The following is a 144,179-nucleotide window of genomic DNA, read 5'->3' on the forward strand; positions in this document are numbered from 1 at the left end:
TCGGAACACCAAGAAGGAGTTGTTCGCCATAAACGAAAGTTGGTAGGCGTGTTTCTACATCTGAAAGGCGATGTCTATTCAAATTTCGCTCCAATCGAATAAGAGTATTGCTAAATTCACCACTACGGGGATGAAAATCAGGTTTGCTCTAAACACATGTGCAAAGGTCGTGAGCGTAACTTACCTTCGAGATTGGACGTGATTAATAGATGTTAGTCAAGACTACCTTTAATGCGACAAAGACGCCATTATCAGCAGCAAGTTTGAACTAGGTCGTGTACTAGGACTACGAGAAGCTGGGTGTTCCTTCAACGATATTGCATGACGACTTGACAGGAATGTAGCCACTGTACGTGGTTTAACATATTATAGGAAACAGCGATCTATAAATATTGTAAATAAACTGGAAGCAGTCTTGGTCGCATAAATTTTTTGATGTGGTGAACGGTTCAAAATGGTTCAAATGGCTCTGAGTACTATGTGACTTAACTTCTGAGGTCATCAGTCGCCTAGAACGTAGAACTAATTAAACCTAACTAACTTAAGGACATCACACACACCCATGCCCGAGGCAGGATTCGAACGTGCAGCCGCATCGGTCGCTCGGTTCCAGACTGTAGCGCCTAGAACCGCACGTGTGGTGAACGGCTTCCATCTTATTATAAGATCATCTTCCGACCTACAAGGAACAAGAATCCTTATAAACATATAAATGGCGAAATTATATATCGATAAAACACAATTATTGTCGATTGTATTTGTTACGCTACTGCTTACCACATTAGTTTATAACTACTGTATTTTATTATATAATATGGACAGACATTACGTCAGACAAATGTGGCTATGCTCTTCAATATGTTTAGTATCACATTGTCGTGCTTTATATTTTGTGTACTATATTATCTTGTGACTGTTGTTTTACCACATATTACGCTGGATTATGTGCGTGTGTGCACCAATCAATTTTCTTGCCTTATGTATACGCTATACGTCACTTACCTGTGTTTCACTATTTGACAAGGGATGTTTCTTTCCCCCACACTTGTATGCCAGCGGTTATTGGTATATTTATTAACACTATATTTCAATATAACATAATGGTTACCGCAGACATTATTTCGTCCGCTCATGACGTGACCGTCCGCACTGGGGTTGTATCTGTTCTTTAGTGGCATAATATCATTAATTTTACGCTCACGATAGCCATCACGATGCATTCTATGCAGACCAACGACCGTAACAGTAATGTAGCTCTTACTTTATAAATTTCTGCAACAATCCACTACTGATATTGCATTCTAGATGTAACATTTGTTGCCGGCCGGAGTGGCCGAGCGGTTCTAGGCGCTACAGTCCGGAACCACACGTCTGCTACGGTCGCAGGTTCGAATCCTGCTTCGGGCATGGATTTGTGTGATGTACTTACGTTAGTTAGGTTTAAGTAGTTCTAAGTTCTAAGGGACTGATGACCTCAGAATTTAAGTCCCATAGTGCTCAGAGCCATTTGAACCATTTCGTAACATTTATTTCGACGAGATGACTTTTAATTTAATTTTTAATGGCAGCAGTAACTCATGCGCATTCCACTTACCCATATCATGTCTGATCGACCTTCGTTGGGTCTCCCTGGCAAGCTTAGAGCGATCAGGACGCTTTCCCCACAGATAGCCTCTTTGGCCCTAGCAAGACGAGTAGGTAACCATGGTGACTAGAGTGGCGTCCTCGTTATCATCTATGCTTTGGTCGATAACAGTATATGGTAGCGGGCCACACCATTTAGGTCACAGTAATTACCTTCTTACACTATATTTTACAAGCTATACGATTTTAACTTGTTTTATAAGTTATATAAATGATAATAATGTCTTAATAGTAACTACCACCTTTCTTTCTTAAGTGGCAGAAATGCAACTTACGTGATTGGCTATCCATGACTTATGCCGGAGACGGTTGGTGGGGCTTCAAGTATTTAATTAGCAGCTGGAGTCCTTCACGTTGCAGTACACCACCAGCCAAAAGCAAGAGGGTTTCCATGCGCCACTACCTCCGGCAGACATCTATGGTATATCATCGTTATTTACTGTTTTATCAATATACGATTTCGTCCTTTATATGTTTTAAAGGAGTCTTGTTCAATTTAGGTCTGAAGGTGATCTTATAATAAGAACGAGATGGGTCACAACATTAAAAAATTTTTGCGATCAAGGTTGCTTCCAGTTTGTTTACTGTACATGATTGCTGGCAGCCATGGCTGATGTGTGCCGCTGCGTCCTTTGACTATCGATTCGCATCAGCGATAGCTGCAGCGCTGGCTGCGCGACTAGAGTGCGTGAGAAGTTGCGAGGACTGGGTTTTAGGGAATGGAGGTGGGCGAGATAAGGGGAGGAGGAAGATCACCGAGCAGCGGGCAAGCCTGTACGCAACCCGTGATACGCCGCAGCGGAGCTGCGTTGTGGACTCGCGGAGGGCTCAAAGTGAACCGCCGTCCGAAGGTCGAGAGCAGCGGGGCCTGGCGCTGTGCTGCTTAGCGTCAACGAAACAAACCGTTGCGGCTGGCATCCCGAAGGTTTGGGAGTGTGGAGCGGGAACTACTACTTCTATATTCATGGTAACATCGTTGTTAAATGTCGCTCCTTTAGAATTTATCAGCTAGTTTTTACGAAGCGGTCGTTGACATGTACTGGAAGGCTAAGGTTGTGTGGAATCTTGCAGTGGTTTAGCTGGAAATATGGGAGTCTTGGGGTATGCTCCTAAACTGTGCCTTAGTGCACAAATATAAAGCATTGTGACCAAAAATAACAGGCGTTTCCATCTCGTCTAACACTATTTTGTACCGAGTGGCCATTTCCTGTGTACTTAAAATTACTGTGTGCTTAAAAACGTCTAAACCACTGAGTGTTTAATGGCCTGTTAAGCTGTCTGTTGTGTGGCTGTAGTGGTTGCCTAGTGGTTGTTATTTCTGATTTTTTTCAAGTTAAACGTTTAGGATCGACATAGGACGGTGAACTACTACAGCAAAGGAAATTTTGCATATAAGCTAGCGGCTATTTGTTCGTAATTTGCGGCATTGTTAACGTAAGGGCTGTCGTACCGAACAGTTAGTTGCTATCATGCACCATGACGCTTAAGAAACTGTGTTATAGGCCGTTAAGTTGGCTATTGGTTGACATATTCTCTGTTGTTATCATTCTTATGTCCATCTTTAACACGTTCCGGCAGTGTCGGCATATGATTTGTTCTAGAGTAATTTGTGGAAGTGAAATGGTTTATTGTCTAGCCTCCAACCGCACCTCTGTGTTTAAATTGTCAGCATTGAATACTTTTAGGACCTTCCTCCTGTTTCTTGAAAGATTTAAGAGCTTATTCATTGATAACTTCTAACCGTATGTGTGATTAAATATCAAGTAGCTAGTGCCCACATCATTTCAAGTGAGTCGCTGGAGTTATATGTAACTGGATGTGTCGTTAGCGCTAAAGGCACCGTTTAGTGCAAGTATTGTTTTCACGTGCTGTATCGATCGAGGCCTTTGTCTGAAGATGTCCTGATAGACAATTAGCTTCGTTAGTGCTTTGAACTGAATCAGCCAAGCACCTGTCATTGCATAAGAAAATTATTACCTGCATAGTTTATTGGCTGCTAGAGCCATGAATTTTATTTATTAATTTTTTTAAATGGTGTTGTGTAGCCAAGGGCCGCATTTAAATACAAAAAAATTGTTTTATTTCTAAAGTTAAAACGGCTACTGCCTATTTACATTGAAAAATTCATTGCAGAATTTAGAGGCGGCGAAGCCATGAGTTAAAATTAAATCTGTTCGTGTAAGATCTTAAAAAGGTTAGCACCAGGGGTATTTCAATATTTAACTGATTGTGTAGTTTGAAACATTAAACCGCTCGTGCCGACTCAAATTTTGAGTTCAAAGGCGGCTAAGCACCGAGTCAAACTCCAAGTTTTGTCCGTTTGCGCAATCATTAGGCCATTAAAAATTTCTCTTATTTTATATTGAATATAATTTGCAATGTAACTGCTGCTGCACGTTCGTAGGGAAGTCGAGTTAAGTGTTTTAATGCGATTACACGCCAATAACGTTTATAGTATTTTGAGCGTTGTGTAATCACACGTAGACGGTTAAATCCGTGGCTGATTTGAATGATTCTATGGTTTATGTGCCAACTGAAACCTAGAATAATAACTGATCCTTTAAAGTGAGACTTCTGAGTACCGTTAGGGACGTTAAGGTCCTACTGCCTTACAGTTACTTACAGGGAAAACTCCCGTCGCAACCCCCAGAGATTTCGTAGTAAGAGGGCTCAGTGGACAGCACGTCAAAACCTGAACACACGTCAAGCATGAAAAGAGGAAGAAGGTGTACCGTACTGTGAGAAAGAAGCAGAATAGAAACAGCGAATGGTCAAAGGACAAGAAGTGCAATATAGAGCAACCTAGACACACAGTGTCGTTGCAGTCACGTGGTCATGGTGTTCGACTGCCAAGCGGGTGAGCCGGGTTCAGTCATCGCTTCTGCAACATTTATATTTTTTTAATTGCTGTTCGCTGTGTTCAAATTTGTGTCTGTGTCGTGGTGTAATGTCCTTCTGCAACAGCGAGGTGTAAAGAAGGGACCTATAGTGACCGCTTATTCTGCACAACTACTGTTAGCAGTCTGCAGTGGTTTCGAATGGGAACAGCAAATGTTTGATAACAAAGCAACGAGTCAACCGATTCCTCCACCAAAAAACTCGTCTGGGATGTCATAAACTGCATTTGTGACAGTATGTGTGTCATATGATAGGAATCACTTACCGAAACACACAATTTGTACGTCTGGTGAATGAGATATGCCTCCTTGCCCTATTTAACACATCGTATGACAAAAATGGTTCAAATGGCTCTGAGCACTATGAGGTCATTAGTTCCCTAGAACGTAGAACTAGTTAAACCTAACTAACCTAAGTACATCACAAACATCCATGCCCGAGGCAGGATTCGAACCTGCGACCGTAGCGGTCTTGCGGTTCCAGACTGCAGCGCCTTTAACCGCACGGCCACTTCGGCCGGCATCGTATGAATATCAATGTGATCACTCATAAGGGAACGATGAAAACATTACAATTTGTCACGTAAGTTGCAACAGATAGACGTAATGGCTTTACAATCACACAACTTCTCCGTGCTCTGTCATAACACATCTTCTCAATGTTTTTGAAGTTGGGTTTCGTTTTGGAACTTTTGACTCTTGAATTCCTTCGTTGTAACGTAGTTCCCACCCGTTTATTTGTTGTTTTCATTTCTGCGAAGCATCTATGTCGTACCTCGCCTGCTCTCACTATTCATCACCTTTACTTGTGACGGTAACGTATTCTTACCGCATGACTCATATTCTACCAGTGTATAGTATGAGAACTGCCAAGACTACAGAAAGAGAACAAACATTTCAATGACTGGACGACAGTTGATAATGTTGTGAAAATAAATAAATAAAAATAATTGACGGAAGAGAGATCTGCACACGCCTCATCCTCGTCGTAGTCTAACACAGTCACCACTTAACCACGATACCGCAGGTGGTCGGCTATGCTCAGTTTTGCAGTTCTTGAATTTGAATCGTTTAGTGTTTGTATTTTCCCTTTTTTTCACATTTCAGTACACCTTCTTCCTGTCTTCATGCTTGGTGCATGTTCAGCCTCTGACGGGCTTCCTACTGGGCCAGCTTACCACTAAATCAGATTTATTTTTTTTTGGGGGGGGGGGGGGGGAGTGCGATGGGGAGTTTCATTTGTTAGTAACAAAAAGCCAGTTGAATATGGATTACTTATTAGCTTGTATCATTTGTTTTAAAGGAGGTTCGAGTTCTCCCTCGGGCATAGGTGTGTGTGTTTGTCCTTAGGATAATTTAGATTAAGTAGTGTGTAAGCTTAGGGACTGATGACCTTAGCAGTTTAGTCCCATAAGATTTCACACACATGTGAACATTGTTTTAAAGGAGGCTTGGGCAGGTCGAAACTTAAAAACTTTGATCGGCCATGTCTTGTTGAATGAAACCCGAATGTGTTATTATGTGATATGGCTAATGCCAATAGTATGTTGTTCCTGTTAATAACTGTGCATCGCTCAAGTGCCGAAGTACGCTTTGTCAGTAAAGGAAATCTCTATTTTTGTGCTCAGTACGTTTCAATCCAGGACCCCTGTATCCTTGCTACCCCTGCTCCAAAAGGCAGAGTAAGACCACGGTTGCGTGGCGGAGCTGACCTAGAGGCTTCTTAGGGCACTGGACAGACCGGGAGAAGTGACTGAGCAGGCTGTTGGTTGGTTGGTTTCGGGAGTAAAGGGATCAAACTACAGGGTCATCAGTCGCAGGCGGTTGGTGAGGTGAGTGTTGCGTGCGCCGCTTGCTCCTCCTTACTTTGTGTTGTGCAGGAGGGTAGTCCACTTGACGGGTACTGCGGTTGCACGATCTGGCAGATCTTGTAGTAAACACGGTCAGTGATCTTTCTTCAGCTGACCATGATCGTTAGATGACTCCTATGCCACAGGCTCTTCAGCAAGAAATTATTTTGGTTCAGTGCCTTCTGTGTAATCTTATGTGGCAAGTAGATGGCGAGGCAAGCGAAGGGTAGAAAGAACATCTGATAGGAAAATCTCACGCTTGTTATCTTTTTGGTAAACTCCCACACCCCTTATTGCCTATTGTCAGAGGCATTCAGGTCCATTCGGTCCGAAATGTTACCCATATTAAATTTTTAATGGCTAACTGTTAAGGTAGAATAACAAGCCGCAGTGTTCCAAGTAGCGGATGATGTCGTGTGCCTAATTCCTTAAACATAGGCAGAAGGTCGTCTGAGACGTATGTATGATAGCCAAGGTGTTGGGAGGAGGAGGTTCATTGATTTCGCATTGCAGGAAAATTCTGGAAGGCTGCCTAGGTACACAAAGGCGCTAGATCCTGTTGTTGTTGTTGTGGTCTTCAGTCCTGAGACTGGTTTGATGCAGCTCTCCATGCTACTCTATCCTGTGCAAGCTTCTTCATCTCCCAGTACCTACTGCAACCTACATCCTTCTGAATTTGCTTAGTGTATGCATCTCTTGGTCTCCCCCTACGATTTTTACCCTCCACGCTGCCCTCCAATACTAAATTGGTGATCCCTTGATGCCTCAGAACATGTCCTACCAACCGATCCCTTCTTCTGGTCAAGTTGTGCCACAAACTCCTCTTCTCCCCAATCCTGTTCAGTACCTCCTCATTAGTTATGTGATCTACCCATCTAATCTTCAGCATTCTTCTGTAGCACCACATTTCGAAAGCTTCTATTCTCTTCTTGTCCAAACTATTTATCGTCCATGTTTCACTTCCATACATGGCTACACTCCATACAAATACTTTCAGAAAAGACTTCCTGACACTTAAATCTATACTCGATGTTAACAAATTTCTCTTCTTCAGAAACGCTTTCCTTGCCATTGCCAGTCTACATTTTATATCCTCTCTACTTCGACCATCATCAGTTATTTTGCTCCCCAAATAGCAAAACTCCTTTACTACTTTAAGTGTCTCATTTCCTAATCTAATTTCCTGAGCATCACCCGACTTAATTCGACTACATTCCATTATCCTCGTTTTGCTTTTGTTGATGTTGATCTTATATCCTCCCTTCAAGACACCATCCATTCCATTCAACTGCTCTTCCAAGTCCTTTGCTGTCTCTGACAGAATTACAATGTCATCGGCGAACCTCAAAGTTTTAATTTCTTCTCCATGGATTTTAATACCTACTCCGAATTTTTCTTTTCTTTCCTTTACTGCTTGCTCAATATACAGATTGAATAACATCGGGGAGAGGCTACAACCCTGTCTTACTCCCTTCCCAACCACTGCTTCCCTTTCCTGTCCCTCAACTCTTATAACTGCCATCTGGTTTCTGTACAAATTGTAAATAACCTTTCGCTCCCTGTATTTTACCCCTGCCACCTTTAGAATTTGAAAGAGAGTATTCCAGTCAACATTGTCAAAAGCTTTCTCTAAGTCTACAAATGCTAGAAACGTAGGTTTGCCTTTCCTTAATCTTTCTTCTAAGATAAGTCGTAAGGTCAGTATTGCCTCACGTGTCCCAGTATTTCTACGGAATCCAAACTGATCTTCCCCGAGGTCGGCTTCTACTAGTTTTTCCATTCGTCTGTAAAGAATTCGTGTTAGTATTTTGCAGCTGTGGCTTATTAAACTGATTGTTCGGTAATTCTCACATCTGTCAACACCTGCTTTCTTTGGGATTGGAATTATTATATTCTTCTTGAAGTCTGAGGGTATTTCGCCTGTTTCATACATCTTGCTCACCAGATGGTAGAGTTTTGTCAGGACTGGCTCTCCCAAGGCCGTCAGTAGTTCCAATGGAATGTTGTCTACTCCGGGGGCCTTGTTTCGACTCAGGTCTTTCAGTGCTCTGTCAAACTCTTCACGCAGTATCGCATCTCCCATTTCATCTTCATCTACATCCTCTTCCATTTCCATAATATTGTCCTCAAGTACATCGCCCTTGTATAGACCCTCTATATACTCCTTCCACCTTTCTGCTTTCCCTTCTTTGCTTAGAACTGGGTTTCCATCTGAGCTCTTGATGTTCATACAAGTGGTTCTCTTATCTCCAAAGGTCTCTTTACTTTTCCTGTAGGCAGTATCTATCTTACCCCTAGTAAGATAAGCCTCTACATCCTTACATTTGTCCTCTAGCCATCCCTGCTTAGCCATTTTGCACTTCCTGTCGATCTCATTTTTGAGACGTTTGTATTCCTTTTTGCCTGCTTCATTTACTGCATTTTTATATTTTCTCCTTTCATCAATTAAATTCAATATTTCTTCTGTTACCCAAGGATTTCTACTAGCCCTCGTCTTTTTACCTACTTGATCCTCTGCTGCCTTCACTGCTTCATCCCTCAAAGCTACCCATTCTTCTTCTACTGTATTTCTTTCCCCCATTCCTGTCAATTGTTCCCTTATGCTCTCCCTGAAACTCTGTACAACCTCTGGTTCTTTCAGTTTATCCAGGTCCCATCTCCTTAAATTCCCACCTTTTTGCAGTTTCTTCAGTTTTAATCTACAGCTCATAACCAATAGATTGTGGTCAGAGTCCACATCTGCCCCTGGAAATGTCTAACAATTTAAAACCTAGTTCCTAAATCTCTGTCTTACCATTATATAATCAATCTGATACCTTTTAGTATCTCCAGGGTTCTTCCATGTATACAACCTTCTATCATGATTCTTAAACCAAGTGTTAGCTATGATTAAATTGTGCTCTGTGCAAAATTCTACCAGGCGGCTTCCTCTTTCATTTCTTAGCCCCAATCCATATTCACCTACTACGTTTCCTTCTCTCCCTTTTCCTACACTCGAATTCCAGTCACCCATAACTATTAAATTTTCGTCTCCCTTCACAATCTGAATAATTTCTTTTATTTCATCATACATTTCTTCAATTTCTTCGTCATCTGCAGAGCTGGTTGGCATATAAACTTGTACTACTGTAGTAGGTGTGGGCTTCGTATCTATCTTGGCCACAATAATGCGTTCACTAAGCTGTTTGTAGTAGCTTACCCGCGTTCCTATTTTCCTATTCATTATTAAACCTACTCCTGCATTACCCCTATTTGACTTTGTGTTTATAACCCAGTAGTCACCTGACCAGAAGTCTTGTTCCTCCTGCCACCGAACTTCACTAATTCCTACTATATCTAACTTTAACCTATCCATTTCCCTTTTCAAATTTTCTAACCTACCTGCCCGATTAAGGGACCTGACATTCCACGCTCCGATCCGTAGAACGCCAGTTTTCTTTCTCCTGATAACGACATCCTCTTGAGTAGTCCCCGCCCGGAGATCCGAATGGGGGACTATTTTACCTCCGGAATATTTTACCCAAGAGGACGCCATCATCATTTAATCATACAGTAAAGCTGCATGCCCTCGGGAAAAATTACGGCCGTAGTTTCCCCTTGCTTTCAGCCGTTCGCAGTACCAGCACAGCAAGGCCGTTTTGGTTATTGTTACAAGGCCAGATCAGTCAATCATCCAGACTGTTGCCCTTGCAACTACTGAAAAGGCTGCTGCCCCTCTTCAGGAACCACACGTTTGTCTGGCCTCTCAACAGATACCCCTCCGTTGTGGTTGTACCTACGGTACGGCTATCTGTATCGCTGAGGCACGCAAGCCTCCCCACCAACGGCAAGGTCCATGGTTCATGGGGGGGCGCTAGATCCTAAGAGACGAATATTTTTATCAGTTACAAGGAAGGGAGGAAAATTAGTCTGAATAGATTGAACGTCTGAAAGTGCCTAGGGTAGACCTATGTGAGAATATTCCTCAGACAGACATGGTGACGACCATGTTGGACGAGCTGCGACCTCTAGATAGATCGCGCATTTTGTTTACTGAGAGACTAAAGGCATTTCTGAACCTCGACCGTCTGGTAACTGCTATTGTCATTCTGAAGTATGAAGATGAGGTTCGTTGGGCGGCTGATGCTATCAGGAGGGGTATGAAGAGAGTAGTGCGAGAGACAACAGCGCCAAGAGGTGGTGAGGGTGTGCGGGGTCGTTGTTCAGATGTGGCAGTTGGGAATACCTAGTCAGGCACTGTCCAGTACCGCGGGAGTTTGGCGCATACTCCTGACGCCAGAAGCGCGGTCGAGAATATAGGAAGCCGGTATCGCCTGGAAGGTACCTGAAGGTGCGTGCGGTGAAAGCTAGCCGCCTGCCATCTATCTGTGCACAAATACTAACAGAACCAGTTGTGCCTTAGTGGATTGGGATAGGACAAATCGATAACTAATTACCTCTGGTTTAGAGGATACAGTGAGGTTGTGCGACTGCTGCAAAAAAGTGGCTCTGAGCACTGTGGGACTTACCTTCTGAGGTCATCAGTCCACTAGAACTTAGAACTAATTAAACCTAACTAACCTAAGGACATCACACACATACATGCCCGAGGCAGGATTCGAACCTGCGACCGTAGCGGTCGCTCGGTTCCAGACTGTAGCGCCTAGAACCGCTCGGCCACCCCGGCCGGCCGACTGCTGCAGCTGGACTCGAATAAAGAGGATTTTTGTACTGTTTGAGAAGACCAAGTACGGGTTGCTGGGAAGGTTCGATGTAGGGATAGGCAGATTTATGTAGCCCGAAATTTTGGGCCCTCAGAGCAATGACAGTCAATTTGCTATTCGGTTGTGAGCTTTCAGAATTTTCTCAGTGTATTTCGGATTATGGGATAAAAGAGATTCATTTTAGTTTTAGCCCCAGTGTGAAGCTTGTCTTTTGGAAGCATAAAGTGGCACGGGGAGTTCGTTGCGTGGGCGCTCACAAGGGCGGATATGAGGTCGGGCACTTGTCTGCTGGAGAGAGGGAAAGGTCATTGCACGTCCTGCGTAAGTTTCCGCATGTCCCACCAATAGGCTGGTGTGTCCACGAAAATTGAATATACGAGTAACATCCTACTGCCCGATCAGGAAACAGTTAGACAATCGCCTTGTAGGTTATGCCCACCTAAAATGCGTGAGTTGCACCAAATATTGAGTCAGCTGTTGAAACATACCATAATTAATCAGTCGATACGCCTTTCCCATACCTTTGGTTCCAAAACCTAATGGTTCCGGATTCCTATCAGTGGTGGATTATCGGTTGTTAAGTCAGAAGGTAGTTTTGGAATATGTGCCTCTGCCAGACTTGCAGAACTGTTTTTCGTGGTTCGTCGGAGATCAGGTGTTCTCGGTCTTAGACGTCGATCAGGCATACTATCAAACTCCGTGACGATGAGTTCTTTGGCTATGCAGGCGAACTGAAATCTTTCTAGTAATCCACTTTTCAGTTATGAAATGCAGTACACACGAAGAGGTGATATGTTCGGTTAAATTGTTTGCAATACTCATATTGCATCTAGTGAAACTGAGAATGTGAAAGAAGTTTTACTTTTTAACATAAAGTTGCTGCTGGATAACTGACTAGCTAGAGAGAGATCCGTGGTCCTAAAGTAAGCTCTTGTATGGGTGAAAGTAGTGACTTCATTTCATTTCCTCATATTACCAAAAGTACTTACACAATAATAAGAAAACATAGTTACTACTCGGGTTCCCGATGGCAAATATTGTTATTGCATTCATCAGAAAATAAATAATAGCTCTATAGGAAAAGACTAAAATTTTTAATTTTTACATGTTGATATCAGTTACTCGTCTGCAAGACGTATGGACTGGAGTGGGTATAATAATTCCTCTCACCTCTAGGCGACAGATGGGCGGCACATTAAATATTGTGTGGATTCAGCTACAGACAATGATACGCTCGCATGATTATAGACATTCTTTAATCCCTTCAACAGCGTAAGTGGAGTTTTCGTGACAATCGGTTGACAAAAAGTCCTATATCTTAGTACAGCACTAAAGCATGACAGAAAACCGTGCATTCTATTTTTTTAACAATAAGTGTGGTGTTGGTGTAACTTGGTTTCTTAACAGAAATGGAAAAACCTCATTTAACAATTTCTGTGCGACTTTTATCTTTGACATGAAAACCGATGTGGCTCCATTTTTAACATCTTTTTCTTACAATCAAGGCGCTCTCTTCATACCGAGGATTCACAGAAGATTGCCTGCAATTCCGTTTAAGAATCGCCTGCCAAACCAAGTGCATATCCATTGTTGATTCACATCTCTTAAGATATACTCACTAATTGTTTCACACCTCGATGATCAAGATATTCTTTAAAATATTCGAGGAACGGTCTGGTTACTTCAGACAATACACACAGGTGAAGTAAGGACGTATTTCCTGTACCTACCTGTACTATCTATCAAGCAATGCTGCTGCTGTTTAAGAGTACTAGCCGACATTAAATTGTAACCGTACGGTTTAATTCATGATTTAAGTAGCATCTCCAGAACCAGCAAATCCCATAAGACATTAAGTAGCTTTATATTTGCATTACTCATCTAAATGAAGTGTATAGCACGAAGCTTTAAATAATAGAGTTTCATTGTTAACATAACAATTTATTACACATATAACACGATAATCTACTACGTCTTCCGAATCTACCTTATGAAAGGACACACACCGTACCACACGTCTGAACAAGAATGAACGCCGTTGCGTTTTAATAGTCACAAAGTTTTTTTTTTGCCGTAGTTCTTTGATTTGGCGTATTTTCTTAACTGCAATTAAAGAGGAAATTTTAATTTGTAAAGTATGTACGGAAGTGAAAAATGGAAGAAAAACACTTAAGACAAAAAGCGTTTTTTTCTAAAACAGTAATAAACTTTATTAGCACATTTGTTTTCCTCCAGGTTACAACATAGAGGCAAGTTCTTATAAATTACTGATGAAACATAGACCTGATATCTTCAGCACGACACGAAAGTATATATTGACACATATTTGAGTCTACATGATATTCGTCATTAAATTTTAACATTTTTAAAAGGTATTTCTTCAACACACAGTAAAGATTTGTTACCTCACGACACAGTAGAAAAATAGGTATCACAGCCGATTTCTTCAGTTCACATAGTTGAAATTGATTATGATTTATAATCACATTTATAACAAATTAATTCACATTTTACGAATAGAGTGTTCCAGTCATCATTGTTCAAGTCTAAATGCATTCCAAATAGTTACTGCGATGGATTACCTTACCAAATTTGATATCCTGACACTTGTTAATGCAGCTTGTAATTTTGCGACCATTAAAATATCCGTAGGGAAAAATCGTAGTTAAATTTATTCTGTAGAAACAATGTGATCCACTCGTATTATGTGATGATTCAGGAATTCTAAAGAAAAGAAGAAAAAATACGGTATTATCAGTTCTTCACAATAGATATTTCTTAATATATTTGTCATTACATAAATATACTTTCTGATAATAATTTCTCTACCATTAACTAGTAAGCATTTCATTACTGTCGTAATTCTAAGAAGCTTTCAGTGTTAAACAAATCTTTGAATGCGATATCAAGTATCAGTATTAAAACTACGCTACTGACCCAGAACTAGACGGTTTATAGCATACGAGCGTGACAGAAAAGAGGATGAAAACAGAATAAAGTACTACGGAAATAGTGGCTTTAAGAGTTCTCCAAAGAGTAAGCGAAATAAGTACAGGAGAGAAGAGAAAAACATTTGACTTAACATATTTTCATTCCAAGGAAGCCGCCGTCATAATTGGTAAGTAATAAGGACAGTTGTTAGAAAAAAGGACCATAATAAGGAATAAAACCGATTTAATGGACACTGGGGATATGAATATCGGATACAAAGGGCCGTGTTATGTTGTCAATATAGCAGTTGAATCACAAAAAGAAAATGACTCCTACACTGCATGTATCTTCTTTGACAACAGCGGTTGCTTAAAGACTGTAAGTAGGCTGTTTAGGTTTTTATGTTGGTAACGCCATGTAACGCTCTATATGAAAATCACTGACTGTGCTGTGTGCAGTCTGTGGCTGGTTTGCATTGTTGGAATTTGCTATTGTAGTGTTGGGCAGTTGGCTGTTAACAGCGCGTAGCGTTGCGCAGTTGGAGGTGAGCCGCCAGCAGTGGTGAATGTGGGGAGAGAGATGGCGGAGTTTTGAGAGCGGATGATCTGGACGTGTGCCCATCAGAGACAGTAAATTTGTAAGACTGGATGTCATGAACTGATATATACATTATGACTTTTGAACACTATTAAGGTAAATACATTGTTTGTTCTTTATCAAAATCTTTCATTTGCTAACTATGCCTATCAGTAGTTAGAATCTTTTAATCAGCTGGCAGTATTGGCGCTCGCTGTAAGATTTTTGTGAGGTAATTGATTCATGAAAGGTATAGGTTATTGTTAATCTGGGCTATTCTTTTGTAGTGATTTTTGAAAGTCAGATTACGTTGCGTTAAAAATATTGTGTGTCAGTTTAGTGTTGATCAGTATACGTTAGAAGCGAAATATCTGAGTACGTTCAGTTCTGCTCAGCTGTTTGAAAATCAAATAACGTAAGGGGTTTACCAGCACAGTAATTCAATAATTTTTCTAAGGGGACGTTTCAAGACTTAAGAGTGAGAGGGTATGTTTGTCCACTGAAAACCGAGAGATTCATTTTGGCTTGGTCGTAAGTTTTACTGGAGTACCCGTGAAAACGAATTTTTAAGAAAATAGGTAAGATTCTTGCCACAGTTCGTTCGAAACACTTGCGAGATGAAGTAGGTTAAGCGGATGCTTGTGATGAGCTATTAGTGACTACTGGAAACTTTCCCCCATCTCATCCATCCCAAAAGACACTGGTTTAGTCAATATATATAACGCTACACTGAATTGAAATACTTAGAGAAACTTTGTTTCTAAATGTCCGAATGATCGGGGACAAAAAAATTGTCAAATACTGATACAACATAGAGGAAAGAATTGAAGGGCTAGGCGCGTTGCTTGAGTTCTTATAGGAAAGAGGACGCGAAATGAAACTTGGGAGATGTCGCGAGTAATGACATAAAGAGCTGTTGCGAACACGGAACGATTGCTCACCTATTGGGGCGCGTGTGTCGAAGGAGTCCCGCTATATCCGCCTTTTGCCACTGTCTTTCCTCTTCTATCAGCAATCGCTGTTGTTTTCGCCATCTTGGTTGTTTTGACTGGGCAGTCGAGAATATACTGCTAAGCACACTTGCCCCACTTTCTGCGACGATAGTGGAGTCATCTGCATTTATTTTGGTTCCTGCCTGTAAAAAGAAAACTTCTATTACTACGTAAAACAGAAGTTAAACAATATAGATCACCTATCGAAACAATGAAGTGGTCGAACAAAATATTTTGATTCACGCTTGCAGAAAGACCTCTAAAAAACAACAGGATTCAGAAGAAAATGCAATGAGGTACCCTATCCGTGAAATGTAGCATATGCAAGAAAGTACATATTAAAGGCCTGAACGAAACACGGAAGTAGTGCCAAAAGAATTTTATTAATTTCATTGTTGTCGTATAGACAAATTATTGTCTTCATTGTTGTGGGCTACATAAACGTTCATGAAATCACGAGGAAAAAATAATGACGTAATCCAAAACCAGGGGAACAGTAGCACTGTATTAGAATTCCCAGGTGACTACAAACACACATCATCAGCATTATTACTTCACCTACGGCAGGAAATGCAACTGTTACGATAAGCTGACCATGAAGAAGTGATATGGGAAGTGGAAATACACGATCGAACCTCATTAACGGGACCACCGACTCTATTCAACGTCACAGTGCAGTAATACCAAAACAGCTAAGTTCTAAACTGTTCGGACACAAATGGCGCCATCTAAATCAGGCGCTGAGCCAACTGTGGGGCGCCACAGGCCATAGGCGACAAACGTGATAGACGGCTGAGGAGGTGTGTACCGGCGAATACACGTGTAACTCTCGTCAACTATCGGGACAGCTGAACCAAGGCGCCACCAAAAGTATCTCCGTGACGAGAGTTCACCGATTGTTGATGCATACAGGCTTGAACAGAAAGCACCTGATTCATGAACCCATTCTCCACAGCTGTACATCGGCGACGCAGGCTAGTATTCGCACACCAGTACCGCAATTGGACGCACACGTTTTATGCTGCATCGGTCTGATGGCGTTGGCGCGTGCGGCGTGAAACATCTGAAAGCCAACACCCTTTAACCAGTAGGGAGCGTTTTGGTCTGGGGAGTGTTTTCGTAGCATTTCCTGGGTGATCTCGGCATTCAGGAAGGCGCAGTGGATCAACAAAAGAATGCATCTCTCCTTGGGGACCATGTCCTCCCATACATGCAGTTTGTTTCTCCTGGACAAGATGTCATGCACCAGCAGGATGAATACAATAGGTGACACACTTCGCAGTCAACATGCGTGATTCCAAGTGTCCTAGGATGATTTTAACGTACTCCCTTGGCCACCAAGCCCCCGATTTTAAACCCAGTCTAGGACCTCTAGGACTACCTTGATGAGACTATTCGCAGATGGATTCTCAACCGAAAATCCTATCGCAGATGGCCATGCACTGGAGTCGGCATGACGCCATATCACTGCAGGTACCTCGCCATGGACGTCAGGGGTGAAGTTGCGCATCATGTAGCCTATTGCGCACAGTCCGAGTCGTAACATGACGTCCTGTGGCTGCACGAAAAGCATTATTCAACATGGTGGCGATGCTGTCTGGGTTCATTCGAGACATAATCCGTAGGTAGCGGTCATCCACTGCAGTAGTAGCCCTTGGTTGGCCTGAGCGAGGCATATCATCGACAGTTCCTGTCTCTCTGTATCTCCTCCATGTCCGAACAACATTTCTTTCTTTCACTCCGAGGCGCCTGGACACTTCCCTTGTTGAGATATCTTCCTGAAACAAAGTAAGAATGTGGACACGATCTAACCGTGATATAGGTACGTTTGAACTAAAGACGAGCCTTGTCTTCCTTACTAGTGGAATGAGTGGAAATGATCGGCTGTCGGACCTCCTTCGTTTAGTAAGCGCTGTTCATGCATGTTTTTTACACCTTTGGGAGGGTTTAGTGACATCTCTGAACAATCAAAGGGACTGTGTCTGTGATACAATATCCACAGTCAACGTGTATAAAGTAATCGTACACTATGTGATCAGAAGTATCCGGACACCTGACTGAAAATGAATTACAAGTTCGTGGCGCGCTCCATCGTTAATGTTGGAATTCAGTATGTGCTGCACTGAGAAGAGGTATGGATTTTGGTCGGTGAGGCCTGGCACGAAGTCGGCGTACCAAAAACGTGTTCTATACGATTCATGTCAAGACTCTGCACAGGCCAGTCCATTACAGGGATGTTATTGTCGTGTAGCCACTCCGCTACAGGCCGTGCATTATGTAAAGGTGCCCGATCGTGTTGATAGATGCAATCGCCATCTCCGAATTGCTCTTCGACAGTGGGAAGCATGAAGGTGCTTAAAACATCAATGTAGTTCTGTGCTGTGATAGTGCCACGCAAAACAACTAGGGGAGCAAGTCTCCTCCGTGAAAAACGCGACCACAGCATAACACCACTGCCTCCGAATTTTACTGTTGGCACTAGCCAAGCTGGCGGATGACGTTCACCGGGCATTCGCCATACCCACACCCTGCCATCCGATCGCCACATTGTGTAGCGTGATTCGTCACCCCACACAACGTTTTTCCATTTTTCAGTCGTCAAACGTTTACGCTCCTTACACCAAGCAAGTCGTTATTTGGCATTTACCGCCATGATGTGTGGCTTGTGAGCAGCCGCTCGAACATGAAATCCAAGATTTCCCACCTCCAGCCTAACTGTGTTAGTACTTGCAGTAGATCCTGATGCAGTTTTGAATTCCTGTGTAATGGTCTAGATAGATGTCTGCTTATTGCACATTACAACCCTCTTCAACTGTCGGCAGTCTCTGTCAGTCAACAGATGAGTTCGGCCTGTACGCTTTTGTGCTGTAAGTGTCCCTTCACGTTTCCACTTCACTCTCCCATCGGAAACAGTGGACCTAGGGATGTTTAGGAGTGTGGAAATCTCGGGTACAGAGGAATGGCACAAGTAACACCCAACACCTGACCACGTTCGAAGTCCGTGAGTTCCGCGGAGCGCCCCATTCTGCTCTCTCAAATTGTCTAATGACTACTTAGGTCGCTCATATGGAGTACCTGGTAGTAGATGGCAGCACAGTACACCTAATATGAAGAACTTCTGATCAGATACTGTATATAACTGTCACAATCAACCTGCTTAGCAAGCCAGAACCAAACTTGCTAAGTTGGCACGAGTTGATTGTGAGTCTCGTCTATGATTACTGTGTAAAACATGTGTTGCCACTGCGGTGCTCGTCATTACAGTCAGGCACTTTCAGTGCAGCCACATTAGGTCAGGCCACAGAGTGAACTATTTGGTTCGAATCGAGTCGCAAACGTATGTGCAGCAATTGTGACAAGATTTGTTAATAATAGTGCCATGAAATATTAAAAAAGGTTGCTGATGATGTATCAGCAACATGCTGAAACCGAAAAAAGTCTGGTTTGTGTTCACCTCAACAGGAATGAGCTATCTGCATTTACGATTACTCGCTGCCAAAGTGTATGTACGATCTGCAAATATTATGCAGAGGCAACACCGCGATCAGAGTGAATCAAATTTAACAACCGTTCGCCATTATTTTTGGAATTTAAAACGAAGGGACATGGTATATGATAGTGTTGAACGAAATTATGAAAAGTAGCCTAAAATAATAAATTCACACGTTCACGTAAAGTTAAGGACGTGAAAGTTCTCTCTGTGCTGGTCTATAGCACAAATTGACAAAACCAACAACAGGTAATGCTTCTTACCAACATGCACATGAAATGAGATATATTCGCAGTTTTACTGATTTTGTGAGTGTAGTTTTACACCGCGCAAACTTCAGGAGTGATTTCGAAAGGAAATTCGACGACTACATTTCTCATAAGTTTGCACAAATACTATCTCGCTTTTAAAACAACCACAGAACGTCGAGAGATAAAAGTGACGACCCCACAACTGCTTTCGACTGGCGTTTGTCTGAAATCGGAAATCGATTATGTGACTCCCACGGTCGTTAATTTTGAGAGGATTCATCATATTTCATTTCTCCCGTATCATACCTCACATGTTATGACACTACGTCTATAGCAGATTTATCACAAACACGTCACTCTATGTATGATCTGTTGTAATTGCATGTCAGTTAAGGACAAATCAACTGTAAAAGTCTTAAAGAGGTTCTAAGACGAACGACAACAATTTTCCAATTGCGGTAAGAGACGTGCGATAGGGGAGACCAAGGAAGTATGTTCACGTCCTGGTAGATGCTTCTTTCTCCCATCTTCGCATTTATAACACACTCTGAGACTTTCTCGTTCATGTAACAGAATCATATTCAATAGGAGCATATACAAGCGTGCTCTATCAGGAAAGAGTTTCGTCTATTTCGTGACTTCATTCGGATTAAAAAACTAAAGATGACGCTGCTGCAAATGAACCAACAAGCAATGACATTCATATTCTTTCCGGTCACAAATATTTGTACACCCTACTTTTTTCAAAATATTTCATGATTTCAAAGGGTGTGGTCAGGGAAGTATCTTACTGCTAAGAGTGAGATGAGCAGAAATGGCATTTATATTCTTGCATGTCACGAATACTTGGCTGCTTATTTCCGAATATGCTGTGATTTACAAGTGTCAATAGTAAGGAAACTAAGAGCACAGCTATAATTGCCACAAATCATATTTACAGTCTTTAGTTACCGTCGGATCCTTACCAACGCTTCCATAAATCTGGCGGTCAAGATAAAGATCACACCACACAGCAAGCAACTGACGCCACGTGACCAGTTGCACGTGGCAGTACATAATCATTATAGTCACTCGTACACAATGACTTCCGAAAGTATGGAGGATAATAGGCAGTGAGGCTCCGCAGGGAGCGACGAACAACGTGTCACAGTCTCTCTCTATGTATACTCTATCTATTTGGTCGCTGTCTTTCACGCCTTGCATCATTAAACGCCAAATCGCGACTCGTACAATCACACTACCATACTTCCAGTGAGTTTATTTGCTCTTTCTATGTTGTCTGCCATATTGGAAACTGGCTGAGATGGACCTGAATTCACTCAGAGCAGCAATCGATATGACATGACACCCGTCTCCGTTAGCTGTCCGTTAGTACGTGCTTATGATCACTGTTTTTACCACATGTTACTTAGCTGCGAATGGTGCACCATTCATTGTAGACCCGTTGGACACTTCGAGCTCCTTCACAAACAAATCTCACAACTTCATTCACTGTGTGATTATGAGCACGTCCAAATAGGATCCTCATGTCTGCCGTTCTTTCACGTACTTACATCGACCGATGCAGAAGCGCTGATTGCTTGCAACAGAGTTCCACATACGCGCTGTTTCAGCTCCATGATTTATGCCATATGTGGAGGGTATAACGATCACAAATTCCACACTATCAGCTGAGAGTGAGGAAACAGCATATGGCAATACACACAAAGACAACTACTTAATACTAAACCTGGTCAAAGATATAAAATAGGCATATAAAACACATACGTGCATACCAAAATATAACCTCCCACCATAGGTGTCACATAAATACATTCTATAAACGGCAAATAAAGAACACTAAGTATAATAACATGGTGTGCGTGTGTGTTCAGTTCACATGCTGTACTGACAAGTATTTTTACTGGTGTAGGCAAAAGATCATCTTCACCAGCAGAACATACGTACAATGACACCATACTACACTCCTGGAAATGGAAAAAAGAACACATTGACACCGGTGTGTCAGACCCACCATACTTGCTCCGGACACTGCGAGAGGGCTGTACAAGCAATGATCACACGCACGGCACAGCGGACACACCAGGAACCGCGGTGTTGGCCGTCGAATGGCGCTAGCTGCGCAGCATTTGTGCACCGCCGCCGTCAGTGTCAGCCAGTTTGCCGTGGCATACGGAGCTCCATCGCAGTCTTTAACACTGGTAGCATGCCGCGACAGCGTGGACGTGAACCGTATGTGCAGTTGACGGACTTTGAGCGAGGGCGTATAGTGGGCATGCGGGAGGCCGGGTGGACGTACCGCCGAATTGCTCAACACGTGGGGCTTGAGGTGTCCACAGTACATCGATGTTGTCGCCAGTGGTCGGCGGAAGGTGCACGTGCCCGTCGACCTGGGACCGGACCGCAGCGACGCACGGATGCACGCCAAGACCGTAGGATCCTACGCAGCGCTGTAGGGGACCGCACCGCCACTTCCCAGCAAATTAGGGACACTGTTGCTCCTGGGGTATCGGCGAGGACCATTCGCAACCGTCTCCATGAAGCTGGGCTACGGTCCCGCACACCGTTAGGCCGTCTTCCGCTCACGCCCCAACATCGTGCAGCCCGCCTCCAGTGGTGTCGCGACAGGCGTGAATGGATGGACGAATGGAGACGTGTCGTCTTCAGCGATGAGAGTCGCTTCTGCCTTGGTGCCAATGATGGTCGTATGCGTGTTTGGCGCCGTGCAGGTGAGCGCCACAATCAGGACTGCATACGACCGAGGCACACAGGACCAACACCCGGCATCATGGTGTGGGGAGCGATCTCCTACACTGGCCGTACACCACTGGTGATCGTCGAGGGGACACTGAATAGTGCACGGTACATCCAAACCGTCATCGAACCCATCGTTCTACCATTCCTAGACCGGCAAGGGAACTTGCTGTTCCAACAGGACAATGCACGTCCGCATGTATCCCGTGCCACCCAACGTGCTCTAGAAGGTGTAAGTCAACTACCCTGGCCAGCAAGATCTCCGGATCTGTCCCCCATTGCGCATGTTTGGGACTGGATGAAGCGTCGTCTCACGCGGTCTGCACGTCCAGCACGAACGCTGGTCCAACTGAGGCGCCAGGTGGAAATGGCATGGCAAGCCGTTCCACAGGACTACATCCAGCATCTCTACGATCGTCTCCATGGGAGAATAGCAGCCTGCATTGCTGCGAAAGGTGGATATACACTGTACTAGTGCCGACATTGTTCATGCTCTGTTGCCTGTGTCTATGTGCCTGTGGTTCTGTCAGTTTGATCATGTGATGTGTCTGACCCCAGGAATGTGTCAATAAAGTTTCCCGTTCCTGGGACAATGAACTCACGTTGTTCTTATTTCAATTTCCAGGAGTGTATAACTAAACATATATGGTATACTGTACAAGAATATGCTAGGGGCACAATTGCCTGTACTTCATAAGCGCAATTGCGCAAGGTAAAACTACTCATGTAGTCGAAAATATCGAAGAATTTAAAACAAAACTGATGGGGAAATGGTCTGACATAACGTAAATTCCATTCATTAAGTTGCACATGTATATTACGTATTATAATGAATCACCCTCCCCTAACATTACCTTTTTATTATACAGAGATAAACGATACCATGCATAATATTGATTCTTGCATAGGTTAAAATTAGGTTAGCTGTTTCACTAAAAGAATTCATATGATATTGTTTCCGATGTGTTATATTTCAGGTTAGAACGTATAAAAAAAGAAATTAATATGTAACGATATATACTAACAGTTAAAATTACTCTTCTTTTAAAAATAATTGAAATTACATAATTTTTGACATACTTGAAATTCACATTATTAATTGCACAATCTAATGATAATTATTAAATTTATTTCCAGATTGATTTACATAATAATGATATATTTTAGCGAAGATTCTTCTTTGCTAAAGGAATTTTGCAAACTCTTTTGCTTTGTAAATTTTTGTAAATTGTGAGTACGGCAGGATGGCCATGCCTCCGATGGAAGTACGTTTTATAAGTTTGTCACCAGCAATGTATGCATTGTTCTTTTTTTAATGTGGAAAATGAAAAAACATTGTGATGTTGAAAGATGTGACAAAGAATAAAACTGAAGAAAAATACAGGCTCATGTTCATCAGTTATTTAGATATCAAGAACCTACAAAATCGAAATTTCAGCTGCAAGAATGTATCCCTAGACAAGACTTTGAGCCATCGACAACAACAACGAGATAATGAAGATAAGCTTGTGATGACAGACAGGTCTTAATAAAGATGTGACCATATTAGTGTCCCATCGCACCCAAGACACACTGAGTCTTATGTGTAATGTTGTTATTTTTCTGTAGTGCCCTATGGAAGAGTTATGGGAAACTAACTCTAGAAAACGCTAAACAGTTTGTGTTCCGATCTCATAAATGAAACAGAAAAATGGATTTTACTCTATTTACCTACCACTAATATTAGTTGTTTTTAATTCACTTCTGAAATACTGCTTTTTATAATGGAAGTCTGTGTAAATCCACTCCGAAAATATTTACGCTGAGTCATCTTCAAAATACAACGTCTGTGGCATTTATCTCGATAGTTCGCTTCTACTTCCGTAACCCTTAATCACTTAGTCTAATCTATGCGTGATCTGGTATTCGATATTCCCTATGTTTTAGAGCAACCTACCCTTCAAAAAACTTATAGCCGCCGTGTTTGTAGGTTTTTACGTTTTCGTGCATTTTACACGTTACTGATATTTACAACAAAATGTTATTTAATCTGTGTTCGGCAACTGTAGTGTACGATGGTTGCTGAGAAAGTAATGCGCCGCATTTTTTTCTGAGCCGGAAACAATGCTACCAATGCGAAACGTTACGTACGTATTATTTGAAGACTCCTGAGTGAGCGCGCCAAGTTTCTGTCACATCCGATAGATAGCGTAGCTGCAGGAATGTTTCAAAATGGCATCTGTAGGGGATGTGCGTTACGAGGAACGTGCCATCATTGAATTTATCAGTGCAGAAAAAGAAACTGTGGTTAACATTCACAAACGCTTGTGCAACGTCTATGGAGCGTCTGCGGTCGACAGAAGTATAGCTAGCCGCTGAGCACAAAGGGTGAGATCAGAAGGCCGTTCGGCAGAGCTCCACTATTTGTAGCGGTCGGGGAGATCGTCTACGGCTGTCATACCTGACGCACCTGACCTAGGCCCCTCGGATTTTCACTTGTTTGGGCTATTAAAGCATGCCATTCGTGGAAGACATTTTGAGGACGATGAGGAGGTGATTCACACGGTGAAGCACTGGTTCTGACACCAGGACGAGGGCTATTACCGACAGGGCATAAACGCGCTTCTTTCCACTGGAGGAAGGCCATAGAACGGGATGGAGGTTATGTGGAAAAATAGTGGGTGTAGATAAAACACCATTCTTTCAAAATGGTTGAAATATCTCTGAGCACTATGGGACTTAACATCTGAGGTCATCAGTCCACTAGAACGTAGAACTACTTAAACCTAACTAACCAAAGGACATCACACACATCCATGCCCGAGGTAGGATTCGAACCTGCGACCGGAGCGGTCCCTCGGTTCCAGACTGAAGCGCCTAGAACCGCTCGGCCACACCGGCCGTCTCCATTCTTTCGTGTGTGTAATTCCCTTTCTGTTCAATAAATAAATGTTAAAGAAAAAAAATTCGGGGCATTACTTTCTCAGCAACCTTCGTATCTTGAAGAAAATTTCGCATTTTGTCGTATACAATATGGGGCTAATAGCTAGTATGTGCCTACTACAATACACGGTATATTTGGTACTAATGCCAACGTTTCATAAAATGATAATCAAGTACCAAAAAAGCATCTGTAGCCTGACTTACTTTTTCACTCACGATTAGATATAATGAATAAAGTTTAATTATAAGTAAGCGTATAATTTGTCGATTACCTTGTCATATACTAATTATACGATTTTCTTAGTTTATTCTTCACCCGGTGTCTTCGTTTTGTATCTATCGCCACTCCGCCTAGAAAATTCTGTGGACGTAGTAGTAGCAGACATACAACAAAGAAATAAAATCGTACAACCACTCTACAATATGCAAATACTAACCAAATTTCTTTCAGATTGTTATTACCCGCTATGGCAACATATTTCATTTGGAACAGTAACGCAGATGTGTGACACTTGACATATGTAAATTGAACGTGCCACACGAGGATTAAGCTGGCTGCATTTGTAAGTCAGCTGTGTAGTCATTTCATTTGTGCTGGAACGTAGCAGTCGAGGTCGGACAGCCTGATTTAATCATTTGGGAGCTTAATGACTCGTATTAATGACGTCAATGTTACAGACAATGCGCAGCACTGAAATTCCGCCTGCAATATTGTCGTGGAGCGCACACGTATTTGGCGAGCAGTTCACACGCACAATTCACGTTCGCTCATGATACGCTTCCTGTCCAAACAACGCTGCAACTCCCCATCAAAGTGAATATGTATTTACTTGTGAGAGTGACGTTATGGGCCATTATAGATACCCTAATTGATTGCTAAGAGGTATTCACTGGGAACACATTAAGTTAGCGCAGTTGAAGAACTAAACGCTACGATAAGAAGACAAAGGTTATGTTTTAATGAAATTCACGAAATTATTTCCCTTACTTAAGCGGTTCTACATACACGTTTAGTTGTTAATGTATTCACAGTATGTTACAGAGTGCGCACTCTCTCTCTCATACGTACCAAACTGCATACGGTATAGCTTGGTATGAATGTAGACTTACCCGTTGCATACTTGTAATGAAAACCGTCAGATTTTTAGCCGGGTGGCAGTGTCATAATACTGTAACACAGTCGATAGGGTGGAATATCAACGGTTTATAATGTGCATGTTAGTTCATTGCCCTTAATGTGGCAGCTACAGATAATTCTTACCGACCTTGCTCAGCGTTAACTGTGGATTGGAAAATGTGGCGTTCCCGAAGTGAAATTTCTTCAGCGTCACCATTCATCCGTTTCGCCAATTAGGTGCTCCAGCGGACGCTACTGTCCGAGACTGCAGAACATTGAGTTCTAGAACATGCGTGAAGTTAGGCTATTCCATCCAAACAGCTAAATGGAAGCTTATAAATAAACCTCCACCTCGAAAGTAAGCAACTAGTGCCGCGCGGGATTAGCCGAGCGGTCTAGGGGCGTTGCAGTCATGGACTGTGCGGCTGGTCCCGGAGGAGGTTCGAGTCCTCTCTCGGGCATGGGTGTGTGTGTCTGTCCTTAGGATAATTTAGGTTGAGTAGTGTGTAAGCTTAGGTACTGATGACCATAGCAGTTAAGTCCTATAAGATTTCACACACATTTGAGCATTTTTTAAGCAACTAGTTTTGAACCGAAACTTCATTATCTTGTAACCTCTCATTCATTGGAGGCATCGAAGTCTATTACGAAGGATGATTACTGTTTGACGACCCGTCGACAACGAAGTCAGAAGAGACGGAATACAAGCTCGGATCGAAGCATGATGAGAAATAGAATTGAGGGTGTCATATTCAAACCGGCATGTGTGGCCAAGGGGTTCTAGGCGCTTCATTCTGGAATCACGAGACCGCTACGGTAGCAGGTTCGAATCCTGCCTCGGGCATGGATGTGTGTAATGTCCTTAGGTTAGTTAGGTTTAAGTAGTTATATGTTCTAGAGGACTTATGACGTAGTGCTCAGAGCCATTTCAACCGTTTTTTGTCATATTCAAAGAAAACACCCTAGTATTCGTCCTAAGTAGTTTGAGGAAATCAGACGACGTGTTATATGTGTAAGCCGAGCCCTCCTCGTATGTATACCATCTTTTTAATCTGTTGTTTGTGACTTCCTGAGAATCAGAAAATTAACTTACCCAGTGGGTAGGACCAATGATAAGTTAGTTCCAAAGCCCAGCTAAGGCTTGCTACAGATGAGAACGTAGATTGTGTGCATCAAAACGGTTTCTTTTCTTTGACTGCCTTATGCTTCCCTCCCTAAATCCCACTCTTCCACTAGCTCTTCATTTCCTACTAGCCCTTTCACACTACGTCCTGAATTATTTTCTGAATGTATGCCAATCATAACCGTAACCCCCCCCCCCCCCCCTCCGGTTTGCACCATCTGCAGATCCCTTTAGTACAATGGAGGTTACTCGCTAATGTCTTAACGTACGTCCTCTCATATTGTTACATCTTCTTGTCAGTGTTTTAAATACGTTCCTTTTCTCACCGCTCCTGCGAAGAACGCCCTCATTCTTTATCCAGCTAATTATCAGCATAGTTCTGTAGCGTCACATATCAAACGCTTCGATTCTCTTCCCTTCCTGTTTTTCCAATGTCTGTGGTTCACTACCGTACAAGTCTGTGCTCCAAACGTACATTCTCATACATTTCTTTGTTAAATTAACATCTAAGTCCGACAACAATAGATTTTTCCTGGACAGTAATATCCTCATTGCCAGTGCTGATCTACTTTTTATATCATCCTTGCTTCGTCCGTATGGGTTATCTTGCTTCCAGGGAAGAAGAATTCATTATCTTCGTCTGCTTCGCGATCACCAGTTTTCATGTTAGTTTTCGCGCTATTTGTTGCTGTTACTTGTCATTACCTTCGTCTTTCTTTAGTGTATTCTCAGTCCATATATTGTACTCATTGGAATGATCATTCCTTCCACAGATCATGTTTATCAATAATCTCATTTATGATGCTCTCCATTACTTCGTTTGTCTTCTGTTCACTCCTGATGTATATTCTGTACTCATCAGACTGGTCATTCCATTCAACAGGTCCAATATGACTTCTTCACTTCCACGAAGGATAGCAAAGTCACCAGCGAATCTCATCTTCCCACTCTTGAAACATTCTTTTATTCCAGTCATCGCTTCTTCTATGTGTAGACTGAGCAATAGGGCCGAAGAATATATCCCTTTCTTACACTCTTATTAATCCGAGTACTTCGCTCTTGGTCTTCCAGTCTTATTGTTCCGTCTTGGTTCTTGTAAGTACTCGTGTCGTATATCATCTGTCTCTCCCTTTTGCTTACTCCAATTTTTCTAAGATTTTCGAACGTCTTGTACCGTTTCACAGTATCAAACGCTTTTTCAAGGTCGACAAATCCTATGACCATTCTTGATTTTTCTTCAATCTTGCTTCCGTTATCAAGCCCAACGTGACAACTGTCTCTCTGGTGACTTCTAATAAAACTAACCTGATCGTCATCCAACAAATACGAATTTTCTTTCTCTGTCTTTGTATATACTATTCTTGTCAGCATATTGGTTGCATGAGCTCTTAAGCTGATTGTGCAAAAGTTCTCGCACATATCGGCGGGTACTGCCTTCGCAATTCCGTGAATGATATTTTTCCGAGAGTCTGATAGCAAGTCACCAGTGTCATAGGTTACACACACAACGTTAAATACTAGCTTGGTTGCCACTGCCTCCATTAATTTTATAAATTCCGACGGAAAGTAATCTATTCCTTCAGCTTTACTTCATATCGAATGTTCCAACCTCTTTTAAATTCAGAGTCTAATACTGGATCCCAAATGTTTTCAATTTTCTTTTCTTCGAGTCAACAGTCTTCTGAATGGTTTCATGCATCCCCCACGAATTCCTCTCCTGTGCCAACCACTTCTTCTCACAGTAGCGCTTGCAACCTAAGTCCTCAATTATTTTCTGGGTATATTCCGATCTCTCTCTTCCTCTATAGATTTCACACTCTACAGCTTCATGGAAGTACCATGGAAGCTATTCCTTGACTTCTTAATACATGTTCTATCATTCTGTGCCTTGTTATTGTGTGTTATCCTTATCGATTTATTCCTTTCCTCGCCGATTCTCCAGTGAACATTGTTTCCCTGATCAGTCTGCCTAATTTCCAATATTCCTTTCTAGCATCACATCTCTAATGATTCGATTCCCTCCTTTTCGTTTTTCAACAGTCCATGTTTCACTACCATACAATGCTGGGCTCCAGGCGCACATTCTCAGAAATTCCTTCTTCAAATTAAGGCCTGTGTTTGATACTAGTAGACTACTCCTGGACAGGAATGTCCTTTTGGCCAGTTGTAGTCTGCTTTTTATTTCCTCTCTGCTCCGTCTATCATGGATTACTTTGCTTCCTTGGTAGCTGAATTCGTTAATTCCATCTACTTTATGATCATCAGTCTTGATAAGTTTCTAGCTGTTCTCGTTTCTGCTGCTTCTCATTAGTTTCGTTTTTCTTCGATTTATTCTCAATCCATATTCTATATTCAGTAGACTGTTGATTCCATTCAGAAGATCCTTAAATTCTTCTTCATTTTCACGAGGATAGCAAAGTCATCAGCGAATCTTATCATTGTTATCCTTTCACCTCAAATTTTAATCTCACTCTTGAATCTTTCTTTCCTTTCCGTCATTGCTCCTTCAGTGTATAAAGGGTGTCCGTAAATTCCCGATACAAACATTACGTTCTGTATGTGTAGCATATCGGGTTCGTTTTCGTTTTGTGATAATGTATACACGTAGTGTTTAAGTGTCAATACAGACAAATGTGCTTAAGGGATAAGCTTATTTCTTAAGCACACTTGTTTGTATAGAGACTTAAACATTACATGTTAGGCTATGTTGGAGTTGTAATTGTTTTCTAATAATTGTACTGCACCACGCCTAACTCAATTCTTCAGCCATAAGCAGATGAATTAAACATCTGAACTGAAACTTTTGGAGAACTGAAACGGGGCTTTTCTGGACGTGGGTTCATATTACAAATATTATGTACTCACTCCCCTATACAAGTCCTAGAGGTTCGTAACGAGTCTTACACCATCTTTAATCCCAGCACTTTTTCTTGGTCTTCCACTCTTACTGATCTCTCTTGGCTCTAGAATATATTGTATATCACCAGTCTTTTCCTGTACTTCACACTACTTTTCTCCGAATTTCCAACATCTTGCACCATTTTGCACTGTCGAACACTTTTTACTGGTCGGAAAATCCTAAGAACGTGTCTTGATTTTCTTTAGTCTTGCTCCCGTTATCAACCGTGACGTCCGAATTGCCTCTAGATGTCTTTAGCTTTCCTAAAGCAAAACTAATCGTCACATAACACATCTTCAATTTTATTTTCTATTCTTCTGTATATTATTCTTGTCAGCACCTTGAATGAATGAGCTGTTAAGCTGAGTGTGCGATAATTCTCTGGCTTGTCGACTTTTGATAACCTTGGAAATCTGTGGATGATGTTTTCCCGAAAGTCAGATGATCTATCGCCAGACTGAAATAGTCTACACACCAACGTGAATATTTGTTTTGTTGCCACGTACACAATGATTTCAGAAATTCTGATGGAATGATGTCTGTCCTTTCTGCCTTATTCGATCTTAAGTCTTCCAAAACTGTTTTAAATTCTGAGTCTAATACTTCATTTTACACTTCTTCATATGTTTCATGCAACCATCTCGCCTTAGCTTCGCTGCACTTCCTACTTATTTCATTCCTCATCGTCTTGCATTTCTGTACTCCTGAATTTCCCTGAAAATATTTGTACTTACCTCTTTCAACGATCAATTGAAGTGTTTCTTCTGTTGCCCATGGTTTCTAAGCAGTTACCTTCTTTGAAACTATGTTTTTTTCTATTCAACTTCTGTGACTGTCTTACTTAGAGATGTCCGTCCCTCTTCAACTGAATTTTCAACTGAGCTATTACATATCGCAGTGTCTACAGACTCATATAACTTCAAGTGTATCTCTTTATTCCTGACTACTTCCGTATTCCACTTATTTGCGTACTGACTCTTCGGCCTAATCTTTTAAACCGCAGCCTACTCTTTATCATAACTAAACAGTGATCTGAGTGTATATCTTCTCCGGAGTGCGCCTTACAATGCAGTATCAGATTTCGGAATCTTTGCCTGCCCATGATGTACGAGGGCAGTTCAATAAGTAATGCAACACATTTTTTTCTCGGCCAATTTTGGTTGAAAAAACCGGAAATTTCTTGTGGAATATTTTCAAACATTCCCGCTTCGTCTCGTATAGTTTTATTGACTTCCGACAGGTGGCAGCGCTGTACGGAGCTGTTAAAATGGCGTCTGTAACGGATGTGCGTTGCAAACAACGGGCAGTGATCGAGTTTCTTTTGGCGGAAAACCAGGGCATCTCAGATATTCATAGGCGCTTGCAGAATGTCTACGGTGATCTGGCAGTGGACAAAAGCACGGTGAGTCGTTGGGCAAAGCGTGTGTCATCATCGCCGCAAGGTCAAGCAAGACTGATCTCCCGCGTGCGGGCCGGCTGTGCACAGCTGTGACTCCTGCAATGGCGGAGCGTGCGAACACACTCGTTCGAGATGATCGACGGATCACCATCAAACAACTCAGTGCTCAACTTGACATCTCTGTTGGTAGTGCTGTCACAATTGTTCACCAGTTGGGATATTCAAAGGTTTGTTCCCGCTGGGTCCCTCGTTGTCTAACCGAACACCATACAGAGCAAAGGAGAACCATCTGTGCGGAATTGCTTGCTCGTCATGTGGCTGAGGGTGACAATTTCTTGTCAAAGATTGTTACAGGCGATGAAACATGGGTTCATCACTTCGAACCTGAAACAAAACGGCAATCAATGGAGTTTCGCCACACCCACTCCCCTACCAAGAAAAAGTTTAAAGCCATACCCTCAGCCGGTAAAGTCATGGTTACAGTCTTCTGGGACGCTGAAGGGGTTATTCTGTTCGATGTCCTTCCCCATGGTCAAACAATCAACTCTGAAGTGTATTGTGCTACTCTTCAGAAATTGAAGAAACGACTTCAGAGTGTTCGTAGGCACAAAAATCTGAACGAACTTCTCCTTCTTCATGACAACGCAAGACCTCACACAAGTCTTCGCACCCGAGAGGAGCTCACAAAACTTCAGTGGACTGTTCTTCCTCATACACCCTACAGCCCCCATCTCGCACCGTTAGATTTCCATATGTTTGGCCCAATGAAGGACGCAATCCGTGGGAGGCACTACGCGGATGATGAAGAAGTTATTGATGCAGTACGACGTTGGCTCCGACATCGACCAGTGGAATGGTACCGTGCAGGCATACAGGCCCTCATTTCAAGGTGGCGTAAGGCCGTAGCATTGAATGGAGATTACGTTGAAAAATAGTGTTGTGTAGGTAAAAGATTGGGGAATAACCTAGTATATTTCAATGCTGAATAAAACAACCCCCGTTTCAAAAAAAAAAAAAAGTGTTGCATTACTTATTGAACTGCCCTCGTAATCTAACTGAAATCCTTCTATACCTCATGGCGTTCTCCAAGTATATCTCCCCACCTTGAACAGTGTAGTAGCTATTAATAGTTGAAAATTACTACAGAACTTATAATTCCTCCCCTCTCATTCTTAGTACCAAGCCCCTATTTTCCAATAACTCTCTCTTCTGCTCCATCCCCTACAACAGTTTTTCAGTCTCCGCTGTCTATTAAATTTCCATCTCTCATTAAGTACTGAATTACCCATTTAGTATCCTCAAATACTTACCTGTCTCTTCATTTTCGGCTTTCGACCTTGGCATGTATTACTGACCTATCGTTGTCGGTGTTGTTTTTCTGTCTATTCTGATGAGACCTGTCTGTCCTACGTTCCTGTTCATAACGAATCCATTTTCTGCTGCTATTGATATTAACCTATGCTCATCTGACAAGAAATCCTTGTCTTCTACCCATTTCACTTCACTGACTCCCACTATATCAATATTCAGCCTCTGCATTATCTTTTCAGATTTTCTAGCTTTCCTACCGCTTTCAAACATCTGTCATTCCACGCCGCGACTCATAGAAGGTCATCCTTTCGTTAGTTATTCATTCTTTTTCTCATGGTCACCTGCCCCTTGGCAGTCCGCTCCTGGAAATCCAAATGTGGATGGGGGGGGGGGGGGGTACAAGAGCCGAATCTTTTGCCGATGGAGAGATCATTATTACACATTTTCAGTTACAGGCCACATCTTCTGTGCATGTACATTATGGGTCTTAATCGCTGTGGTTTCTATATCCTTCTGGGTCCTCATGTCGTTGGTTATTACTGATTCTTCCGCATTTAAAATCAGCTTCCCACCCCAAGGGTAAGAGACTGCCATGAACCTTTGTCTGCTCTTTCTCCCTGTTTGAGATGGCGCTTGGCTGAATAAGGTGGACTTCTTATGCCGGGAGCCTTCGGCCACCATTGATGATGATGTTAATTCAAAAATTTTAACGGTGGTGGGAGCCCGAAACTGAGGACGTTTTGATTGCTAATGAAAGGTGGTATCGCAGCCAAGCAAATAAGCGCTTTGTTTCATTAGCTCGAGAACTGTGGATCGAGTTTCGCTTCCGGTACTCTCTTTTTATATATGATTTCTACGTTATTCTAACAACTAATATGCGTATTATGCCGAGAAATTGTGTGATGACCCAGAACCACTTATGGATGCAACCCGAGTTTGTTTCGCATTTAACTAACCGAAAAAACCATGCACACTGAAACATTTGTCGTTCATTACAAATGCTGTACGTCGCAATAATTATTGTTCCCATGTTTAAATGATTAACATCATCCTGATTCTTAGAGTGATCCATAGGTTATAAATTATACTTGCACACATGTCGATACAATAATATGAATGAAATGACTGCACTGATATGTAATTTGATCAAAAGTCTCTCACTGCGAAAATTTTTCTCCTTGTTTATGTTAAAAGATTATGAAAATAATGTTAGTTTGCACTATAAAATTTAAGTGGGAAGGGATATTCGTTGTGTTTTTCCCCACTTACTGACAAGAAACTCCCTCCATTCTAGACACGCGCTTTACCATTTCTTTTTTCTTTCCGATACAGAAACTGAATTCTTGTGCCGACAGGAAAGAATGGACACAGTCAGCTTCAGCGATGTTGGAGATAAGTTAGGTACAGGTCGAATCCCGTGGCCTGGCTCGATACCTCTGAACTGGCCTGTCACTGTGCTGGTCCCTCCCATGGTACTCGCTTGTTTTAAATTTATCTATTGATTTCCTTGCTTTAAATTGTTTGAAACCTTACAACTTGTTACACAAAAATAAAATAAAATATGGAACGGAATCGAATTTCATCCTACATGACCTCCGCTTCTTAAAAAATATAAAAAAATAAAAATTGTTTTCTACTCGTTACCTGCAACAATTTTGTTCATTTTCTTTTTATTAATTAAAAAGAAAAACAAAACCAACATGGCCACAAAGATGAATTAACCTACCTAACAACGCTTCTGAATGTGATCATGACGAGAATACCACAAGGTCTGGTTAACTCAACCGATACCTTGACGACGAATTGCATTCCTATTGGCGAATACATTAATTGAATTCGCAATTGCAGATAAGGATAACCATCAGCTGTAGATGGTATCCTACTCAGAATAACTCAAGCACTGCTATATCGTATTGGCGAATAAGTCGCGATAACTTGGTAACCGCAAATGCGTTCTATATTCAATGGCCATATATTAGTGAAGGGCGATTGGGTCCCTTTCGCTCCCTCCTTCTACAAAGTAATGAAGGTAGTGGCCTAACGTCCACCCAATTGTATCTGATTTTACTCTTGGAAAGGAAGATTCGTCTGGACGCAATAGGATATCAGCGAAAAAGCAATCTCAACGAATCGGGTTAGAAACGCTAATAGGTTGGCGCCAGTTGGCTTCATGAGCATGACAGGTAAATCTATCTTGTAGAGTGTCTGTTGTGGGTCAGCGACTACAGTGATCCGTGACACTATGTCCAATACGAAGGAGATTCTCACTGCTGGATAATAGGTTGTGTACCAGGCGATACGACCAAGACGCCACCGCCAATGGTAAAACAGGAAGGCTAACACGAAATCACACCGTCTTCCAAGAAGTTTGCTGTCAAGCCCGTTCAACTGCCGTTGTACAGTCAATCCCTCGACTGCGCATTAACAAAAATGTGGTAGTGAGATGTTGCCTCTGTAGATTATCAACACCCAAATAACTGACAGCAATATAAAATTAGCAGACATTTTTAACTGGAAACTGACTCGACCAACACTGTCAGACGGATAAAGACAGCCTGGTCGCAGACAGTAAAATAACAGAGATGTGACTGTGTGGATCCTGCGAGAGATAGTCAGCGCGATGCGCCGAACAAATAACATGACGCTTTCCCGCGAGAGAACGCGCACGCGTAATCATCTCGTATCGTCGTAATCGGAAAATGTGATACTTCCAAAAAAAGTGACTAGACATCTGCTATGGTTTCCAAGCCTTCTTCGCGGGATGGCGAAATATCTGAGTGGAGTAATACGTTTTGCACCAGTCATAGGTATCCAGAGTCCGAATTTTCTGAAGCAGGTTAAGGAAACACCATCATGTTCCAGGATTGCTCCTTACGTGTTCTCCGTAATCGGCTTCCAATTAAGTGTAGCCATTTGGAGTGGAGAACGGTCAATTATGACTCTCAAAGATTTATTATCGGCCATCGTCGCCCACCAAATGACAGTGTTAACAAAACTCCGTAATTTCCGCAATCTAAACTTGTCTTTGTTGACGTGGGCACCAGATACAAGACAAAAGACACCCAACGTAGCCCTGAGCAATGGAATCTCAGCGGTAGAACGTAGTTACTCCATCACATCATCCGAAAATCTGCGCACCGAAATCGTCTCGCCCAGTAGTGTCCGCCCTTGTAACTGAGCGACTATTCTTCGAAGAATGGGCTCAAGCCATAGAATATACAATGACACTGAAAGCGGACTTCCCCGAGGAAAACCCCTACGGATTGTAACAGGGGATGTCAATTGGCCATTGACAGCCACCGAAGCTTGAATAGCTGTAAACACATTATACAAGACCCTGTGCGCGTCAACTGTGAAGAAAACGGCTTCCATTATCTGCAACAGGAAGCCATATTTGATCCAGTCGAAAGCCTTGTCAAAATCGAGACATGCCAGAACACCAGGAACAGAAGTAACAGTGGGAATTGACATAATATCACGAGATTCTCCTACTGTAGTAAGAATAGTAAGACCAGGAATAAAACTCTGATAGTCAACAACAACTTTCCCCAACAACGCACACAGCTATCTGTTCACCGCCATCGCCACATCCTTAGAATTTAATGAGGTAATCAGGCGAAATTTATAATTTGCCGCCCGACCAGAACTTTTAGAAATTAACAACATTTTGACAGCTTTAAATGAGTCAGGCACAATCCCACCTCTCAACACATTGTTCAAAAGTAATGTAAAAGTAGCACCAAACAAAGGCCAGAAACGCACATGTTGTTGTTGTGGTCTTCAGTCCTGAGACTGGTTTGATGCAGCTCTCCATGCTACTCTATCCTGTGCAAGCTTCTTCATATCCCAGTACCTACTGCAACCTACATCCTTCTGAATCTGCTTAGTGTATTCATCTCTTGGTCTCCCTCTACGATATTTACCCTCCATGCTGCCCTCCAATGCTAAATTTGTGATCCCTTGATGCCTCAAAACATGTCCTACCAACCGATCCCTTCTTCTAGTCAAGTTGCGCCACAAACTTCTCTTCTCCCCAATCCTATTCAATACCTCCTCATTAGTTACGTGATCTACCCACCTTATCTTCATCATTCTTCTGTAGCACCACATTTCGAAAGCTTCTATTCTCTTCTTGTCCATACTAGTTATCGTCCATGTTTCACTTCCATACATGGCTACACTCCATACAAATACTTTCAGAAACGACTTCCTGATACTTAAATCTATACTCGATGTTAACAAATTTCTCTTCTTCAGAAACGATTTCCTGGCCATTGCCAGTCTACATTTTATATCCTCTCTCCTTCGACCATCATCAGTTACTTTACTCCCTAAATAGCAAAACTCCTTTACTACTTTAAGTGTCTCATTTCCTAATCTAATTCCCTCAGCATCACCCGATTTAATTTGACTACATTCCATTATCCTCGTTTTGCTTTCGTTGATGTTCATCTTATATCCTATATATATATATATATATATATATATATATATATATATATATATATATATACTCCTGGAAATTGAAATAAGAACACCGTGAATTCATTGTCCCAGGAAGAGGAAACTTTATTGACACATTCCTGGGGTCAGATACATCACATGATCACACTGACAGAACCACAGGCACATAGACACAGGCAACAGAGCATGCACAATGTCGGCACTAGTACAGTGTATATCCACCTTTCGCAGCAATGCAGGCTGCTATTCTCCCATGGAGACGATCGTAGAGATGCTGGATGTAGTCCTGTGGAACGGCTTGCCATGCCATTTCCACCTGGCGCCTCAGTTGGACCAGCGTTCGTGCTGGACGTGCAGACCGCGTGAGACGACGCTTCATCCAGTCCCAAACATGCTCAATGGGGGACAGATCCGGAGATCTTGCTGGCCAGGGTAGTTGACTTACACCTTCTAGAGCACGTTGGGTGGCACGGGGTTACATGCGGACGTGCATTGTCCTGTTGGAACAGCAAGTTCCCTTGCCGGTCTAGGAATGGTAGAACGATGGGTTCGATGACGGTTTGGATGTACCGTGCACTATTCAGTGTCCCCTCGACGATCACCAGTGGTGTACGGCCAGTGTAGGAGATCGCTCCCCACACCATGATGCCGGGTGTTGGCCCTGTGTGCCTCGGTCGTATGCAGTCCTGATTGTGGCGCTCACCTGCACGGCGCCAAACACGCATACGACCATCATTGGCACCAAGGCAGAAGCGACTCTCATCGCTGAAGACGACACGTCTCCATTCGTCCCTCCATTCACGCCTGTCGCGACACCACTGGAGGCGGGCTGCACGATGTTGGGGCGTGAGCGGAAGACGGCCTAACGGTGTGCGGGACCGTAGCCCAGCTTCATGGAGACAGTTGCGAATGGTCCTCGCCGATACCCCAGGAGCAACAGTGTCCCTAATTTGCTGGGAAGTGGCGGTGCGGTCCCCTACGGCACTGCGTAGGATCCTACGGTCTTGGCGTGCATCCGTGCGTCGCTGCGGTCCGGTCCCAGGTCGACGGGCACGTGCACCTTCCGCCGACCACTGGCGACAACATCGATGTACTGTGGAGACCTCACGCCCCACGTGTTGAGCGATTCGGCGGTACGTCCACCCGGCCTCCCGCATGCCCACTATACGCCCTCGCTCAAAGTCCGTCAACTGCACATACGGTTCACGTCCACGCTGTCGCGGCATGCTACCAGTGTTAAAGACTGCGATGGAGCTCCGTATGCCACGGCAAACTGGCTGACACTGACGGCGGCGGTGCACAAATGCTGCGCAGCTAGCGCCATTCGACGGCCAACACCGCGGTTCCTGGTGTGTCCGCTGTGCCGTGCGTGTGATCATTGCTTGTACAGCCCTCTCGCAGTGTCCGGAGCAAGTATGGTGGGTCTGACACACCGGTGTCAATGTGTTCTTTTTTCCATTTCCAGGAGTGTATTTCAATACAAGGTTAAAGATTAATATTTCTATTAATTACCCCATTCCCTTAAATGGCACAAAATGCATATACTATATTTATAGAGTTAGTTATTCCTATTCAAGAATTCTTCTATGGTATGGAAGGAGTTGTCAAGGAGATATTATTTCAATTTATATTACAAGCTATTACTGCTGTCTGTCAGACATTTTATTTCATCTAGTAATTTGTCGAAAAATTTTATAGCAGCATATTTTACCCCTTTTTGTGCCAAAGATAGGTTGAGTAAAGGATAGTGTAAGTCTTTCATTTTCCTGGTATTATAATCATGAATGTCACTGTTGTTTTTGAACTGCTCCATGTTGTTGACAACAAATTTCATTAGTGAGTAAATGTATAGTGAGGCTGTTGGAAGAATTCCCAATTTTGCCTATAAGATGTGCGACTATGAACCCCACACATTATTCTAACCACTTTCTTTTGAGCATTGAATACTTTTTGTGTAAATGTTAAGTTACCCCAAAATATTATTCCGTATGACATCACAGAGTGAAAGTGTGCAAAGTATGTTAGCTTAGTATATATTCAAAATTGGCAATTTCAAGGACGTCTCAGCTTGCTGGTGTTGAATCATTGGAATATCAGAAGTCTCAACTTCCCCACCCTTGGGCTTTTCCGGATGAGTTACCTCAACCGCTGAAGCAGTACTAGGAGAAACACTAGAGACCTCAGTAGCTGTTTCCACTCTATCGACACCATCAAGAATACAGGATTTAGTGATGAGTGGGCGAGAGGTGGACGTATCCAACTCTTCATTAGCCGGTATCCGACGTTTCTTATGTTGCACTGCGGGATAGGGAACATCAATTTCTGGACCTAGTTGCGAGGGTAAAGGCTGAAAATCGCATGCGTCTGCGCATACCTCTGTTGTTCCATTGCACCCGGGGACGACGTGGCACCAACCTCGTGAGGAGTGGAAACGAGGCCAGCCAACAATAATTTTCTACGCTGTTCATAACAGGATTTCAATGCAAATACCCTCGCGAGAAATTAGACATCAGGTGTCCACTTTTATTGTAGAGAAAGCATCTCCCCACTTGCCCACTACACATGATATGAATGCGGTAATTAGAGATCTGTAGATGGGAAGAAATGTTACATTTAACTAATATCTTCACTGAACGGATTCCGCTGTAATATGTTAACTGGTATTGAACGGGCCATCGTTCGCTTCGTCTACCCATCACATCACTAAACTGGAGCAGCTGTTGTCAACTTCCGGCGGGAGACTGAACTCTCGGACATTGATATAATCCCGATCCGTGTTAGCAAAGCTCACCATACTTATGGAGCCATCACGATCCTTAACGATTACTCGAGAACAATGGCGCAAAAGCAACCTACCTACTTGTAGTGGATCCAAAAACTTTATGAAAAATACACAGTTATCAGAATCCATATTCGCATTATGAAGCATATCAGATGTTATATGAAAAGCCAATCATGAATCTTCAAAGATCCGGACTGCAAGGAACCCATAGATTTATCGAAACTAAAGCTGACTGTACCTTTTTTTGGAACAGTGTTGGAAAACATGGCGGACATTATAAGTGGACTACACAGCTGCTAACAGACACACACCACAGCTAATGCAACGGACCGAACAACGATGCGACACGACAGCGCAGTGAGCCGATGAACTAACAACCTCCCACTCGGCGCTGACCCAGGACTACGCGTGTTCCCTAGCGACTCGAATTTACTCTTACGTCATCGGAAGACTCGTCCCTCTCATGGATACATTCAATGTACTCATTCCATCTCTCCTCTGCGTTTAACAGTGAAATTCTAATTGCGCTATTATCTTACAATCAAATGGTTCAAATGGCACTGAGAACTATGGGAATAGACAGCTGAGGTCATCAGTCCCCAAGAACTTAGAACTACCTAAACCTAACTAACCTAAGGACATCACAAACATCCATGCCCGAGGCAGGATTCGAACCTGCGACCGTAGCGGTCTTGCGGTTCCAGACTGCAGCGCCTTTAACCGCACGGCCACTTCGGCCGGCTATCTTACTATCTTCGCTTTTTATTTCACCTAATACTGTATTGACTTTTCTATATGCTGAGTCAGTTCTTCCGACAACAATTTATTTTTCACATACTTCACATTTTTGCTGCAGCCATGATGCCATGCACTTTCTTTTTATTTCGTTACTAAGTGATTTATATTGCTGTATTCTTATGTTTCCCCGAACATTTTTGTACTTATTTCTTTCGTCGATCAATTGTAGCATCTCATTTATTACCCGTAGTTTCTTCTCACTTAGTTTCGTTGTACCCGTTTTCACCTGTCCACCATCTTTGATTGTCATTTATGGAGATGTCCACTAGTCTTTAACTGAACTGCCTACTCTGCGTTCCTTACCGCAGTTTCCACATCGCGAACTTCAGACGTGCCTCATCACTCCTGAGTACTTCAGTATATCACTTCCTTCCATACTGTTTTCTTTTTCTCTCACCCTACAGTCTACTCATCACCATTAGTAAATTGCAAAAATGGTTCAAATGGCACTGAGAACTATGGGAATAGACAGCTGAGGTCATCAGTCCCCAAGAACTTAGAACTACCTAAACCTAACTAACCTAAGGACATCACACACATCCATGCCCGAGGCTGGATTCGAACCTGCGATCGTAGCGGTCGCTCGATTCCAGACTGAAGCGGCTAGAACCGCTTGGCCACCACGGCCGGCACTAAATTGCAATCTGACTCTATATCTACTCTTGGGTATGCCTTACAAACACTTGATTTTGAAATCTCTGTCTGACCATCACATAATCCAGCTGGAATCTTCCCCTTTCTCTAGGCATTTCAATGTATACCTCCTTCTCTCGTGATTCTTCAACAGAACATTCGCTGTTACCATTTGAAATTTATTGCAGAACTCAATTCGACTTTCTTGTCTGTCATTCCTGTTCATATCCTTCTGTAACACTTTCTTCTATTCCTTCTTCACAAAAGCGTTCCAAACCCCATTGATTATTTGATTTCCACCTCCCTTTAGGTAGTGAATAACATCTTCGAGATCCTCATATACCTTATCTATATCTTCATTTTCTGCTTAGGATGTCGGCATGTACCCCTGAACTACCGTTGTCGGCGTTGGTTTGCTATCGAATGTTATGATAACAGTCCTGTCACTGAAATGCTCACAATAGCTCACTGCCAGTGCTTGTTTCCTATTCATAACGAATCATACTCCCACTGTACCATTTACTGCAGTTGTTAATATTACCCAGTATTCGACTGACCAAAAATATTTGTCCTCTTTCCTTTCACTTCAATGAACACAATTATACATCCCATGCACAGATTCATGGTATGTTAACGTGTCGTTGATTATTCCAACTTTTTCTAATGGACATTTCCCCTTGGCAGTCCCCTCTCGGAGATTCGAATGGGAGACTAGTTTGGAATCTTTTGCCATTGTAAAGAATGTTCTGGCGTGACCACAATAGCCGGAACGAAGATGTGGAACGCTACAGCAGAGAAGGCGGACAGGAAACGTCGGCCAATTGTGCGCGGAATTGGACAGCGCTGCGCCAAGAACGACACCTGAAAGAAGTGAATATAAACGCCGCTCCTGCTAGCCTCGGCAGCTCAGATCGGTCGAGTCTGCAACGGGTTCAGTGCTACGCTATCAGATTGTCGTGATCGGGATCAAGTGCTTACTTGCATTTTGTGTATAGCAAGAGCGTCATTGTTTTCATTTCGCTTCTCGATAGTGTGCGGTAGTAAAAGTTAAGTATTGTCAATTTGCTTTCTAGAAATAAAACTACAAATATTATTTGTTTTGTTGTATAGCATTACGAGAACACAGCATCCTTCAGGCACTCTATAAGCAACGAGTGGGCAAAATCTCACAAATGATGAAGAGGTGTTAGAAACAAGCAATCTCCGTGTCTGATGGCTACGAACTTCTGATTTTTTTTTTATGGCACCTTAAGTCTCTCTTGTCTTTACGTTGTAGGGGCGCATATTGCTTTAACAGTTTCTTATCGTTTTTGCTAATCAGCATTTTCAGATCGGTGTCGCAGAAACTTTCTTTGTACTTATTTTTGCCTGTTTTGCTTTCCTTATCTATCTAATACATTTCTGTCTTCCCATATTCCCGCCCCTCCAGTCCGCCCCCTGCTCAGGCGACGCGGCCGCAAGCGTTTGATGCCACACAGCTAATGCAGATGTTTAAGTTCCAAAAAATGGTTCAAATGGCTCTGAGCACTATGGGATTTAACATCTGTGGTCATCAGTCCCCTAGAACTTAGAACTACTTAAACCCAACTAACCTAAGGACATCACACACATCCATGCCCGAGGCAGGATTCGAACCTGCGACCGTAGCAGTCGCGCGGCTCCGGACTGAGCGCCTAGAACCGCTAGACCACCGCGGCCGGCTGTTTCAGTTCGAGGGTCAACAAATATCTACCCTGCTCAGAACAGTGCAGCAGCTACTGGCCAACGCTGCCCGCCCGCCGAAACAAGCACCGCCTACTACAGCTGCTATACCACCTTTTCGACGGTTTATTGAACAATAGGAGGAATGGCTCCAGTGGCTGCACCAGTTCACTGGGAATATTGTAGCTCACAACGTCCCTGATGCTTTGAAACTTTCCTATCCTTTTTCAACTGCAGCAAGTGAAGGTTCCGCCTCATTCAAAAACTTTTTCCTAACGCCACTCCGAGTGAATTTGCCTATGACAGTATTATACAGTACCTAACAAATTATAATGACCTTCTAGTGAATGTGGCAGCAGCTAGGTATCAGTTCTTTAATTGCAAAAATCGGCCGGAACAAACATATCGCAACTGGGTAACAGATTTTCAGGGTATGACAAGGAAATGCAAATTCAAATGTGCTTGCGGTGCTTTATATTCAGATATTATTTTGCTTGATGCGATCATGTACTATGTGCGTGATGTCAAAATCAGAGAACAGTTTTGCAACAGTCCGATCCAACATTTCAGCAGGTAGTGCAAATTCCAGGTAGTATGATTGCGGTGCCTTGTCGGCTCATACATTTGAGTGGCCAACTATTTGTCGAGTTGAGTCGTTAGTTGTCATCGCTCCATTCCGCACCGACGGCGTGCGCTAACAACGCTGAGTAAACAACCTCCCCAAGCCAAGTACGCAATTCGCTAAGCAGGCAGCTACACAGGCGAACAAAATTAAGTCTTGCCCTCGCTGTTATACACGGCACAAACGCAAAGACTGCCCCTCCCGCCATGTTCAGTGTTACGCTTGTGGAAGGAAAGAACTTGTGCAATCTGTAAGTTTGCAACGGAACAAACATAAGAATTCAGCCCACTCACAAAACTCCACTCACAAGGCCCATGTCATTAATGCAGTATATTTCAAGTGCAGTTTCTACAGTGATACGTCAGTCAAACAAACTTTTTGTTCATTTACTTACTTTTGGGAAACGTGAAATTTCAGTTGGACACGGGTGCCTGTGTCACATTGCTAAATCGTCACACATATGAACTGGTAGGTTCCCCAAGCCTGCAGGCAAATGCCGGGATGGTTCCTTTCAAAGGGCACGGCCGACTTCCTTCCCTAATCCGATGAGACCGATGACCTCGCTGTCTGGTCTCCTTCCCCAAACCAACCAACCAACCCAAGCCTGTTTCAAACTTGCCCGCAATTAACGGCTTGTAATCGACAGGACATTCACGTTCTCAGGACATGTACTTTGCCTGCCATCAATCCCTCAAATATGTGAACAGTGATTTTACACGAGTGTGAGAACATATTTGGTCTTGATTCTTTTGATTTGTTTGGCTTTAACTTTGAGGACAATGTGTTGCCAGCGCCTCCATTCAATGCAAAAGACACTGTAGCTAGCTTGCTAACAGAATTCCTGGAACTTTTTTCTGAAGGTTAAGGCAAAGCTAACAGTTTTGTTGCACATATTACGCTGAAAGACAATGCTTAGCCGAAATTTTGCCTGGCCAGGACTGTTCCCGTTGCATTACGAGACAAAGTCGCTGAGCCGTCGGCGGCTCGTGTTTATGCCGTTTCTCGTTTGTCATCTTCTCCTACGGTAACGCTGCCTCGTTTCTTATTCCATTTACTGGCGTCACTAACTTCCTGCTTTAGCTGCCCGTGAGTGGCAGCAGAAGCGCTTATCGATAAGTTCACCGTCGTACCATCTCTGGAGCAACCGACAGTGTTTCCGGGTTGTCGTGTGTCAGGAGTTCAGTAGCGGACGGGCTAGCAATAGTCAGTCGGGGGACATACGAGCAGCGCAGTCGGGGACGGAGCGCTAGTGAGGTGCGGACAACCAGTGCTCGCCGACCGCTGGCGACACACCACACATGAACCGTCCAATGGAAGGAGAATGGAGCCGTACGACCGTTGCTTCGTCCTTCGGTTGGTCGTCTCATCAGGCGACGTGTATTTTGGTCTTTTGGCCGTTTCTGGACCTCGTCAGTTGGTCATCATAACGGACGTTGGTCGGTTCCTTCCTTGTGCAGAGATGTCGTGGCCAGTGCGCAAGAGCTGCCTCTGGATGGTTGGGTCCGAGCCAGAGTGCCCAGGTCACCGTGTCTCCGAGTTCCGAACGGACATGGAGTTCAGTCGGGTTGGAGGTGCAGTCAGCTTCGGAATGGAACTGAGTTGTATCCAACCCACAATAAAGAAGGTATTTGGTTTGAAACGTGAAACCTGCTTACAGAAATTATCGAGTTCTTCATTACACCAACAGGAAGAGTAAACTGATTAGTTTTAGAAGTGACAAGATGAGTCACTATGTTTGCGCTGAACCGTGATAGAGGACATAGAGACTATAGACGTACATATCACAGTGGAACGCAGAGACCGTGAGTGGACTTCAGGGAGAGGTGTATCAAGACAGGAGGAGGTGTAAGTGGATGCGAAAAGCAGCAATATATGTAGAAGATCGCATAATGACGAGACAGCACTTATTGAGCATGCAGTGACAACTCGTACCAAATACATTTTATTTTATAAAACACTTATCTATTGCTTCGGCCATAACACTACTTTATTTCACGTTTTATGCAAGCGAGGACCTCGTTGAGCTCAGTTCATACAGGTAACTAAATTTCAGCTGTGTTGAAAAGTGAACATAGATAGTCTGGCTGCCTTTTCCCAATAATGTTAGTGATGTATAAATATTGATACCGGTGATGCTAGAAAGGGAAGGTTAGGAAAGAATTTTAGAAAGAGGACAATTGTCATGGTCACTAATAGAACGATCACTGCTTGTAACAAATGTTGGCAACTGTCGGAACGCATTATTTATATTTGATGTGAATCATTTACCTGATCAAATGTATCTGGACACCGCTATGTAATGCGGAACTGATCACTAGACGTAAGTGACCGGAGTTGGAAGCAGAATCGATTGTCAAGGAAAAATCAGTGACTCCGAACGTGTTTCTGTCATTGGATGTCACCTGAGTAAAAAGTCAATCGGGGACATTTCATCCTTTGTAAGGCTCTTCATGTCGATTGCTGGTAATGTGATTGTGAAGTGCAAAGTCGACGGAGCTATCACAGCTAACGGACGGTCGAGCGTTGCGGTGAGTGGTAGTCAAAGATCGCATGAAATCAGCGGAAGACATCACTCGTGAGCTCCAAAGGGCTTTACACACCACGGGTGGCCGCCAGCCGCCCGCGGGCCGGACCCGGCTGTGACTGCTTTCAATCCCGCCTGCGGAAGAAATTCTTGCGGGAAAGAATATGGCGCTAGCATTGTACTCCGCCCGGGACGCATTCCTCGAATACTTTCGCTGACACTCGGTTCGCCTTGGGTTCGCAGCGCACGTCGCAGACCGGTGAAAGTTTTTACTACACCGTGCACGCCATTTTGCCGTCGCTCTTTTCGAACAAAAACGTAAATCACTTTTCCAGTCTGAGCACGTGATTTATTTGGTGTTACAGAATCAACCGATGCTTTTACGATCAGTCATAAAAAGTGTTTCTTGTCAAATATTTAAAAAATCCTTCAAAATAATGTTTGAGGATATTTACACACAAAATTTCAAACACTTGAATGACTTGCTTGCGGCCAAAAGTCGCAGAAATACTGCTAATTACTTGTCGACAGGGATTGCGTCTCTCGCAGCCGCGTTTTGTTTCCCTGTTCTTTCTGGTATTAACTTTACTAAATAATTCTTGTCCGTTGTGAACGTTTTTGAACACTGCTGCTGTGGAAATTAAAGGTGATTTTTTTAATTAGCTGTAACTAGTTAGTTTTATGAGCACTATCTCTTCGATGATGACATTTAAAGATGCCTGGTTCCCATCTTCAGAAGTTAATATTTATTTATGTCTCATGAACATTTTTTTTTCTGTACTAACAGCTTTGTAGGAGTTTGCAACGGAAGTTTTTAAGAGAGTTATTGTAAAACTTCGCAAGTAAAGACATAACCTTCACGGCGGATAAATAAATGTAAATATTTGAAGATGGGGTGAACACACGAGGGTCGTTCAGTAAGTAACGCCCAATTATTTTTCTCAGAACACATATATTATTATCAGTCAGAATTTGGTGACAATGTACATCGAAATGTCTTTTTCATGTCCTATTTTACTACGTAGTCTCCATTACGCTCTATGGCCGTACGCCAGCTTTGTGGAAGAGCATGTATTCCCTGCTGGTAAAAGCTCTTGTCCTGTAGGTGTAGCCATGTTTTCACTGCTAAACTGCCACTCTCGTCATCTTCATCTTCAAAGTGTGTTCACCGTAGAGTATCTTTAGGCGGCCCAAAGAGATGGAAGTCCGAGAATGCCAGGTCTGGGCTGTAGGGTGGATGAGGGAATGATGTCCAACCCAATTTGACGATGTGTTCTCGGCTTCTCAAACTTGTGTGTGGTCGTGCATTAGCGTGTTGTGGCAAGATTCTTGTCCGATCTTGTCCGATCGAACACGTCGGAAACGGTTCTTATATTTATTCAGGGTCTTGACGTATGCCTGTGAATTGATGGTTGACCCTCTTGGCATCACATACACGAGAATGACGTCATCACTTTCCCAGAAGACTGCCACCATGACTTTTCCGGCAGAGAGGGTTTCTTGAATTTATTCTTTTGTGTTTAATGAGGATGATGCCACTCCTTTGACTGCCTTTTTGTTTCCGGCGCAAAGTTGTGCATTCAGCTTTCGTCCCCCGTAACGATGCATGACAGAGAGGCCTCTCCGTCTGTCTCAAAACGCTCCAGCAACTCAGATGACATTGCCTTTCTTTGTATCTTGGGGTCCGCTGTGAGCACTCGTGGAACACATCGTGAGCACCTCTTTGCACATCTAAGATTCTCGATCACTGCAGACGCACTTCGAATGCGAGCTGACAACTGTAGAGCCAATTGTCGAGTTGTGATGTACCGGTTGGCACTAATAATGGCATCCGCAGGATTCAGCATGTCTGTAGCAGTGGCATGTGACAGAACGTCCTGAGCGTGGCTGATCGTGGGGCTCTGTTTCTGGATTTCCTGAGGCTGTAGGTTTCTTTACCCGTGGCCCAGCCTACGCCTATCAACTGCAGCATCGGAATACATTGCACTCAAACGTTTATGGATGTTCACCACTATTTCTTTTTCTGCACACAAGTATCCAATAACGGCACGCTGCTTGTAACGTGAGTCGTATTTAGATGCTATTTTCACGCTGTACTACGGCTCCGCCATGTGTTAGACCGGTTTGACACTTCACAACGCACAGAAAAAAACATCAAATGTAACCGTCAGGGACGTTTGTCTATGTATATTAATGGCTTTAAAAATGGTTGGGCATTTCTTATTGAACAACCGTCGTAAAATGAACGTAGTTTTGAGGAATAATTTGTTGGCCTGACGTGTAGGGAAACGGGTGCCATCATACAGTCGCGTTACCTCATAAACAGTAGCGTCATGGACGCTAGTTTTGACTTTGATGGGCTAGAGCGTTGCTGTCTCGCTAGGTGACGAGGTGACCCGTGAACTTAAGTAAGTATGTGAATCAATCCCGCGGGTGACGAATGGCTGCCCATGTCAGTTAGAGATTTGTGGAATTCTTGCAGTACCTTACCTGCCGTAATGTGTAGTGCCAACAGTGAAGCAGAGAGGGAGTGATGTTATTGCATGTGAGTGTTTAGAATGTGGTGGCCTTATTATGCTTGAGAAAAAGCTAAATGCGAAAGAATATGAAATTTTTCAGCATTGTGCTGCGTAGAGTAAAAGAACAGTTCAGAGACAATTACTGTTTGTATCAGTGTAACAGTGCACTCTGTCGTAAAGCAGTCTCTGTAAGGCAATATTCTGTGGACAATAACATTCCTCAAATGGACTGTCCCGCCCATAGTCCCGATATGAAAACAATGCAACACTTTAGATCAAATAACTTTGGGTACTGGACCGCGTCATTTCAACTACTGAAACAGCTAAACTGCCGACGTTACGACCGAATTGCTGCGGTCCTCCTCAGGGCGGTTTACAGTGAACCGCCCTGAAGAGGCCAGCTGCAAATCGGCCGAAACGTCGGCAATTCAACTGTTTTAGTAGTTACAATGATGTGGCCCAACACTCAAATTATTTTATACAAAATGACCTAGGCCGTGGAAGCCTACGAACTTACACCAGTGCAACACCTTTGGGATGGGTTAGGCCTCACTCGAGTCCGCACCATCTAGCGCCTCTTGACGAGAAGTGGGCTGTCATTCCTCCACAGACATCTCAATGGAATCTATCGCAGTAGAGTTAAACCACCCTAAACGTAAGGGATGGTGACCCCCAGTCTACTGATAGGTGTTCGGATACTTCTGAACAGACAGAGTAAAGTCTGATTTAGATTGTTTTTACAGTGTCGTAGAAAAAGGGCTGATACTCGTCTTTGTACGATGAAGCTGCAGTAGTCACGACTGTTATGTAAAACTTACGTAAAACCGCAGAAACGCGGCTGCAGACAGCTCGGGCGAGAGAGGTGTGGACGCTCGGCTAGACGGCGCTCTCCTTGTGGCGCGCCAGGTGCGGCGTCTGCGTGCCCGCGTCGTGGCGGCTCCTGCAGCCGGCGGCGGAGGCCTTGAGCAGCGGCAGCGGCAGCGGCAGCGCCGGGGGCGGAGGTCGCGCTTCCAGCAGCGGCTGCGGGTGGGGGACGGCCACCGGCACGGCCACGGGCCAGCACGCCGCCTCCAGCACCACTGGCCCCTGCACAGTGGTGCACGTCGCGGGCGCCTCTTTAGGCTGTAGGAGGACTATTGCATATAAAAATTACTGTACACAATTACGCTACTGACGATTAAAATTGCTATACCACGAAGATGACGTGCTACAGAGTCGCAATTTAAGCGACAGGAAGAAGATGGTGTGATATGCAAATGAATAGCTTTTCAGAGCATTCACACAAGGATGGAGCCGGTGGCGACACCTACAACGTGCTGACATGAGGAAAGTTTCCAACCGATTTCTCATACACAAACAGCAGTTGACCAGCGTTTCCTGGTGAAACGTTGTTGTGATGCCTCGTGTAAGGAGGAGAAATGCGTACCATCATGTTTCCGTCTTTCAAAAAGGTCGGATTGTAGCCAATCACGACTGCGGTTTATAGTGTCGCGACATTGCTGCTCGCGTTGGTCGAGATCCAATGACTGTTAGCAGAATATGAAATCGGTGGGTTCAGGAGGGTAATACGAAACGCAATGCTGGATCCCAACGGCCTCTTATCACTAGCAGTCGACATGACAGGCATCTTATCCGCATAGCTGTAACGGATAGTGCAGCCACATCTCACAAAAATGGTTCAAATGGCTCTGAGCACTGTGGGACTTAACTTCTGAGGTCATCAGTCCCCTAGAAATTAGAACTACTGAAACCTAAGTAACCTAAGGACATCACACACATCCATGCCCGAGGCAGAATTCGAACCTGCGACCATAGCGGTCACGCGGTTCCAGAGTGTAGCGCCTAGAAATGCTCGGCTACTTCAGCCGTCACCAATTCATGTAATTGGCGACATAAATTATAATTTTACATTGATGCGTTGGACGCAACATACAGTTAAAATCACCACACAACGGAATACTGGGAGGACTATTACACAGAAATATCCTCTTTATAAAAACGCAGACGATCCAATGCGCCACCAGTACCAGGAGCATATAAAAGAACCAAGGTAAGATTAAAAAGTTGCCAAAGCGGTCGTGCGGCTCCAGACCAGCCACGTCTCGATCCCTGAGTCCACAGATGGGGACGTTTGCAAGACAACAACCATCTGCACGAGCAGTTCGACGACAAAAAAAATTGGTTCAAATAGCTCTGAGCATTATGGGACTTAACATCTATGGTCATCAGTCCCCTAGAACTTAGAACTACTTAAACCTAACTAACCTAACGACATCACACAACACCCAGTCATCACGAGGCAGAGAAAATCCCTAACCACGCCGGGAATCGAACTCGGGAACCCGGGCGCGGGAAGCGAGAACGCTACCGCACGACCACGAGATGCGGACAGTTCGTCGATATTTGGAGACCATGGCTGCGGTTACCCTTGACGCTACATCACAGACAGGAGTGCCTGCGATGTACTCAACGTCGAACCTGGGTGCACGAATGGAAAAACGTCATTTTTTCGGTTGAATCCAGGTTCTGTTTACAGCATCATGATGGTCGCATCCGTGTTTGCCGACATCGCGGTGAACACACATTGGAAGCGTGTATTCGTCAACGCCATACTGGCGTATCACCCGGCGTGATGATATGGGGGGCCATTAGTTACACGTTTCGGTCACCTTATGTTGGCATAGACGGCACTTTGAACAGTGGACGTCACATTTCAGATGTGTTACGACCGTGGTTCTACCCTTCATTCGATCCCTGCGAAACCCTACATTTCAGCAGGATAATGCACGACAGCATGTTGCATGTCCTGTACGGGCCTTTCTGGATACAGAAAACGTTCGACTGCTGCCCTGGCCAGAACATTCTCCAGATCTCTCACCAATTGAAAACGTCTGGTCAATGGTGGCCGAGTATCTGGCTCGTCACAATACGCGAGTCACTATTCTTGATGAACTGTGGTATCGTGTTGAAGCTGCATGGGCAGCTGTACCTGTACACGCCATCGAAGCTCTGTTTGACTGAATGCCCAGGTGTATCAAGACCGTTATTACGGCCAGAGGTGGTTGATCTGGGTACTGATTTCTCAGGATCTATGCACCCAAATTGCCTGAAAATGTAATCACATGTTAGTTCTAGTATAATATATTTGTTCAATGAATACCCGTTTATTATCTGCTTTTCTTCTTGGGGTAGCAATTTTAATGTCCAGCAGTGTACTTCTTTATCATTTCGTTTTGCAGTTCTTGGAGTTGCCTTGTTCGATCACAATTATTGGATATCATGTTCATGGTAAACAAATGCTCCACAATTGTAAAATACTTTATTGATAGAAGACTTGTACGACAAAAGTCGCTGTACACTACCACAGTTTAGGAGTCTTAGCCCTATCATCAGATGTAACTAAAACTGAGCAGTAGTAGGACGTCGTGCCCTTGCCCCAACAACTGACAGGCAAATTTCTACCGTAGGTGGAACTCAAATAACATCCGAAATTCGTCGTACACCTACGGTAGACGTTTTCCTATTAGTTGCTGCGACATGGACATGATGTCCTACTACTGCTAGATCTCGGAGAACCTCTCACTTTGATGCTCCATCAACGGTAGAGTGTGTCACTTGTTAGGAGACAGACATGATGTCCTATTACATGTAGATTTCCGATACATCTGATGATTGGGCTAAGATCCAGAAATCGTGGTAGTGTATAGCGACTTCTGTCGTGCAAGACTTCGAGTAATAAAATATCATACAAAAGTGGCGGATTTATTTACCATGAACATGTTGCAAAACAGTTGTGGACGTCTCACATATAAAAGCTTATACTGGAAATTATGTCCGCCTCTTACGTTGAAAACGATTTCTTACATAAACCCAAATATCGCTGAGCACCTTTATACCGTCAGCAGTGGGGTATTCTTTATTTAGTTTTGTCAGATGCAAATAATTTGCAAGTAACAGTTATTCAAACTAAATTACGATAAAAGCAATTTTTGTCTGTTGCTGAGGTACCTTAATTTTTCTACATAATTGGATTATGTAGATTCCCCTATATGTTATAGGATATTGGTAGGTTTTCACCTACAAATTATAGAATGTTACTGCACGTTTGGTCGGCAAGTTAACTGTATGACTAAACACAGTTTTGTTGTGCGGAAATGTTTCCCGGTAATATTTTACGATTATTTACATTTAGTTTCGAAACTAACTCTCTCACCTGAATTAACATCTGTTGTTGATATGCTCACGGAAACACCATACATATTTTGTGCAACTTGACTCACAAACAATAAATTTTTACCTTACAAAACACAATGTTAACGTTATTGCTATGTCTCCGCTTCCTGTTGACGTTCACTTGTTATATCAAATGGCGCAAAATTTGAACTTTCCTAGCGTGCCCCTCTCTCTCTCTCTCTCTCTCTCTCTCTCTCTCTCTCTCTCTCTCTCTGTGTGTGTGTGTGTGTGTGTGTGTGTGTGTGTGTGTGTGCGTGTGTGCAACTTTCGAATCCAAACTTCGATGCAGCGGACATCTAGAACTCTTATCCAATAAAACGTGATCAGTATTGGGCAGAGAGACAGAGGGAGGGAGAGAGACAGGGCGAGAGACAGAGAGAGAGAGAGAGAGAGTGAGAGTGAATACGAAGATTCAGCATCCTACAGCACGTCTAGGACCAGAAAATTGCCATTAACTGTTTTCCTTTGAAACGTTGTTTGTATGTCGAAACGAGTGCTGATCATAGTGCTGTTTCCATGTAGTGTTGGAGTTGAGATGAGGACAGCAGCGCTCCTTCTAGTATAATCAGACATCCAGTCACAGCATTTGGCGACATAGGTAATGCGTTCGACAAAGTAAACCACGTCATTATGTTCAAAGTTGTCACAAGGAACCTCTTGAGTGCGACGTCGAAATTCCAGTCCTCGGTGAGTCTCATTTGAATGTGATGTGTTAAATTTATGAGATAAAAAATATTAGCTGCTAATGACACACCATGTGCATCAAGAGGGCGACAGTAAATGAGCATCCTGAAGGTACAGAGGTCAAGCTGGGATGCACCTGTTGCGCTTTGTATTTATTATACTTCATAAAATAGGCATCGTTGACATTCAGGAAATATTCAAAAGAAATCATTAATAATTTCTGAGAATATGTCACATGGAATGTGACAGCAAGCAACCAAATGAGAAGTACTGTGTCGTGGAGCTTTTCCTGAAACTGGCAATCCTTTAAGGCGTAGCTGAAGCTAGTGCGGTAATGTTTTTATACGCACGGGAAAAACAAACATTCAAAGGGATGAATCTATCTAGTGCTTCATGGTGTTGTGAATTTCATTGTCGCACACTTTTCAGGAGGGATAGTTTGCTCTAAAAGTGAATGATTTTTATACGCAGACCAGGAATCAAACAAAAGCTAGTTATCTTGACCATGTATTGGGCAAAAGCAGTGCTCACACCATAGTTGTAGTTCTCTTACGCCCACTTTCCCACTCTTGCTTGCTGTAACGTAAATATTCCCTGCTGCCTTTGCAAGATCAATGACAAGTGAAAAATTCGTAGGGGGCGCAGAGTACCTCCAACTTCTCGCAGCACAATAAATAACTTTCCAGGAAATTTAATATCCAGATTATCAGTTGGCGTAATTTTATACGAATGCGTTACGGCATTGATGGCAGTTGATCTTGGTACCTCTTATTTCCAAGGTTCCTTTCTTATGCATTTCTTCTCCCAATCAACACTGACAGCAGCTGGAAGCAAATTCCTTGATGAACGACGGGACAAGTTTATTTATCTCATCCACAAACTTTCATGCCGATTCCGCAGTTTTCTGTGCATCGTCTCTTGACGCTTTGTTTGAACTTCCATAACAACATATATTTATTTTTTTTAAAGATGTTCCCGATGTCCGAATCGATTCATTCAACTACAATTTGGTTGACAAAACTCGAAATATTGGTTTAAGACGGAAAAAGAATTGAATTTTTTACGCAGATTCACTAGTAAAGGACAGTAACAACGGCAAGAACCTTCTTTTTATGAGTTTATCTGTTTCGGTATGTTTTAGACCATCTTGTGACCTACCACCATGATGGTAGACGGTGGTGGTGAACGGAGCAGGCGCTACGACTCTACAAACGCTAATTGCTTGAGCTTGAGAAGTTAGTGTTCGTGAAGTCGTAACACCTGCTGCGTTCACCAACACCGTCTACATCGTGGTGGTAGGCCTGAAGATGATCTAAATCAAACCGAAACTGGTAACCTTATTAAAAAAACGTTTCTTGCAGTTGTGACTGTTCATGTTCAAGTATTAAAGAGAGTATTTCTGGCTGAAATAAGGGCACTACTGCCAAACTTCGGCCTTAATCCGAGAAAGAAATTTCTGAATGAGCACAGTATTTTATGGAAGTTAATTGTCGGACGAGTGGACTATGAGAAAACCTGAAAAGAGGAGATATTGGGCTACACAAGAATGGTAATAATTAGATGGACTGATAAAAATACGGAAGTTTTAACAGAATTTGTCAATAAAGGAACATATCTAGAGCTAGACCTGAATATATAGTCCGCAAGCCACCGTACGGTGCGTGGCGGAGGATACCATGTCTCACTAAAAATCGTTTCGTTTGCAGTTCCAATCGCAACCAACAGAGCGAGGGAAAAAGGATTGTGTGTATGCCTTCATACGAGCCCTAATTTCTTTTACTTTATCTTCATGATCCATACGCAAAATTTACGTTGCTGGTGGTAGAATCGTTCTGCTGTCAAATTTCAAATTCCTGTTCTCTAAATTTTGTCAATAGTGTTCCTCGAAAAGAACGCCGCTTTCCTCCACGGATTCTCATTTGAGCTCCCGAAGCATGTCAATAATATCTGCCTGTTGTTCGAACCAACCGATAACAAATCTAACTGACCACCTGTGAATAGCTTCTATGTTTTCCATTAAGGATACATGGTACTTTTCTGGCTCAATATTATGTAAAAATCAACAGCTACTACTTTCAGGCACAGTTTATAATGTGTACGTTTTACAGATCTTTTGTTGATATGAGGTGATGGAGCACACTTTCTAAACAAATTAGAAGTATTTTGAATTTTTTGAACTTCCATAGAGTTATAAAAAAATTACAAAGAAATCGATGCAATTTTTTTCACAGTGCTTCCTCAAATTAAGTACCATTTAACCTGATGTTATTCATTTTAAATTTTTACCATATGTGCATGACATGATGGCTGAGCTACTAGACCTATTTAATTCCACCTATTGTGTGTATTTCAAGGATAAAACAATATCACATCTTACATTTTAATTTTTATAATTTTTTCCTAATAAAAATATTATTTATTCTATAATTTAGTTGATTCTGTAATAACGATTACGTCTACTGCATAAGTATGGACTATTGCCAGTAACAGAAAAAATTTGAGCAATGCTTTATAAACCTTAGGAAATATTTTTACCTGAATTCTGAAAAATATAACTTGCAGGAAATTGCGAATGAAGATATGAGTCCATTTAAACTGTGCCTCAGAACATTCATGGAGCATAGTCTTCACCCTGCAGCATTTTTTTCATCTTCAAGCTTCCTCTTGGCATTCCTTTTAGGACTTCTTGCTTCTTTGGTAACTTGAAGGTCGAATCTTTCAGCTTCTTGCACCCATTGTTTCTCACACACAGGCAAATGATCTTCCATATTAGAGCCACATTTTATGCCTAAATTTCTCAGAACTTCCAACCTACCTATCACTCCATCATTGAAACATATCAATACATCTATTACACTAACGTTTAATGTATTTAGTCCTACAAAAACATTCTTGGGTAATCTTTCCCATATGCAATGGTTGAAACTTTCATTTGTATTCTGAGTGCCTCCATGAAGACATTTACTGAGCAAAACAGGGTCACTCAGGTCTCTAAAAATTGGTTTTACTTCATTCATAAGAGGCTCAGAAAGAGAATGCTTATGATGGTATATTTGTCCACTTTCTTTTGCTTTTTGGTAACCACACCAAGAATCTGCTCCTGTTGGAGTCCGTGAACAGGGTTGTCATGTGTGGACAACTTATGAAAGTAGGAGGCCCATCAGCTTTTCTCATTGGTGTAACGTCATTCAGAGGTGCCTTTCGTCTAATGGCAAGTCCATAATAACTATTAAGAAGGTCTATTTCCGTTTCTGTAAATCTGCCTTGGCCAGACAGAGATTTTTTATGAGCTATCAGCTTTCCTTATATTACTCTTCATAGCTTCCACAATCTAACACCCATCCTCTTTTGCACGTGTCCAAAACACTCCAGTTATGTTACCAAGGTATCACCATACACATTTAACTCATTAATTTTATTGAAAGCTTTAGAGTCTCAATCGCCTAAGTACTTCGTTTATCTAACGTTATAAATGGGCAGTCTTTATTTAGACAATTTGGAGCAGTAGCTCCATCCAGTGTGTTCACTATGAGGTTCAGAGTTCAACTGACGTAGTACACAGTACTGCCACCAGAGAGCGCCATCGTCCCATTGCAGTCTGGGGGAAAAGTGGCGGGAGAAGGAGTGGTTCAGTGCCCAGCTACTGGAGAGAGGAAGGAGTGTACTTTACTTATTTTCGGACAATTTATTTAGCGACTGATTTCAGGTAGTTTATTTAGTACACTGATACAAAGCACTCACCTTGGCTTGCTTGGGGTCACAGTAAATAGTCTACAGACCTGTAGTAAACTAATGTTCAGAGACGCAAACAACTCGTAAATTGTCAAAATAAACCATGTAAAAGGATCTGAAAACTGGTCTGCTAATTGACGACTGTAGAAATAATGCAATGCACAGCCTGCATACCTGTTCACAAAATAATGCAACAGACACGAAAACAACGTACAAATTGTCAAAAAATAATGCATGTGTAACACTATGGAAACATGCTCACAACGCTTAAACAGACAAAAATAATGCAGAGCATAAACACTCATTACATGTAAAAAACGCTTTTGAACTATCGTCATCTGCGACGTAACTGCAAACTGCCCCCCTACAGAACTCTATGGTGTGCACAATGGATGGTGCAGTCCCACATGCAAGATGCCTCTGGCCTGCATACATGTGTTTACTGTTGCTGGGGCGACGCCTCTCTACCTGCAGTCCAACGAAGACATAATTTCTGAGCGACTCACCATCATAGGTGCAGATAAAAGGTTGTCAGTGTTGTACTGACGTCACAGGTCTATGTAAATGACAGCCAAGTCTCTCTCTCTAAATGCACTATAGAAATCTGTTGCAATCCTTCTCAGAATAGCACAGGGTGCATTGTTCATAGGGATCCTAAAGGGACATTCGAGATGCGTCTAGCTGTGCGCATGTTTACCTGCCCAGCGTGGTTGACACATCGCCACAAAATGTTCGCATATCGATTCACAGTCACTAGAGCAGCTAAAATTTCTCAGTGTTCTACTGATGTCAAATGGCTATGTAAATAAGAGCCAAGTCTACATTTCGAAAATCATAACGTGCCACAGAAATAGTTAATGGTCGGTTTTGTAGGAGCTTTCGTGATGTCTCAGTTTCTCTGCATGTAAATTCTTGTCCTAACAGAACCTGTTTACAAAAATAGCCTGGAACACCACCGAATGCATTCCTCCTACTGGTCCCAACGAGCTGATCAGAATGCCCATTTCATTCGCAAGGCATCATTTGTGTTGGGACATAGGAGCCTCCTCACAGCACTGAGAACGTTCGCATTTCAGAAAATTTTATTGAAAGCAGATCTTAACGATTTCCAGGAAGGGTAACATGTGATGGTCGGGGTGCCACGTTAGGATCCTCAGGAGGAACGCCTTCGGCGTTATTCTAGGCTATTTTCGGAAAACAGGATCAGTTAGGACAAGAACTTCCATGCAGACAAGCTGAGACATCACGAAAGCTCCTACAAAACAGACCGTCACTATTTCTGTGGCACTTCACAATTTCCGAGAGGTAGACTTGGTTCATATTTACATAGCCATGTGACATCACTAGAGCATTGAGAAACACTAACAACCTTTCATCTGAACCTGCAATGGGGAGACGTTCGGCAATTAGGTCTCTGCTGGACTGCAGACAGAGAGGCACCACGCCATCAACAGTAAACATAAGCATGCAGCCCAGAGGCATCTCGTATATGGGTTCAGCATCAGCGCATCATCGAGCATGCCACCTTGGAGTTTTGTAGGGGGGCAATTCGCTGATACGTCACAGTTAATGATAGTTCGATAGCATTTTTTATGTGCAATGTTTGTTTATGCACTGCATTATTTTCGGCTGTTTAAGCATTGTAGTGTGTTTGCATAGCATTACGCATGCACTATCTGTTCACAGTTTACGAGCTGTTTATGTATCTGTTGCATTATTTTGTGAACAGATGTGCAGAATGAGCAGTGCATTATTTCTATAGTCACCGATTAACAAACGAGTTTTCAGATCCTTTTACATGGATTATTTTGACAATTTACGAGTTTTTTGCGTGTCTGTATATCACTGTACTGCATTATTTTACAGGTAATTTGCTGGTCTGTAGACTATTTACTGTGACTCGATCACTCCAGGGTCAGTGTTTTGTATCAATGTAATAAATAAACTATTGAAATCACTCCACAAATACGAGTAAATTGTATACATTATCCGACCCCCCCCCCCCCCCCAATAAACAATGGACCTTGCTGTTGGTGGGAAGGCTTGCATGCCTCAGCGATACAGATACTCATACCGTAGGAGGAACCACAATGGACGGGTATCTGTTGAGAGGCCAGACGAATGCGTGGCTCCTGAAAAGTGGCAGCAGGCTTTTCTGTAGTTGCAGGGGCAACAATCTGGATGATTGAACGATCTGGCCTTGTAACACTAACTAAAACGGCCTTGCTGTGCTGGTACTGCAAACGGCTAAAAGCAAGGGGAAACTACTGCCATAATATTTCCCGAGGGCATGCATCTTTACTGTAGGGTTAAACGATGATGGTATCCTCTTCCGTAAAACATACCAGAGGTAAAATAGTCCCCCATTTGAGTCTCCAGGTGGGGTCTACTCAGCAGGACGTTATTATCAGGACAAAGAAAACTGGCGTTCTACAGATTGGAGCGTAGAATGTCAGATCCCTTAATCGGGCAGGTAGGGTAGAAAATTTAAAAAGGGAAATGGAGAGGTTAAAGTTAGATATAGTGGGAATTAGTGAAGTTCGGTGGCAGGAGGAACAAGACTTTTGGTCAGGTGAATACAGGCTTATAAATACAAAATAAAATACGGGTAATGCAGGAGTATCTTTAATAATGAATAGGAAAATAGGAATGCTACTACAAACAGCATAGTGAACGCATTATTGTGGAAAAGATAGATACGAATCCCCCGCCTACTGCAGTAGTACAAGTTTATATGCCAACTAGCTCCGCAGATGACGAAGAGATTGATGACGAGATAAAAGAAATTGTTCAGATAGTGAAGGGAGACGAAAATTTACTAGCGATGGGTGACTGGAACACGATATTAGGAAAAGGAAGAGAAGGAAACATAGTAGGTTAATACAGAATGGGAATAAGGAGTGAAAGAGGAGGCCACCTGGTAGAATTTTGTACAGTGCGTAACTTAATCATAGCTAACACTTGGTTCAAGAATCATGAAAGAAGATTGTATACATGGAAGAAGCCTGGAGAAACTGGAAAGGGTCACATAGATATATAATGGTAAGATAGAGATTAAGGAACCAGGTATTAAATTGTAAGACATTTCCAGGGGCAGATGTGGACTCTGACCACAATCTATTGGTTATGAACTGTAGATTAAAACTGAAGAAACTGCAAAAAGGTGATAATTTGAGGATATGGGACCTGGATAAAGTGAAAGAACAAGAGGTTTTAGAGAGCTTCAGGGAGATAATTATGGAAGGATTCACAAGAATAGGGGAAAGAAATACAGTAGACGAAGAATTGGTAGCTTTGAGAGATGAAATAGTGAAGTTAGCAATGGATCAAGTAGGTAAAAAGACGAGGGCTAGTACAAACTCTTGGGTAACAGAAGAGCTATTGGATTTAATTGATGAAAGGAGAAAATACAAAAATGCAGTAAATGAAGCAGGCAAAAAGGAATACAAACCTCTCAGAAAATGAGATCGACAGGAAGTGCAAAATTGCTAAGCAGAGATGGCTAGGGGACAAATGTAAGGATGTAGAGGCGCATATCACTAGGGGTAAGATATATACTGCATACAGGAAAATTAAAGAGACCTTAGGAGAAAACAGAACCACTTGTATGAATATCAAGAGCTCAGATGGAAACCCAGTTCTAAGCAAAGAAGGGAAAGCAGAAAGGTGGAAGGAGTATATAGAGGTTCTATACAAGGGCGATGTTCTTGAGGACAATATTATAGAAATGGAAGAGTGTGTAGATGAAGATGAAATAGATCTGATACTGTGTGAAGAGTTTGACAGACCATGGCAAGGCCTAAGCCGTAACAAGACCCCACGAGCAGACAAGCTGCATATTCAGCAAGCAGTAAAGGAAACAAAAGAAAAATTTGGAGAGGCATTGAAATCCATCTAGAAGAAATAAAAACTTTGAGGTTCGGCGATGACATTGTAATTTTGTAAGAGACAGCAAAGGACGTGGAAGAGCAGCTGAACAGAATAGACACTGTCTTGAAAGGAGTATATGAGATGAACATCAACAAAAGCAAAACGAGGATAATAGAATGGAGGCGAATAAAATCGGGTGATGCTGCGGGAATTAGGTTAGGAAATGCGATGCTTAAAGTAGGAAATGAGTTTTGCTATTTGGGGAGGTCGAAGTAGAGATGATATAAAATGTAGACTGGCAATGGCAAGGAAAGTATTTCTGAAGAAGAGAAGTTTCTTTACATGGAGTATAGATTTAAGAGTCAGGATGTCGTCTCTGAAGGTATTTGTATGGAATGTAACCATCTATGGAAGTGAAATGTGAACGATAAATACTTCAGACAAGAAGAGAATAGAAGCTTTCGAAAGGTGGTGCTACAGAAGAATGCTGAAGGTTACATGGGTAGATCTCATAACTAATGAGGAGGTATTGAATAGAATTGGAGAGAAGAGAAGTTTGTGGCACAACCTGACTAGAAGTAGGGATCGGTTGGTAGGACATGTTGTGAGGCATCAAGGAATCACCAGTATAGTATTGGAGCGCAGCGTCGAGGTTAAAAATCTTAGTTGGAGACCAAGAGATGAATACAATAAACAGATTCAGAATGATGTAGGTTGCAGTAAGTACTGGGAGATGAAGTAGCTTGCACAGGATAGAGTATCATGGAGAGCTGCATCAAACCAGTCTCTGGACTGAAGACCACAACAACAATAACATTATTTCGATAGTTCATAATTAGTGAGCGTGTCTGCAGAGCGTTTTACACGCAATTTTTCAGTGATCTATGAGTAGTTTGCAGGTCTGTTGCGTCTGCAATTCATTATTTCGTTAATTTTCTAGTTGTCCGCGTGTCTGTACAGCAATGTACCATCAATGTACTGCATTATTTCGATAATTGACGATTAGTTTGCTGATCTCTAGGCTGTTTATTGTGACTCCAAGTACGCTAGAGAGAGTGTTTTTATGTGTAATAAATAAATTTTATGAAATCCGTCCTAAATAAATTGTTCCAAAACTCCTTTCTCTCTCCAGAAGGTCGACATTGACCACCATAGGACGACCGCACTCTCTGGTGGCAGTAGTGAGTAATAGGTCAGTTGAACTCCGGACTTCATTGTGAACACCATGGATGGAGCTACTAACTCAAATTGTTTAAATAAAGACTGCCTGCAAATTAAAGACTTACATCCATCCTATCCAGCTACTGGACACAGGTTGAGTCACTTTCTCGCTAATTCCAAGGAAGAGGTGGTGGTCAGATGAAGTCGATGAGTGGAGGTATCCCAAGTGACCATTTCTTCTGCCCTTTACTCGGGTTATTTTAGCAAGCCCAACGGACCTTTCGTCTGCCAAAAATTGAACTTCTCGCCAATTTTTGGGGAAGGGGATGGGGAAGGTGACGGGTGGAGAGGGTGTTAGGCTAGTGGAGGTAGCCTATTTGACCTATCTTCCCGCCAATTTTTGAACATCCCGCCAAGACGTCATTGCGACGTTGCTACATCTATCACCGACGTCTTGGATCCGCCGTCTTGAATAAATTTGCCAACAATGCAACCTAGGTTGGTGCTTCTCTTGTCCCAGTCCTTGTTTGTAGTGTTGGTTCGATGCTACAAATGTACAAATCTGTCAACGATGGCAGTTCCCTATTTCTGCTACCGGTGGAACTGAAGGCTAAGACCAGTAGTGTCCCAGACGAGAATGGTCACGATGACACTATATCTGAAAGACTGCTTGAATCTGGCCTACAGTGATAACTGTATATGTGCAAAGGGATGCCAGCGTCTCGTCCTTGTGGTTTAGCAGCGAAACAAATAAAAGCATAATTGTTTAGGCGCTATTGCACTCTTGTTGGCTGCCACATGTAAACTCACTTCTTTGTATTGAGGGTAATGAGAACAGCAGCTGCAACGACAGAGATGTTTTAGTCCGAGGTTGTGGCAGCCTTATGGACACTTCCAATGTTTCACGTCACCAGGACAGTAGACGGTTACTTGTAGCCCGAAATGTGCAAACCTTCGACTAATGGTACCACCACTTTCGTGGTCTGAAGGTCGACATTTCTCCCTTCAAACGTATCTGGGCGACCTTAGATAGGCCACTTGTTTGTCATAGACCTCCAGCTTCCACTCTGGGTAATTTACGGACTTGCAATTGACCCCCGTAGTGTCATCTTTGATTCCAAGGGACATGTTTAGAATTTCTGACTGGTCCGATGAGGACTTACAACGTTTGAATTTCTACAACTTAGGAAGTATATAAGGCTCAGTAATCTCAATCATGAGTTTCCCACCAGATACTTAGCCTGTGTGACAAAGTTTATTTCAATCACAAGCTTTCTAGTAATCAATGAAGAGGTTCACAGGGTTATTGATAAGCGTTTCCTATGTTTCAGAAGGCACCTGAAACCAAATTACGAGATACACAGTGGACAGAGCATTTCTCTGAGTTTTTAATGATGATACGCGCCACGGAGGAGGCGTAGCTAATAGCACGACCACTACGGGGCAGACGTGCCAGAACATGTAGACAAATCGTCAGCTCCGTATTGCTGTATGATATCATTCTGGTCCTGCAGTTAGGCAACGAGTGCTGAGATTTCCAAAGCGGGACTCTGTCATAGCGTCTTCCCAGAGAGGAGCAGCGGTAGTAGCAGCCGCGGCTTCAGTGAATTGCATGCACATATTGACGTTTGCCGCTTCACTAACAGTGACCTTGTTGAGCACCCGTAGTGTGAGTTGGAGAAATTCTCTGTCCACTGATGGGTGTAAATTTTCTATATGTACTGTAGTTTCCGTGCAGTCATCCTCTGAAACGCAATATTTCTTGCTGTGATGCGCAGGAACTGCCGTATTATAAGAGAAATTATGAAAAAGTTGTATGCTCGGCATCACCATGTCTAATCGAAGCATAAAGTGAGATTGATTCTCAACAAAGTTCTTCTTACAGGTCTGTGTGCGTGTGTTTCAAAGACATTTCTGTAAAATCGAACTTGGTGTTTCACAGCGTCTTGTAATATTTGTCAATGTTTCAGCTTTGAAGTACGTTTCTAACACCCGCCGAAGTACTGATCAATAACATGAGTACAAAATGACGTGATGATATAGTAAGACCAATTTTATTGTTAAAGTACCAGTTGTAGAGAATAATGGAAAGAACTGTTGGCAAGGGACGTCATTTTCAGAAATCCGAATTCGATTGCACATTTCTCTAGGATTTTATACAACGCTTTTACGTAGAATCTTTTCTTAAGCAGAAGTATCACCAAAGTACAATGTTCATATGTCGAACGGTTGAGATGCTAACAAAACGCATCGTAAGAATTATCCTGGTATGTAACACTCTAATGGATTTATATTTATACCGCCAAGGAAAGCAGATGTCACTGTTTTATTTTTAATTTTCTCATTCTTTTCTCTTTCATACAGTTTTTATGATGCAGAGCTTTCTGGGAAAAGGATATGTAAGGATTATAAGAGATGTACGTGACCCAAAGGTAGTTGGAACATTTTCAGCAGGATATGAGAAGTCAAGGTGAGCTGAAAATAATATGGGATGTGCGGCTCTATGAATTAATTTTTATATTTCATGGGAGATGGAATTTTATTTGGATTTATATGAGATAGAGTATATTTTAACCTGTAATTAAGGACACAAGTTTAATAAAGGTATGAATTTCGCTTATGTCGCGATTGACGCTTGCTGCAGATCTAGGGTCCGTCATTCCTTCTGTTACATTACATTCGAAATGAAATATGCACGCAGCAAGCTATAGCTCGAGAAACAAAAATATCATTAACGAGAAACACTTATCACAAAAGCCTGTGCCATGGGATATGCACTGAAAGGCAGCAACCCTTCGTAGGATGTGTGTTCGTCACAGAAAAACCTCGAAAGTCATCCCGTCACTAGTTGCTCTCTATATCTTGGGATCTGTACACTACTTCGCCCGCTACGTTGTCAGACAATTCAATGGCGAAAGATATTATTGTAAGTAAAATTACGTGGTCCCTGCTGCTTCTCTCAGGCTCTACTCCGCGATGCCCTTCCACCTAGGTGTGCTATTCGCAAAGCGTTCTGTAATAATCTCTTAGGAATTCAGATAATGCAGATAGGACGTGGTGGAAATTACCGATTTCAGTTAGTAATTGTCCATATTTAGGTATATTTATATATCACTTACACCTTCGAGTCAAAACGTATCTGCCAACTGTTATTGTCATACTCCAAATTCATTCACTCGCCGTACGTATTTAAATCAATTATTTCGTGATGTCAACTGTGAAAAAAGTTTTATAATGTGTCTATATACTTCAATACTGGTTAACTAACTACATGAGTTTCTCAAATACAGTGTATGACCAAATTAAAGCATAACTTTCTCGAACCCTCGTAACTACCTCCCATTCCAACGTACAATTTTAAATTTTGGTTTAAAGGTGCCCAGAAGTTTTCTGTGTAACGCCTGCAGTGCACTCACGGGCTTAGAGACGCTACAAACACCAAGGCGTGGACACGCGCTAGAAAGGCCATAGCTCAGAAGTTCAAGTGAGCTGTAAGATTCACTCGATAGGAAGTTCATCACAGCCCGTATTACCTACATTTCGCTCGTTCTTTTGACGCACTACGATGGAGGTCAGAACAGCGCTACGCAGCGTTCTAAACAAGCTGTTTTCTGATGAGTTTCTGAAGGTACATTTGCAGTGTGCTCAGCAAAGGTGCGTGGTGATACCGAGGGCTTGGCGAACTGGGGGAACCTTAGAATGACTTAGGGCCTCTTTGCCGTTTTATTCACAATCATGTTGATATTGCAACCCCACTCCGGCCCTGTGATCACGCCGCAGGAGGACGCGAAATTTAGAACCTGTCGAATGGTTTTCAATGGTCCCTGGTGACTTCATCCTGTATACCGGAGCAACTACACTCCAAAGAGATCGGATCAAGTTCAATGGGGTAGCAGCCCCACGATGTCCTTAGAGTAGGGTTGCAGTACTCATGGGCTGGCATCAGTGTTGAACGTCATCAAGAACGTCATCCTGCTGCTTATCGCATTGTGAACTGTCGTTATCATCCACGAAATGGGTGGGAATCAAAGCCTAAGGGAAAAGGGTGGTTTCTTTGATGCCCTTTGTGCTACTCTCTGAGGTCTTTTAGTGTCGGTTCTTAATAGCGGTTAGCCTGAAATGTTTTTCTCCGCCACTGCAAGAAATCCGTCTGCTTTCAATGTTGAATGTCGCGGTTCTGACATCAATCGCAGAGGCGTCAAAAGTATGGGCGAAATGTGGGTGGGAGGGACTATGACGACCTTCCCATTGGGTAAAACATCCATGGTGGCGTAGAGCAGTATTATGATGAAATTTGGTGCCAATTTGAAATCACTAATCCACCTTACAGGTGACATGAACTGGGCTGTGGCCTTTTCTCGACACCTTTATGTATGACGCGCTGCCTAGACCGACGTTGACGTCTTAGGACCCCACCTTATTGCAGTGTTACAGAGGAAGTTTCTAGGCACCTTTGAGTCAAATTTCAGTCGTATGCGTTGGAATGGGAGATAATTAGCGGGGTTCGAAAAATGATTCTTTAATTATGTCGGGCAGTGTATTTACGTCTCTACCATTTCAGCCATGTAAAGTGATGATGTTCCGAAGCAGAAAAATCCATTTTTTACCTGTAGCAGCTCAACAATCAACTTTTCTATACAGGGTGGTCCATTGATAGTGACCGGGCCAAATATCTCACGAAATAAGCATCGGCCGGCCGCGGTGGTCTCGCGGTTCTAGGCGCGCAGTCCGGAACCGTGCGACTGCTACGGTCGCAGGTTCGAATCCTGCCTCGGGCATGGATGTGTGTGATGTCCTTAGGTTAGTTAGGTTTAAGTAGTTCTAAGTTCTAGGGGACTAATGACCACAGCAGTTGAGTCCCATAGTGCTCAGAGCCATTTGAAATAAGCATCAAACGAAAAAGCTACAAAGAACGAAACTCGTCAAGCTTGAAGGGGGAAACCAGATGGCACTATGGTTGGCCCGTTAGATGGCGATGCCATAGGTCCAACGGATATCAACTGCGTTTTTTAAAATAGGAACCCCAATTTTTATTACATATTCGTGTAGTGCGTAAAGAAATATAAATGCTTTAGTTGGACCACTTTTTTCGCTTTGTGCCGACCGCGGTGGTCTAGCGGTTCTAGGCGCTCAGTCCGGAACCGCGCGACTGCTACGGTCGCAGGTTCGAATCCTGCCTCGGGCATGGATGTGTGTGATGTCCTTAGGTTAGTTAGGTTTAACTAGTTCTAAGTTCTAGGAGACTAATGACCTCATAAGTTGAGTCCCATAGTGCTCAGAGACATTTTCTTCGCTTTGTGATAGATGGCGCTGTAATAGTCACAAACGTATAAATACGTGGTATCACGTAATATTCCGCAAGTGCGGACGGTATTTGCTTCGTAATACATTACCCGTGTTAAATTGGACCAATAGCGGAAAAGGTCCATATAATGTTGATGTATGGCTATTGGAATAAAAATGCCCTACGGGCGTGTGCTATGTATGCTGCTCGGTATCCTGAACGACATCATCCAAGTGTCCGCAACGTTCACGGATAGTTACGTTATTTAAGGAAACAGAAAGTGTTCCGCCACATGTGAAACGTCAACCACGACCTGCAACAAATTATGATGCACATGTAGGTGTTTTATCTGTTGTCGCGCCTAATCCACACGTCACTATCAGACAAATTGCGCGAGATCGGGAACCTGACAAACGTCGGTGTTGAGAATACTACATCAACATCGATTGCACCCGTACCATATTTCTAGGCACCTGGAATTGCTTGGAGACGACTTTAAACGTCGTGTACAGTTCTGCCACTGAGCACAAGAGAAATTATGGGACGATGACAGATTTTTTGCACGCGTTCTATTTAGCGACGAAGCGTCATTCACCGACAGGGATAATGTAAACCGGCATCATATGCCCTATTCGGCAACGGAAAATCCACGATGGCTGCGACAAGTGGAATTTCAGCGACCTTGGCGGGTTAATGTATGGTGCGGCTTTATGGGAGGAAGGATAATTGCCCCCATTTTATCGACGGCAATCTAAATGGTGCAATTTATGGTGATTTCCTACGTAATGTTCTACCAATGTTACTGCAAGATGTTTCACTACATGACAGAATGGCGATGTACTTCCATCATGATGGATAATCAATGTTGGGCACATAGCTCGCATGCGGTTGAAGCGGTATTGAATAGCATATTTCATGACAGGTGGATTGGTTGTCGAAGCACCATACCATGGCCCGCACGTTCACCGTATCTGACGTCCCCGGATTTCGTTCTGTGGGGAAAATTGAAGGATATTTCCTATCATGATCCACCGACAACGCCTGACAACATGCGTCAGCGAATTGTCATTGCATGTGCAAACGTTACGGAAGGCGAACTACTCGCTGTTGAGAGGAATGTCGTTACACGTATTGCCAAATGCTTTGAGATTGACGTACTTCATTTTGAGCATATATTGCGATAGTGTTGTATTTACAGGTAATCACGCTGTAACAGCATGCGTTCTCAGAAATGATAAGTTCACAAAGGTACATGTATCACATTGGAACAACCGAAATAAAATGTTCAAACGTACCTACGTTCTGTATTTTAATTTAAAAAACCTACCTGTTACCAACTGTTCGTCTAAAACTGTGAGCAATATGTTTGAGACTCTTACAGCGCCATCTATCACAAAGCGAAAAAAGTGGTCCAACTAAAACATTCATATTTCTTTACGTACTACACGAATATGTAATAAAAATGGGGGTTCCTATTTAAAAATCGCAGTTGATATCCGTTTGACCTATGGCAGCGCCATCTAGCGGGCCAACCATATCGCCATCGGGTTTCCCCCTCCAAGCTAGACAAGTTTCGTTCTTTGTAGTTTTTTCGTTTGACGCTTATTTCGTGAGATATTTGGCCCGTCACGATCAATAGACCACTCTGTATAGAAGACATTTCCTGCTGATAAGTTATCTGACAGCTTATATGGATTTCATAGTTAACTTTTAGTTCCACAAGAGCCTATGACATCACCGTTTAACCAGTTTCCTATCAGACTTTTCATTTTTTGTCCACGTGTTACATTTTAATTATCCTTCATCTTAAATGTAAGTATTCATTGCTGGCTGTCGAGTAGTCATCACCCAAGCACTAGAATCAGACGTTATTCATTTGTAGCGTAATGTTTGCGAAGGCACTTTAAACATCTTAATACACCACTGCTTCTCCTGTAAGTGCTTACGGCATCGTTAGGGCTAGCAGCGACGGCACTTACGGAGGCATGAGTGGCTGCAGCGACCGTCTTAGGGTAGACGACGGAGGGCGGCGTCGGCGTCGGTGTGGGTGAGTCGCTGACCAGCTGCCTCGTGTCCGCGGGCAGGGGGTGCTTCAGCAGGCCCAGGTACCCGGCGCTCACGTCTGCAACAGCAACGCAGTGTGCACCTGTAACTTCAGTCTGTTGTTCAGGATTTGGTGCCAAAATACGAGAATACCGATAGAAATAAGAACTTATCATAAATAAGCGTGTAACAGACTTCATATCGTGCCATCTATAACAAGCTACTCAGTTTGCTATCGCACTTCTCCTAGTAGATTTTCGGAGACGTTACATGGATGCCGTTAAAATAATTAGGACAACGAAATACTGCATGCTTAGTTTAGATCTGTTCAATGCAATAACTGCGGTGTATAAAAGGGCTTTACTTTTTTAATCTCCGATTTGACTGAAAATTGAGGTATGTTTAACATAAAGCATATATGTGCAGCTGTATATACGTGAAGGAATTACTTTTCGAGATAATTGCCATGATGACTGGATTGACAAGCTTGGTGCAACTAAACTGCACCTTTCATATCCCTTCTGTTAAGACGAGACATATGCCACATGAGGAGCCACGTCATAACAAGAAAGTCACAAATCTTCTTCACATCGCAGACAACAGTCAATACTGCGGCATATAATGCTATTTGCGAAGAAACGTTCAAATTAAGATATGAGTCACACTTTCGTCAGGTTGCAAAGTTGAGAGGCAACATGCCACTCTCTCCCTTTAACAACATTGTCAGACAGATTAACGTTCGTATTTTAGTTCATGATCTCGGTATTCCCCAGCACTACATTTGGTATGTGTGGTTTGTGACTTTTTTAACAACGGGAAATTACGGGAAGATCGTTCTTGTAGCTGTGTGTATCACCTGTGGAGAACTAAGGGGCCATAGCAGAGGTCAGCAGTAAGAGAGACGAATTGGTATCCATACATTCTGAGTGCAGTGACCGGGCTGTGTGAGTGATTCTGGGAATCAGCACTCAATGGTTCGTACCTACAGAGGGACTTCTGGTCGCAGCACTCTTCTCCTTCCACTTTGAGTCGGACAAGGGGGCGCTGGTTCGCAAAAATTTTTACCTCGGCCAGATGGCAGTTTGCTGCGATGGTAGCCAGTGGGCAGAAGGTGGGTGAAGGAGCCATTTAACAGGGACTGCTGTAAACTAAGCCTTTGTGCAAATGGCGGGAAGATCGTAGAACTCCACGCATTCTCGTGTTGGTACCTGCAACGATACTGACAGAAGGCTGGTGCACGTGTTTAGTGAAGGCAAGAGTGTAACTGCCCTGATGACATGGAGTCGCCAGGTTCTCTTAGCGAGCAGCAAAAAACATACATACTTCATTGTCACGACTGTCTGGGAAGATTAACATCCTTCTTTCAGAAACTGGAAGTGGTCGTCTTGGAAGGATTATATCTCCTCGTAAATGAAGGACTGTGGTCCCTCGTAGTTAGATTTCATTTTGTTTTTTGCCCAAACATGGTCATGCTCATTGTGAGAACGACGCCTAAGTAGCGTAAAATCTCCTTGTTTCAGACAAAAGAGGTTTGTGTCACTGATTGTCTCCTCTCAGGACTCAGGATATGCAAAGTGGACGCTTGCTCCTCGAGCTTGGGAACCTCGGTGCTGTGTCTGGATTGGATATCAGGCCAACAGGACAGTCAAGAGGGGAGATTCAATGAGTAGAGGATAGTACTATGTATTTTTGCAGTGTAGGGGCGGTTTGGTTTTCGGTAATTCGGCTTCCGTACTGTGGATTGGTGAAAGGTGGTTACGATTATTTGCCTTCTACGTCGTCTGGTCCTCCACTGGTGGGGAACATCACGTCTTTCCCTAATAGGTGCGACTTGTAGTCTGTATCTTTTGGTGGACTAACAGCCATTTTCAGCTTCTAATTGTACTGAAAGTGGAACTGCAAATCATCTTCAACATATTGTATGTTACGAAGTTTAACTTATTCGTCCTGAGTCAGCCGTCTGACGTTTGACAATTCCACTACGCACCGTCGTGCATGGGATTCAAACAGGTTTGACCAGACGAGCAGACGGGTGCACCTCACACTGAAATCTGCTGGGATATCAGGTGTCTGATAGGGAAGTTTCCTGCGTTCTGACAATCAGTAGTTTGAAAAGTTTTTGTGAACGCGTCAGAACATCACAGCTGCCACAGCGCGCCGCATCTCGCTCACAGTGCACTGTTTTCTGCTGCCGCCTGAATCAAAGTGAAGGGGTTAAATACTATTGCACCGGAGTAGGCTTGTTGAATGATATTCACCGCTCCCTGTTCTCAGGTGAACCGTAATTTGTGATGTACTTGGTATTAGTTGAAGAGATTGGGCCTCTCAGAAGATTAACGTAAACAAATCAGATTGCGTTGTAAAAGGGATTAATTCAGGGGATAATTTGGACCCCAATGCATTATTTGCTAATCAAACACCATCCTTTATCTGATTTGTGCTTATCGTTTTTGGGTGATTTATCAGCTTGTTGAAGTTACAAAAGGGTCAAAAAATTTTTTCATTATTTTGTAAACTAAAATACCGCACTGCCCTCATTCATACTCCCTCGACTGTTCATTGTTTTTATTTTGTTGTAGTGATGCTTGGGTATACCAGTAATTTAAGGTTACGTCTTATTAAATCAGTTAATTTGAATATTAATTTGAGAACTGAAAGTAAATGCAGGCATAGACAACAAAAGTGTCATGAGTAAATTCACAATTTCATACATAAAAATTAAGTGTCTAGCTCACGATTTGGAAGTTGTTGAGAAGATAATACTTTTCTTTATGTAAAGATAACATTTAACGTCACCCAAGCATATAGTATTTATGATTGAAGCAAGTGACAGCTTCCAAAGCATCTTTGCCATGTCGTTAGGGTACGGTTGTCAGGGTTATTATTCTGTCCATATCTCAGCTCCGAGAGTAACATTACATGTTTTAACTGTGGTTAGGCACACTTCTGTAGTCACTGCCACATTTTCGAACTTCGATGAGATGTTCAGAAGATGTCTGAACGTACATGAGAAGTGTGGTAGCCCCGTTGTTAGTGAGAGGTGTGACACCCCAGTTGTTAGCAGTTGTAGTGATAAGAGGGATGGGGGAGAGAATTTTGCCAAATCCGAGCACATTGTGGCATTCGACTATACGTCACCTCCACTCAGTATAAATTGCTTTTCCTGTGATGTCTTAGTGACTCGTTAGCTCGCCAAATTTGGTTACGAAACTATTTTGTTATTAGGTGTGTATTGTGCAGAAATGATGAGAATGCTCATAACTGAGAAGTTAGTTCCGTATTTTGCGTATACTGGCTAAGAAGCTAAAGTGTCTCGCAATTTTCTTCTTCAATCTCTTAAGATCGAGAAGTCACTCACTAAGCATTATGGAAGGCAGTAGGGTCTGGACATTGAACGTTATCGGCGATACCGCGTTTAGTAGTCACCAGCGTTGCTGTAGTAACAGCGAACGATAATTGTAGCTTGTAAGGCCGAGTTGTGGTGATTTAGGCAGACGTTTTGTGTTAGAGAGCTAATTCTTAGCAGTTGCTGGATGCCGAGACGTAGGTAGGGAGGTAATTAGTAGGAGGGGGGCGCGAAGGGGTCGGGCACCGTATTGTTCTTGGGGAAACTGTACCGTTTAGTTCTAGTGTGATTTTTCGACGTATTTAACTCTGAGCGTTATCCTGATATAATTTTATTTTCTGGTATTACAGAAGGCTAAGAGCTAGCTGCAAGCTATATGGGGGAGGGGGGGTTTTGTTACTGGTGTATATCTGAAGTCTGCTGGCTGATAAAGAAATTTAGTTTGATACAGACTTTTAGTTGGATAAATGGGTTATTACAAGGAAGCGGTAATTGTGTCACAGTCATCCCATGGGTGAAAGAAACACTGGACACATTTACAATGTTAACTAGTTCATTAAAATTGGAGAGCAGCGAAGCGATACTCCCGATACCTCGTTATCATTTCGTGAAGAGTGATGCATTTAAGTTACGTCGCATGACTGCGTGTATCAGAAAGACCTGGAACGCGCTAAAGTCCTTTGCCTACATCATGGTGTTGCTCAATTAACTCAACAATCTTGAGAAATATTCACTTGGGAGGACCGGATAAAACACCAAGTGACTTCTGCTTCCTCCAGAGTTGAAGAAATAATGTACGGTCGATGTTTCACCTCTAATGAAGTACTGTAGGACACCGTGACAACAAGCAAGAACAATTTAAGCAATGCAAATACAAAAGCTAATACACCAATATGACAGACAGCTAAGTCTCCATGGTGATTATGAGAACAAAACACAATACATACAGATAATAACTGTAAATCAACCCTTTATGGTAACTAGATACTTATTTTTAGCTGTATTCGAAACTGAAAATATGCTCCAGTAATGAAAGGCCATTGTAATAACAAAATTTCTTGCTTGTTTATCCATTTATTTTGCATCGCCTATGATTATGTGACTATTGAGCCTGATCATCTTTCAGAGAAGACACTGATCTCATTTAAAGAGGAAATCTCTGATTGACGACGTTTCTCTATAGGATTGGGATACAGTAAACTGGCTGTTATCTCACAAGTTGGACTCAATTAAATACTTGTGCGTCCAGCGATCGTTGAATATTTAGATTTAAAGAACAGCAAACATGACAAACACATCATTTACTGAAACTGATTCAGATTTCGACTATTACGTAGTCATCATCAGCAGTGTAATTGCCAAGGAGTGGCAAGGTCTCAGAGTGTCAAAGCGTAAACACTGATAAATGAGACAAGCCTATACGTGTATCTAACTACCGGTTGGGCAACAAAATCCATTCAGACGGCTGAGTTACGGATTGATCACCACTTGCACGTTATAGTTGTATCAATTTCCTGAGCTGTATGAGCAGGCAGGCATGACTGAATAGTGCGAATAACGAAGAGGAGACACTGGGAGGCATCTGCTAAAGAGAATTTTTTAACAATTTCTAAGTAGCTTGTGCTTCAGTGAAGGAAATTCACTTGGTCTTTTTGTTGACACGGCACTTCGTTGCGTAGATCGCTTGCCCATAAGCCAAGGGCAAGAAAATGTGGCCCAATTTGCTAGCAGATTATGTTGTGTTGTATGCAGGCTTAGTATTCTGGTCTGTCACGGCGAGACGCGGGTAAATGGGTGAGGCGGTATTCCTCACCTACGATCATAAGCACGCTAACAGAGGGCATCTGCAGTACAGTAGCGTTGGTTTATCTCATCGACTCCTTCAAAAAACAGGAATTTTGTGTCCTGCAAGTGTTGGTGATGGTAGGTGTGATCTGGAAATATTTTCATCCTAGTGACAGAGGCTTAGTGATGCACTTCCATTTGCATGCCATGGCAAATGCTGTAGGTGTAAATCACGTACCAGTCTGGAGGGTACCGCTCACGTAAAGCCTGGAAGTTAAACACTTTCAGAGTGTACGGGCGCTATAACGGCCTGATTTCGAATTTTACATGAAACTTTCGCAATCGGCTTTTCATAGAAATTCTTATGATATTGCGATCAGTTCACGAGATTGCCCCCAGGTGAGGACACCTTTACACAAACCGGGTATTATAGCAATGAAATTAAACACATCTGGAATACCCGACTGTTGTAATACGAGGGCTGTCCAGAAAGTAAGTTACGATTGATCGCGAAATAAAAATCACAGTGAAAATCAGAAATGTTTCATTTGTAACAGTTAGCTACACCTTTCAGCTACTTCTCTACGTAGTCGCCGTTCTGACTGAGACATTCGTAGTAGCGTTGTACCAACTTTCCAATACCCTCATCATAGAAGGCAGCCGCCAGTGCTTTCCGCCAATTTTCTACGCTGGCCTAAAGTTCGTTGTCTGTGCCAAAATGTTGTCTTCATAGCCAGCGGTTCGTTTGAGCAGAGATGAAACTCAGTGGGAGACAATTACGGGCTGTATTGTGGGTAGCCAAACATTTCCAAATGAAACGAAGCAGGAACATCTTCATTGCCCCTGCAGAATGAGGCTGAGAATTGTCTTGAAGAAGAAACCGCACGACAGTTATGTAATGTTGGTTGCATAGCTTCAGGGGAAAATTCTCACCAGGCCCTCGTACTTGACGGGAGACACTATTTTCTATAACATCTTTACGCGCTCACTAAGAGCTCAGGAATGAAAAGAGCGACATAATTCGACCTACAGTCATACTAGAGACACTGCCCAACACGTCTTTGCAAAGCTTTATCGGATTTTCACAGTCCTTTCCATTTCGCGACCGATCGTAACTTACTTTCGGACAGCCCTCGTAATAATTCCGTGTGGCTAAGCACTCAGCAACCTTGTGTAGATCTTTCAATTTGACGCCACATCTGTGACTTTCGTGTCCTAAAACACCGCAGTAGCTCTACCAGTCAAAGAGTACCTACAGTTTAACGTGGCTTCCGAGAGACGAGGCGTTGCTGACGAGTCTTCACATTACTGAGAGGTGAAGGTTATGTTTGACGCAGACTGAATTATTTCCTGTTCCGGCCGGGTCCGATTCCGCGGCCTTTGCTTTTCCATGCACTTGCTTTACCTTTAGACCACTTGTCCCGACATACGATTAATGCTACATTTTACCAAAAAGCTTTTTCCGTGAACGAATAGATTGGAATGGTTGACAGTCATCTTGTAGGACCTACGAGTCCACCAGCGCGCTTACCAATTTGGACAGGTGGAGCTGGACTAGTAGCATGGTCAGTGAGCTTATCTGAGCTTACGCCTCTTAATTAAGTAACAAATTGGTTTATTTTGGAGGGGGGTTGGTGGGATATCAGAGTATAGTGTAGATTACACCATTTCCACAGAACTGACCTGATTGTCCAAACCTGTGATTTCTGACAATAAACAGAACCTACCATGTTCGACAGAACTGCGAATTTACATAGCATCCTGTATGAACGTCAAAGCACTTAGTTTGAACACATGTTGAGGCTTTATTCCAATGTAGCCTTAACAACACGTAGTTGTGTATAACTATACACATTCGTACACAGAATTAATGGACGTTTCATGCAGTCAATTCACACACGAGAGATGACAATTTGACTTCTCCTTGGAAAATAACACATTTAATGTGACGTACGATGCCTTAAATTTTATCATGTCTTGAAAGAGGTTATAAATTTTTCAGTTGTGTAAAAGTTATAGAAGCTACGATATCATTTTGAAAACTAGCGGAATAGGTGTTCCGAGAATGAGTTAGTTTACATCAAAAAATGTCGTCTGTTCTTCGTAACGACACTGCTTATAACAAACAGGATTTGTTTGTAGAGTGAACTTTATGTTTCCGTTGTACACGCTACATCATACACTAAGTGCCGCGTTGATGAAACTAAAGCAAACCCAGAAGAAAATAATATGCAGCGTTGAGTTTAATAGCTCAGACAGACAGAATTCCGATATGGCACGTAGCAATTCTATGGAAACGTCTTGAACGCTAAAAACTTTATTTATGAAGCGTATCAAGTAGTTATCATCGCGCAAAATACACCTAGGAAATCTCTGACAAGATATCAGTAAAAGAAGAGATGTTATTTTGAGACGTCGTATGACAGACTGCTGGCATGCCATGTCTCAGAAAATATCTTTTGCAAACACGCCTAATGACAGTTGCGCATGACAATGTACTTTTCGTTATATTACTCACTTTTATGAGGTATCCTAAGCTATTTTATGTGATAATGATTGCTCGAGTCACGTCATAAATAAATTTTATAGCGATCAAGACGTTTCCATGAGTTACTACATGCCAAATCTGGATGGTCGCATACCTTACAAATGGATGACTTCTTCAGTCAAATGGATGAATGTGGATACTTACCCTCCCTCCCCGTATGACAGTTGGTAACACCCAGCGCTTTTTGTAACTAAGATTTTAACTCTAACAAACTAGAGTTCCACTGACCTCCTTCATTGGGGATGACGTCGGGGTTGTCTTCGGTGGTGACGGTGGCTGGTGTCTGCGGGGGCGGCTCCTTCTGGCTGGCGGCAGCCCGCAAGCGCGCTCTGCGCATGCGCAGCGCCAGTAGGAGGGCTGGGATACCGACCAGTAGCAGTGCCACCAGCACACCTGCCAACAGCAGCGCCTCCACCGGGACCGGAGGCTCCTCTTCTGCACAACGTAAACAACGACACCCGACTTAGCAACAACAACCGACCAGTAACTTGGTTCAAATGGCTCAAGGCAGGATTCCAACCTGCGACCGTAGCGGTCGCGCGGTTCCGGACTGAAGGGCCTAGACTTGCTCGGCCACATCGGCCAGCTCCTCAGTAACTCCTCATTTAGTAACCCAATACATAAACACTGTGCTGTGATGGTCACGACACCTTTCCAGTGGAACCAACAACAACAGTCAAACGTCCAGAAGCACGGTATACGAATACTGTGCTGTGATAGTCACAGCAGCGGTTGTGTGCAGTGACACTGCCCGACACATAGAGGGAGTGGACAAAAACATGGGAACACCACAAAAGCAACTCATCACCATGCCTACTAAAGTGTAGGAAGACTTTTGGAATTCAAAACAGCTTCCAGTCGTCTCGGAATGGATAAATACGGGTTCTGTACGCTTTCGAATGGACTCATACCATTATTACTGCAAAATAGTTTTAAGTTCAAGTAACGATGATGGAAGCAGATGATAGTCATACCCTTTGAGACGTGGGACTTGGGGAAAGCAGGGAAGATGTGGACGGGGCCTAATGAGTTACCATTGGTTGCACAGAGAACATATACACTTTATTAAAAAAAAAAAAAGCTGTCAACAATTATTTTTAAAAGTTTTTACTACACCGCTGGCTGAAAGCCTTATTAGAATTATTGCAAGTTATTGTCGGCTGAAGGCCACAAGAAGTGTTACACACAATCGACGGCTGAAGGCCTGATTAAGAAGGTTCAAAATTATTTGTCAGCTGAAGGCCAGAAGCAATTTAAAAATACACAATAGCTGAAGGCCTGAATTAAAAAGAAGGTGGATAATTACACGCTCAAAAAAACACCAAAAAACCATTTTAACAATCTTAATAACTGTAACGAGTGATGGCTGAAGGCCTTTCAAGACAGAAATGAAACTATTTGTCAGCTGAAAGCCACAAGCAATGTCACAAACAATTAACGGCTGCAGGCCGGAATTACGAGTGGGGGAGGCAATAACATGTTAAAACAATGGAGTAAATTTTAAACAATTATAACAACTTGTCCAAATAAGGCGGAGTGATCCACAGACAGTGCTCCCTGGGTCGATCTGAGGAAGATGACTACAGCTGTGTAAGCGGTGAGACAGGCAGCCAAGAGTTGTACTCACGTCACAGGATGGCAACTCACACGGGGTAACTTAAGCGCCGACCGACTGGCTAACCAATCCGCAAAACGTCCAATCACGAGTAAAACGATGGAATATTTTTAGGCAAGAGATGGACAGCACCACGTCTTCAGAAAAACACCCTGGGAGCAGCAAAACACAACAGCGAGATCTCTAACAGTGGAGGTTTCATTACTGGACACGATTCATTTAACTTCAAACGTCCTGGGTTCTGTCGCCGGCTACAGCCCCGGTCCGACAGTGCCTGCACGCCTCCACTGGTCCCGGCCTAACCTCGGGCTGCGGACCTCGTCGCTGCTCCGTCCGAAACCGAGCCGATCTCCGTTCGCAACTCCTCCCCAAATCCGGTACGCAGACAGCATTAAAAGAACTGCTAATTCAAAGCCACAAGGTAAACACGGATCCGGGAAAATATTCCACCAACAACTCACAATACTAAAACCAGTCACTGTGAAACAACACGGACAAATTATGAGTCGCCACAAACACAGAGAAGCCAGAAGCGGTCGGAAGACGAAATATACGTCGTCCGCTGCGACGATGGGCTGAACGACCAACCAACGGTCTTCCCCACTCACGTCAGACACCGGAAAGGTCCCAGTATAAATCGTCGACTGACAATTTATTGCCACGAGGTCGCTTCGATGGGCGGCCACACGCACATACAAATGAAAGATGCACTACTCGAATATCACGGTCCATTCAACTAAAACTCGCTGAATCCGGTCCTTGACGTGGTTGTGCACTCTCGTGACCACATCCTTCCATCGGACAGTGCGTGTGTCGCCAGCTGTCGGGTGAGTACTGGCTGTCCGGTCCTCACTGCTGCTCCGTCCCAACTCAAATCCCTGGACACACGACGACCCGGAAATAGTAGAGGCCGCTCCAAAGATGGTACTGCAGTACGCACTATCGATAAGCGCTGCTGCTGCCACTCACAGGCACACAAGGCGAGCAAACGCAGTGGTGCCAGTGGACACACTAAGGAAACGAGACGCCACTATCGCTATTACAAGATGCCAGGCTTTGAAAGGCATCAACGCGAGCCGCACACGGCTCTCCCTTCTTTCAAAAGTAGCTCACAAAGGCTCTACAATTTTGTGATCTGGTGACTACAGTCGACATAAAAGACATGAAAATTTATCCTCGTGTTCGCGAAACTAGTACTGCACGATGTGACCTGTTTCACAGGGACCCTGTCGTCTTGGAACGCTGCACCAAAACTGGAGAACGAATATTGTACAATGGGATGGAACTGTTCAGCGAAATCGATCACGTAATTCTTGCAAGTAAGGAGACCTTGAAGGATAACCATGATGCCCATGGAATACCGCGACATCACTAACCAAATCATCACCAAGCCCCGCAGCGTTCCAATCCTGGCAGCAAGCACCCCGCATCGTACACATGGGACGGTGTACGTCACACGTGAACTTGATCAGAAATTGGAAACGCTTTGAAACAAGACTCATTCGACATATGAATTTCCTCCATTGGACCACAACTAAGGCTTTATGAGTTCGGGATTACGTTTCCTGGTTACGGGAATTTGTATCACTGATGCGTGGGTTGGGAATTTCATATTGCCTTGCAATTCCCACTTCATGAAGGTCAGTTCCTCCCGTTTCCGTGCTGAGAGGGCTTGCAAGTGCGACATTTAATTCTGCAGCCACTTTTTCAGCTGTTCGATTTCTGTTTTTCCTGAGAATTCTCTTCAATGACCGTGTGTCGCATTATGACTCAGCGGATGATGTTTCTCCACATTCCCTGCATGCTGTGTAAATCTTCGATACTGTGCCTCCTGAAACACTTCGGATCCTGCCACCATGCGAGAACCAATCATTTTCCCACGCTCGAATCCACTTAGCTGCGACATGATGTACTCACAACTACCAGAGAATACTGTTCTGTCTATGACTTGCAATGACGCTCGTGGTCAAACGCCACTGCGCCACGAACAGACTTGGCTACATCGACATTGATATTCAAGCACGCTTCTCTCGCGGTGTTTCAAATTTTTGTCCAACCCCTGTACTTGGCTCTGTTTTCCTTGCACTGCCCGAGCCGGGAATACAGGCACCGCAGCCGGGGAGTCTTGAACACGAGCTAGACGCACAGCAACTGCCGTTATGACCTCCTGCAAGAGGGGCACAGATTTTTACCTGGCGGTTCCAGTTGACAGTGTCGGGGAATGAGGTGGGCTCCACCAAAGCGATGATGTACGATCAATTGCGGATATTGTCACCATCTATAATGTAGCTACTAGGAATGCCCCCATCTGAGAAAAGTTTAAGGAAGTTAAGTCATGTCATCTGGTGCAGCTAAATATTATCCTTTATTATTGGAACTATGTTCCTAGATTAACTCGTAATAATATAAAGAGTATCTTTATTTCATGATGGATATTTTCTTGCTGAATGGAATTTGTTCCAAAAGTTTTCATTTACTGTTAATCATAAATAATAAAATACCAACTTTACACTGTAAAATTATTATTCTGTTCAAGAGCTTTGTCTGTGACAAAACTTTTCTGGTTATAATCTTTCAAGTGTATTTTATTCATGAGTTAATTTACAGTAAATCTGATGTTACATCTTTAGTGTTCTTTGGCAAATGTGCACGTATTCAACCCAGTCGTAGCACTCGACCATCGTTCGGTAACCTCGTTGTACATGTTCCGCGACTTTGAGAATCTGAAATTCAGCTTACGTACAAGACAAAATCATCATTTTTGCTGGAATGTTCATTAGCATTTTCTTTAAATCTTGTGCCTGTTCACAGACGCCGGGATGACCGATGTGCCCTCCAGGCAGATTTGATTTACTTCTTCATTAGTTATATCATTTACCCACCTTACTTTCAAAAGTTTCATATTTCCTTTTTATCTGAACGGTTTATTGTCGAACTTTCATATCCATATGAGGCTAAACTCTATATAAGCTACGTACTTTCAGGAATTGCTTCCCGACACAAAAGTTCACTTCAGACAACATACTTATTCCCCCCCCCCCCCCCCATGAACCATGGACCTTGCCGTTGGTGGGGAGGCTTGCGTGCATCAGCGATGCAGATAGCCGTACCGTAGGTGCTACCACAACGGAGGGGTATCTGTTGAGAGGCCAGACAAACGTGGGGTTCCTGAAGAGGGGCAGAAGCCTTTTCAATAGTTGCAGGGGCAACAGTCTGGATGATTGACTGATCTGGCCTTGTAAAACTAACCAAAATGGCCTTGCTGCTCTAGTACTGCGAACGGCTGAAAGCAAGGGGAAACTACAGACGTAATTTCTCCCGAGGGCATGCAGCTTTACTGTATGATTAAATGATGATGGCGTCCTCTTGGGTAAAATATTCCGGAGGTAAAATAGTCCCCCATTCCGATCTCCGGGCGGGGACTACTCAAGAGGACGTTGTTATCAGGAGAAAGAAAACTGGCTGTCTACGGATCGGAGCATGGAATGTCAGATCCCTTAATCGGGTAGATAGGTTAGAAAATTTAAAAAGGGAAATGGATACGTTAAAGTTAGATATAGTGGGAATTAGTGAAATCGGTGGCAGGAGGAACAAGACTTCTGGTCAAGTGAATACAGGGTTATAAATACAAAATCAAATAGGGGTAATGCAGGAGTAGGTTTAATAATGAATAAAAAAGTAGGTGTACGAGGAAGCTACTACAAACAGCATAGTGAACGCATTATTGTGGCCAAGATAGATACGAAGCCCACGCCTACTACAGTAGTAAAAGTTTATAGGCCAACTAGTTCTGCAGATGACGAAGAAATTGATTAAATGTATGATGAGATAAAAGAAATTATTCATGTAGTGTAGGGAGACGAAACTTTAATAGTCATGGGTGATTGGAATTCGTCAGTAGGAAAAGGAAGAGAAGGAAACATAGTAGGTGAATATGGATTGGGGCTACGACATGAAAGAGGAAGGTGCCTGGTAGAATTTTGCACAGAGCATAACTTAATCATAGCTAATACTTTGTTTAAAAATCATGAAAGAAGGTTGTATACATTGAAGAACCCTGGGGATACTAAAAGGTATCAAATCGATTATATAATGGTAAGACAGAGATTTAGGAACCAGGTTTTAAATTGTAAGACATTTCCAGGGGCAGACGTGGACTCTGACCACAATCTATTGGTTATTAACTGTAGATTAAAACTGAAGAAACTGCAAAAAGGTGGGAATTTAAGGAGATGGGACCTGGATAAACTGAAAGAACCAGAGATTGTACAGAGTTTCAGGGAGAGCATAAGGGAACAATTGACAGGAATGGGCGAAAGAAATACAGTAGAAGAAGAATTGGTAGCTTTGAGGGATGAAATAGTGAAGGCAGCAGAGGATCAAATAGGTAAAAAGACGAGGCCTAGTAGAAACCGTTGGGTAACAGAAGAAATATTGAATTTATTTGATGAAAGGAGAAAATATAAAAATGCAGTAAATGAAGCAGGCAAAAAGGAATACAGACGTCTCAAAAATTATATCGACAGGAAGTGCAAAATGGCTAAGCAGGGATGGCTAGAGTACAAATGTAAGGATGTAGTGGCTTATCTCACAAGGACTATGATAGATACTGCCTACAGGAAAAATTAAAGAGACCTTTGGAGAAAGGAGAACCACTTGCATGACTATCAAGAGCTTTGATGGAAACCCAGTTCTAAGCAAAGAAGGGAAAGCAGAAAGGTGGAAGGAGTATATAGAGGGCCTATACAAGGGCGATGTACTTGAGGACAATATTATGGAAATGGAAGAGGATGTAGATGAAGAAGAAATGGGAGATACGATATTGCGTGAAGAGTTTGACAGAGCACTGAAAGACCTGAGTCGAAACAAGGCCCCCAGAGTAGACAACATTCCATTAGAACTACTGACAACCTTGGGAAAGCCAGTCCTGACAAAACTCTACCATCTGGTGAGCAAGATGTATGAGACAAGCGAAATACCCTCAGACTTCAAAAAGAATATAATAATTCCAATCCCAAAGAAAGCAGGTGTTGACAGATGTAAAAATTACCGAACTATCAGTTTAATAAATCACAGCTGCAAAATAATAACGCGAATTCTTCACAGACGAATGGAAAAACTGATAGAAGCCGGCCTCGGGGAAGATCAGTTTGGATTCCGTAGAATGTTGGAACACGTAATGCAATACTGACCCTACGACTTATCTTAGAAGAAAGATTAAGGAAAGGCAAACCTAAGTTTCTAGCATTTGTAGACTTAGAGAAAGCTTTTGACAATGTTGATTGGAATACTCTCTTTCTAATTCTAAAGGTGGCAGGGGTAAAATACAGAGAGCGGAAGCCTATTTACAATTTGTACAGAAACCAGATGGCAGTTATAAGAGTCGAGGGATATGAAAGGGAAGTAGTGGTTGGGAAGGGAGTGAGACAGGGTTGTAGCCTATCCCCGATGTTATTCAATCTGTGTATTGAGAAAGCAATAAAGTAAACAAAAGAAAAGTTCGGAGTAGGTGTTAAAATCCATGGAGAAGAAATAAAAAATAGGAGGTTTGCTTATGACATTGTCATTCTGTCAGAGACAGCAAAGGACTTGGAAGAGCAGTTGAACAGAGTGGACAGTGTCTTGAAAGGAGGGTATAAGATGAACATCAACAAAAGCAAAACGAGGACAATGGAATGTAGTCGAATTAGATCGGGTGATGCTGAGGGAATTAGATTAGGAAATGAGTCACTTAAAGTATTAAAGGAGTTTTGCTATTTGGGGGGCAAAATAACTGGTGATGGTCGAAGTAGAGAGGACATAAAATGTAGACTGGCAATGGCAAGGAAAGTATTTCTGAAGAAGAGAAGTTTCTTTACATGGAGTATAGATTTAAGAGTCAGGATGTCGTCTCTGAAGGTATTTGTATGGAATGTAACCATCTATGGAAGTGAAATGTGAACGATAAATACTTCAGACAAGAAGAGAATAGAAGCTTTCGAAAGGTGGTGCTACAGAAGAATGCTGAAGGTTACATGGGTAGATCTCATAACTAATGAGTAGGTACTGAATAGAATTGGGGAGAAGAGGAGCTTGTGGCACAACTTGACTTGAAGAAGGGATCGGTTGGAAGGACATGTTCTGAGACATCGAGGGATCACCAATTTAGTATTGGAGGGCAGCGTGGAGGGTAAAACTCATAGAGGGAGACCAAGAGATGAATACACTAAACAGATTCAGAAGGATGTAGGCTGCAGTAGGTACTGGGAGATGAAGAAGCTTGCACAGGATAGAGTAGCATGGAGAGCTGCGTCAAACCAGTCTCAGGACTGAAGACCACAACAACAACAATTTTTTTTTAAGAGAAACCTTTCTTGCTCTTGGAATTCTGTTTCTTATATCCTCTTCTGCCAGTTTCTCGCTCCACACAGTCAAGTACTTCGGATGTTTCAGTTATATCATCTTTTTAAGGCAACACGTCCTACACTTTTCCAAAGAATCATTCTGAAAATAAGTATATTCATGTTAGGGAAACAGAGGTAAATATAGATCTGCGTAGAAAAACCCTTTTCTCCTGAAAGTGCGTCCAGTCTCCTAATAATTATGATTCAACGCTCGTTCCCATTCCGTCGTTACTGACAAGTGACAATCCTCTATTCCAGATATATTACTGTTCTTTAATTTGTAGATGATATCCTACCTTGAAGAAAAATCAAGGTTCTCACTGATGACGAAGTCCGACTGTTATGTTTCATATTTCATCTCCTGATAGCTGGGAATACTAACTAGAAATTCTGAGCTCTTCGGTATGAACAGGCGTTCGTACAGAGAAATTTTTGTTAATGAATAGTAACAAGAAAGACCATGTAATAATTTCAACAATGTGTTTTAAAATGTAAAGGAAAGTAAACACTAGTTAACATTGCAAATGTGACCTAAAAACATCTAAAGCCTCCCAGCCTGAGCCATTCGTATGGAAGTGTGGGGGATACATTGCTTGTAGAACATAGAGCTTAGTTCCTGCCGAACAATCTTACGCACTTCAGTTTGTTTTTTCTGCAGCGGATGGCAGGTCTCACGTGAAAGTTGGCGTAGAATATAGCTGGCCCGTTGAAAATACGATAAACATAAGCATATTAGTTCCTGGGTGGCCTACATATAGGTTTACATTTCCTTCATTATGAACATTCACTATGTTGACACTATTTCATTGTCAACATGCATCATTAATATATAAAATATACTGGACTGTCGCTATCTTATCAAAAACTGACTTATAATGGACTACGTTTCTTCACTGCAAAGGGACTCGTCCATTTTAAATTAAAGTATAATTGAGTTTTCATTGACAGAGATGTTTTAACAGCTACGTTGTGGATTATAGCTTAGTTAAAGGAAATGCTACATATGGCAGTCAATTCTTGAGCACTGTTGGTAACTGATTAAGTCGATTCCGTTCTGAAATTGGCTAGTAACGATGTCATTATCCACTATATGCATTACCTTAAGATCCCCTGACTTCGTAGTAGACTGGAGGAATCGTAAGGTCTACCACCTTAGCCGCACAAGTTAATGTCCAAATCTAAGTGTATACTCTACATGCCACAATGCGGTGCATGACGGAGAGTAACGCCCATTACGTCTAGTCATTCCATTTTCTATTCCCCAAGCAAATGGAACGAGGGACGGTGATTATGGGTATACTTCCATACGAGCCCTGATTTGTCTCCTAATCGTGTTCCTTAGATGAGATGTAAAATGCTGTAGAAAGAATGACGTCAAATTCGAACATTATTGAACCAGTGGGAATATCATGGAACAAAAAGAAATTTAATGAAAATTTTACCAATAGATGGCGCTGTAAGCATATTAACGTAAACGGAGTTGACTACCAATTATAGATGAATCACAGTACGATAGCTATGGTTTAAGTTGCACATTACACAATCTGTGCTATCCACTGTTCGGCAAAAGTTCGGCAGTCAACAGTCGCGGCACTGTTAGTTTGATAAGCTCATCCACAATGGCAAGATAGGACCACATCATATGGCAAAATTCGGTTATTAATTGTCCTGCGGCCAAAAACCACATTCAAAACAAAATGACGTCGGTTTTGAATTGCCATCGTTTTCTGGCGCAAGTTGAAATCGAGAAACAGCATGTTCCACAAATGTCTCGAGAGTCACGTTCAGAATGCATTGTGCATTGTCTCTGCAGCAGCCGCTTCACTTGATGTGCTACGTCTGGAGAAGCGCCATTTCGCTTAAAGATGATTGTACCCACATATTCACGTTGTTGAAGGGTTAGAATGACTATGGTACGCAAAAGACTGTCATAGCGGTTACCAGCGACAGGTAACATAACCCACAGGACTTATCGCCTCAGAAAAACACGGGCTTGGATAAACGATGCCGCCGACCCGCAGCACACAGTCACCTTTGCTGAACAAAGTGGCACCGGTTGATATGTGTGTGGATGGTCCGTTGCTCAAGTTCTGCCATCATCTATATTTACATCTCCTTGAAGTTTGGAAATGGTCTGTCTGTGCACAGAATGTTCCATAGTCATTCATTGCCCAGTTCCATATCAGCAAGAAAATCCAGAGCGAACGTTTGTCTTGCTGGCAGGTCAGCAGCAAGCAACTCCTGAACACGGGTGATTTTGTATGGATAGCAGTGCTAAATGTGTTGTAGGATTTTATGAAGGGTGCTCGCAAGAATGTCCAACGTCTGGGCGATACCCCGTGCATTGTCTGTTTGCACGCCAGTCGACATCTTATTCGGTGTTGTCGCAACAACTTCGACAGACGTCTGATCAACTGCTTTCCGTCCTCAACTACACTATACTTCAAAACAACCTGTCCTTTAGAATTTTGTAATCATTTTCTCTAGAGACCGTCTGAGGTGGCGCAGTGTTTAGCAAACTAGATTCGCACTCGGGAGGAAGATGTTTATAACCCGCTTTAGACAATCCTGATCAAGTTTTTCCGTGACCTACCTAAATTGCTTCAGGCGAATGTTGGGATGATGTCTTTGAAAGGGCATGGCCGATTTCCTTCCCAGTTCTTCCTTAAGCCGAGCATGTGCTCCGTGTCTATTGACTTCGTTGTCGACGTGACGTTAAACTCTAATCTCCTCGACTTTTTCCCATTTTCTCTAGGTCCTAGAGTGTCTGGAACTTCTGCAAGGCTACCTCCGCACACTCAACGGTCTTGTGAAAGAGCTTCAGTAGTAGTGCTCAAACATTCATGGAGGCTGTCATTTTCTGCGTCTCGGACGAAACTGAAGAACAGCCCCGTACCATGTTTTTGTTGGTGTGCTTAATCTGACGCTTACAGCGCCATTTGTTGGGCAAATTTAATTTTTTTTGTTCCATGACTGTTCTCCCTGCTTCAGTTACATGCTGTTCAAATTTGACGTTGTTTTGTGCAGTGGTTGTCGTTCTTCAGCGTTTTGAAACTGGTACTTTAGTTACCGTAACCCTGTATGTTGGTGACAGCAACAACGTTCTGAAGCCTGTCGCCAATGTCTGATCTCTAAACTTTCTCAACAGCATTACGCGAAAAGGGAGTCTTCCCATTTGAGTCCACGTAGTATCAGAGAAGTAAACGAGTAACGCAAGTTTACTCAGTGGCACTGGACCAGGACGAAGGCGGATCGCACCGGTGTTGTTGGAGAAGAATACTATTAAGATTTTAGTATTTGAGGGAAAAGAGGACCGTAAATATCATCGGTTCTATGAACATCAGATGTCATGCCAATGAACTGAGTAAAATTACAAAAAAAATGGTTCAAATGGCTCTGAGCACTATGGGACTCAACTGCTGAGGTCATTAGTCCCCTAGAACTTAGAACTAGTTAAACCTAACTAACCTAAGGACATCACAAACATCCATGCCCGAGGCAGGATTCGAACCTGCGACCGTAGCGGTCTTGCGGTTCCAGACTGCAGCGCCTTTAACCGCACGGCCACTTCGGCCGGCAGTAAAATTACAAACCTCTATTGTTATACTTTGGTGACTGTTAGGTGTGGACGTTCAACGTAACAGGCTCTCAGATTGCCACCAAAATACCCAGAGGGTGAACCAAAAGGAAATCAAGACCTCACTTGTATTCAGATCACAGTCGGTATCCAGTGCAGGTTCACCTTTAAATTATCTAATTGATACCATCTTCCGTTAGATAGTTCTTTAAGGATTGGAAGTATAATCCAGTTTCTATCTGAAATTTTAGGAACATCCAGCACCACCAGACTGCAATGGCCTCCCCAGTCGTCGAGCTGATGAGTGCCTGTTCGAAATAAAATTTATTATTGGTATAGTTATGGCATGTAAACTAAGTTCTCTTCAAATATTTTTTAAGAGTTGTCACTGAATCAACTGATCACTACCTCAAATGAAATATAAGTATCTAGTATATCCTAGTGTAGAGTGTATAGTTCAGTGTGCACTACACTAGAAAGTCAACAGTGTACACAGTACTACTATAATAGCAATTGCTAGATGTCAAGATCAAAGCGTCACAGTGCACAATAGCACCTTAACAGGTCAGGAGCCGACCTCTGTACTAGCAGCACTAGGCAAACAGATCGTTTGTGTTTTCACTTTACGTGCTTCTAGGTGGAAGCGAGTCACTCATTTAGATATTTTTTTGTTCTTCTGTAGTGTAAACCTTAATTTTTCGCGTGTTCATACAGTGTAGTTCTCCACCGTATTTAGTGGGTTATGGACTGTGAAAGTTGTGTTGGGATGCCAGATGAGTTGCTGATCCTTTGGTCACATCTTCATGCAGTAGTAGCTTCGATCAAGCAGCTTGAGGCTGTTGGCAGTGGTCATCACTGTGGCGTACCAGATGTGGGGATCCAAAGAACGTGCAGCATATCCCACGTTCCTGATTGATCCACTACCGTGGTCCTCCCACTTACTGCCCTCATCGGTATTGATAGCTCAGCCGTGGGAGGTCGTTTCAAGATGTGGCAAGCAGTCAAAGACTGCGACTGATAAAGATTCTGAAACAGCTGCAGTCACTTGCCCTGTTTCAGAAGAAGCATCTCGGCGTGGATGGTCTAGGGTTCATAGAGGGAGGGTTGTTGGTATTAGGGAGCTCCCATGGCCGATGCTTTACGTATCCGTTTATGAATACGGCTGCAAAGGCGTGGAAGAAGTCCAGCATCTGTGTGCATACGGGGGCAATTATCCCAGATGTTGAATAGTTGCTTCCTGATGCCAAGAGGATCAGCCTTCTGCAGGTGATGGCTCAAGACGGTACTAACAATGTGTGTCGCTTTGGATCGAAAGAGATTATCAGTGGTTTCGGGCAGCTAGCTGGAGTGGTAAATACTGTCAGTCTTTCTACCGAGGTGACGGCATGGCCCACCGACTGCAGCTTCGTTGACTGGCCCGACTATGAACCTCTGGTACAAAACCTAGTGGGCGTCTGAATTAGAAGGTTCTGCAAACATCTACACTACAGTTTGACTTACACCGTAGACCTAGAACTCATTGGTATTAGAATTACAGTTTTAAATTGTCGTAGCTGTGTTGGTAAATAACTACAACTCCAAACGCTCGTAGAACACAGTGAAGCAGAAACCGTTATAGGCACTGAAAAGTAGCGGAAACTGCAGGTAACTTTAGCAGACATTTTTACCAGGAACCCTATGGCGTTAGTAAAGGGTAGATTGAATTCTGTTCGTGATGGCGTACTTGTTGCTGTTAGTAGTAATTTATCTTGTAGTGAAATTGAAGTACATAGTTGCTGCGAGCTACTATTGGTACAGGTTATACGCAACAACCGCGTTGAGTTACGGACTCGTTCCTTTCAGCGAACACCCGACTCAGATTATGTAATTGCTGAAGAGTTCAAGGAAAATTCGAGTCTCACCTAGAATAGGTACTCGAAGCATATAATTATAGTCGGTGGCGACCTCAATCTACCCTCTGTAAGTTGGTGAAAATACATCTTTGAAGCCGACAGTAGACATAAAACATGAAAGTTTTACTAAAAGAATTCTCATAAAATTATTTTGAACAGTTATTGAAACAGCCCACTCAAAGTATAAATTGCTGTTTTAACGAAATTTACTTCTTAGTAACAAATAGTCATGAGTTAATAGGGAGCACCATGGTGGATACAGGGATTAATGGACACGAGGTAGTTGTAGGGAAATTGAATATTTTTTTAATAACTTCACTTATGTATTGACACACTTTTATTTTTCGTCAACCTTACACGTTTCGACTTCCTGACATTTTCAAAGGCAGTGCCATGTCAGTCATGTAAAAACATTGTACCACTTCAACATTCTTGAGAACGAGACAAATGCAAACTGCTACCAACTGAAAATTTTGGCTTCTAGTTTTCACTTGGTAGCAGTTTGGCCTCGTCCCGTTTTCGAAAATGTTGACGTGATATATTTTATTTAACGTTTTTATGTGACTGACATAGCATTGCCTTTGAAAATGACCGAAAGTCGAAACGCGTAAGGCTGATGAAAAGTAGAAGTGTGGGCATGACATAAGTGAAGTTATTAAATGTGTATCCAGATCGCCACGTCGTCTCATAGCATTTTCATGCAAAATGCAGCAAACTGAACATTGTGGCATCCATAACCATCAAAAGTAAACGGAAAATATATCTATTTACAAAAGCAGATAAAAATTCACGTGGCGCGTTCCTTAGGGATAGTCCCCATATCTTCTAAATTAACGTTATAAGTTTAGACCTGATGCGACATACATTGAAAGAAACTGTATTTGGCGGCAGCTGAGAAATTTATACCAAAAGAGGCGAAAGTAATCCCCCACGGTACACAAAACACTGTCGCAAAAGCTACGGAAGCACCATGCCAAATTTAAGAGAACCTAAAACTTCCAAGATTGGCGATGTTTTACAGAAGGTCGCTACGGAAGCACCATGCCAAATTTAAGAGAACCTAAAACTTCCAAGATTGGCGATGTTTTACAGAAGGTCGGAATTTAGCGTCCACTTCAATGCAAGATACTATTAATAGTTTTCACAACTCTGTCTCGAAATTTGGCAGAAAATCCTAAGCGATTCTATTCGTATATAACGTACGCCGGTGGCAACATAGTCACTACCTTCAATGAGCGGTGACAGTACCACTAACGGGGAGTTACTGAAACCACGCCTGTCAGTCTTAGACTGAGACATCATCATCCTGGCAACTCCGAAGGCGGGGATGGATATTGCAGCAGCAGCAGTATCTCCGAAATGTATTTGCGCCATAGCGAGAAAACAAAAATAAGGTCGACGATGCGACGATGGAAGACGAGGTCATTAGAAAAAAGATGACAAGCATAGATACGACTGACAGATGGTAAAGGTACCGGCCATGATTTGATCATGGAAACCTTAACTCGGATGGTCGAAGGGACATTGGAACTCCTCTCCTCCAAAATCACCTTACTTTGTGTGGGAGAAGGTATTCCCCCGCCGGCCGCCGTGGCCGAGCTGTTGTAGGGGCTTCAGTCCGGAACCACGCGGCTGCTACGGTCGCAGGTTCGAATCCTGCCTCGGGCATGGATGTGTGTGATGTTAGTAAGGTTTAAGTAGTTCTAAGTCTTGGGAACTGATGACCTTAGAAGTAGAGTCATTTGTACCATTTCGTATTCCCGCTACCATTGTTTTTGCGTTTTAGTAACACTAAGAGTGTGAACTATAACTGAGTCAATGGAAATACTGTATTTGGCAGCCAGTTCTCCAAAGGTAACCAGTTACTTCTTGGCTTTTGTGTCGGATTCTTCGACCGTTGTCTCCAATTGCGACACAGAAGTTAGAAATTTGGTTCAAAAATGCAAGCAACCCTTTCCACAACACTTAGATTTCGCATGACCGAAAGCATGTGCTAGAACCGCAGCCAAACACCCTTCAACTGAATGGTCGTCGATGTCTTTGTACAGGTATATTTTTAAAGTTCTCAAAAAAGGTACGTGGGTGACACCGAGGGTATTGCCAAATTGAGGGTCTTAGAGCGATCAGTTGCCGTTTGATCCTTGCATGTCTGAATACCGAACGCCCCCCCCCCCCAAAATAAAATCCCCTCCAACCGAACCCCCTGCGCGGCTTCCCCCCCCCCCTCCCCCTACCCCATAGGTTACAGTATTAACCTCGGGCATGGATGTGTGTGTGTGTGTGTTGTCCTTAGCGTAAGTTAGTTTAAGTTAGATTAAATGGTGTGTAAGCGTAGGGACCGATGACCTCAGGAGCTTGGACCCATAACACCATACTAAAAATTTCCAAAAATTTTTTCCAACCCCCACCACCACCATTACGTGTGATCACACAACAGGAGGGCTAAAGGACAATGAACACGGTTTTTTTGCATCAGATCACGTTCGAATTTCGTATAATGGTTTTGAACGGTCCCTAGTGGTTCCACCCTGTACACCAGAGCAAAAATTGCGGTCGCGTCATTCTCCAAATGGGTCAGACTACTTTCAATGTGACTGCAGCCCCACAGTGTCCTTAGTGAATGGCTGAATTGTCCGGCGATGTCGACACCGTCCAATGTTATCGAAAACTTTGTCTTGATGCTCATCGCACTTCGAAAAACGTGGAAATCAATGCCCCAAGGAAAGGAGCAAATTCATTGACGACTTTTATGCCACCTCTTGTCGATTCTGAGTTGCGGGTGTCTCAAATGTTTTCCTCGCCGGCCCACAAGAAAATAATGTGATTTCAACGCTGAGTGTCGGGGTTCTGACCTCCATTACAGACGCAGGAAAAGAAGGAGTGAAGTGTAGATAAGAAGGAATATGAGGATATAACATCGTGCGACACGTCAACTGTGGCGTTGGGCATATATGTGGTGAAACCTAACGCATCACATGAATTTCTGAGCTCTGGTATTTGATTCACACGTGTCGACGTGTTGCTGTTTAAAGCGGGTCCGAGCCCGAGGGTGATGTCACACAGCTCCTCTTTTTACACCATGATACAGGGAGGTCGTAGGAACCTTTGAGCCAAACTTCAAACCGATGAATTTGCCGTTTAATTATGTTGCTCGGTGTATGTACCTGTCGCTCCAGTGTGCGAGGGCTTCTCCGTGGTCATTAGCGCTGTCATTCCCTTGCTATCTTGGCAGGTGAGCACAATCGTCAAACTAACTTAGGGTGAAGAACCCGAGACTAAAGTAAACAAGCAAGTTGCCGAGAAGTGAGCAAGAGAATCTTAGCAATTTTCTACTCCTGAAGATGTTGTACCTTCCCTGTTCAACTCGCGCATGTTGCTTGGAAGGAAGGACACTCGACAAACCTCCAAACCTACGTGTGAGCTCAAATTTCTCTGATTTCTTCATTGTGGTCGTTTCACGAGACCTATGTGGGGTGAAGTATGTGGGTTACTCCAAAAGAAATGCACACTATTTTTTTAAAAAATCCATTATTCTACATGTTTGAAAGTTTTACAGTGTGTAAATACTGCCTTTAGGAACAATATTTTCATTTTTCCACATAATTTCCATCCCTCTCAACTGCCTTAAGCCATCTTGGAACCCGGCCGGTAAAATTCTGGACCAACCTGTTGGAGCCACTGTTTTGCAGCGTGCACAAGGGTGTCATCATCTTCAAACCTTGTTCCACGAAGAGAGTCTTTCTGTTTCCCAAAGAGATGATAGTCACATGGAACCAGATGAGGACTGTAAAGCGGGTGTTTCAGTGTTGTCCATCCGAGTTTTGTGAGCCACTGTCGACATCCTGGGAACCACCTGGCACAAACCTTTTTTAACGCCAACACTTTCAGTATTCTGTAAACACTTCCTTCCCCTATCCGAACGTAGCGTGATAATTCGTTCACTGTGATGCGTCTGCCAGCAGTCACCAATTCGTTAACTCTCTGCACATTGTCTGGAGTGTGTGCAGTAGGAGGCCTACCGCTGTGAGGACAATCCTCAATATTGCCGTGCCCGCTTTCATCATGTTACCTGCTTGCCCACCGACTAACTATACCGCGATCGACAGCAGCATCTCCATACACCTTTTTCAACCTCTTGTGGATGTTTCCCACTGTCTCGTTTTCACAGCACAGGAATTTTATGACAGCACGTTGCTTCTGACGAACGTTAATTGTAGCAGCCATCTTGAAGACATGCTGTGACCGCGCCACTCACGGTAACAAGTTGAACTAAGTTTGAAAACAAGCGGGAAGGATGTATCTACATACTGTAAAACATTCACACATGCAGAATGAAAACTGTATTTTTACAAAAAATTTTCTTTTGGGGCGACCCTTGTAATATGTTTGAAAACTTTTCTTGGAAAACACACTCACAAAATTTCAGCTGTTAACCTTTCCGTGACATACAACGCTTCTCTGGCAGCATCTGCCACCGAGGTTTGATAACCACTTCCGTAACTCTCTCAAATTCATGTTGTATGAATATGTGCCAATATACAGAGGAGCAGTACCTCGATAAAGCGATTCAGTTATTCTAGGTAAGAGGACACAATAGTTCCAGTAATTGAATGCAAGTTCTCATGGGCTGTTTGGAACAGAAACGATGAATACCAACTGCTTATGGAATAGATAATAAATTTGATATGTAGTGTACGAAAATCCCTGTTGTATCGTCTGCGACCTCCTAATCCCTAATTAATCTCACAATGTACACCGAATATATTTTACCCGTGGCTGTCTTCTCCAGAAGGATAACGGCTGTTTATGGCTATTGGCTGCAGCCTCCCTATCTGGTATCGACAGCGAACCGTTTGTTCCACGCATTATCGGGGGCGGTGGCGCATTGTGCACTACCTTACGACGTGGCACAAAGCCATAGCTGATAATCCTGGATTCGTTTAATTCTCATAACTTCCACAGTTCTAAACAAAAGCACAGTTAATAGCTTGCAGCCATAGTCACCCAGTTCAGAGACTTAGTAGTTAAGTGCTGGAGATTGTACGCAGTTGGAAGCGGAGCCGTTAAATGGCGAACAACACATGGTCGAATACCGTGAACTTTAACCCCGCTGCTGTCGTTTTAGATGATTAAAGCACATTTTTTCTGGTGCAATGATGAAATACAGGGTACCGGGAGGAATGATATCACAGAACGGTAGCCTACATTAAAATCTTTTATGTGTTAACTTCTATCGGCTGTTTTCTATTTGTTGCTGCAGCTATTTCTTTGGGGATAAGACTTTGAATGTGGTATAGAAAGGATCCTTCCAAGCGATGAAAACTAAGACAACAAATGAGGCTACGTCAATACAGAATTCCTGTTGGATTTTATATTTACGTCTATGAGAAATGATGTTTTTGTAAGCTGCATTACTTTCATCTTCTCTCACTATGAACATTTCTGTCACTGACAAATCACAAAATAATTCACGTCTCTGAAATATAAATAATCAGAATCACAAAATGCTGAATGATTTTGATGTTTAAACACTAGATGGTTCGTGGACACTGTAAGTAGAAATATAATGAGCGCTCAAGGAAATTGTACCATTTCAAAATGCAGAACTTGTTTAAGATCTACTACTGTTGTCGTATTGCATACTTTTTCTCAAATGGTACTTCTCAAATCATAGATCACATACACTGCCGTACCGCAGAAGTGACTGAAACCAAAACCCTTTCCGGCCGGTGTGGCCGAGCGCTTCTAGGCGCTACAGTCTGGAACCGCGCGATCGCTACGGTCGCAGGTTCGAATCCTGCCTCAGGCATGGATGTGTTTTATGTCCTTAGGTTAGTTAGGTTTAAGTAGTTCTAAGTTCTAGGGGACTGATGACCACAGAAGTTAAGTACCATAGTGTTCAGAACCATTTGAACCATTTTTTGAACCAAACCCCTTAATGAAAGTGAACGTAGTCAAATTGGAGCACGTAATCTACTTTCTAAAATACTTCGTAATTTATGTCTTCACCGCAATGGTTGGACGCGCGTTTACCTATTTAGACGCTCATAAGTCATCATCAGAACTATAACCACAATAAATACAAGAAATTAAAAGCCGCTCGGAGTGGCCGTGCGGTTTGAGGCGCCATGTCACGCACTGCGCTGCCCCTCCCGCCGAAGGTTGGAGTCCTCCCTCGAGCATGGGTGTGTGTGCTGTTCTTAGCATAAGTTGCTTTAAGTACTGTGTAAGTCTAGGGACCGATGACCTCAACAGTTTGGTACCTTAGGAATTCACATACATTTGCTCACGAGAAATTAAAACTAGACAGATATAGAGAAAAATTAGACGTTTACCCAGTATCTCGTTACAAGATTACCAAATGGAACAGTAACTTTGTGTCCATCTTGGTCACTTGACCTCAGATGCCCTGTCTGCTTATTCTTTCTCGCATTTATAAAATGCAACTCTTTTCATCTTCACTGTGAATACTGCCTTCCGACGTTGAATGTCTTCCACTTCGTTAGTTAGGAAAAGAAAAAGAAGAGTGTCCGAGTGACCCTCGAACGAGAATGAAAAAGCCCTGAAAAATATTTCAAATTGGGTAAACAGCTTAACGATTTGCTACTAAAGTACATAATGGCTTCGCTGCATTTTTAATTTTCATTTTCATAGAGTTCTTCTTTAACACAGAACCCCTCTTAGAAACCTATCTCTTGATAGACGAATTCTATTGCTCTCGCATAAACTTGTGGCCCTTAGGAAGACATGCAGTGAAAGCCTTACTCTGTAAATTTGTTCTGTGAATATATTTCGCACATTGCTATTAGTTGCACAGTTGTACCACCTTGCTGTAGAAAATACTGTCCAAAGTGAGAAAAATGCTCTTCGCCAACATTGCAAAGACTCGACTGCTGCTAGCGTTACTCAGCGTCATTTTGGTAGCTTTGAGTGCATTATAACCAGAAGAGTGACTGCGGGAGCGATAGAGCTGATTGAATGTACCAAACCAGACGGTACCTGCATATCGCTGACGCAGTGATCCGGCTGCGTGTAGAGTGTGTACAGATAAACTCAGTTGCCACAGCCAACACCATGCGTCATTTAGGAAACTAATCACTTTCCATCCGTACGGCAACGCTGCGCTGACTGAGTTCTCTTGGCGGTCGGTCGCTCAAAAGCTGTCTCCGGCTTATTCACCTAACAGATACAACGCCTTTAGGTGATGGTAATCTTGTTTCAGCTCATCCAATAAGGACAACTGAAATCTGTTGGTTGAAGAAAAAAGAGATGGACTATATTTTTCACTTATGTAGTTTCTGTCATTGACACAGTGAAAGTAGCAACGTTTCATGGACGTCGAGTGAAGAAAGTCGAGTGAAGAAATCGTGTCTTCTAGTTAACCGAAACTTTTGGATAAAGTTTATGAATATGTTCGTACTCATGAAAGCTAATTAAAGGTTTCCTCCAACTTCGGAGAAAATTGTAAAAAAGAACTTTCTCAAACCTGAGAATTGTAAAAATTAACTTTTTCAAACCTGTCAGAAGGTTCAGACACTGAATATACTTTTTCAAACCTGTCAGTAGGTTCAGACACTGAATATTATTATTGCTTATTATATAAAATGCCAATACTTTCCTTTAAAAAGCTATAGTCGTGGTCTGAGCGTTAGAATTCCTGTGAGATTTGTGGCTTCTATGTATGTAATAATTTTTTATTATTTCAAAGCAGTATTACATTCAGCTGATGGTACTGAGAACATGTCACTAAAGCTAAGAAGTGAAAGTCGGAAACTATGTTATGTGCGAACAGAAAAATGATTTAAAGACAGGATCGATGCTGTTACTGTTCTAGTGCCTAAAAAGATCAAAAATAAAAAAAAAACTATGTTCAAATGGCTCTGAGCACTATGGGACTAAACATCTGAGGTCATCAATCTCCTAGAACTGGGAACTACTTAAACCTAACTAACCTAAGGACATCACACACATCCATGCCCGAGGCAGGATTCGAACCTGCGACCGTAGCGGTCGCGCTGTTTCAGACTGCAGCGCCTAGAATCGCTTGATCACCGCAGCAGGCTCTAGTGCCTACAGCATTAGAGAAATTACAAAACAGATATTTTCAGTAGCTCTATGGTACTGTCTACAATGAGATATCCTATCAGATAAAATGTCCATTCGTAGAATTAATTTTCGATGTATATTTAAGTTGTCAGGCATGTAGCCCACAATACGTTGTACAAGAAATACTGCCAGGGCTGATATCTTTAAGGGCGGGGTACTGTCTGTAAGGCACTGATCAGCTTGTAGAGAAGAGTTGTTTGAGCAAACAACTCTTCTCTTGTCGATTATAAAAGCTACATTTATAAATGCGGATCAAGAGAGTCCTAAAAAGACTAGATGTGTGACTGGAGAGTGGTCTGTTTAGGAGCCATGGTGGTACCTGCACATCAGCAGTGCTTAATAGTATGTATTCTATAGCGTGCAGTAACTTCTACGCAATATAGGTTAGCAGCTGGGAAAAGCCTTTTGCTGTAAGCACTAAGAGTTCACTGAAACAAATATTCAAACCCTAAAATAATTAAAAACAACGAATCTTCCAATATTTCAGTCTCAATACAAACTTTATGGAGTACAAGATGAAAAGAGCAGGCGACGAGTGGCAGAGTTAGTTCTAAAAGGAGGAAATACTCTTTGCGGCTACAGCCATGCAATTGTAAATGCAGCTGTAAACATGCCGAACAGGCTAAATAATTTACGCTCACAAAAGAAACAACAGTGGAAGTGTAATTATCAATGTATCGTCACGGCAGACAATAACATTCTCATAAAATAATCTAAATAACGGCTCCATTACAAAAATAAGAAACCTAATACCGAGTGCCTGAGACTTCTCAAGTGCTATCTGCATCGGTATTCACTCACGCAAAAGTGGCATGATTCAAGACTGTTGTCCTTTGAGTTATTCCACAACTTTGATAAACCCTTGCAATAATGGGTATTATACACTCCTGGAAATTGAAAAAAGAACACATTGACACCGGTGTGTCAGACCCACCATACTTGCTCCGGACACTGCGAGAGGGCTGTACAAGCAATGATCACACGCACGGCACAGCGGACACACCAGGAACCGCGGTGTTGGCCGTCGAATGGCGCTAGCTGCGCAGCATTTGTGCACCGCCGCCGTCAGTGTCAGCCAGTTTGCCGTGGCATACGGAGCTCCATCGCAGTCTTTAACACTGGTAGCATGCCGCGACAGCGTGGACGTGAACCGTATGTGCAGTTGACGGACTTTGAGCGAGGGCGTATAGTGGGTATGCGGGAGGCCGGGTGGACGTACCGCCGAATTGCTCAACACGTGGGGCTTGAGGTGTCCACAGTACATCGATGTTGTCGCCAGTGGTCGGCGGAAGGTGCACGTGCCCGTCGACCTGGGACCGGACCGCAGCGACGCACGGATGCACGCCAAGACCGTAGGATCCTACGCAGTGCCTAGGGGACCGCACCGCCACTTCCCAGCAAATTAGGGACACTGTTGCTCCTGGGGTATCGGCGAGGACCATTCGCAACCGTCTCCATGAAGCTGGGCTACGGTCCCGCACACCGTTAGGCCGTCTTCCGCTCACGCCCCAACATCGTGCAGCCCGCCTCCAGTGGTGTCGCGACAGGCGTGAATGGAGGGACGAATGGAGACGTGTCGTCTTCAGCGATGAGAGTCGCTTCTGCCTTGGTGCCAATGATGGTCGTATGCGTGTTTGGCGCCGTGCAGGTGAGCGCCACAATCAGGACTGCATACGACCGAGGCACACAAGGCCAACACCCGGCATCATGGTGTGGGGAGCGATCTCCTACACTGGCCGTACACCACTGGTGATCGTCGAGGGGACAATGAATAGTGCATGGTACATCCAAACCGTCATCGAACCCATCGTTCTACCATTCCTAGACAGGCAAGGGAACCTGCTGTTCCAACAGGACAATGCACGTCCGCATGCATCCCGTGCCACCCAACGTGCTCTAGAAGGTGTAAGTCAACTACCCTGGCCAGCAAGATCTCCGGATCTGTCCCCCATTGAGCATGTTTGGGACTGGATGAAGCGTCGTCTCACGCGGTCTGCACGTCCAGCACGAACGCTGGTCCAACTGAGGCGCCAGGTGGAAATGGCATGGCAAGCCGTTCCACAGGACTACATCCAGCATCTCTACGATCGTCTCCTTGGGAGAATAGCAGCCTGCATTGCTGCGAAAGGTGGATATACACTGTACTAGTGCCGACATTGTGCATGCTCTGTTGCCTGTGTCTATGTGCCTGTGGTTCTGTCAGTGTGATCATGTGATGTATCTGACCCCAGGAATGTGTCAATAAAGTTTCCCCTTCCTGGGACAATGAATTCACGGTGTTCTTATTTCAATTTCCAGGAGTGTATTTTCATTCAAGAACAACTTTTTAATATGTATTTCTGTCTTTGTCATACGAGCTTTCTTTCAGACCTCGTAAATGTGTAGTAAGATGGCAAACTCTTATTATAACATTGGAAGTATAGGTTTCCTCCATTTAGCGACTCCATTTTCTTTTCATAAATGAAATACTTCCTTTTAAATTACATTTTTCTGTAATTCAAACTCATCATTTTCTAAGACTTCATTTTCTGTTTCTGAATCATGACCGCTTTCATCTACACAGTCCTCTCTCTCTAAGTCAGCAGTATCACTGTAGGGATCTTCATCATTCAGCTCTTGCAACAATTCCGGCCATACATCAGAGTGTCTGTATACTCTGCCCTAGGTTTTCTTTACTTTTGACATTTAGTCTACAAACTAAAACCATACCAAATATTTGCATTTCGTAGATAGGTATTGTAGGTAAAGAGAGTATTACCTGTAATTATTTTAAACAGGCCAAAAATTACGGATTTGAAAGTTATATAGAATTTTAAAAGGCTATAAAGTAGCAGGTTGTAGCAGTGGCGTTCCCAAAGATGACCAGTGTCCTCCAGGCTAAAATAATGTATCGTAAACAATGCAAGTTGAGAAACTGAAACCCACTGATGGCTAAAACTAACGGTTGAAGGGATAACGGAAAGGTATTGAATAAGGTGTGAACTCAATTGAGCCCACTCAGACAATATAAAGCGGGAAAATCATGTGGATGACGAGTTTAATCCAAGCGAGCAGTGGAGGGTTAAAGAAATTACTCCTCGGGGTAGCTGTTGGTAGCCTTGTGGTTTGAGGCTCCTTGCCACGGTTCGTGCAGCTCCCCCGGTCGGAGGTTCGAGTCCTCCCTCGGGCACGGGTGTGAGTGTTGTCCTTAGCGTAAGTTAGTTTAAGTCAGATTAAGTACCGTGTAAGCCTAGGGACCGATGGCCTCAGCAGTTTGGTCCTGTAGGAATTTACCACCACAACCCTCGGGGTACAGTCAATGTGGAGAACTCAACCACAAAGGAGAGCTATAAGCTGCTACTCGAACAATAACAGCCTATATCCAATATGTAAGCAATGCTTATACGATACTTTAAACAGTTTATTTCGAAAAAAATCCAGGTACGAGTGGTGGATACAAGATAACTACATTTACTGTAAATGCTAGTGAAGGGTGCTCACATGTTTGAGGACTTGAAGTTAATGGGTTAGATAGCAGTTACTATTACATTAGGGTATACATGCAATATCTCTTTTCAAGTCTCTACTTCCATTCTGATATGCTTAAAACGGATGGTCGTATTGTATCAATATGTGATAGACTGGATCATGTATATCATGTTGTTTCATTAATCTTAAGAAAAAAGTGCCATAAGCCGCTGTTTTCCCACAAATAGAGCTGCTCTATGAGAAATAAGCTGACCTTTTTCTATATACATTCTGTATAGTTTACATTGATTTAGAGACACACAGTCCCAAATACTGTGGTAAAGTTAGCAAAAAGATTGTATAATTACAATCACCTCAAGGGTATACCTTTTTCTTTAGATAAGATGATACACGACACATTGCACATCAACAATCTGTATGAAGGCAGATAGTACTTAGCTAGGTCAACTCCTAATATGATGGATATAATTACACCACAATCTTCACACTTCCTTCTGAAACAGTTACCAGCATAATGAGTCACGTTTTAGCACTAACACCTACCGACAATGTTTTCCACAAATTTTAAGAAACAGAAATGATGTGTTAAACAGAATGAACCATTACCTATTAAATATCTCATGCATAAACCACATCTATTAGGTGACCATCTTATAAAATACTCAGATATATGTCTTCCGGACTAAAGATAATGGTATTATGCCGTGATTTATGACTCTATGGTGGTGCAAGTCATATCAGATTGTTTGTCATAATACAGAAGTATGATTACAGATTTCTGATCATGAACCAAAAGTTCATTTGATCTTTGTACCAGAGTAATCAATGTTTCTTCCAAGTCTTAATTTTCTGCAGTATTTCGTCAAAAAACTCATTTAATTCAGCTGCCACCTATATCAATGTCATTGATGCATTATGGTGACAACCACGCTAGGCTATCTTCTGCTGTTAACAGTTCGCTCGCATTACCTTATCTGTTTTCTGTTGTTGAATACAGATGCCTGGGTGAGAAGTGATGTTCCTTGGGAGCGTTAGCTTGCATTAAAAAGATAACAAGGCTGATACAGAATAAGTATAAACCACCAAATTTCATCCCTATGTTGGTGTTTTAGAGGGTAGCGTATCACTCTCCTCACACAAGAGGAATGTGTGTTCCCTTATTGGTTTTATTAAATTCCCTGATGTCCTTCTTCCTGACTAAGTAATATGGTATCAAGCTTTTATATATAACTTTATGGAGGTGTAACACTTTTTTGTACGAATTAATGGAATTTTTTTCAGTGTACCACATGCTTGATGCTCGTCTTTACTTTATAAAATATACATAAAAAGTACAGCATTAAAATACTTCCCTTGATGTTTGTGTCAAAATACCAATCTATGACAGATTCTCTTAGGATTTTAGATAGTCTACGTTCCAGGTAAGGAAACAGAACTGCAATAATTGACTCCATGGTACAGCAATATAGTGACAAGCCACTCTACTGGCAGTAAAATCTTGGTTCGAGAGGCCTAGGGGTGTATATTAGAATAATACAACCACTGTAAATTACAACTGCGTTGAAGTATGTTGTGTACACAGTACATCACAGTGCTCGATGCGTGATCTTCTTTTTTCCTTTTTTAAGGTTAGTGTCACTGTCTTTCTTCATAAATGGGGTCATTACGGCTTTTATAATCAAAGGAATCAGTGATGGGGTTGCAATGATGTGTAATTAATCAAGTGGGCGAAAGAATTACTGCACCTCCTGGTCACTTCCTGTAAGTACTGTGGAAAATAGGATGTACACTACATATTTTAAAAATGCGGTGCATAGTATGGGAGAAAGATCTGTGACGCCAAACCACCACACAGAAGACCTTCATCTATAACGTCCGAATAACTACATCTCCAAGCACACTAAGTAATTATAGGGAGGCGCTGTATAAGATTGATCGAATTGGAGGGCTCGAACAGGTGGCAGACTTACCTTTTAAGTGCAGAAGAAGAAAAAATTTTTAGTGGCCTGTTCCTCATTTACGTTCCCTGCACCACAAATGAACCAGGGTCAGGTGACCGTGATATTGAATAGCCCGGGGTGAGACATACAAGAAATCTGCATTCATACAGGGCTCGCACTTGGGTGCGGAGGTCTGACGCCATCTCAGTGAGAAGAGGGTAAAGCTGTAGACCCACTGCGCTTAAGTGGCAGTGCAATTGCGCAAGTAACACTGAGCGTTTTGTATGCGACTTGGTTTAATCTTTTATAGCAATTTAGATTAGAAACAAAAAATTCCAGTATTATTTAATTGTTTCAGGCATGCCGGAGACGTAATAAAATTTGTAGCTGGTACAAACAATTAGCATACAAATAGACACAAAACATTTCAAAAATGTATATTACTTATGCTGCAGCATAATCATGCCTCAATTACTTTCGTAATCGAAAAAAAAGATAACGCACTTATATTGACCAAAACACTGGTACATGATTTCCAGTTCCATTATGGACACGTGGAAACTCTTTCCGAGGAAGACGACGGGGAATCCCCGAACTGTTCTATCTTAAAGAATTTGTCTTTCAAATAGGAACTACTTTATAGATCGGTCGGTTTCACCTGCACATGTACAGGTGTGCTTACATCTGAAACGCAAACGGTTTCGAAAACAGATCAACAACAGATTTGAAACTGACATTGTCCGCAATACGTTTAGAAAACTGTTCATGTAATTCTTTCAACGCCATAATAAATTTTTCAAAAATCGCGTTTTTACTAACTCTATAGAGCTCAGGGAAATGAATGGTTCTTGTCAGAAGTTGCCCCTTTCACAATTCGATTTCCTCTTAAAAGCTTCCCTACTTAATCAGATATCATTTTTTTTCACCGTGCAGCGTCTTACTGTGTAATTAAGAGGTCATAAATTCAGTCTGATGTACTAATTTTCGTCCCTGCTTTCCTTTTTTCTTCAAAACACAACAACAGTGGCTCTTAAACAGAAAAATCGTTCTTGGCAGCCACAGGTTGCACATTTTAACTGAAGACACTGAACTATCTCGACAACTACACATCGAATAATATGGCAACTTTAAAATCTTCAATGGGAACTCCGGCCTTTTATTGGACGTTACGATTCGACGGCAAAATCTACATACGTTTTGCCTGAATTATTTTCTTCGTTTCGCTACAGAAGTCGCTGTAATCGGAGGAATGGAAATGGGTACACAATCGTAATTTACAACATACTACTCAAGGGCTCTTAAATATCCAATGGCACCTCCGACCCCACCTCCATGCTGAGCGCGTAGGACAGGCCAGTATTTAATACCTTCCAACGGGAAACCTCCTTCGCAACGTTTTATTCCTCCGACATATCGAACAGAGGACTACTCGACGCTCCAATGAGGTCGTCGCTCATGGCGAACGTTGCTCTAATTTTCCAATTAGACTAAGTGCTCAAACGTAGTACCGCCAATTTCAATACAATGAGTGATTCGTTTTTCAAATGATCGTACACAGGACAGAAGCGTATGTAGATTTTGCCACTGAATCGTGATCTGCTGTAAGAAACTCGGGTTCCCACTGAAGATTTCAAAGTTGGCCCCCACCACCCACGCACGGGATGGGGTAACGGGTCGAGTGCGGTATCGTTGGATGTCCCTGTCCGAAACAAACAAATTGGAATCATAGATTATTTTGATCCGAAGTGTAGTTTTCGCTGTATTTCAATGTCTTCAGTTAAAATGAACACACTATTTAACGTCATAATATTTTCTTAAATTCCATTTATTTCTGTTAAGCTGATGATGCAATAACGCATATAACTACATAATATATGAAGGGCTTATTTCAATAGTGGTGCAAGTCCATTACCTCCACTTTTCTGCCTATAATGCTTCTGAAATTAATGATCCAAACAAACAGAAAGAAAGGTTCATCTCTAGCAAGAAGCCATATGCTTGAATATTTCTGGTATCTGAACTACAGATTTTTCAGCGCTCATTTAACTTTACGACACTGTATCTTAAAATGAACAAAAATGGACCCCTATTGAAATAAGCCCTTCATATCCTATTCGTGTCACCAATAGAACCACACCCAGCATGCCAGCTAATAGGACATAAAGTGTTTATGTACAAAACAATAAATCCCGTACAAATCGCTTCTGGATCGTTGTAATGGTTTGCTCTTTCGTCGTCAGCCAAATCTTTGAAGTCTTTCCTCATAATATTGTAATGCCATTTCATAGCAAATTTGCGGTACCTGTCGATTATGATACTGAATAAGAGATATTGAGAATTCTCATCCTTACCCTGGAATGGCCATTCATTTTTAAACGTTGGGACGACACGGTGTCTGTGAGTCAAAACAAACACTGGACTCTTCAACATTACACCACAAACAATCAGTGAAGGATAAACAGTGCTGATGAAGGATAAACAGTGCTGACACCACTATTCTGTGGAACTGAAGAAAGTCATACCTACCACAAAATTCCACACCAAGAGCCTGAACAAACAGTGTCGCATCGCTCTGCTCCACGAACTGTCGGGCTATTCCGAGTAGCTTCGAGAAGGACCGAGCAGAGTCGAGACGTGCCGGAACAGGATAAGCCTCGGAATACACGTGTGCAGCACATCACGCATGCTTGCATGCAGAATTACACGCCTTGAATAACCCAGGACTACATAAAACAAAAGGAGACACCTAGGAGAAATACACTGATGTGTAATTCATTCACTAAAGAAGTTATTTACAACACACCAGTACTGATAAAATAGAGTTACTTGATTGGTTGTGGCTAACCAGCACAGCAACCGCAGCAACATAAATGATCCAGTGGGTTACATCTACATCTACATCTACATTTATACCCAACGGTGTGTGGCGGAGGGCACTTTACGTGCCACTGTCATTACCTCCCTTTACTGTTCCAGTCGCGTATGGTTCGCGGGAAGAACGACTGTCTGAAAGCCTCCGTGCGCGCTCGAATCTCTCTAATTTTACATTCGTGATCTTTTCGGGAAGTATAAGTAGGGGGAAGTAATATATTCGATACCTCATCCAGAAACGCACCCTCTCGAAACCTGGCGAGCAAACTACACCGCGATGCAGAGCGCCTCTCTTGCAGAGTCTGCCACTTGAGTTTGCTAAACATTTCCGTAACGCTACCACGGTTACAAAATAACCCTGTGACGAAACGCGCCGCTCTTCTTTGGATCTTCTCTATCTCCTCCGTCAACCCGATCTGGTACGGATCCCACACTGATGAGCAATACTCAAGTATAGGTCGAACGAGTGTTTTGTAAGCCACCTCCTTTGTTGATGGACTACATTTTCTAAGGACTCTCCCAATGAATCTCAACCTGGTACCCGCCTTACCAACAATTAATTATATATGATCATTCCACTTCAAATCGTTCCGCACGTATACTCCCAGATATTTTACAGAAGTAACTGCTACCAGTGTTTGTTCCGCTATCATATAATCATACAATAAAGGATCCTTCTTTCTACGCATTCGCAATACATTACATTTGTCTATGTTAAGGGTCAGTTGCCACTCCCTGCACCAAGTGCCTATCCGCTGCAGATCTTCCTGCATTTTTCTACAATTTTCTAATGCTGCAACTTCTCTGTATACTACAGCATCATCCGCGAAAAGCCGCATGGAACTTCCGACACTATGTCTGAACTTCTGCCACCATAGTATATCTGACGGAGCGATAATAGGAATAAGATAAAAGACATACAGTAGGTACAGGACCATACAGATAATCAGTTTTTCCTTGACTAGTACGAATGTGGAACAGGAACGGAAATCGTTGATGCTATTACGCTATACCACTCATCATGCACTGTAGAAACTAGCTTGACTGGTATGTGATCACATATCCATTGTTCTCTGACAATGCTGTTGTCTATGAGTGATTTGCAACACTAATTGGCTGTAGCGATTTACAGGAAGACCTGCACAGGATTGACAGTGGGAGCAGGGAATGGTAACAGGAGCTGAACGTAACTAAGTAAAAGGTACTAATGTTAAAAAGACGAAGAGCCTCATTCCTATTCTATTACATGCTGACGACAAACCACTAGAAATAGTAGCAGTAGGAAATTACTGTAATTAACCATCGAGAGCAATCAAAAGTGAAATGTGTTTATAAAGAAAATAGTAGTACAGAAGCAGACGCCATGTTGGCGTTCACTGGAGGAATCATAAAGGTTCATGAGCGAGTCGGCGTCAGCCTGGGTCCTTTAGTTGGTCAGATTAATAGAATATGAGACAAGGTCCAATGAACAACGATGCGTTTTGTCAGGGAATCAGTCAGTCAGCGCAAGATGACAAACGAACTCCAGGGGAAAACACTACGAGAGGAGTGCCATGCATCAAGGAATGGCTTACTAAAAAAATTAATATACAAATAAAAAATTCCTGGCACCATATTACTTCGTTCTAATATGTTTAGCACGCGAAATGAGTGTAACGAGAAACTGGAGCTAATATGGAAGTTACCCAACAGACACTCTCTCCATGCACCATTTGCAAATGGAAGAGAGATAGATGTTAAATGATGGTAGGAGCATTCCGTGAAACGAAATGTAGGTAGCACACTTGTTTATAAACAACTTTTTTCGACGCTTGGAAGTAATAAAACATATATTTAATGACGGAGGGGAAGCCGAGTAAGTGTCTACATTCGAGACCATGACCCTGGTGGTAAATGTCGCAGTCCCTATGTCGTTACTGTAGAGGAGTTACATCATTTTCTTAAAGTTCGCATCCAAAGTACGCCTGGAGCTGTACAAAATGAAATCTTGTTTAATACGTATTGCTTACCAGGTGTGTTAAGAAAAGATGTTTTCATTATTAGGCGCTTCAGTCTGGAACCGTGCGACCGCTTCGGTCGCAGGTTCGAATCCTACCTCGGGCGTGGATGTGTGTGATGTCCTTCCGTTAGCAAGGTTAAGGTAGTTCTAAGTTCTAGCCGACTGATGACCTCAGATGTTAAGTCTCATAGTGCCCAGAGCCATTTGAACCATTTTATTTTTAGAGAAATATATATAACAGTGTTTGTAGCCAGAACATCCCTGACTGCGTGCAGTGCATTACTGCAATTACATCTCATTCTGGAAATCTCCAAAGTCATTATCATTCTTTTGAATATAGTACAGCCAACATTAAAATCGTTACTGTACAGTTCCTGCTGTGATAAATAATATATCAGGGTGATGGGATGTTTATAACGCTTCATATTTCAAAATAATTATACATACATACATTGTCCACAGCAGTGACTCCCTATCCACATCTTCATCTCTGCAAAGTAACTGCCAGCATATACCAAACGTTGGCTGGCGGCATCTCATCCTCAGATCCTAAGAAACGATTGTCACACACACACGCACACACACACACACACACACACACACACACACACACACACACTGGAGCATGATCAAACAGCAGCACTGGCAGAAGTGTGCAAAGTTTATTTAAACAATGTGTACAGCTTTGCTGTTCCTATATTAGTGATGGCAGCGGCATAAGTGGAATGTTAGTGTAACGTAATGATGTTTTATGTGTGTATACACATGGTTACGAAAATGTTTGAACTTGAATTCTTTTCTACTTCTTTCTCGCCATTACCAGTAAGGCCGCTATAATCTTTACCAAACTTACGATGTCATTCTCCACCAAGGCAGCCTGATTGACATCATAGTGGGTAGGCCACTGTTTCTGACACATTAATAGTGGAGTTACAGTGAAATTTCCTACATAAATACACTTGGTATAAAACAAGAATGTATTTTTAAATGATACACTGAGCTAATTGTTAAACGTTTAACAATTAGCATATCAGAGTGTTTGTTTAAATTATGAACTGCAGTAACTGATTAAGATTTAAAATTTTGTTTTTATGCATGTCTTTGGTTGACGCTGTTTAAAACCGAGTCTTTGGAATACTAGAAGAAAATAAACTAAACTGAAACAAGTAGCACTAAAATTATAAAAAATTGCCCTAAATCTGTAAATAGAAATGGAAATGCGTCATACAATGGAATGCTTGCAGAAAATAATATAGGGAGATTTGTAAACTTGATATTTGCATTATTGGGTGAAAATCGTCAGAATTGTCCCAAACAGCCTCAAAATTGTAACAAACCGTCTCATAACTGTAAATAGAAATGGAAGGCGGTCATACGTTGCACGAAATGCCGTCGTGCAGCCATGACATCACTAAATTATAGTAACTCAGCCAATAGGGTAACGGCCTACCATTTTTCGCACATCCACTGTAATGTCAAAATCTGTGACGTCAAATCTGGGCCGAAAATTATAGAAATCCAGCCTCAGTGTCAATTATACTCCACCCATTAGGGCTAGAGGTGTTAAGAGGATACGGAAGGGGAGCGGTGGCAACTTGAAACTGATCATCTAAAACTAACATCCTGTACTTGAATAAATAAAAGAGTGTTTGCACACATCTTGTTTACTTAGTTACACAAATATTCATTTTACTTACATAAGGACCGCAGCCAAGTGAGTGGTTTGTCTACATAAGTGAAGTCATTGTTTACATTCGGAGGTGTGGTCAAGTGACATCATTCACCACTTAGCAAGAATAATGGGACCTTTGTGCTTGTAGATACCCTGCTCCCCTGCTCGTATTATCAATGGGGGAGCAGAGAATCCCAAGATCATGGAGAGACTGGCGTAGAGAAAAGCAAATACGCGTCCCGCAAGAATTACAGAAAGAACTAGCATCGCATGCACCATACGTGATAGCATTCCACACTACTCTGCAGGGACCCCCCCCCTCCCCCCCCCACCAGATTATCTGTTTACAGACTTGTCCGTTGGTGGGGATACAAAAAATACTCACTTATTAGATAGAAGTATTTGCTTCATTTAGATTCGCTCTTATATCACAATCTCCTTCAACGAAACTGTCGAGGAACTACTGAAGTACGCAACGTATGTAGGGACCGATATAAATGGAAACGGATCCTTACACAAACTTTTACGTTCAGACAACGTAAATGGCGACAGGAAGATAGCGATCTGATTGGTCTCCACAACTCGACATTTCAAATCGCCCTTGGCTTCATGAAGTCAGACATAATGGATGTTTAACCACAACCATCAGTCGTCGCGGAGTAAATCACTATACATTTTTTTATTGAGCCTGTCAAATGAATGGGACCATTATTGCTGAGATTCTGAATATGTTCCTTTTTGGGAATGCTACTCGCAGAGTTCGCAACCAGAAAACAAAGCTCTGGTAATTGATTATTGAATAGTCGTATTCAGATGAAGCTTCATTGTCCGCATTACCTTCAAATCCTTGAGCGCCATGTACTCCATCTTGTCTATCATATCCGGTTACCTGTCCAACATTGATCTTCTACCACCTGGTTAAATTCCGATCTCGTATTAACTACAGTCGATGCCTCCACACATCCTACAATGTCCGCAAACTGCATAGCTTTAAATAAACCCATTATCCCACTAAAAATAAAAATAACATTCATCTGATTAAAAAAGTAGATATAAATTTACTGGACGCCTTTCTAAGAGGTCTCCACACCTTCCAAACTGATTACATAAGTTTAGACCATACGTGGTTTCAATTGAAAGAAATAGCATCGACGGCAATTGAGAAAAGTATACCAAATAAGTTAATAAGAGATAGTACAAATCCCCATGGTACACAAAACAAGTCAGATTACTATTACAGAAGCAAAGAAATAGGACGCAAAATTTAAGACCCTCAAAACTGTCGAAGTTTTAGAGAATCTCGAAATTTGACGCAAAATTCAATGCTAGATTCTTTTAAGTTTCCACAACGAAACTCTTTCTCCAAATCTGGTAAAAAATCCAAAGAAATTCTGATAGTATGTTCATAAAGCACACCAGTGGCAAAACGCATTCAATACAATCACTGTGCAATAACAATGATGATGTCACTGATGACAGTGCTAGTAAGGCAGAATGGCTAAACACAGTCTTCCGAAATTTCTTCAACAAAGAAGATGCAGAAAATATACCAGAATTCGCATTAAGAACAATGGCAAACAAGACTGACTTAAAACTAGATAGACTCGGTGCAGTGAAGCAGCTCAAATCACTTAATAAGGGGGAGGCCTCCGGTGCAGATTGTATTCCAGTCAAGTTTCGTTCAGATACAATATCTCTATACTTAGCATCATATATAACCGCTCATTCGTCGGAAGACCCGTAACTAAAAACTGGAAAGTTGCACAAGTCACACCAATAGCCAAGAAAGGAAACAGGAGCAATTCCATAGACCCATGTCGCTCACATCGATTTTCAGTAGCATTCTGGAACATGTACAGGCTCGAACATTATGAATTACCTCGAAGAAAAGAATTTATTGACAAACAGCCAACACCGATTCAGAAAATGTCGTTCTTATGAGACACAACTACCTCTTTATTTACAGGAAGTAATGAGTGCTGTAGCCAGGGGATGTCAAATTGATTCCATATTTTTAGATTTACAGAAGGCTATTGACACTGTACCTCACAAGCGACTTCTAATTAAATTTCATGTTTATGGATTATCCTCTCAGTTGTGCAACTGTATTAAATTATTTCCCGTGAGACGGCTAACAGTTCGAAGTAATTGGTGGAAATTAACCCAGTAAAACAGAAGTAATACCTCGCGTTCCCCAGCGAATTGTTGGAGGCCCTCTGTTGTTCCAGATCAACATAAGTGAATTACGAGACAATTTGAGATTGTTAGCAGATGATGTTGTCATTTACGGTCTTATAAGGTAATCAGAGAAAATATAAAAATGCGGTAAATGAAGCAGCGCAAAGCAATACAAACGTTTCAAAAAATAAGATCGACAGACGCTGCAAAACGGCTAAGCGGGAATGGCTACAGGACAAATGTAAAGATGTAGGAGCATATATCACTAGGGGTAAGATAGATACCGCCTACATAAAAATTACTGAGACCTTAGGTGAAAAGAGAACTACCTGTATGAATATCAAAAGCTCAGATGGTAAAGCAGTCCTAAGCAAAACAAAAATGGTTGAAGCTGCTCTAAGCACTATGGGACTTAATATCTTAGGTCATCAGTCCCCTAGACTTAGAACCACTTAAACCAAACTAACCTAAATATATCACACACATCCATGCCCGAGGCAGGACTCGAACCTGCTACCGTAGTAGCAGCTCCGTTCCGGACTGAAGCGCCTAGAACCGCTCGGCGACAAAGGCCGGTGGGTCCTAAGCAAAGAAGAGAAAGCCGAAAGGTGGAAGGAGTATAAAGAAGGTCTATATAAGGACTATGTACTTGAGGACAATATTATGGAAATGGAATAGGACGTAGATGAAGATGAAATGGGAAATATGATACTGCGTGATGAATTTCACAGAGCACTGAAAGACCTAAGTAGAAATAAGGCCCCGTAAGTAGACAACATTCCGTTAGAACTAATGATAGCCTTGGGAGGGCCACCCATGACCAAACTCTTCTGTCTGGTGGCAAAATGTACGAGACTGGTGACATACCCTCTGAATTCAAGAAGAATATAATAATTCGAATTCAAAAGAAAGCAGGTGATCACAGGTGTGAAAATTACCGAACTGTCAGTTTCGTAAGTAATGGTTGCAAAATACTAACATGAATGTAAAAACTGGTAGAAGCCGTCCTCGGGGAAGATCAGTTTGGATTCCGTGGAAATGTAGGAACACGCAAGGCAGTACTGACCATACGACATACCTTAGAAGCTAGGTTAAGGAATGGCAAATCAACGTTTATAGCATTTGTAGACTTAGAGAAAGCTTTATAAATTCTTGACTGGAATACTCTCTTTCAAATTCTGAAGATGGCAGGGGTAAAATAACATAGAGCGAAAGGCTATATACAATTTGTACAGAAACCAGAATGCAGTTACAAGAGTAAAGGGCACGATAGGGAGGCAATGGTTGAGAAGGGAGTGAGACAGGGCTGTTGCCTATCCCCAATGTTGTTCAATCTGTACATTGAACAAACAGCAAAAGAAACCGAAGAAAAATTTGGAGTATGAATTAAAATCCATACAGAAGGAACAAAAATCTTAAGGTTTGCCGATGATATTGTAATTTATCAGTGATAGCAAAGGACATGGGAGAAAAGTTGAACGGAATGACAGTGCCTTGAAAGAAGGATATAAGATGAATGTCAACAAAACCAAAACGAGGATATTGGAATTTAGTGGAATTAAATCAGGTGGTGCTGAAGGAATTAGATCACGAAATGAGTCACTTAAAGTAGTAGGTGTGTTTTGCTGTTGGGGAAGCAAAATAACTGATGGTATTAGAAGTATCTAGCATATAAAATGTGGACTGGCAATGGCAGGAAAAGCGTTTCTGAAGAAGAGAAATTTTTTAACATCGACTATAGATTTAAGTGTCAGGAGGACTTTTCTGAAAGTATTGGTATGGAATGTAGCCATTTATGAACGTGAAACGTGGACGATAAACAATTTAGACAAGAAAAGAACAGAAATTTTTGAAATGTGCTGCTACAGAAGAATGCTGAAAATTAGATGGATGGATCACGAGTCTAATGAGGAGGTAGTGAACAGAATTGTGGAGAAGAGGAATTTGTGGCACAATTTGACTAGGAGAAGGGATCGATGATAGGACATGTTCTAAGCCATCAAGGGGTAACCAATTTAGTGCTGGAGGGGGGCGTGGAGGATACAAATCGTAGAGGGAAACCGAGGGATGAATACACTAAGCAGATTCAGAAGGATGTAGACTGCAGTAGTTATTCGGAGATGAAGAGGCTTGCACGGATATAATAGCACTGAGAATTTCAACAAACCAGTCTTTGGACTGAAGACCACAACAGCAATGTCATCAGATGATCAAGGAAAATTGCATAACAGTTTAGGTGAGATATATTTTTGGTGTTGAAAGTGGCAATCCACTCCAAATAATGAAAAGTGTGGAGTCATCCGCGTGAGTCCCGAAAGGAATCGGCTAAATTCCGGTTACACGATAAGTAACAAACATCTATAGGCTGTCAATTCAGATATATACTTAGGGATTACAATTACGAATAACTTACAAGGGAACGATTAATGTTGGGCGGATTTATAGGCCGTAATCTAAGAAAATGCAAGAGGGCTGCTAATATGCTTGTCCCCCCTCTTCTGAAGTACTGCTGTGTGGTGTGGGATCCGCATCAGTTAGGGTTCACGAAGAACATCGAAGTGCAAAGGAGGGCAGCTTGTTTTGTATTGTCTCGAATTCGGACAGAGAATGCCACGGAGATGATATGCGAATTGGGGTGGTAATCATTTAAAAAACGGCGTTTTTCGTTCCAGCAAGACCGTCTCATTAAGTTTGAATCCCAAACTTTCTCCTCATAGTGTGAAAATACTTCGCTGGCCCCCATCTACATAAGAAGATATGATGATCGTAATAAAATATAATAAATCAGAAGTCACACGGAAAGATTTAAGTGTTCATTTTTCCTTCGCTCTATTCGAAAGCGGAACGGTGTAGAAACTGCCTCTAGGTGTTCGATGAACCCTCAGCCAGACACTTAATTCTGAATTGAAGAGTAATCACGCAAATTTCACTTAGATGTAGATTATTCCCCTTTTGGTCTACATATACATCTATGCTCCACAAGCCAACTTACGGTGTGTAACGAAGAGTACTACTAATACAATACAACTATACTAATACAACTATCTAGAACAGAAAGTTAGAAGGCTTTGTGTCGCTATATATCAGTATTAGCTCGAATATTTTGGATTTTCTCGTTGTGGTTATTTAGCGAGAGGTTTACTATGTGATAAAAAGTAAGTACTATGTGATAAAAAGTATCCGGACACCCCTAAATACATGTTCATATTACGTGCATTGTGCGGCCACCTACTGCCAGTAACTCCACATCAGCGACCTGAGTTCAGTAGCCATTAGACATCGTGAGAGAGCAGAAAATGGCGCTCCGCGGAACTCACTGACTTCGAACGTGGGCAGGTGATTGCGTGTCACTTGTGTCATACATCTGTACGCGAGATTTCCACACTCCCAAACATTCCTATGTCCACTGTTTCCGATGTGATGGTGAAGTGGAAACTGAAGGGACACGTACAGCACAAAAGCGTACAGGCCGATCTCGTCTGTTCACTAAGAGAGACCGCCGACAGTTGAAGAGGGTCGTAATGTGTAATAGGCAGATATCTATCCATACCATCACACAGGAATTCCGAACTGCATCAGGATCAACTGCAAGTACTATGATAGTTAGGCGTGAGCTGAAAAAAACTTGAATTTCATGTTCGACCAGCTGCTCATAAGCCACTCAAGACGCCGGTAAATGCCAAACGACGCCTCGCTTGGTGTAAGGACCATAAACATTGGACGAGTGAACAGTGGAAGAACAGTGTGTGTAGTGACGAATCACGGTACACATTGTGGCTGTCCGATGGCAGGGTGTGGGTGTGACGAATGTCCAGTGAACGTCATCTGCCAGCGTTTGTGGTGCCAACAGTGAAATTCGAAAGCTGTGGTATTATGGTGTGGCTGTGTTTTCGTGGAGAGGGCTTGCACCCCTGGTTGTTTTGCATGGCACTATCACAGCACAGGCCTACATTGATGTTTTAAGCACCTTCTTGCTTCTCACTGTTGAAGAGCAATTCGGGGAAGGCGATCGCATCTTTCAACAGGATCGACCACCTATTCGTAATGCACGGTCTGTAGCGGAGTGGTTTCACAAGAACATCCCTGTAGTAGATAGGCCTGCACAGAATCCAACCTGAATCCAACAAAACACCTTTGGAATATTTTGGAACGCCGACTTCGTGCCAGGTCACACCGACCGACATCGATACCTCTTCTCATTGCAGCACTCCGTGAAGAATGGGCTGCCATTCTCCAAGAAATCTTCCAGCAGCTGATTGAACGTATGCCTGCGTGAGTGGAAGCCGTCATTGTGGCTAAGGGTGGGCTAACACCATATCGAATTCCAACGTTACCGATGGAGGGCACCACGAATTTGTAAGTCATTTTCAGCCAGGTGTCCGGATACTTTTGATGACATAGTGTATGTGGGACGTAGCAATAACAAGTTCGATCCTTCCCGAATCGTGCTCCCTCGGAATTTCAGTAGTAAATCTCCCCGTGACGCCCAACTCCTGTTATTAAGCGTTTATTATTGCAGTTTGTTGTGCACCTCCGTAATGCTATTACACCGACTAAACGAACCCGTGGCGAAGAGCGCCGCTCTTCTTTAGGTTTGGTTCATCTCTTTTATTCATCCAGTCTGGTAATTCTCTTTGACTAATGAGCAACTGTCAAGAAGTGGTCTTGTACGCCCCTTCTTTCGTAGACGAATTGAATCTTCTTCTGATTCTTCCTGTGAATCTCAGCATGACATCTGCTTTACCTACTATTGTCTTATGTGGTCTTTCCTCTTTAGATGGCTCTGTAGGCTTACTACCAGGTATTTTACTGTTACTAGAGATCTGTCATCACTAATGTAGTTCGTCGTCGGAGTATGTGCAGGTCTTCTAGCAGTTCGATACGGTATTATGGCGTTGCTGTTTTCTTACCGATAACCATATCATCTGCAAACAGCTTCATGGAGATTCTGATCACTAATTATTGTATGCTGTCGTGCGTATATTAACATATCACAAACCTCCTACAGTTACACACACTCCATACGCTACGCCTGCGTAATTTTAACTGATTCCCCCTCTAAAACAACTGAATCCTCTCCGGTATATATCCATTCCATTCTATCAAAAAATAGCTCTCCTCCACCTATTTCACTCCACATCAGAGCTTACGTTTTCCCCTCTCTATTTTCCATCATTATTTCTTCTCTTGATACTTCGGCCCTTTCCACCCCTTTAGCTCCACCTCTGATCAACATCTACATCTACGTCGAACCACGCTCCCAGTAATTCTCTATTCCATAAATTTTCTTTATTTTACGTCTATGATCACAAACTTTTTGTTAACAGATTACCGTACCCAGCAGACCGCAGCATTCATACCCACACCTTTGACGCTAACCTAACATTTTCCTTCCCCAAAACCCATTCGTCCCGTGCATATCCTTCAACGCTAGAGTGAAAGTGCAAAACACTTTTTTAATGAAAGCTATCCTTTCTGCAACGTGCTTTAAAAGTACATATTTTTGGTTTTACATTTGCCTTCAGTCTTTCGATTTTAATTTAAAGAAGAAAGAAAATGAACGGTTTGATGCTACGTTAATACTACTAAAAATCGATCTCCTTGAAGGTTTTACAAACATTTGTAAAATCATTCATCTTGCAGTCATATTTATTTCGTTTTTATGAATATTTTAAAGCTTTCGGTTGAAGAACGTGATACTGTACCAGTGTCGATCTATCCCCCTCCCATGCAGGGAGCGGGCCATGAAATGACAATAAAGAAAACAAAATTTCCAACTTTGGAAGCAACTCCGATGACAAGGAATGATATCCAGCTTTATTTACTATAGACGAATGCCATCCGCTTTTATCGAAGTTGCCCGCATTTCGTGGTCGTGCGGTAGCGTTCTCGCTTCCCACGCCCGGGTTCCCGGGTTCGATTCCCGGCGGGGTCAGGGATTTTCTCTGCCTCGTGATGGCTGGGTGTTGTGTGCTGTCCTTAGGTTAGTTAGGTTTAAGTAGTTCTAAGTTCTAGGGGGACTGATGACCATAGATGTTAAGTCCCATAGTGCTCAGAGCCATTTTTTATCGAAATTAAAACGGCCGTTCCCATACATATTATCTTCAATTTCAAAAGCCAGTTTTTTGTCAATTTTTTAGTGATATTGCAAGGGATAGTAAATAACCAAGTCAGAAAAGTTTATTTTGTACATGCTTTATTGATTTTAAGAGTTAAGTAATTCTGTTGAGATCCTCTGTCGAAACAATGTCATATTTTTCTTGAATGTATTGTCAAATCTCCAGCAACGGAAAAGAACGGTACCTTCTACGGAACTGCAAGAATCGATTGCGGCAGAGATAGACCTCAAACGAACCCATTGTCACTGGTAGCACTTTCTCGTTGTCTCATATAAAGCTGAAGTGCCTCTGTGAGCCAGTCACATCGAGCAAGCAGAAAGTCTACAGTTCAGCACCAAAGTCGGCTGGGGCTTGTTTCTATTGTAAATTTCCTGGTACTGTACTTTAACATTTATACATTAACTCCCCTTATTGCAAATTTTAACCAGTGATTCCTACTGTCATGTTTTCCTTGGAATATTGCTGTTACTAAGCTCCTTGTGAAAATGGACCATTTCCGAATATTTTTTATATTTGGATTTCTTCTGTTCTGTTCCATTTTTTTGACATCAGCAAAGTTGTCTTGCACTTTTTTGTAAGCAACAACTGGTTGTTCAGCCTGCACCTGCGTCTTTGGCACTGTATTTTATGTAGCCACCGAGCCGGAAACGTCCTACTCGGAACGTAAAACTGCAAGCCGGCCGCTGTGGGCGAACTGTTCAAGGCGGTTCAGTTCGGAACCGCGCGACTGCTACGGTCGCAGGTTCGAATTCTGCCTCGGGCATGGATGTGTGTGATGTCCTTAGGTTAGGATTAAGTAGTTCTAAGTCTAGGGGACTGATGATCTCAGCCATTTTTTAAAAATACAGTTCGAAATGACTGGCTAAGGCTTGCAGGTATACCGTTGTGAGTACAATTTGCTCGTTGTCAGCTGTCTCAAGTAGCTTCAGGAGTGTCGGGATATGGTTTACTAACGTTTCTGTTGACGATTGAAATTATGTGGAATTACAGTGTAAAATTTCTGTGATCTGAGTTTCAATAAAACACCCTTCCCGTAGTTGTCGGCATTATTGCAGCTCATAATATTGGAGTGGGTCACCTCAGTATTAAGGATGCCGACTGAATATGTTACATTCATAGATTCCATTTTCCGTTATTAAGGAAACATCATGAGTATGTGAAATCTTCCAAACATCTCTTTATTGAGGACTCGTATTAAGTGACGAGACGCAGTGGTCAACACACTGTAGTCGTATTCATGAGGCGTTGTGTTGAAATACCTCCTCGGAATTCCTGTTTGCGTTAACACTAATTCACGTCAGACAACCGGCATTGATATAATTTAACAGACCATGACAAATTATTTCTCTCTTCGCTAGACGGTCTGCATTGTCTTTAACGACCTAGACTTGGGCGAGAGGTGAAATCTTAGTCTTCTTTTTTTGCCTCACAGGTCTCACTTGTGCAATAGTGCTGCTGGCTTGGAGAACATATGAATATGAAAGTGTTCTTAGGCGGTAATATGTACAAAGACGCTAGGAGCACTATACTTGTATACATTTTGCTGTAACTTTTGGGAGGAATAGTAACGAGAAGTTACACTTGTTTCCGGTTAGTTGCTAATTTGTTATGGTTCAGTGTATCTTAGTTCGCCTTACTCTGTTCCCACCGACCGAGGTGCCGCAGTGATTAGCACACTGGACTCGCATTCGGGAAGACGACAGTTCAAACCCGCGTCCAGCCATCTATACAAAGGCTTCCGTGCTTTCACTAAATTGCTCCAGCCAAATACCGGAACGGTTCCTTTGAAAGGACACAACTGATTTCCTTCACCATCGCTGATACAATCCGAGCTTCTGCTCCGTCTCTAATGACCTCGATGTCGATAGTAGGTTAAGCCCAGTTTCCCTCGTTCCCTCCAAGTTTTATCTGATTATATCGCGTCTGTTCTAGTTCTTAACTGACTTTTTGTACAAGTGAGTAGTATAGCTGGATTACATACTTCAATTTTTTTGTAATTATATAGACAAGTGCACGACAAGAAAGAAAATGTTTTTTTCTGGAGGCTATAAGGAATGGTTGCCGTTTACCGCTGCTGCGTCTTAACCTGTATCACAGAGATACACTACTGGCCATTAAAATTGCTACACCACGAAGATGACGTGCTACAGACGCGAAATTTAACCGACAGGAAGAATATGCTGTGATATGTAAATGATAAGCTTTTCAGATCATTCGCACAAGGCTGGCGCCGGTGGCGACACCTAAAACGTGCTGACATGAGGAAAGATTCCAACCGATATCTCATACACAAACACCAGTTGACCGGCGTTGCCTTGTGAAACGTTGTTATGATGCCTCGTGTAAGGAGGAAAAATGCGTACCATCACGTTTCCGACTTTGATAAACGTTGGATTGTAGGCTATCGCAATTTCGGTTTATCGTATCGCGACAATGCAGCTCGCGTTGGTCGAGATCGAATGACTCTCAGCAGAATATGGAATCGGTGGTTTCCGGAGGGTAATACGGAACGCCCTGCTGGATCCCAACGGCCACGTATCACTAGCAGTCGAGATAACAGGCATCTGATCCGCATGGCTGTAACGGACTGTGCAGCCACGTCTCGATCCCTGAATCAACAGATGGGGACGTTTGCAAGACAACAACCATTTGCACGAACAGTTCAACGACGTTTGCAGCAGCATGGACTATCATCTCGGAGACCATGGCTGCGGTTACCCTTGACGCTGCATCACAGACAGGAGCGCCTGCGATGGTGTACTCAATGACGAACTGTAGTGGGACGCGAAATTGAAGCGTCACCCATCCACCAGTGTCAGCCCAGTTTGCAGGTGAATATAACTTTAATTTAGTGTTTTGTTTATGTATTTTGTAATATTTGTAATGTTGTTGAATTATCTAAAGTTTTGTATTTATTTTTATGTTTCATGTACGGAGAGGGCGGCACAACGAACGGAGACAGCATCTTCACTGCCGGGACCAGAGAGAAAATTGCTGGCCACTATACGTCGCAGGTCGACAGCCAAAAAGCGACAGATGATCCTGAAACCGAGTTGTTGCGTCGTGCTTCTAAAAACTGAAAAAAAAAAGAATTTGGAATGTTTCTACAACAATGACGTCATAGAAAGTTTAATCATGTTGTAAATGTTTACTCCTATCTTGTCAAGGCTCAGGTTCACGTCTATATGTAGTATACAGGAAGATAATAAACTAGTGTATACTACAAAAGTTTAAATACATGTTCCGAGAATTTATTTATGAAGACTTATATTAAGGAAGAAGCATTACTGATTTATTTGACAAGATTATTAATTTTGACAACGTTCATCGCGAGTTTGAGTCTTAAAAGTTTATTCAATGTGGTGTTAATATTTACAAAAGCAGATAACTTGCATTAATATAATGTCTCAGAAGAAACAAACGACATCTAAACTGAAAAAGTTTGCGCAAACCAATTAGACTGAGTGACGTAATTCTGCGCATACGACTCAAATGATGATGTTTTAATTACAGTTTCGTTCAAGAACCATTCAGAGACAACTTTAAAAAGAATTTAAATAATTTTGAAGTGTTTTGTAATTGACGTAGGTGACGAAGTCTGCACATGGTCATATGTCAAAAGAAAATCATTTATACAAAACTTACGTCGTTACACTACACCGTGGCGACCTTATAAACAGAACTTGTGTGCAAATGGCTCTGAGCACTATGGGACTCAACTGCTGTGGTCATAAGTCCCCTAGAACTTAGAACTACCTAAACCTAACTAACCTAAAGACATCACACACATTCATGCCCGAGGCAGGATTCGAACCTGCGACCGTAGCAGGCGCACGGTTCCGGACTGCGCGCCTAGAACCGCGAGACCACCGCGGCCGGCCTTGTGTGCAACTAAGACACACAGGTACGAAACAAAACATCAAGAGTCCTTCGGAAGTCAACGCGAGTCTTTGTGGAGCCTTCACCAGCCAGCAGCGACTTCGCGGGTGTGGGCATCTGACGGAGCACAGCCAAGCAGTACAGTCACGCAGTTATTCCACGAGAAGGCGCATCTGTTGGGCAGCAGCTGAACGCTGCAAACCCCGACAACCTTTTTCTCCCTAAACAGGCGCAGTAAGTCAGCTGGGGAGCGTTCCTCCTGCTGGTATTAGAGGTGTTGCTGAGTGCTTCGCCTGTCTACGGTGCGGCTGGGCGTGGTTGCAGCCAGTGGTGTGTCCGGTGTTCGACTCAGTGTCCTGCCGGTTGCGGAAGCGGGATCGCAGCATCTCAGTGGCTGCATCGACAGCTGTTACTTCGGCAACCCATAGCAGCACACTGATCATCGAGAACTACAAACTACAATATTAATGTCAGGTGAGTCTGTTTTAAGTTGGAAGTGGAGTGTTGTACATAGGGTGTGTGCTTTTAATACGATTGTTGATTACAAGCCTGCGTGTGTAACTAGTTAATATCTTATAATAATGTCAGGAAGTGAAATGTCAGACGAAGAGCAGTCTGTGTCCGATAGGAGCATGTGATCCCTTTTTAGCGCGATCGCTAAATTAAAACAATCTAACTGGGATTTTTAGCCAAATTAAAACAATCTAACGAGGAATCTACTGATAGATTAAAAGAGGAACTAAAACAGGAATTAAAACAGTCTAACGAAGAATCTACTGCTAGATTAAAAGAGGAACTAAAACGGGAATTAAAACAATCTAACGAAGAATCTACAACTAGATTAAAAGAGGAACTTAAAGGGGAGCTAACAAAATCTACAGACAGGTTACAGGAACATCTTAATGAAATCAGTCGAGAATTAAGTGATAAAATAGAGGCTTCTCAAGTTGAAATACAGGAAAAATTAGTAGGACTTGGTAATAAGATTGCTGATAGTTGTAAAAGGTTAGAAGAACATATCCAGGAATCGCGTGAGGAAAAAGCTCGCATGCGAAATGATATTACTGACTTAACCAAGAGAATAGATAATGTCAATGTCTTAGTTGTAAATGAAATAGAGAAAAATAACGATAAGTTACGAGATGAATTTTCTAGGCAAACAGAAACTGTTCGTAGAGAATTATTAGAATCTATTAAAGAGGTTTCTACCAAACCTGTAGAGATTTCTTCAATAGATAATGTAGAATTAGAGACATTAACTCATCGAGTAGAAAAAGACAATACTGAAATAGAAAACATCAAATTTTTAATTACCGAAATATGCAGTAACCTTGAGACTTCCAAAGATAATAACATTGACGAAGGTACAGAGCGTTCACATCGTGAACACAGTGAAGAATCGTTATTAGCTAACCGTGTATCCAATACAGAAATTCGAATACAGGAAATTACTAAACGGCTATCGGAATTAGATAATAATGAAAACATTTCAAGTAATTGAAGTAATAAAGTAATCAGAGACAGTCGCATCGTGTTTGCTAGCTCGGACGACAACAATACAAATAAAGATTCACGGCAAGCAAATCCGACGCAACTCCGTCTCTGCAATCTAAACAAAATCCAACTATGTCTCTCGCAGAATGTTGGGATGATATAACGACAAATTCAAATGTAGCAAGTCAATTTCCTGTATTCAAACCAGGAGGAGAACTTCACCCTATAATCTTTATAAAAGCTTTTGAAACTTCATTATCTCCTAAATGGAGTATTGAAAAACAGATTCAATTTGTAATAGGACATTTAGAAGCAGAAGTAGCGGAATGGGCAGTACTGCATGGAACTGAATTTAGGGACTGGGATGATTTTGTTAAGCAGTTTAAACAAAATTATTGTTCAAGAGGGAAACAACAACACTTAACTTTATAGTTGTTAGACCCTCCTCCTTATTCTAAACGGTGTGGAGGTTATAGAAATTATTTCAAATGGCATTTAAACCGTGCTAAATTAATTGAAGAACCAATGATTGAAAGTCATCTAATACGAGTCCTAATTAGTAGGTTACTGTATTATGTAAAGGAAAGAATGATAGAAAGGGAATGGTCACAACCTTGCGAATTATTAGGATACTTAGAACAGTTAGATATACTTAATATAGAACGGGAAGACGAGAAATTTAGATTTGGTAGAAATGAAAATTCTCGAAATAATAATTTTTCCGAACCACGAAAATTTAACAACAACAATCATAGCTGGTTTTTTTTATATAAAACGTCAATCAAAAGATAAAGAGAGCCAACAAAATCGGGGTAATAACTCTAAAATGCAGAAAATACACAATAACGATAATGAGGTAAATCCTCAAGTAATTATTGAAGGTCAAGTTGTAGGTGACGTTATCATAGAAAGTTCGGAAAACAAGTCAAGTCCTTTAGCACAGGTCCACTAAAGGGAACTGTTACTCAAAATTATACAAGACCCAATTGAAATTTATCATTAAGCTGCCAAAAGGAAGGTGATTGGCAACAAGATCTACTTCAGGAAGACAATCAGATAAGGGAGAATATAACTTGTAAACCCGTTATTAAAAGTTATATTAAGGATACCGAAGTAAATATTATAATCGATTCGGGTAGCGAAGTAAGTATTTTACCTAAAGAATTATCTCAACGTAAAAGGGAATATTGGAATTTCCAAACCTTACCTGTAACTGGGGTGAAAATTGTAGGAGTTACTTGTAAAAGAAGTAAAAATATTACTGAGGAAGTTTATTTAACTTTTGAAATTTCTAAACAATTAATTTCTCACTCTGTACTTGTCGTAGCCAACTTAAATGTGACCATAAATTTAGGTATAGATTGGTTGTATAAATATAAAGCTATATTAGATTTTAAAGACTCTTCCTTAACCATCCATAAGGAGGCATGTGCTTTTAAAGTGAGGTTTTCTAATAATCAAGTACCTGAAAATTGCTACGAATCCTTACAGATTAAGTACACACAAACAATGAACCTATTAATAGATTCTAGTGATCTTGAATATGAAGTATACCAATGTGAGGCTAGTAGTAGTATCGAAACTGAAGTGAAAGAAAAATTTTATTCTACGAGTTGTCTATCCGAACAAGAAAAGGAAGAGTTGGAATCTTTATTGTTAGAATTTAGAGCCGTCTTCTCAGATGAACCGGGGAGAATCAAAGATTACCTTTGTAAACTTAACATTAAAGATCAAAAACCATTCTTTAAGAAACCTTATCCTATTCTAGTACAATTCTGAGAACCGGCTAGTAGAGAAATAAGTAAGATGTTAGAACAAAATATTATCGAACGATCATGTAGTGCTTTTAACAGTCCTTTGTGGGTAGTTAAGAAAGCTACTAGTGGGGTACGACTGGTTCTGGATGCTCGTGAATTAAACAAAATTATAGAGATGGAAGGAGACAGACCTATTCCTATGGAGGAGGTACTTCTTAAGATTGCTGGTTCTCGTTATATGAGTACAATGGATTTAACTGTTGGCTACTATCAAGTAATATTACACCCGGATTCACGGCAATATACGGCTTTTCTTTTTGAAGGCAGATCATATAAGTTCCAAGTTTTACCTTTTGGACTTAATATATCAGTATCAACTTTCATTAGGGCATTAGATTCTGCTTTGGGTCAGCAATTATTACAAAAGATTATTTTATATGTATATGATCTTTTGGTAGCCACTAAAACGTGGGAAGAACACGTAACTATATTACGGGAATTGTTTGACCGTTTAATTGACAGAGGAATTACTTTAAAATTATCTAAGTCTTACTTCAGAAAGGAGGAAGTGAGATTTTTGGGGCATATAGTGGACAGTGAAGGTATTAGGCCAGACCCAGCACGTATTGAAGCTATTGCTCGATGCCCGAGTCCTAGAAATCGGAAACAACTGAAATCATTCTTAGGAATGGTAGCATTTCTAAGAAGATTTCTTCCAGGGCAGGATATTGTTAATCCTAAATTACTGGATTTATTAGAAGAGAAATCAGTATGGCTCTGGGGAAAAGAGGAAGTTTTTAATAAGATAAAAGGAGCATTAACACAAGCTAAAATGTTATACCATCCAGATTTCAATCAGGACTTTTGTATGTGTACGGATGCCTCTGATTATGGTGTGTCTTGCGTAATATTCCAAGGTGAGCTGACCAACGAAAAGGGATTATATCAGCCTATTGGATTTGCTAGTAGAACTTTAAATAAACATGAAAGAAATTATTTTGTAACCGAGAAGGAAGCTCTCGCAGTGGTATGGGGTTTTCAAAGATTTAGAGGATTCTTAATTGGAAGAAAAACAATTGTATATACTGATCATCAGGCTTTAACCTTTTTGAACAATTGTCGGTTACTTCACCGTAGATCATTACGTTGGGTATTATGCTTGCAAGAATTTCAGTACGAAATTAGGTATATAAAAGGATCTCAAAATATAGTTTCGGATGCTTTGTCGAGACTTCCAGTAGGAATGGAGAATATTAACATTGCATAAGAACCAGGAACAAATTACCATGTTTATTTCCTTTTAACTCAGGAGAACGAACGTAAGGTTAAACGGATAGTAACTGCTATTAGATGCAATCAAAGAAATGACGATAGATATAGGGAACTTATATAAAACCTTCATAATGGGGGCGAAACAGTTAACACCCAGGGTGCGTGGTTATATTTCAACTACTTGTTGTATTGGAAAGCACAGAGGGAACACCAGAGATGGAAAATCTGCATTCCGAAAACTGTTGTGTACGAATTAATTACTTATATTCATGAAGGTTGCGGGCATTTTGGAATTCATAAATGTATGAAACATCTAATGAAGTATTATTATTTTAAAAATATGTCCCGTATTGTGAGAAGTATTGTTAGGACTTGTGAAACCTGTCAAACGGTAAAAGTTAATAACAAATATAAGCGTTATAAATTATATGCTGTAATTCCTCGAGGTCTGTGGGATCTACTGTCATTAGATTTTTTCGGCCCTCTGCCTCGTAGTTCAGGAGGATTTACTTATGTGTTTGTCGTAATGGAATGTTGGTCCAAACATGTGAAAATATGCTTTGAAACAAGCGAATACAGCAAGCGTTATACGCTGTCTTACTCGAAATTACTTTGTTGACTGGGACATTCCTAAACCACTCACGTCTGACAACGGTAGTGCTTTTATTAGTCAAAAGTTTCAAGATATGATAAAACAATATGGAATCAAACATATCTTAATTTCGAAGTATCACCCTCAAAGTAATTTAGTAGAAAGAGTCATGAAAGAATTAGGACGATTATGTAGAACTTATTGTGCATATAAACATACTCGGTGGGCCAAACTAATGCCTGCATTCGAAAAGATATTAAATGAATTGCCTCATCTAACGACGGGATTATCACCTATAGAAATTTTAGGCTAACGAATTATAGGTGAGCCTTTAGTAGCTGCTCTACCTTGGCCACCAGTAAATGAGTTCCAACAGTGCATTCCAAGCGACAAAATTCGAAAAACAGTTTGTTAAAAATGCTGAACGGAGAATTAAGTTATAATCAACATGCTATAGAACCCTCATTTTAGGTAGGAGACCTTGTATTAGTACGATCTCATCCTAAAAGTTCGAAGATCAATAAGGAATGTAGAAAATTCTTCTTTATCTTTGAAGGTCCATATGTTGTTCATAAGATAGTACATCGCAAAGCGTTACTTCTTATGGAACCTTCATCAGGTGTAATTAAAGGATTATATAGTGTCGATCAAATTAAACCCGTCATTCCTAAATAAGTTAATATTTAGTATATGTTACATACGGAGTTTATTCATGTGAAGTTTTTCGTGATAGTTAGGTGTTATTTTAAAGAAATGACTGGAAGTTTAAACAAGTGTTCTACAATAATCTACCGGTACTTCAAAAAGGGAAAGATAACTAAAACAGGATTTATATGGAAGAAATTTTTGTTATTAGGTCAGAAGGAATTTTGTATATTTTATATTTACTCGGATAGTAGGAACCAAAGGGGATGGTTAATAATTATAGGGAACATGGGCGTCCAGAGCTATATGGCTCACGACAACACAGCAGAGTGCCTTTAATAGAGATTTGTAATAGTGTTAATATAGAACACACCAAACGGGGCTCTCTCGCTTGTTTCTCCTAAATAAATTGCCATTACCCAACAAAGTGTCCGAAGGTAAAGAAAGCCGTGTCGAGATTCTACAGAAAGTTTTCCTTGATTTCTTCTTGACCTCAGGCATAAATAAAGCATTATGGAAAAGAACGACGTAAAGTAAATAGTACTATTAGTTACTGTGAGAAACTTAGTAATATATATTTTGGAGAGAATTACTCTAGCAAATGAATAAAACTGAAACTAACCTACCACAATTTGAACGTTCTGTCCTAATGTAACAACGTCAAAGAACGTACTAAATTATTATTTACTAGCAACTATTAAATGAAAAGGAGTAATCTCCATATATTCGGTTATGAATTACCATAATAGTACAATTAAAAGTAAATGACAAATAGTCACAACTATATCGTCATAAAACGATTGAATCTATCTAAGAGCAAGGACTTTAGATTACGGAAAATGTGAGAAAAATGTATAATACTAACAGTTAAATATTGTATATAGAAGAAGTTTTTTTCGGTTAAAATCTGACAGACTGAGCTTGTGGGTGGGGTATGTAGTGGGACGCGAAATTGAAGCGTCACCCATCCACCAGTGTCAGCCCAGTTTGCAGGTGAATATAAGTTTAATTTAGTGTTTTGTTTATGTATTTTGTAATATTTGTAACGTTTGTGAATTATCTAAAGTTTTGTATTTATTTTTATGTTTCATGTACGGAGAGGGCGGCGCAACCAACGGAGACGGCATCTCCACTGTCGGGACCAGAGAGAAAATTGCTGGCCACTATACGTCGCGGGTCGACAGCCAAAGAGCAACAGAAGTTCCTGAAACCGAGTTGTTGCGTCGTGCTTCTAAAAACTGAAAAAATAAGAATTTGTAATGTTTCTACAACAATGGCGTCATAGAAAGTTTAATCATGTTGTAAATGTTCAGTCCTAACTTGTCATGGCTCAGGTTCACGTCTATATGTAGTATATAGGAAGATAATAAACTAGTGTATACTACAAAAGTTTAAATACGTGTTCCGAGAATTTATTTATGAAGAATTATATTAAGGAAGAAGCATTACTGATTTATTTGACAAGATTATTAATTTTGACAACGTTCATCGCGAGTTTGAGTCTTGAAAGTTTATTCAATGTGGTTTTAATATTTACAAAAGCAGATAACTTGCATTAATATAATGTCTCAGAAGAAACAAACGACATCTAAACTGAAAAAAGTTTGCGCAAACCAATTGGACTGAGTGACGTAATTCTGCGCATACGACTCAAATGATGATGTTTTAATTACAGTTTCGTTCAAGAACCATTCAGAGACAACTTTAAGAAGAATTTAAATAATTTTGAAGTGTTTTGTAACTGACGTAGGTGACGAAGTCTGCACATGGTCATATGTCAAAAGAAAATCATTTATACAAATCTTACGTCGTTACACTACAGAACCTTGGTGCACGAATGGCAAAACGTCATATTTTCGGATGAATCCATGTTCTGTGTACAGCATCATGATGGTCGCATCCGTGTTTGGCGACATCGCGGTGAATGCACATTGGAAGCGTGTATTCGTCATCGCCATATTGGCGTATCAGCTTGCGTGATGGTGTGGGGTGCCATTGATTACACGTCTCGGTCAACTCTTGTTCGCATTGACGGCACCTTGAACAGTGGACGTTACATTCCAGATGTGTTTCGATCCCTGCGAAACCCTACATTTCAGCAGGATAATGCACGACTGACTGTTGCAGGTCCTGTACGGGCCTTTCTGGATACAGAAAATGTTCGACTGCTGCCCTGGCCAGCACATTCTCCAGATCTCTCACCAATTGAAAATGTGTGGTCAATGGTGGACGAGCAACTGGCTCGCCACAATACGCCAGTCACTACTCTTGATGAACCGTGGTATCGTGTTGAAGCTGCATGGGCAGCTGTAATAGTACACGCCATCCAAGCTCTGTTTGTCTCAATGCCCAGACGTATCAAGCCCGTTATTACGGCCAGAGGTGGTTGTTCAGGGTACCGAGTTCTCATGATCTATGCACCTAATTTGCGTGAAAATGTAATCGCATGTCAGTTCTAGTATAATATATTTGTCCAATGAATACCCGTTTATCATCTGCATTTCTTCTTGGTGTAGCAATTTTAATAGCCAGTAGTGTAAATAAGGGAAAAAATTTTTTTTGAATAAGAATAAATTTTTAGGATAACAGATACAAATGCAGAAGCTCGCTGGTAGTATGCAGTGTTTGGACGTAAATATGAAGACACCGCGAGAAATACATACTTGAACATAAATATAGATGCTAGCCACCTTGCGCCTGTGCAATGTCCTCAATACGTTGAAGTGTCAGTCGTGGTCATAATAGTTCTCCGTGTTGTTGTGAGCGCATTATGTCGGACCGAAATGAATTGGAATGTAGTCAGACTGCTCGTTCTTGTATGCTGGGTGCTTCCATTAACAAGGAACTGGATGTTCCCAAAGGCACCATAAAGAAGATTTGTACCACGCAGAGAGAAAGCGGAAAAACATCATCCGCTAATCCAAAACGCGGAGAAAACGTGTGTGTTGAGTGATAGTGACAGATGATTGTGACGAAATATAAGACGACGATAGTAGCGAAAGTTACTTCAGAACTGAATGTCCAGTGCCAGCTAGAATTGTAAAACCACTCGTCCTGAGGCGACCCAGTTCATTGTTATGAGCTGCCATAACACCCCCCCCCCCCCCAAGAAACTCAGACGGTAGGAATTTCAAATAAATTCACTCTTCAACAGGGATGTTAGTAAACTATATCCCGACATCGCTGGAGCTATCTACGGCAGTTGACAAAGGACAAAGTATATACACAACTGTACACCTGCAAGAGGAAAATGTGGTGCAGGTGCCATAGAACTTGAGCTATGCAGAAATGGAAGAAAATCATTTTGTCGTAGAAGTTCTATTTCACATTCATTCCAACTTATGGCCCAGTTTATGTCCCAAGAGTAAAACATGGAATGTGTTCGGAGATGATTTGCGTCATCTAGGACTGCTTTTGGTGAGCACAAGGATAAATGTCGCATTTGCACTGCCCACCAGAGCTATCAGAAAACAATATTATTAAGACCCTGTGGTGTACTTGCGAGATAAGTTTAAGTGATCGCTATCCACCTGTAACATCCTTACTTTAACTTGCCATTATTTTGCAGGAGGAATGGTATAAGATGGCCTTGAAAACCATACAGGACCTGTATTTTGTCCGTTCCGAGACGACTGGGAACTGTGTAGAACACCAGTGTGTTTCCTACAGTGTATTAGATATGATAATAGATACGGTAACATGTTGTGTTTGTAGCTCAATATTTTTGTACAAGCCCTCTACGTCTGAACAGATAACGTAGCATACAGCATCAGAATAAAGATAAACAAAAAGACAAAGCTTATGAACAGTATTAGAAGAGAGTATTATGAATTACAGAACATAAACTGGAAACATGCACTAGAAAACTAGACATATTAGCTGTATACGAAGTAGAGTTATTGTATACGAATAAGTCAAAGGAGACAGCAGAAGCAGATTGGTGCGATAAACAAAGGAGTGATATAAGAAGAGAGGTCAGCTGCGAAATAAAAAATTACAGGGGTCGTATATAGAGCCACTTCGCTTGCACAAAATTTCGTTAACAGACCACGGTTTCGATTCACTTCATCAGAAGTTACACATAAACCGGGTAGGGCTACTGCATAAGAATAAGACAAAGGAGACAGCTGAAGCGGATGGGCGCGGTGAACAAAGAGTGAAATAAGGAGAGAGGTTAACAGCGAAATAAGAAATGAAATATACCTCTCATTACAGGATGTATATACAGCCACCTTGGTTGCACAAAATTTTGTGAATTGACCACGGTTTCGACTGCACTAGGGCAATCTTCATCAGAATGAAAGGATACATGGAATGCAAGTAACTTTTTATTCGGATGAAGATTGCCCTAGTGTAAACGAAACCGTGGTCGATTTACAAAAGTTTCTGGAACCGAAGAGACTGTATATATGTCCTGTTATTAGCGTACGGTTGCTGGGTCACAGCCAATCAAATATAAATTTTTTTTAGAAATACCTCTGATAGTCCGTGTCATCATTTGAAATAATTTAGAGAGTTCGTAGAGAACCTGGGCGTTGCACTACACATTTAATTCCTGTCCTCCTTTATAGACTTCATACTATATTGCTTCATCTGCTGTTTCGTCTAAAATGTGTTATCCTGAATCTAGAGATACATGTGTTAATTTTGTACGGATATTTCTTTTGCATTTCTATCTACTGTAGTACTCACACAGTTCATGAACAAAAATTTTATGATACCAACTGTCCGATACTTCTCCCACCAAGAAGACCGTAGCTTGTTGGAGTACCGAATTCGAGGGTTATTTCAACGAATTTTACATAAATAAACGGCAGTGCGAACCCTGCTATAGACGATTCCCATACTTGTGAATTTGTGCGCAGGAGATATTTTCTGTATGTGGGTAGCACCCGTGAAAAATTCAACAGCAGTGAGCTAAACTGGCACTTTGTAGGTCAGAGGCAGCTCGCCAGTGAGAAGTACATCGCACTCGCGACGTCGCGTACTTAAGAGCTAAGTCTGTGAAGAGTGAGGATTGCGAGACTGTGGATTGCGAGCAGAGGGAAGCAACACGTAGCGGCAGCGGGCGGCCGCTTGAGTGCGGCAGCGCCGGTGAGCGAGCGCCTGCAGCCATTCTGCGTTTCGCGAGTTCATTGTGCCACCACTCGGCGAGATTACCCCAGTGGGACGGCGGGCTGCGGCCGAGATATTTATACAGCGGCCGAGCTCCACCGCGCCGTGAGACGTGCTCCCGGGACGGAGCCTCGCCTTAGCCGGGAGGGATCTGCCCGCTGCTAACTGTCGCTGGCGCCGCGTCGTAGAGACAGTAGTTATACGTGGCCGACTTCACCGGTTGCTAGGCGGAGACGGAGGCTCTAAAGAGGACAGCTTATCATTCCAATGTTCATCGTTTTCGATGTGTTACGGAAAGTATCTTCAGTGGTAATAGAATGTACAGGTGAGAATGATTATTCGCCAGCGGGAGACATGGGTAGTATAACCAGATTTTAATTTCTTGATGGATAAACCAAAGGCTCACGTGACTTACATGACCAGAGTAAAATTCATAGGATGTGTTCCAAGGTAAAAGAGCAAGATAGATGCAGAATATTTCCGAAAAATAGCCATGTATGGACATCTTCAACTTTTGTAGTTCTGTCTTCCTCAGTTGCGTGTAATATTACGGTATACTGATAAATTTTACTTATGGACCGTCTGACAGCAACTGAATAAAACGCAATTTTAGTGCCATACCCGTTTTGCCTTTATTTTCTGCAAGGCATCATCAGTGGCCTGAAATATGTACATTTGTTAGCTATTTAATTTACATTTTTGTCACTGTGCCTATAGGTTATAAACAGTTCTGGTGGTTGGTATTTCCTATTAAGTAGTAATGTTTTGAACTGTACTTACAGGTTGCGTGGACAATTTCTTACATATTACTCTCCTGTTGCATTTTTGGTGTTGTTCTTCATCTTAGGAATGCCAATTTGCGGTTTTTCCCACATTCACAGATACTTAAATAATTACACTCAAAAGTTTGGCAATAATATTCGATCTTTGGCAAAAACGTTTGACAGTCGGCAACAGAAACCAAAATATTCCATTGAAAGCAGCGTTCAGTTCATAGTGCTGTGGAATGTGGGAAAAAACCGCAAATTGGCATTCCTAAGATGAAGAAACTTTGAGGTTCGCCGATGACATTGTAATTCTGTCAGAGACGGCAAAGGACTTGGAAGAGCAGTTGAACGGAATGGACAGTGTCTTGAAAGGAGGGTATAAGATGAACATCAACAAAAGCAAAACGAGGATAATGGAATGTAATCAAATTAAGTCGGGTGATGCTGCGGGAATTAGATTAGGAAATGAGACAGTGGAAGTAGTAAAGGAGTTTCGCTACTTGGGGAGCAAAATAACTGATGATGGCCGATGTAGAGAGGATATAAAATGTAGACTGGCAATGGCAAGGAAAGCGTTTCTGAAGAAGAGAAATTTGTTATCATCGAGTATAGATTTAAGTGTCAGGAATTCGTTTCTGAAAGTATTTTTATGGAGTGTAGCCATGTATGGAAGTGAAACATGGACGATAAATAGATTAGACAAGAAGAGAACAGAAACTTTGTAAATGTGGTGATACAGAAGAATACTGAAGATTAGATGGGTAGATCACATAACTAATGAGGAGGTATTGGATAGAATTGGGGAGAAGAGGAGTTTGTGGCACAACTTGACAAGAAGAAGGGACTGGTTGGTAGGACATGTTCTGAAGCAGCAAGGGGTCACAAATTTAGCATTGGAGGGCAGCGTGGAGGGTAAAAATCGTAGAGGGAGACAGAGAGATGAATACACTAAGCAGATTCAGAGGGATGTAGGTTGCAGTAAGTACTGGGAGATGAAGAAGCTTGCACAGGGTAGAGTAGCATGGAGAGATGCATCAAACCAGTCTCAGAACTGTAGACCACAACAACAGCAACAAGATGAAGAACAACACCAAAAATGCAACAGGAGCGTAATATGTAAGAAACAGTCCACGCAACCTGTAAGTACTGTTCAAAACATTACTACTTAATAGGAAATACCAACCACCAGAACTGTTTATAACCTATAGGCACAGTGACAAAAATGTAAATTAAATAGCTAACATATGTACATATTCCAGGCCACTGATAATGCCTTGCAGAAAATAAAGGCGAAACGCGTGTGGCACTAAAATTGCGTTTTATTCAGTTGCTGTCAGACGATCCATAAGTAGAAATTATCAATGTACCGTAATAGTCATGTATGGAGTCTAGAATATCATAAGAAAACGAGATTTCCTGCTAGCCTCGTTAGAAAGAGATATCATCAGAACTTGCATATAAATTGCTTCACAAAGTGTAATCAGCGTTCCTGCTGTACCACACAATAGACCATTTCTCAAACACACATTGCTTTCTGATGGAAAATGGGAGCCAAAATTGCGAATAAAAGAGAAGTTTATTCAGTAGGTGAGCGGTTGCGGATTAATACCCATTTTCGAACCAACCTAGACTTGCAAAGTTAAATTACGACCTAAATAACAATAAATAATGCCTATACATATATGTCCAGTCACAAGTGAACTTCACTGAAGTGACTTGAAAAAAAAGTTGTACTAGCAAGTGTTCTGATTTATGATCATTTCACGCATTTGATTGGTTATGCCATATCTCATCTGTTTTTGTAGTTTCCATTAGAAGTCTCTTATTAGAAATGTGTTAGTTTATCGACACCAAACGCTATGTGTAAATGTTCTGTTATTGTGTGGTTTGTGCACATATTTAATTCTTCACATCCCATCGTGTTACATTTTCTGTACTGTGGAGAATCTGCCGGTCTTGCTTTGTATTTGTGTTACCTTGTGTTATACACCAGACATACAATACGTTGTACACTTGTTGATGTTCTAATGCTCAGGGTCACGAGGATGGCACCAGTGAAGTGTCGAAACTGGTAGCTAAAAGAAAAATAAATAAGGACTGATTGAAATTCACCAAGAGTTGCTGTCTCATAACATCCAGCATGCTGGAAGTATGCACATTACTTTCTATTTCATTAGATGTCACATGTAAGAAACGCCCAACGAAGTACCAATAAATATTACACTGCACACATGCTACGCTCTGTACCCCAACTTTCAAATAAGCATCTTGACGTATATTAATGATGTTACAGTATTTCATTTTGAGAGTCATGAGTTCTCCCTTATGTCTTACAACATTTTCACTGATTATACATTACGTATAATCTTACTTACACAGCTGTTGTTCACAGTACGTCTCAGTTTATACCGCATTTCTTTACTCTCAACATTTTTCTGCAGCAATACAGTTATTTGGTTTCTTACTCTGGTAATGTGGCTACCACTGCTATTTTAAATTCCTCAAATTTACTCCTCTTTACATTTGCCAGAAAATCTGTATCTCCCACGAACCTCATCGTCCGCATCTTTACCCTTAATTGATTTATTGCTGTCCTTAAATGTCGACAGCTATTTTAATTATTAAACATGAAAGTTAAACAGCAGTGACAATACACTGAAATCACTTCCGTCCTTAATATATGCATTTCTTTTAAATTTTTCCACTTTATTATTCCCACTTTACCTAAGCCGACACTTCTGTAAGGTTTTCATTTGTTTTTTACTATAAATAATTAAATATTTCATATTTAATGTACTGGGACAAAGATGAATGAGTGCACTGCACGAGTAGTAAATAAAATACTTGACTGTATTTAGTTTTATCTGTGGCTCACTTGCTAGATAGTCAGGTGTGCGCACTTGGACATTCTTATTTCAGGCATAGTAGCGAGCAGTTGAGTTTTTCAGAGAATGAGATTTGTTATTTGTAAATCTGGGAGAAATTATTTGGAATATTTTATTATGCAGATGAAATTTTTTTAACGCTTTTTCATTCTTTGTTTTAATGGAGAAAGTTTTTGCGGGAATTTCTAAAGGTAACCCATGCATGTGCAAGGATAACATGTCTGTTTGTCAGAACTAGACTATGGGATAACTGTATATGAGGGAATCGAAGAGACTGGGACGTGGTGCTATAGAAGGATATAGAAAATTAAGTGAACTGACAATAGGGATGAGAAAGGTTTCTGCGGAATCGGTTAAGAAAGGAACACATGAAAATACTAAGAAGAATGGAAAGGGAAAGTAGGTTACGTGCTAAGATGTCAGGAGGAAAAATTAATGGCTCACCGCATCAAACGAGATAGAAGACAGATAAAGAAAAAACAATTCAGCCACCTTCAAGCCGAGACGGTGACTAAAGTGAAACTAATAGTTGATACGATGGTATACCGTGGACTCTAAACAACGTCTATATAATACACCACGCGGTAATATGGCTCTTAGTAGAAATAATATCTTTCTATTTAGTTGTTAAAGTCTCAGAAGTATCATCCAAATCTGACAATGGTTATCTCCACTTCCTACTATCCTCTTTCCTCTAACACACTCTTCCTGGCATAAATACACAGCTGAATATTTTACCAGAAATTTTGGAGTTACAAGAGAGACAAGCTTCGACTACGAAGACTAGATCGGGACTCTCCGATGGTTAGACCACTTGGTGGATCTGCCGCATTCACAGAGCAAGAGCGCGATCTCTTCTGATTGAGACAAACTTAGGCCAGTTCACTCCACCATACATTCTGATGCATAAAATTTCATTTTATTGGCCAAAACAACTTGAAATGATAAATATTGTTCCTAGATATGTGATACATCATTGCCTTACAGTTCTAGGGCTTTTGACAAGAAAATACTTAGCTGTATGACTTGAGTCATAAGTAAACAATGTCATATAAGCCTATCAGGAATCTATTCCTTATATCAAGAAGCTATTACTTATGAAAACAGAAAATTTTGAGTATTAGCATAAATTTACATATCTAAGCTGTCATTCTAATCATTAACCTGATTTGAATGCTGATCTGCTATTACTATTTGGAAGTATCGAGTAAAGGATTATTACATTAGCTATAACAGAACAGACATAATTAATACACGGTTTGGTGTCTGATGCAGCAACACGATATACGCTAGCACAGCTGATTACTATACGGCGCACGCACTGATTGGGCCCTAGTTCAGTCGGACTACATCTTCGCACTGAACATGAAAGGCCGCTGCCACAATACTGCCTCTCAATAAGCGAATAAATATCACTAAGCCACAACAAAGCAGGTCTGCCCTTGGACAAGGAAATAATACTGAATTTCAACACACAGGCATAAGCAGTTCTTGTGACAAATGGCAGCTAGCCTAAGTATGGAAAAATGAGTTAATGCGGATGAACAGGAAGAACACATCTGTAATGTTCGAATACAGTATTACTAGTGTCCTGCTTGATACAGTCAAGTCGTTTAAATATCTGCGCATAACGTTGCGAAACCATACGACATGGAACGAGCATGAGAGAATCGTGATTGAGAAGGCAATTGGTCGGCTTCATTTTATTGGGAGAATTTTAGGAAATAGTGGTTCTAACTTAAAGGAGACAGCTTATAGGACGTCGGTGGAACATTTTCTTGAATACTGCGCGAATATTTGGGATCCGTACCAGGTCGGATTGGAGGAAGACATCGAATCAATTCACAGGCGCGCGGCTAGATTTGTTACCGGTAGGTTTGAACAGCACGTAAGTGTTACGGAGACGCTTCGGGAACTCAAATGGGAATCCCTGGAGGTAAGTCAAAGTTCTTCTTGTCGAGAAACAGTGTTGAGAAAATTTAGGGAACCGACAACTGAAGCCGACTGCCGTAAGATTCTACTACCGCCCACACACATTGTGTGTAAAGACCACAAAGGTAAGATACGAGAAATTAGTGCTCATATGGAGGCAAATAGACAGTCGTTTGTGCTTCACTATAGCAGTGGAACAGGAAAGGAAATAAGTTGTAGTGATACTGCGTACCCTCCGCTAGGCATCGTACGGTGGCCTGCGGAGTATCTATGTAGATGTAGATAACCAAAGAAGGGCATAATACAGGTTGGCGATTGTGTAATTTTGCTCCCCTCAACTTTCATATAAAAACAAACTTAGTTTTATGAAGTGTGTTTTCTACAACCTTAAACACGGTATAAAAAAAAGGCCATCAATTCAGAAGGTCCCTAGATTTTGTACATTCTGGCCATATACAAGTAAAGTCTGAGTCTATGTTGCACGCATAGAAGCCCAGATTGTGTACCGAGATTAAATATGGTTTCACCCAGTACCTTTGGCACATTCGATTCTGTACTACGAGATGTGTGGTATTTTCACTTATAGCACCCAAGTGAATCCTTTCCAGCACTGTGATATAAGACTTAATCCTCTCTGTAGCCATTGAGTTTAATGTAATCGCGCACCTCACTGATACGTATCAGCTATAGATTTCGTTGTGTGTATGCTGTCACATATCTAGGAACAATATTTCTCATTTCAAGTTGTTTTGGAATGTCACGTTGCATAAATATCTGGAGAGATTCCATATCTTTTTAGATAAATTCTGATTCAAATCCACTTTCAGGTCTGTTATCATGTTTATTTGCTTACTTACCTCGGCAGTCCAAGTCACGTACTACGAAATTCCCTCGTTACTTACCGTGTAGTTCAGTATCAACACCATCTTACCGTGTAGTTCAGTATCAACATCATCTTACCGTGTAGTTCAGTATCAACATCATCTTCATCTCTCTTATTTTTGAACAACTTTGTAGATCTATCTGCCCTTGCACTGCAAACCACATATTCGAAATGCTAAAAATTGTAATAAAATATTTAACTCTGTTTCTATTGTAATCACCACTTTGTAATTGTACATTATTCCCACATTTGTACGTCCACCTGTTTGCTTAGGATTCACTACACTCACGTATAAAATCACGAGTGCACTAATTCCGTGAAATTTATTTAAAAAAGTAGTTAGGACGTTGAAAGTAATGAATGTCACAATTTTTGTGCCTCTACAGTGTGAAGAAGTAGGCAGCGTGAAAAACAACGTGGCAAGCAATAAGACGTGTGACATGGCAGATACATGGGAGTGGCGTGGCATGCAGTTGACTCAGTGTCAAAAGCAGTAAAGTCGCACCATGTCTCTCATGGGTGATGCATTTAGATGAAGCAGAACTACATCTGCCTCTTTCTAAGTAAAATAATTTTTGCATACTTTTAGTTTTCAGGTATGCCCTCTCCTATACAAAATTTCTCATTCGCTTTTGTTGAAACAACACGCCAAAACAATTTTAATCTTTTGCTCCTTATAGTATGATATTACAGCTTGAAATAGCTATCTTTCCAATGTTGATTACAGTTATTTTGATATTTCGAAATTAAGTAGGTACCACGCATATTTCGGAAAGTTTGCAGTGAAAAATGTAGTCCCTGACCAGTTTCCATTTGGTACACTTTTGGTCATATACTGGGTGATTATAATTAAAGTTTAACATCCAAAACGCTGCAGAAATAACACCATGATCAGAATGACGTCAAATTACAACAGAATATTATGGGAGAAGGGGGGAAACGTACGGCAGAAGAAAAAAAAGTGTGAAAATTGATCAATAGATGGCGCTGTATGTGTCAGAATACGTAAATGGAAACACCTGTCATGCGCATGGCCTATTGAAGTTGGTATAGACACATCGGATACACGACTTTTCCTCTTTTCGCGTCTGCGACGTTCGCCATGACTGTCTCAATGCAGGATCGCGCTCTGTGTGTAAAGCTGTATTACAGGAATGATGCCTCTGCACACGTCGCTCTGCAGAAGTTCCAGACTCTGAAGTGTTTGAAAAAAGGCGTAAGTCCGATGCCTGCCGTGGGTCTGGAGAAAATGATTCGGAAATTGGAAAAGACGGGTTCTTTTGGTATGTAACCTCGTAAAGGGAGGAAATGAATTGATTCGACGTCAGTGTAAGCAGTGGCCACAGAAATGCAGGAGGAGACGAGTGGTGGTGTGTAAACGTGTAGTGCACGTAGAATTGCCCGAACATGAGCACGGTGCGTAAAATCCTAAGAAACATCCTTCTTTGCTATCTATTCAAAATTACCCATGTGCACGAGTTGCTTCTTGTTTATCTGCCAGCAAGAGAGACCTTTGCTCTAGAATTTCTTGTCTGCATGGAAGTGGACAATGATTAGCCTCAGCGCAGTTAAAAACCGATTTTTCACATCCTATGTGAAATGACATTGCCGTTGTGGATAGGCTTACGTAGCTAACAGTTATCACACCTGTATACCCATCCCCGTCTAATTCTTCCATCATTCTCGACAACCTCTTACTGCAAAAAACAGAAAGCAGGAATTCCATAGAGTACCGATGATGATATTTCAGATATTTAGCTGCAGAGTATTCCTTCAACGTATTTTCCTCTTTTTTTGGGCTCTGAGCACTATGGGACTTAACTGCTGTGGTCATCAGTCCCCTAGAACGTACAACTACTTAAACCTAAATAACCTAAGGACATCAGACACATCCATGCCCGAGGCAGGATTCGTACCTGCGTCCGTAGCGCCTAGAACCGCACGGTCAACCCGGCCGGCCCACCTATTTTCCGAAGGACTCGCTATAGTTCGAAGAATGGCGGCTGAATCGTGAAAGGCAGTATGAGAGCATCCGCAGCCGGAATATATACCAACACTAACTCAAGAAATATTGAAGAACACTGCTGATGGAAACTATGGAATCTACTGAACTGTATTGGCAGCATAGACGTAATGCATGTCAGAATGGAAGATTCTGCAAAATCTGGATCAATGTTTTCAAATTAGAGAGGTTTTCCTTCCATAGTTTTGTTAGCTGTTTGCGGCACAGATGGATTATTTATCAAGTAACGTTGGCAAATATCGCCGCCAATCTTAACTGAGAGTATTGGAAGAAATTTCTGTTGGTAAAACACTGTCAGGCGGCAAGCTCTCGCTTCCGGGAACACCTTTGCAGCAAGAAGATTACAAAGCTCGTTTTTTTCCTTTATTGTACTTCAATTCCCCATCGGAGCGGGCTGGCAGGAGCATAGGCGCTGCTCTTCAGCCGAAAGACATAGAACAAAACAATAGAAGACATTTAAAAACAGCAAAGGAGAGAATAATGTGAACATAGATATAAAAAAGGGGGAACATCATGGAAGGCAATAGACAAAAAACGGGGTGACTGTAAAATGGAGATAAAAAACTGTTTAAAAGTAGCACACACAAGAAGCCACATACTGAGACGGTTAAAAGAACACAAGGCACAGTATGACTGAGCATAAAGGTAGCGACGGATGGCATAGCACGTAACGTAACACTGACGGCGATCCTCAAGGCAGGACACAATTAAAATCACACCTCTTGACGCACACGAGAAACAGCACTAAACACAACACTGATGTGGCACACTTATGATGATAAATTCAGAGGATCTGCCGGGCGCTAGGAGAGGAGGGAGACCTGAAGAAGGGAGGGAGGGGAAGAGATGGGGGAGGTGAGCGGGAAGAGCGCGGAAGAGGGATGTGGGAAGGAGAGAGGCAAGTATGGGGTGCAGGGTCTCAGGGGGGGGGGGGGGGGGGACGGAGGAAAATCCGCTCTGGGAGAAGGAGGAAAGAGGAAAAGGGGGCCCTGGGGAGGGGGGAGGAACAAGGCTAGGTTATAGTTGGAAGGAAGGGTAGATGTCACGGCGAAGTTCGTCATCTGGGAGGGGGAGGCGTTGGAAATTGCCCTGATAAAGGAGATGGAGGGTGTGGAGGTGGAGAGAGGGAGGGATACAGCGATAGAGGCGCGGCAATGGGCGGGGGGTGGAGAGGAAGGAGGAAACCAGAGGGTGGGGGGGATCAAGCCTGCGAACAATGTAAAGGATGTGGAGATGTTGGAGGAACAGGAGGAGGTGGGGGAAGGGGATCAGTTCATACAGGAGCCGTGTGGGGGAAGATAGGCGGAGAACATGGCGTTCAAGGATTTGGAGGGCCTTGTAAAAGCGGGTGGGGGCGGAGATCCAGGCTACACTGGCATAACAGAGGATAGGAGAGATGAGGGATTTGTAGGTGTGGAGGATGGTAGAAGGATGCAATCCCCATGTCCGGCCAGACAGGAGTTTCAGAAGGCAGAGGCGGGAATGGGCTTTCTGCTGGATGGTCAGGAGATGAGGGGTCCAGGTGAG

At 42.1% G+C, this 144,179-nt stretch overlaps 1 long non-coding RNA gene across 1 annotated transcript; it reads right to left on the reverse strand.

Moving 5' to 3' along the window:
* Positions 1 to 13,383: 13,383 nt before the first annotated feature.
* LOC126235579 (uncharacterized) lies at positions 13,384 to 49,848 on the reverse strand. Its single transcript, XR_007544796.1, has 3 exons — positions 49,721 to 49,848; positions 15,543 to 15,736; positions 13,384 to 13,818 (listed from the first exon to the last, which is right to left on the reverse strand). It is a non-coding gene; the product is annotated as an uncharacterized LOC126235579 (long non-coding RNA).
* Positions 49,849 to 144,179: the final 94,331 nt, after the last annotated feature.

Source organism: Schistocerca nitens, chromosome 1, assembly GCF_023898315.1.
Source record: "Schistocerca nitens isolate TAMUIC-IGC-003100 chromosome 1, iqSchNite1.1, whole genome shotgun sequence".
Classification (NCBI taxonomy): domain Eukaryota; kingdom Metazoa; phylum Arthropoda; class Insecta; order Orthoptera; family Acrididae; genus Schistocerca; species Schistocerca nitens.